Source organism: Rhinopithecus roxellana, chromosome 6, assembly GCF_007565055.1.
Source record: "Rhinopithecus roxellana isolate Shanxi Qingling chromosome 6, ASM756505v1, whole genome shotgun sequence".
In the NCBI taxonomy this organism is placed as follows: Eukaryota; Metazoa; Chordata; class Mammalia; order Primates; family Cercopithecidae; genus Rhinopithecus; species Rhinopithecus roxellana.
This window is the reverse complement of record NC_044554.1, coordinates 54,946,204-55,068,099: the sequence shown is the minus strand read 5'-3', so window position 1 is coordinate 55,068,099 and position 121,896 is coordinate 54,946,204. Positions and strand designations below refer to the sequence as shown.

General features: G+C 40.5%; 1 protein-coding gene, 2 non-coding genes and 1 pseudogene across 4 annotated transcripts; 3 read left to right on the top strand and 1 right to left on the bottom strand.

The window, feature by feature from the left end:
* Window positions 1-1,177: 1,177 nt before the first annotated feature.
* AKR1D1 (aldo-keto reductase family 1 member D1) lies at window positions 1,178-51,062 on the top strand. Of its 2 annotated transcripts, none has more exons than XM_030932919.1 (11): window positions 1,178-1,314; window positions 3,425-3,551; window positions 8,090-8,214; window positions 20,789-20,956; window positions 24,598-24,714; window positions 30,712-30,789; window positions 37,555-37,677; window positions 38,855-38,964; window positions 39,661-39,826; window positions 46,445-46,527; window positions 49,726-51,062. In XM_030932919.1, the coding sequence occupies exons 3-11, from the start codon at window positions 8,122-8,124 to the stop codon at window positions 49,766-49,768; spliced, it is 981 nt and encodes a 326-aa protein (XP_030788779.1). In that variant the 5' UTR covers window positions 1,178-1,314; window positions 3,425-3,551; window positions 8,090-8,121; the 3' UTR covers window positions 49,769-51,062. The 2 variants fall into 2 exon arrangements, with proteins under 2 accessions (XP_030788779.1, XP_010354616.1); XM_010356314.2 differs by having other exon boundaries at window positions 8,048-8,214.
* A 725-nt stretch (window positions 51,063-51,787) lies between these two features.
* Window positions 51,788-56,697, top strand: LOC104656636 (annotated as a pseudogene).
* LOC115898496 lies at window positions 53,498-53,601 on the top strand. Its single transcript, XR_004058221.1, has one exon. It is a non-coding gene; the product is annotated as a small nucleolar RNA U13 (small nucleolar RNA).
* A 58,046-nt stretch (window positions 56,698-114,743) lies between the features above and the next one.
* LOC115898486 lies at window positions 114,744-114,875 on the bottom strand. The gene has a single exon (XR_004058213.1). It is a non-coding gene; the product is annotated as a small nucleolar RNA SNORA51 (small nucleolar RNA).
* Window positions 114,876-121,896: the final 7,021 nt, after the last annotated feature.

Here is a 121,896-nt window from a genome sequence, read left to right as displayed (position 1 = left end):
CTTAAAATGGCAAAATTAAAAGTTTGTGTAAATGCTTTTAGAATAATGTCATATATTTATTTTTGCCACTTTATATTTGAGTTAATAATCTAACGTGTATTCACTGAAAAAAAAGATAAGACAATTCTTGGCTCCATGTTCTTTAATTTTCTTTTCCATCTGAAGGCAATAGAATTATTTTTATTAAATATGGCAATTAATGGAAATAGTACAATAGATACAAAAATTTATAAAATATATAAATATATAGATGGTACAAAAATGATTTCTCTATTCAGGAAATTGTTGCGCAGAAGATTAAAATGGTAATTGCAATATAATAAGCATTATTTTATTTTATATATTTATAAAATTATATATTAAGATTAAAGTTAAAATCTTTATGTTTCTCATCTGTTTGTATATTATGTATCTCTCATGTCTAAATTCTTACACATAGAGCAGTATTAGTAAATGATTTACTACAATTTGTTACATGAATAGTAAACCAAAAGGAGAAAATTATAATTTGTGCTTTTCTGTAAAATAACTCAGTTATTTTTTTGTCACAGATGTACCTTTTTTAGCACTATAATATTCTATTAGCCCTCATTCCTTTGGACATGCTTTTAAATCGTTTTAACAAAACAAAACCCTCACAGCTTAAAAGAATTAAAAGTTTCTACTAATTATTGTTTCTTCTTATGGTTATGGTATGTTTTCAAATATTGTCTGGAGAGAACAAACATTAGGGTAACTATTGCTTACCTCTAGAGACTGTCTCATGTTTTATATCTCTTCTTCTCTGAAAACTCTTCATTTTGCATTCCCCAAATTTAGGCCCCAAATTCAGAAAAATAAGAGGATATGGGCAATGGAGTTAATTTACAGCTGGACTTTCCACCTGTAAACTCTTTGTCTCTAGGTCCCCTGGATGACATTTTGACACTCAGACAAGGTAAGGGCAGTTTTATGCTATGCTGATTAAAGAGTAAAGCTCCCCCTGGTGATTCCGCACCCCCAAGGTCAATTTCTTTACTGATGACGTGCAACTGGTCAAACCAGCTAAGTTAGCTAGACTTGATTATGTGGGTCAAGAGAGAAAAATTCCTGCTGGGAAGCTTGATTTTGAGTTCTAGTCTAAGCTAATGTATTCCTCACACAGATCTTGGTGGTTCAACCTGGAAACTTGGTGTGCTGCATGTGAATACAGATGCTGGGAAGCTTAGCCTGGGATGCCATCTCTCCGACCCCTAATGCTTGCCTGAACTCTTCTGCTGCACTCTGTCTTTCCTCTGTAAATCACAGCATTGCATCACTATACTCTGGAGTCCAGTGAGTACTCACAGATGTCTCAGCTTGGAAAATCTTTTCAGTTAAGATGTCTTTTTCTGACTAAGCTATCATTAAATTTCTCAAAGGGTTCACTAGGTACCACAAAGATTTATTTTAAAAATAAGTAAAAATAATCAGATTTGTCATTCTTCAAATTTTCACCAATTTGAAACTACTGTGCAAAATTTAAGATGAAAGGTGGGGGTAGCTTGATAAATCACAGCAAAAGTTCATCTTTCCAGATTAATTATGTATAAGTAAAATACATTAATACAAATATGTACCCATCAATTTTGTGCTTTTCAGGTTAAAAGAAATATACCTATGTTTAAATAGGTATATAATAGTTATACAGTAATAGTTATTAATAACAGTTACATAATAATAACTGCCAAAATAACTATTAAAATACTTTTTTCCCAGTATTTTAGATGTAAATTTCTTATCAATTGTAAACAATGTACTTCATGGGATAAATTAAATGCCTTGGAGATAGATTATGGCATCATTGGTTGTCACTCCTTCACATATAACTATCCACAGCTTTAGTACCTTGGACACAACAACTCTCCTTCCCTACTCAAGCAAGAAAAATGCCTTGATTATTTAACCTGTATTAGGAAATGATCATGTCCTATAATAGAAAGGGCCTTCCATTTCACTGGTAGACCTCAGGCTGAGAATTCTTTGAACTTTACCAGAAGCAGAAATCCCCTCAAGTAACAGTTGATTCAAAACCCTCCATTGAAGCTAATGATTATGTAAACTAGATAGATTTTACTAAAATCTCTGGAACAAGATTAACTTTAAGATAATTTAATACACTTTTCCTTTGGATTTTTTTTTACTATGGAACTTGCCTAATAGTATATTTTGAAGTTCTCCAGTGACTGGGTCAAGAGTTCTCAGTCTGTTCTCCTATACAGGCCTTTGTATATTCCTTTTGTATGGCACGGGTTAACCTCTATTGACTTTATTTGGAGATAAGGACAAATGCTTATCTCCAGAACTGCCTGGAGAATGACATCGACTCTTGTCAATACTAGGGAATGTATTAACTAAATATGTATTAATTAAAGGTAAATGATATTATATAACCATGGATCTGTGAGTTATTTTCAGAGTAGCATGTACCCACCTGTCAGCAATATTTAGTATTAATAATTGTATTTATAATTTCCACCTGGTTTTGGTGGCGCTTGAAGGACTAAGTCTGGTCACATATTGGAATATGTCTATGCAACTAGCTCACTGTAAGAGACACCCTTCTTGAGCAGGCTTTGGGCTTTCTGGTACCAAGGTGCTCACACAGGTCACCGGTGTTTTAATACCTGAAGGCGAAGCATAATCAGAACAACCATGTGGTGTAAAAGTAAGAAAGTCTGCACCTGAGATCTCTAGACACTCCCAGTGCATTTTCTTCTTCTGCTATTGCTGTATTTGTTGCCTGTAATAAAGTACAAACTGGGTCCTATGGATCCCTTCAGGAATCAAACACTTGATCAAAATAATTAATGCACCTTTTGATAACCCTAATTGAATTATATTCATTAGTAGTTCACACTTAAACATAAAAGCTGGAGATTGTCAGGCAAGCTATGCTATTACTGATTCGAATTCACTCTTGGCATATGAGCCTTTCTCAAAAGTCAGTTCACTTCAGATAACTGAGTTAACTGACCTCAGCTGAATCTGAGGTTTCATAAGCATAAAATGAAAGAGCAATTATTGGTCCAATCAGCATTTCCCAGTAAGCTTTGGTCATTCTTTACTTACTTTTAGGATGGATTGAGACTTTTTCTTGCCAGACCATCATTAAAGAATTTGAATGCTTTGCCTTTTCCTCAAAAGCTTTATTGTTCTTATACCCAATCTTCAGGAAAATGTAGAGAAAATAAAGGATTACTAAAACTAAAAATTGTCAAAGTTCTAAGAGTCACTGGAACTTACATGTCAGTTCCTACAGTATTCCATTTACCTTCATGACATAGGCTCTCCCCTTAAGAGTTAATAACAGACCACGCCTGGCATTTCAGAATTTTGATCTGATCCTAGTCTTTGCCCCACTGCAAGTTGACATAACTAAATACTGTATCTTATCATTAAACAGATACAAGCTGCCTTTTCAAAGTAACCATTTACACAACCTTTGAGCCTGAAACCTGGAGATTTTTGTCTTCTGGAAGAGAAAGCAAAGGAAAACTTGCCTTGAGCTTCGACTAACAGGACTGTATCAGGTACTGTTACTAACTAACACTGTGGTGAAACTCTAAGATAGTAATCCGTGCATTCATATTTTCAGTTCAAGAGACATACACCATTTTTCCTAGATCAGGGGCCTTCCATTTCACTGGTAGACCTCAAGCTGAGAATTCTTTGAACTCTACCAGAAGCAGACAATCCCCTAAAGTAACAGTTGATTCAAACCCCTCCGTTGAAGCTAATGATTATGTAAACTAGATAGCTTTTACTAAAATCTCTGGAACAAGATTCATTTTAAGATAATTTAATACCCTTTTCCTTTGGATTTTTTTTACTCTGGATCTTGCCTAATAGCATATGTTGAAGCTGTCCAGTGACTGGGTCAAGAGTTCTCAGTCTGTTTTGTACATTTTTTTTTTTTAACTTCTAAGCCTCTGTGGTCTTTTTTTGTGGCATTTCAAGAGAGAGAAAACATTCTTGTACATTTTTCTCAGACCTTAGTCACTGCTATAAATCTGATTGGTGAACCAATATCCATTTGACCCTACTGGGGGAAACATATGTCATAGATGTTTCTTTAAATATTGTCAGGATAGATGTTCTTATACAAATTTCTTTTAGTACTGAAATGTCTCTCGCATTATGAGTCCCAACCTTCAACCTTGTAAAAATTGGACTTTACCTCCACATTACAAAATACTTCTTATTAGATCATTAACTAAACCCAGGAACTCCGCTCTACTCTCTGCAATGGTCAGTTGCTTTCTTCAGAGTCACTGTATCCTGAAGGAATTATTTAACTTCACTCAGAAAATATGTCCACCATTAGGGTCCAATGATTAGCTCTCTCCTTCTAAGATATGTAATGTTTATACTCTCCTTTGAGTCCATGCCCTACCAAAATACTATTTCTTATGTGTACACTGCCACTGGAAACCCATTCAACAGTTGAAATTGATGATGCAGAGTCTGAATGGATAATAACGTATTTCATCTTGATTTCCTCTTCGCTAACCAAGAGGGAGTTTATGCCAGAACAAACATACCTTGGTGCAAATACATTTGTACAAGAATAGACTCTACTGGAATTTTTTAGCGCATTTATGAGATCTGGGTTTGGTTATCTAGTCCACTGGATGAACAGTCTTTTGCCAAAGTCATAATAATTTCTTTCTCTGGCAAGTGCCTTTATCACAGTTGTTCGATGCATCCTGTCTAGATTCTTCAGTGTTACTGTGTAACCACTTTTACATCACATGATGCAAACACTCATTCTATAATATTTGGTTGGTGCAAAAGTAATTGTGGTTTTTCCCATTTAAAAGTAATAGCAAAAACCACAATTACTTTTGCACCAACCTGAGAAGGCTCAGAAGGAACTGGCACGTGTCCAGTCTAGAGGCAACCTTTCCCAGATAGTCCAATCAGCAGGATCCTGACAATGTGAAGGACTTGAATATCAAAGATTATTGTCCCACAGTCTGACTTTGTCTGTCCTGATATCTATCAGCGGACAGTGGCCTAGTTTCTACCACTAGGCTATGGTGTTCCTTCCCTGCTAAACATAAATAATTTCATCTCTAAAAACCAAAAAAAGGAAAAAAGAAAAATGAGTTCAACATCATCAACCACATGGGAAATGCAAATAAAAATAACAATGAAATAACACAATAAATTTACTAGAAGGCTAAAATAAAAAATACTAAGTGATGTCAGGATGCAGGACAACTGCAATTCAACTGCATTGCTACTGGGGAGGCAAAATGGTACTGATTCAATTTTTATGATAATTTCAAAAAATAAAACTATGGTGATTGAAAACAGTGATTTCTACGGATTAAGGGATAGGGGAGTGTGTGATAGGATAGAGTTCTTCGGGTTATAGCACTTTTCAGTATCCCAATTGTGGTGGTGGTTACAAAAATCTATATATGTGTTAAAATGCATAGAACTAAATAGCAAAAAATCAGTAATAATAAAAATAAACACATGCTAATCAACATTTTACCACACAAAGGTGCACAGTAAGCATTTATCAATTTAAAAATGATATTGAAGACCATCACTGCCATGTTCCACATTGCCACAGCCTAGTTTAAATTACTGTGTCTGCTGTTAATGTGAATACTGAACTTGTTATACATATGTTATGTGTTAACGTGTACATAAGCAAGAATGACTCTTGGAGAGAGGGCAAGTCAATTATAGACAAACTTTATTGTTGAAACACCAGGAGTTCAGTCAAGATTGTGCTGCTCCCTGCACAGAATGCCAATCACTGAGTCAACAAGGATTGCCAGAGAAGAAGGCTTTAATCTAGTCCTGCAGCCAAGGAGAATGGGAGTTCAGTCTCAAATCTGTCTCCCTGACTGACCAAAATCGGTCTGTTTACACAGCAGGGAAGGTGGGGAAAAGAAATTAGGGAGGGATAAGGAAGCAGTCCTGATGAATGAGGTGTTTGGTGTCTCAGTATCTGGATGTGGTGATCTAGTGAGTTTAGGTCCCTTGCCTGAGGGTCAGTTTCCTGAGGAAAAAACTCAATTAAGACATAAGTTTCAAGTTTTAAAACAGAGGGCCCATTTCGATGTTTATTCAAAAATCCATAAATATGGGACAATTTGGCCAGTTTCAACTTCAGGACATTTTAACCATTGTGGACTCAGTGACCTGTGAAGTATACAGGCCAGGGAAACTTCCTCTTTGCCTTCTGAAGTTTCACTGAAAAATCAACTCACAAAAGGCAGATTAATTGGAGAAAAGGTATATAATTTTATTTAACTATATGTTTACACAGGGAGAACCACAGAGTGATTCCCCACACACAATGGGGTTTAGAAGCTTATTTACTGGCAAATCAGGTTATGGGAGAGGGGAAAAGAGGAATTCTGTTGAGGGGATCACTAGGGAGAATGAATGGATCAAGGAGTAGAGATTACCTTGTACATTACCTTGTGAAAGGGTTTGTTCAGGAGGGGTTACATTCTTTGTCTTACAGGGAGAGGAAGAAAAAAGAATTGTTCCTTTTGGTGGGTCTGGATCTTAGGCAGATAAAGGAACTTCACTTTGGGAGAGGTGGTGGGGAGTAGAGGTCAGAGAGACCTTGAGGCTTTTCCAGTTTGGTATGTCAAAGTGCCATATTTTGGGGTATCAGTTTCTGACTCCCAACATGTTCTTGGTCTTCTTTTTTTGTAATGGATCATGAGATAACAGGGAGGGGAAAAAGAACAATTGTTCTCCTTGGTGGGTCCATCCTATCTTTATGTAGACAGGGGAAAGTCTTTTCCAGAGTCTGTTGATCTCTAAGGGTCTTTACTTCAAAATCTTCATTATACCAGGAAGCCATATGCTGGGGTGGAATTTCCTGCACTCCTTCAACCCCCAACTCCAAATTTAGAAATGGCTTCTAACTCTTTTAAAGAAATGTCTTTTATTTCTTTTGGCCACTGTGATTGATTTTTGTGATGGATCCACGAACCAAGAAAGGCAATCAAGGCCAATAAGTTTCAATTTTGGGACTACTGTTTGAGCTATTAAGAAAGTAACATCTCTTTTTTGTTGTTTGAAACTGAAACCTTGTCACTCCAAGGACAGTCAGTAAATACTTTTCAATGTTAAGGGAACTGAGAGAGAGAGAGAGTTTCCTGAGAGAACAAGAAGGCAGAGAGAAGAACGAGAAGTGAGAAATTGGTCCTGGCCATATTATTGTTCCTCTAGTCCAGTTTAACTGGTGATAAGCTTAACCTATGATAAAGATCCTAGATCCCTTTCCAGTCCTGCTGCATCCAAATCTCCTAGGAAGTCCTAGAAAACGTCTAGTCTCCCCTGAAGCTAGCCCTACTGCCAGAATTTGAGGAATATGAACCAATAAATTTCCATTACAGTTTAAGAGAATTTAAGATAGATCTGTGTATTAGTTTGTTCTCACACTGCTGATAAAGACAACCGAGACTGGGTAATTTATAAAGAAAAAGAGATTTAATGGACTCACAGTTCCACATGGCTGGGGAGGCCTCACAATCATGGCAGAAGGTGAAGGAGGAGCAAAGGCATGTCTTACATGGCAGGAGGCAAGAGAGCATGTGCAGGGGAACTGTCCTTCATAAAACCATCCGATCTTATGAGACTTATTCACTATCACAAGAACAGCATGGGAAACACATGCCCTCATGATTCAATTACCTCCCACCAAGTCCCTCCCATGATGCTGGGGATTATTGGAGCTACAATTCAAGATGAGATCTGGTTGGGGATGCAGCCAAACTATATCAGTCTCTTATTTGCCAACAAAAGCATCCTAACTGATAGAGGCCAGATAGATTTGCTTCTTTTTGTTTCTTTCAATATTTTGTTGTGAAGAAGTAAGCATAAGCTCTCAATAGGTTATGTTTTACAAGCCTCTGATGAAGTTCAAAGGACAACCATGCTTAGGATTTCCAGGACAACCTGGAAAAAAAAACAGGTTGAGAAATAGGTGTGTTAATCTCCCTTCCCTCTGCTCCTCCCTCTGGCCTTCCTTTCTTTGATTGAATAGGCCCTAGGACACCTTTTTAAAAAGACTCTCTGTGGTGTTCAGAATCACTCCTACAACCGGATTCTTTCTCCACAATGGATCTCAGTGCTGCAAGTCACCGCATACCTCTAAGTGATGGAAACAGCATTCCCATCATCGGACTTGGTACCTACTCAGAGCCTAAATCAGTAAGCTTATCTTTTCTCTCTTTGTTTGCTTGTTTGTTTCTTTTAACATTTGCCTATAGCATGATCTGCAATTTATTTTAAGCAGATCTCATTGACTTACTTTTTGTAGTAATGGAAGCAACCTCAATTTGTAATAATGAAAGAACTACTATTTACTGAATAGGTATTGAGCCAAAGGTTAAACTAAATCAATTCATGATTAAAAATTAGTTTGGATTAGAGAAGGAGAACTTTCTGCTTCTTTTACTGAAATTTAGCTAAATGCTGATTACTAGAGTGAACTGAGTCACATGAAATTCGTGTGTTTATGACTTGTGTTTTTTAAAATATTAGATAATTTTTAGTTCAGTCTAACAAACACCTAGTGAATACTTGCCATGCACTAAGCACTAGGTGATAGAAGTGTCATATATGAGAAAAACAATGTCTGTGTTATCCAGGGATTAAAAATCAAATAGATGGGGCAGATTCTTTACAACTAATTGTAGAATGACAAAGATAAGGATCAATGCTATTCTAGAACCCTTTGTAAACAGTCTCTGAAAGCATATGTATTAGTCAATTCTCATGCTGCTATTAAAGACATACCCTAGAGACTGGGGAATTTGTAAAGGAAAGAGGTTTAATTGACTCAGAGTTCAGCACGGCTGGGGATGCCTCAAGAAACTTACAATCATAGCAGAAGGGGAAGAAAACATGTCCTTTTTCATAAGATGGAATCAAGAAGAAGTGCTGAGCCAAAGTGGAAAAGCCCCTTATAAAACCATCAAATGTCATGAGAACTTATTCACTATCCTGAGAACAGCATGCAAGTAACCTCCTCCATGATTCAATTACCTCTCACTGGGTCCCTCCCATAACATGTGGGGATAATGGGAACTACAATTCAAGATGAGATTTGGATGGGGACACAGCCAAACCGTATTAGCATAGAAATGGAAATAATTAAATCTGACCATGAAGATTGAAACGGGCTTCCTTTAAAACAGTAAAGTTTCAGCTTATGAGAATATCTTTTCCTTGTTGCAGTTCAACATTTAGTGCTGATTACGAGAATAAACAGTGACATGTGTACAAATGCTACCGAAATTTGAGTGGTCATGTATGAATGAACTATTTGAAGTTGAGCATGAATGTACCAGACAGAGAAGCACACCTAAAGCAGGACATTTTTGGCAATAAGAAGTATAGAAACATTTTATTTAGACAGAGAAGGATATATGATATATCCAGGGAATGCCAAGCCCATAGTGCCTGGCACAGGGAGTTAATGGTGATGGTAGCTGAATCTGAAAATGCAGATTCAGACAGGGATTACCAAGGACCTTAAACACTGTGCCAAGGAGTTGGAACTCTGTTGGATTGCCAAGGACCTTGAACACCATGCTAAGGAGTTGGAACTTTGTTTGTTTGTTTGTTTGTTTGTTTGAGGCAGGGTCTTACTCTGTCACCGAGGCTGGAGTGCAATGATGCAATCTTGGCTTACTGCAACCTCTGCCTCCCAGACTCAAGCGATCATCCTGACTCAACCTCCTAAGTAGCCGGGACCACAGGCAGGCGCCACCATGCCCAGCTAATTTTTGTATTTTTTGTAGAGAAGGGGTTTCATCATATTGCCCAGGCTGGTCTTGAACTCCTGGGTTCCAGCAATCCACCTGCCTCAGTTTCCCAAAGTGCTGGAATTACAGGCATGAGCCACTATCCTCAGCTAGGAGTTGGAACTTCATTCTATAGTAATGAGACATCATCGAAGTTTAGAAGCAAAGAGAGAGCATCACTAGATCTGTGTTTTTGAAAGCTAAAACTCAGGTTGTAGCACAGAGAATGGAAGGCAGATGAGGAGAAATAAACTACCCATAGCAAGAGTAGTTAAAACTTGGATCACAATCCCACATTCCACTTCAACTGCCCACCTCCCTTGTTTTTGGTAATGCAATTGAAAATTACTCTTGGAACAATTAATATGAGTTTGATCCTTGGCCCCTTTCTCTTCTTTCTTTGTACAATGTCTCTTTATGATCTCATTCATAATCTTGGCTCCAACCACATATATGCAGAGATTCTCAAAACTATATTCTCTATCATTTGTTATATCTCCCTCATGTAAGTCCCTTACAGGAGATAACTATTGTTCAAAGATGAAAGAAATGATGGGCAAGTCTAATTATGGGGTACAAGCTACAGAGAAGGCATGGCCTAGAAAGTTAGGTGGGGGAATATTCCTTCCTGAGTGGCTCTGGTTGAGACTGCTGTAGTTGCAGCAAGTTTTCAGAATCTGAATGAGCCATGGGGCAAAGGAGAAGTGCAATCCAAGCTCTTGGTGAGTACCCAGGAGAAGCCTAAAACACCCACTACATTTTTGCCCCTGAGCAGAGGGAGGTGGGGGTGCAGGGCTCAGAACCCATTTCTCAGGAATGTGCCATCCTTTAAACATTCCTTTTATTTTATTTATTTTATTTTTATTAGAGGCAGGTTTTTGCCATGTTGCCCAGGCTGTCTCGAACTCCTGGGCTTAAGTGATCCGCCTGCCTCAGCCTCCCAAAGTGCTGGGATTACAGGCATGAGCTATGACACCCAGCCCTAAACATTCCTTACTTTCTCCCCAATGCCCATCTAATTCCCCTCTTCTGATCCCGCAGGGAGATTTGTTTCACCTGGGGAAAGAAAAGCCTTGCTCTTACACCAAGTAATTTTTTCAGATCTGGTTTTAAGCTGAGGACAGGGTGAAGGTCTCATAAGCTCTACCTAAGGCGACCAGGGGCCAGGCAGAAAGCATAAATGAATGGTTTCAGAGAGTTAACCCTATTTATCCATTTTGTCCTACTTCCCCACTTTGATACTAGACATGAGTGCAAGCAATGCTTTATTTTCCTCTTATTTCTACAAGAAAAAAGAAAAAACACAAGCAACTGACACTCGGGGGACTATTATTGAGGACACAGTAGAGATCACACTACAAGAGGGTGGCAGCTTGTCCTCCAGTACAGACAATCATCATGAATAATAATCCAGTTGTTGGCCAGTCTTGTAACACTTTTTGGAGAACACTGTAAAGTAATTATTAATTTGTAAGCAACGGCAACTCATTCAGATTTTGGATGACATCTGGATGGCATGCTGTCTTGTCCAACTTGTGTCCAATCACAAATGTGCCAATTATATCTTACAATGGATTTCCACTGACCCACCCAAACTTACGTTGTAGTGGATTTTATATAACCCAGCTCATAATGGGCAGCTCTGGCCACACAGTCACATCACGGCCCATGGCCAGATACACTATCTCTACAGGACTCAGCAGCAATGTCATCAATGTAGATGGCATGACTTGCTCCAGAACCCTACAGGCTTACCTTGTAATTCTCCAACTGAGGCTTGCCATAAATTCCATGCTACATGTAAACAATAGGGCCTGCTGGGTCATATGGCCCAAGTGGCAGGGATGCTTGTGGTAAAGTCTAGACTTCTGCTGAGCCCTTCCCCATTCTGGGCCTACTGAAACCTGGTGTATTCATGTCACTCAATAAATGGGTAGAAATAGTACTGCAAGTATGGAATATGCTGCCTATGGAGCCTGAGGGCGCCTTCTAGGTAGTGTGCTTCCTTCTTAATGCTTTTCCTAGTATACAGCCATACCTATGACTTTATCTTGAAAGAACTTCCATCGGCCTTCCAGTAATCCATTTTTTAAAAAATTCTTAATAGAAACGAGGTATTTCTATGTTGCCCAGGATGGTCTGAAACTCCTGGACTCAAGCGACTCTCCCACCTTGGCCTTCAAAATTGCTGGGATTATAGGCATGAGCCACCATGCCCAGCCCAATAATCCATGCAGACTGCTTTGGTTTCTGTAAATGATGCAATACACTTGTTGGCTGCCTATCTAACTTGTCTTTAGGGTAGGTTTGCCATGTTTAGCAAGTAAAAATATAAGATGTCCAGGTAAATTTGAACTTCAGATGAACAATGAATCATTTTTAAATATGAGTATGTTCCATCCCATTTAATATTTGGAATGTGCATATACAAAAATGTCTTGCCCGTTTGAATTTTAAATTTAACTGAGCATCCTATATGTTGCCTGAAAACTCTGGGGATTTCATGTCTAATTAACCATCTCTGCAAAGCATCTCTGCAGGTCATGCTCTTTGGATACCATTCATTTTGATAACAGTGCCCACTTCACTTCTGAAGTTAGTACTACCATGTAGCCTCTATTATTTTAAAATTCCATCATTCCTAGCTTTAAAAACAAGGACAGGATCTCACTATGTTGCCCAGGCTGGTCTTGAACTCCTGGGCTCAAGCAATCCTCCTGTCTTGGTCTCCTGAAGTGCTGAAGTCAGAGGTCTGGGCCACCACACCTGGGCCCTAATTTTTTTTTATTAAACCTAGTTTTTCAACATCTCACACAGTCTGCCTTGTCTACAGAGGACAGCTGTAATTGAGCTCAACAACTCTGGTGTTTTTGTCGCTAAAGCATTGCTATCTCTCTGGTAAAAGGAGTGTTGTCTGGGCCCTGCTGCAAAACATAGATCATCCGTGGGTTTCCGGCCTTACGTAGTATATCCACTGTAGTGGGCTCCCTTCTCTGAGCTTCCTGAGCCCTCTTTTGACCATCTGCCATGGTATTTCTGGAATGTCTACTTCATGTATGTGGATCTCACTTTTTCCAAGATTTCAAGAGTTACGCTGGCAGTGTGTTACCACTGTTTCCTGAGGTGTTAAGCGAGGTATCACAGGATAGTGTTTCCATATCAATAAACTCTCCTTTATCCAACTTGAAATTCCACCTTCCTCTTGATGCTGCACCCACTAGATCCACTCTCACACCTGCTCTCCACCTGCATTGCACGTGGTGTCTCGGTGTGCCGTTCCCTCAGTGTATCACCCTCTTCCTTTATTCAGCCTGGAGATCTCAAAAGGGATAATATCCAAAATATAAAAGGAACTCCTACCTTTTTTTTTTGAGACAGACTTTTGCTCTTGTTGCCTAGGCTGGAGTGCAATGGTGCGATCGATCTCGGCTCACCAAAACTTCCACTTCCCGGGTTCAAGCGATTCTCCTGCCTCAGCCTCCTGAGTAGCTGGTACTACAGGTGTGCACCACGACACCCAGCTAATTTTTGTATTTTTAGTGGAGATGGGGTTTCTCCCTGTTGATCAGGCTGGTCTCTAACTCCCAACCTCAGGTGATTCACCCCCCTCGGCCTCCCAAAGTGCTGGGATTACAGGCGTGAGCCACCACGCCCGGCAAGAACTCCTATCTTTTATATTTAGAAGGATATATTCTAACGTGACTCCATGGCTGTGAAATTAGCCTCCCTACCAAGTGATATTCACTGGAAACTCCCTCCTGGAACAACTAATTATTGGTCTGATGACTAGGAGGCAATATGCAGGTAGATCCTGCCTGGAGCACATGTTCCAAGGCAGCAGCTTCTGCGTCATTTTCAAAGGACACAGGGAATGCTGGACATTAACATGGAGGAGCAGTGCTGGATCATTTCTGCTGATTTACCTTCTTCCATCTACCTAATTCCTTCTTGCCATGTCCGATATGCTACTGATGCATCCATTTAATTTTAGATGTCTTACCAGATTTTTGTTTGTTTGTTTTGTTTATAGAATTGCTGTGTTTGATTCTTTCCTGAATCTTCTAGGGTACTTTTCATATTTTTCTGTCCTCTACAGAGATTTTCACATTTATTTCTTTGTTTTTAAATTTAATTTTTTTTTTTTAATAGACATGAGGGTCTTCTGTCACCCAGGCTGGACCACAGTGGTGCAGTCGTAGCTCACTGAAGATCTCAACTCCTGGGCTCAAGCAATCCTCCTGCCACCGCCTCTCGAGTAGCTAGGAGTACAGACAGCTGTACGTCACCATGCCTGGATAATTTTCTAATTTTTGCTTTTATTTTATTTTACTATTTTATTGTAAGACAGGGTCTTACCATGTTGCCCAGGCCAGTCTCAAACCCCTAGCATCAAGCAATCCTCCTGCATCAGCCTCCCAAAGTGCTGAGATTATAGGCATAAGCCACTATGCCCAGCCTCAAGTTTATTTCTTTAGTAAAAACAATCATAGTTATTTTAACTTTTGACTAATAATTCCAATTTTTTATTGTGGTATTACTCTGTGACTGAATTATTTCACTTGGTATAATGTCCCCCAGGTTCATCCATGTTGTTGCGTGTAGAAGAATTTCCTTCTTTTTTGAGACTGAATAATATTACACTGTTTATGTACCACATTTTCTTTACCTGCTCATCTGTCAGTGAACATTTTGGTTGTTTCCATATCTTACCTGTTGTGAACAATGCTACAGTGACCATGGAAGTGCAAATATTTCCTCAAGATAGTGATTTTATTTCCTTTGGATATACACCCTGAAGTAGGATTGCTGGATCACATGGTAGTTCCATTTTTAATTTTTTTCTTCACCAACATGGTCTAATATATCTTTAATTTTTTTAGGAAACTCCATATTGTTTTCTAGTAGCTGCACCATTTTAAATTTCCACCAACAGTGTACAAGAGTTGTAATTTCTTTACATCCTCACCAATAATTATCTTTCAGTTTTTTGATAATAGTCATCCTAATGGGTGTGAGGTGTTATTTAATTGTAGATTTGATTTGCATTTCCCAGATGGATAGCGATGTTGAGTATCTTTTCATATACCTATTGGCCATTTGTATGTCTTCTTTGGAGAAATATCCACCCAACTCCTTTGCCAACTTTTTAATCAGGTTAGTTTTTTCTTTGGGGTTTTTGTTTGTTTGTTTGTTTTTTGTTTTTGTTTTTTTGCTATTGAGTTGTAGAAGTTCCTTCTGAATTATATCTTGGATATTAACCCCTTGTGAGGTATACGGCCTGCAAATATTTTCTCCTATTCCATAGGTTGCCTTTTAACTCTGTTGAGTATTTCCTTTTCTGTGCAGAGGCTTTTTAGCTTGATGTAGTCCCGAGAACCTATTTTTGCTTTTGTTTCTTGTGCTTTCGGTGTCATATCCAAGAAATCATCGCCTCCCCCAATGTCAGGATGCTCTTTCTCTTGTTTTCTTCTAGGAGTTTTACAGTTTCTGGCCTTAAAAATCTGTAATCCATTTTGAGTTGACTTTTTGTGTATGGTGTAAGATACAGGTGCAATGTCATTCTAATGATAGTTCCAATATTAGGATCTATGGTTCTGTTTAGGCTCTCAATTGTTTCTGCCAGTCTTCCTTTATGGAACTTTGTTTTCTGGGGTACCTGAATTCTTCAGCTGTGTGCAGGTTAATACTACTTTAAAAAAAGTATTTGTGAGCACGCGTCAAGGGTGAAAAACAAGTGTTTTCTTTCAGACAGCATTTGTGTGTGTTTGCTCCAGGTTCCCTGGAGGCACTGCTGCTACCCAGTGACCACATTAAACTGGTCAGCAGACTCTGGTTACATAGGTTATGAAATCTCCCAGGGACTGGAGGTGGCTGTAGCCTTTTAGGGAGTTTTCTTACTTTCCTTTTTCATCTCCCACACCTCTCATGTCTGCATTCAGACTTTCCCATAAAATTTAGTTTGAATTAATAAACGCCTACTGTCTTTTCAGCACTTTTTAAAAGTTTTAATCTAGCTTTTTTTTTTCTTTCTTTTTTTGAGACAGGGTCTTGCTCTGTCACCCAGGCTGAAGTGCATTCTCATGATTACAGCTCCCTGCAAATTCTGCCTCCCAGGCTCAAGCGAGTCACCAGACCCGGCTAATTTCTGTAGTTTTTATAGAGATGGGGTTTCGCCATGTTGCCCAGGCTGTTCTCAAACTCCTGGGCTCAAGCAATCCTCCCACCTCAGTCTCCCAAAGTGCTGGGATTATAGGCGTGTGCCACCACGCCGGCCTAATCTAGCATTTTTAATTTTCTTAAGTAGAAGGAAATGCTGTCAGTCATTTTAGGAAACCGGATTTTTTTGTTTTGCTGTTCAGTGAGATTGTCCTTCATTGTGGAATCAAATTTTTATATTTTAGATTCTCCTATCATATCATTTATGTGGTATCCTATTTGATCTTTCTGATTTTTTTTCAAAACTGGTTTTCCTAAAATAATGTGTCAGAATTTATGCAGAATTTCTTTGTGCCACATTTAAGAATTACAAAGTGTGGGCCAGGTGCAGTGGCTCATGCCTGTAATTCCAGCACTTTGGAAGGCCGAGGCTGGCAGATCACAAGGTCAAGAGATTGAGACCATCCTGGTCAACATGGTGAAACCCCGTCTCTACTAAAAGTACAAAAATTAGCTGGGCGTGGTGGCGTGTGCCTGGAGTCCCAGCTACTCAGGAGGTTGAGGCAGGAGAATTGCTTGAACCTGGGAGGCAGAGGTTGCAGTGAGTCGAGATCACACCACTGCACTGCAGCCTGGTGACAGAGCGAGACTCTGTCTAACAACAACAAAAAAGAATTAGAAAGTGTGGTCCTCATGTCCACAGTCCCAACTAGTTCCTCCATATTGATTAGAATTAAGTACAAAATAGTAATACATCTCACTGCTGCTTCTGCCTTCTGAGGGACAATATTTTTCAGCAAGTATATAAATATAAACATATAAATAAATAAGTAAATAGTAAATATCCAGTAAGTAAATATCCAGCTTTTAGAAGAGACTCCCCGGTGATAGCTGAATAATTGAAGATTTTCACTACTATAACTTGTTTCTGTGCCATAATCCTTGTTAAATGAGTCATCATCCAAATATGCAGCACCATGGTGGACTACACTCCTGCCTTAGCCCTTGCCTTTACCTCTCTCTTTCCTTCTTTCTTTCCTTCCTCCCTCCCTCATTCCCTCCCTCCCTCCCTCCCTCCCTCCCTTCCTTCCTTCCTTCCTTCTCTCTTTTTTGAGATGCTCTGTCACCCAGGCTGGAGTGCAGTGGCATGATCTCGGCTCACTGCAACCTATGTCTCCCAGGTTCCAGAGATTCTCCTGCCTCAGACTCCCAAGTAGCTGGGATTACAGGTGCCCACTACCACGCCTGGCTAATTTTTGTATTTTTTAGTAGAAGCGGGGTCTCACCATGTTCACCAGGCTGGTCTTGAACTCCTGACCTCAGGTGATCTGCCTGCCTCGACCTCTCAAAGTGCTGGGATTACAGGCGTGAGCCACAATCCCTGGCCGTAATTTCTTTATCCTAAATGCTCTCCTCTGTACTTAATTTTTTGGGTTAATCTTTGAAAATACAAGCGCCTACTTTAATATGCATTTGTCTGGGGCACCCTTCATTGTGTACTTTAGCTCTTCATTTAAATGATCAGTTCCAGCCCAGAAAATCTCAGTGATGTTTCTGAGATTCTATTTACCATCTAGTATTAAGCTTCATATATTAATAATATGTAGAGGGAGGCCAAGGCAGGAGGATCGCTTGAGCCCAAGAGTTTGAGACCAGCATGGGCAACATGGCAAAACCCCATCTCTACAAAAATGTTAGCCAGGCATGGTGGCACACGCCTGTAGTCCCACTTACTCGGGAGGCTGAGGTGGAAGAATCACTTGAGCCCAGGAGGCCGAGGCTGCAATGAGCCATAATTGTGCCGGTGCACTCCAGCCTGGGTGACAGAGACCCTGTCTCTAATAATATGTAGATACTTGAGAATGAAAGTAGATGTTTATTTTCTTCCCTGTAAATTTCTGGACACCATGCCTTACCTCCCCTTCCCACTGTACTTTGGTTGTCACACTTGTCATTCATAACATCTCATTTTACAGGCTTTTTCTGGCCTTTTGACTCAATTACTCTCCAAGTCCTATTAATCATGTTGTTAATTAACCAAACAAATATTTCTAATATTCCTGGAATGTGTGTCTCCTTTTCCCAGCTATTTGATATTTGTGACTATGAATCTTATAATATCACCTATGTAGCCAGTTTGTTCATTTTTCGTATCCTCTTATCTTCTCTATAGTGACGACTTTCAACTGAAGCAGGGGGAGGAAAATACAATATATGCTCCCAAAGCTTTCTGTTTCCTGCCCAGGACTGTAAAGTCACTAGAAATACATTTCAGATTTATTCTCTCGCTCAGCCTACAACAAATCAATAGCTGTGGACCAGAGTTCACATGTCCAATGTGATTTGTCCAGCATTTGGTTCGAACACTAAAGAAAGCACAAGTAGTTGACCAACATTTGTTGAGCAAGATCAGAACAATCAACCTTCAATACCAAGTCAGCACAAATCAGAAAATAGAACTAACCCTGTCACACAACACACTCTCTAAAAGATGCTTTGAAAATTATATTTGATGAGACTAGATGTTTGTCTTCAGGGAAATCTCATTGCTGTTTCTCATTAAAAAATGTAACAAAAATGAAACACATTCGTATTCAAATGCCATCAAAACCGAGGCACAGGGATTTCTGTGGAATCTGAAACATGGTGTCTTACTCTATTTTGTGTTGCTGTAACGGAATGCTTGAGACTGGGTAACTGATAAAGAACAGAAGTTTATTCTCTTACAGTTCTGGAGGCTGGAAAGTCCAAGATCAAGATGCCAGCAGGTTAGGGCCCAGTCTCTCTGCCTCCAAGGCTGCACCTTGAATGCTGCATTCTCTGGAGGGGAGAGACATTATTACTCACATGACAGAAGAGGGAGAACTCACTCCCACAAGCCCTTTTTATGGTGGCATTAATTCTAAACTCCTCCCATTAGGCCCCATCTCTCAACACCATTTGTTACCTTGGAGATTCAGTTTCAACATGAGTTTTGGAGGGGACAAAAATAATCAAACCATAGCAAATGAAAAACCAGTGTTCAGGGGACAGGATATGCTCATTCTTAAGTTTAATGTGAGTTAATAAAATGAACAAAGATGTAGCTACCAAATTTTATTAAAATATATCCTAAAACATAAAATGTTCCTCAACAATATTTTTCCTCAGTTTTATTGAGACATAACTGACATATAATAAACTGTCCATATTTAAAGTATACAATTTGATGAGTCTGACATATATTCATCTGTGAGGCCATCACCACCATCACAATAATGAATGTATCTATTAACTCTATAAGCTTCCTCATGCCACTTTGTGATCCCTCCTCCCACCCATACTTCCCCGACTCCCGACCCCAGGCAATCACTGATCTATGTCTGTCACCACAGACTGTGATTATATAAAATGCTAGAAGAGAAAAACTAAAGTATTTATTCTTTTTGGGCTGGCTTCTTTCACTCAGTATAATTATTTTGAGATTCATCCACACTATGTGTTGTCATCAATGCTACATTTCTTTTTTTTTTTTTTTTTTTGACACAGTGTCTCTGTTGCCCAGGCTGGGGTGCAGTGGTATGATCATGGCTCACTGCAGCCTTGAACTCTCAGGCTCAAGCAATCCCCCTACCTTACCCTCCCGAGTAACTGGGACCAAAGGCGCATGCCACCACACCCAGCTAATTACTTTAATTTTTTTTTTTTTTTTTGAGGTGGAGTCTCGCTCTGTGGCCCGGGCTGGAGTGCAGTGGCCAGATCTCAGCTCACTGCTAGCTCCGCCTCCCGGATTTACGCCATTCTCCTGCCTCAGCTTCCCGAGTAGCTGGGACTACAGGCGCCCGCCACCTCGCCCAGCTAGTTTTTGTATTTTTAGTAGAGACGAGGTTTCACCGTGTTAGCCAGGATGGTCTCGATCTCCTGACCTCGTGATCCGCCCGTCTCGGCCTCCCAAAGTGCTGGGATTACAGGCTTGAGCCACCACACCCGGCCACTTTAATTTTTGTATAGATGGAGTCTCCCTCTGTTGCCCAGGCTGGTCTCAAACTCGTGGCCTCAAGCAATCCTCCTGCCTCAGCCTCCCAAAGTCCTGGGATTACAGGTGTGAGCCACCACAGCAGGCCTACTTCATTCCTTTTTATTACTGAGGAGTATTCCATTCTGTGGATACATCTCAATTTGTTTACCCAACCTTTGATTTATAATTTAGCCTTCTTCAATCAGCTCGTGCCCTCCAATAAAAAAGGCTTCCATGAATTCTCCTGTCACAGGAAATATTGATCAAATCACATTTTGTTTGTTTGTTTGTTTGAGATGGAGTCTTGCTCTGTTGCCCAGGCTGGAGTGCAGTGGCACAATCTTGGCTCACTGCAAGCTCCACCTCCCAGGCTCATGTAATTCTGCCTCAGCCTCCCGAGTAGCTGGGACTACAGGCACCAGCCACCACGCCCGGCTAATTTTTTGTATTTTTAGTAGAGACGGGGTTTCACTGTGTTAGCCAGGATGGTCTCAATCTCCTGACCTTGTGATCCTCCCGCCTCGGCCTCCCAAAGTGCTGGGATTAAAGGTGTGAGCCACCGCACCCGGCCCAAATCACATTTTTGATGCCACAAAGCTGAGGGCAGACCTGGGACAGATGGTGTCTCCCACTGAGGGAGGGGAAGCCCCTGGGAGGTCAGTTTCTCCTGCTGCTGAACACGGTCTTCCGATCACAACAGCAAGGAATTGGGAATGTGTCATTCTAGCTGTAAAGGAACGTACATGCAAAATGTCCTGATTAATGATGATTAAAGGAAAGACCATTTCTCTTTTCCCCAAACCCAACCTCTTTGTCACTTCAGACCCCTAAGGGAGCCTGTGCAACATCAGTGAAGGTTGCTATTGACACAGGGTACCGACATATTGATGGCGCCTACATCTACCAAAATGAACACGAAGTTGGGGAGGCCATCAGGGAGAAGATAGCAGAAGGAAAGGTGCGGAGGGAAGATATTTTCTACTGTGGAAAGGTGAGATCTTGCCTTCAGCCTCCACTGGGGACAGTGAGGTTTCAGGTGTTCAGTTTATTATTCATCTCGTGTGTGTGTGTGTGCGTGCGTGTGTGTGTGTGTGTGTAATTGCATTCATGAGTGCGCAGTACTTAATAACAGTTTGGGTTGTTTCTTTGTTTAAAAGATAAGTGTTAAAATGAACCAAAATCATGCAAAATAGGATTTTCAACATTCTTGTATCATATTAATGAATTATTTATTAATTTGGGAGAAGTAAGCAGAGTAGCATTTGGGGGAGAGAAAGAGGGTTTTAAAAAAGTATTTGGCTGGGTGCAGTGTCTCACGCCTCTAATCCTCACTTTGGGAGGCTGAGGCAGCTGTTTTGCTTGAGCTCAGGAGTTCAAGACCAACCTGGGTAACATGGCAAAACTCTGTCTCAACAAAAAAAATACAAAAATTAGCCAGGCATGGTAGCTTGCACCTGTAGTCCCAGCTTTTTGGGAGGTTGAGGCAGGAGGATAGCTTGAGCCAGGGAGGTCAAGGCTGCAATGAGTCATGTTCATATCACTGCACTCCAACCTGAGTGACAGAACGAGACCCTATCTCAAAAAAAAAAAAGAATTTGAGCAAATGTAATTAACTCAGAAATGGCATTTAGATTTTTTTTTTTTTTTTTTTTTTTGAGACGGAGTCTCGCTCTGTCGCCCAGGCTGGAGCACAGTGGCCGGATCTCAGCTCACTGCAAGCTCCGCCTCCCGAGTTCACACCATTCTTCTGCCTTAGCCTCCCGAGTAGCTGGGACTACAGGCACCCGCCACCACGCCCGGCTAATTTTTTTGTATTTTTAATAGAGACAGGGTTTCACCGTGTTACCCAGGATGGTCTCGATCTCCTGACCTCATGATCCGCCCACCTCGGCCTCCCAAAGTGCTGGGATTACAGGCGTGAGCCACGGCACCCGGCCTAGATTTTGTTTAATAAAAGCAAACAAATGTAAATTTAAAACAAAAACAAAAGCAAGCTCATGAGGTCATCAATCCAAAAGCCAGCTATGTGGGCTTCCTGGGCAGGCACATTATGCAAGCCTTTCACTTAATGACTCATATTGTAAGAGTCATTTCTTACTATGATAGGGGCTAAAGTTAGCATACAAGGAAAAGGTGGTCAAAACATGCTTTAAATTGTCCTTTAACTTTAATCCTTTAAATTGTCCAAAAAGTACAGGTATGCATGGAAAGCAATATTCATACGTATACAATGTCAATATGGGCTGTATGTAATAAAGCATACTTGGGCGAAATATTGGTGTTTACTTAAGTAAACAGAAACAGCGTGTGCAGCTGAGTTCATGTAATTGCCTCCCAGGATTGTCTTCGCTGCGGTTCAGCAGCACCTGAGAGGCCATGTGGGGGTGATTAAGTGCCCAGACTGGTACAAGATTGCCCAGGTCAGAGGCCCAGATCTGTCACTATTGGCTGAGTTGCCTAGCATTTCTGGAGCTGAGTTTTTTTTTCTCTGTAAAATGGGGATAATAATGTCAACTATTTCATGAAGTTGTTATGAGTTCACATTTACAAAGCAGCCACACCGAACCTGGTACAAAGCTAATACTATGTGTGTTTGTTGAATAAAAGTAAATTAAAAAATCATCAGCCTACGCCCAGGAATGAAAAAAAAAAAAAAGTAAATTAAAATATCAAACAGAATTTCCACTTAGAAGGGATTGTAATAGTAACGCCAAAGGGACCCAGAGCAGCAATCAAAACACACGTGACTCGTTTGTCCACTCCTCTCTTCACGTCACATTTTCTGTGTTTTTAAGGCAAGAAGAAAAATCATTGTCCAACAGAGGAAAAAAAATCAGATTTTACCCATTTTGCTTGCCCTTTCTGGTGACCAAAAAAAGTATGATTCAGGCCGGGTGCAGTGGCTCATGCCTATAATCCCAGCACTTTGGAAGGCAGAGGAGAAAGCATCACTTGAGGTCAGAAGTTTGAGACCAGACTGGCCAACATGGTGAAACCCCGTCTACTAGAAATATAAAAATTAGCCAGGCGTGGTGGCAGGTGCCTGTAATCCCAGCTACTTGGGAGGCTGAGGCAGGAGAATCGCTTGAACCCGGGAGGCAGAGGTTGCAGCGAGCCAAGATCAAGCCACTGCGCTCCAGCCTCAGTGACACAGCAAGACGCCGTCTCAAAAAAACAAAAGAAACAAAAAAGAAAAGTATGATTCTAAACTTATATGCCCCCAAAAAATCTGTGAGCAAAACTGATAATCCAAAAGATGTACTAATTTGTCCTGTGGGTATGAGCAACCTTGGCACCACATGTCTCAGACACCTAAGGGTACACATGCTCCGGTAGGATCAACCAAACCTTGATCCTTCATTATGCAATGCCTTAGTGAAAGAGTAACTTAATTGCTCTGGGGTCTAACTAGGGCCCAACAAGAACAAAAGATCAGTGAAAGCAAATGTAAATCTATGCACTAATTTAAAATTTCACCAGGCTTTCACACCACCTGTCACAATGTGAAGGAGCCAGTGAAGCCACACACATAACCATATTCCTTGCTCATTTTATCAGAGTGGCATGACAATAAAGTATTAGGCTAGGTCAGGACATCTAGAACGTTGTGTAAGTAACCCTAGTTATACAATGAGGAAAAATGCAAGCACTAAGGGTCAGTTAGGAAATTCGCCCGGAAATGGGAAAGACTGCCATTAAATTAGGTGCTCTGTGGTCAGGAGGATCTGTAAGTCTCTTGAAGTAGATTTGCATAAAATTATGTCTGGAGATGTGAAGGCGATCTGGCTGCAACATCTGCTGCCCCATTGGTCACCAGGGCTAATTCAGCTGATCTGGCTGTCTGGGCAATTGTACCTCTTGAAGCTGCACTCTCAGCGGAAGAGGATGGCTTTCCCTGATGAAGGAGGAGGGTTTCTAGGTCAAGGGTATGTGAGTAGCTGCACTCCCCTGCTAGAACCTCCAAACAAGCTCTCAAGCTAGGCTCTGAGTGTCAAGGGTTTTATCAGCTCATCCTATACTCAGATGACACTGCATCATAAACGTATTTTTGTGAAATGAAATGTGTGAATAAAATGTGGGCCGGGCGCGGTGGCTCAAGCCTGTAATCCCAGCACTTTGGGAGGCCGAGACGGGCGGATCACGAGGTCAGGAGATCGAGACCATCCTGGCTAACACGGTGAAACCCTGTCTCTACTAAAAATATACAAAAAATTAGCCGGGCGAGATGGCGGCCCCCTGTAGTCCCAGCTACTCCGGAGGCTGAGGCGAGAGAATGGCGTAAACCCGGGAGGCGGAGCTTGCAGTGAGCTGAGATCCGGCCACTGCACTCCAGCCTGGGCGACAGAGCGAGACTCCGTCTCAAAAAAAAAAAAAAAAAAAAAAAAAAAAAAAAAAAATGTGTACAAGGGGCCAGGCACGGTGGTTGATACCTAAAATCCCGGCACTTTGGGAGGCTGAAGTGGGCAGATGGCTTGAGCCCAGGAGTTAAAGATCAGCCTGGGCAACATAGTGAGACCCCTATCTCAAAAAAAAAAAAAAAAATGTGTACGAGTGCTTTACAAAGAAAAAGGGGCTGCATTATTGTAAAAATCGTGTGAACATTAGTTAATGATCCCTCTTTGATTCTTTCAGCTATGGGCTACAAATCACGTCCCAGAGATGGTCCGCCCAACCCTGGAGAGGACACTCAGGGTCCTCCAGCTAGACTATGTGGATCTTTACATCATTGAAGTACCCATGGCCTTTAAGGTGAGTTCAGATGCCTAAAAGTCAGGTCTCTGCACCCTGGCAACCATGAGCTAATAGCTATGTGTATGAAGCTACCTTATTACTTAGCACCACTGAATATTGTGGTGTTTTGTTACCATAGATCATAGAGTACTGACCTAGCCTGACAAATACCCAAGAAGATTATGTTAGCAGACTCAGGCTTGGTTTCCAAGTTTCTTGATTTTTTAGTTCAATGCAATTTCTATTATACCACGTTTTTACAACTATAGTTGAAGCTCTCTGCATCAAACCAACATGTAGTCTCCTGACTGTAGCCCAGCATTGAGACGCACACCCTTCTTCCCACTCACACAGTCATAATCTCAGCCCTCATCCTCACTTTGTTCATGTTGATTCTTGTTCAAATGTCAGATTTCTAACCTAAGTCTTAAAAATTTGGAAAGACCCAGTGTACATGTATGTGTTGCTTAGCGATGGGATACATTCTGAGAAATGTGTCACGAGGCAACTTTGTTGTTCTGCAAACATCATATAGAGTGTACTTATACAAATCTAGGTAGTAAGGTTTTACTTACCATGGTAGATGGCATTACTTTTGTAATAACATGAATAAAGCGCAAACACGTTGTGCCTAGATAGTATAGCCTATGGCAGACTTAGGCTAGATAGCCCAGCTGATTGCTCCTAGGTTACAAATCTGCACGGCATGTTACTATTCTGAATACTGTAGACAATGTTAACACAATGGCAAATATTTGTGTATATAAACATAACATAGAAAAGGTACAGTAAAAATATGGCATAAAAGATAAGATACACCTATACCTGGCACTTACCATGAATGGAGCTTGCAGGATAAAAATTGGGTGAGTGAGTGAGTAGTGAGTAAATGTGAAGGCCTAGGTCATTACTGTACATGACTGGAGACTTTATAAACACCACACACTTAGGGTACACAATTAATCAAATAATAGTTTTTCTTCAACAATAAATTAACATTAGCTTATTGTAACTGTTTTTACCTTATAAATGTTCTAATTCTTTTAACTTTTTGATTCTTTGTAATAATACTTAATAATAACACTAATACTGATTACTTTTTTTTTTTGAGACGGAGTCTCGCTCTGTTGCCAGGCTGGAGTGCAGTGGCGCGATCTCAGCTCACTGCAACCTCCGCCTCCCGGGTTCAAGTGATTCTCCTGCCTCAGCCCCCCGAGTAGCTGGGACTACAAGCAAGCGCCATCACACCAGGCTAATTTTTGTATTTTTAGTAGAGACGGGGTTTCACCATGTTGGCCAGGATGGTCTCGATCTCCTGACCTCGTGATCCACCCACCTCGGCCTCCCAAAGTGCTGCGATTAATTACTTTTTTAATAACATGAATAAAACACAAACATGTTGTACAGCTGTATAAAAATATTCTTTCTTTGTATTCTTATTGTATGAGCTCTTGTCTATTAAAAAATTTTTTTTAACTTTTTTGTTAAAAACTAAGACACAAGCACACACATTAGTCTAGGCCTACACAGGGTCAGCATCATCAATATCACTGTCTTTCAGCTCCACATCTTGTCCCACTGGAGGTTCTTCCAGAGCAGTAACACACATGGAGCTGCCACCTCCTGTGACAACAGTGTCTTCTTCTGGAATCCCTCCTGAAAGACCTGCCTGGGGCTTTTTTACAGTTAACATTTTTTAAAAGGAGAAGGAGCACATGCTAAAATTATCATAAAGTACAGTAGAACAAATACGTAAGTTGTATCCATAGTAAAAACAGAAATTGTTTATCATTATCAAGTATGATATACTGTACATGATTATGTGTGCTCTACTTTTATATACCTGGCAGCACAGTTGCTTTGTTTACTCCAGCAACACCACAAACATGATGTCACTAGGTGATAGGAGTTTTAAATTCTATTATAATCTTATGGGTCACCATCATACATGCAGTCCGTCATTGACCAAAATGTCATTATGTAGCACATGACTCTATCTAAAAGTGAGAAAATAAAATTTACTTCTCTGTGACTAACTAATGACATTTAAATCTTTTTGGAGACAATAGATAATTTCTATTCTTACTTTTGATGGGTTCAAGGGCACAGAGGTAAAATTTTAACAGTGAGAAATGACACAATATAGTGACATTACCTCCCAACTGAACCTATAATTGGGAAATTGATATTTGAAGCTAAAACAGGACATGTTTTTTGGTGTTTATTTGTTTGTTTGCTTAAGGTAGGGTCAGCTGAGCATGGTGGCTCACACCTGTAGTTCCAGTACTTTGGGAGGCTAAGGCTGGCTGATCACTCGAGTCCAGGAGTTTCAGACAAGCCTGGGCAACATGGCAAAACCCCATCTCTACAAAAAGTACAAAAATCAGCCAAGCTTGGTGGCATGTGCCTGTGGTCTCAGCTACTTGGGAGACTAAGGTGGGAGGATCGCTTGAGCTGGGGAGGTGGAGGGTGCAGTGAGCTGAGATCGCGCCACTACACTCCAGCCTGGGTGACACAGCAAGACCCTGTTTTGAAAGAAAGAAGAAAGAAAGAAAGACAAAGAGAGAGAGAGAGAGAGGAAGGAAGGAAGGAAGGAAGGAAGGAAGGAAGGAAGGAAGGAAGGAAGGAAGGAAGGAAGGAAGGAAGGAAGAAAGAGAGAAAGAGAAAGAGAAAGAGAGAAAGAGAGAAAGAGAGAGAGGGTCTTGCTGTGTCACCCAGGCTGGACTGCAGTGGTGTTCACTGTAGCCTTGAGCTCCTAGGCTCAAGCAATCCTCCTGCCTCAGCCTCCCAAGTAGCTGAGATGACAGGTGTATGCCACCAGACTCACCTAATGTTTCAATTTTTCTTTTGTAGAGACAGGGTCTTGCTATGGTGACCATGCTGGTCTGGAACTCCTGGCCTCAAGCCGTCCTCCCACCTCAGCCTCCTAAAGTGCTGGGATTACAGGCATGAGTCACCACATCCGACTTCACATGCTTTTTTGAATCTTAAGTTTTTTTAAACAGAAAACCTTTCCTGCTAAAACATTTTTAGCACTTTATTATTTTTTAAGTGTCAAGCAGACAGAATTTTAGCCAACAAAATATTTAAAATTATGACATGTTTAAAAGATAAATGAACAAGAATGAGAGTCAATAGCATAGATTTTTAGAGGGTTGGGTTATTCTTCTAATAATACCTGACTGTGAGGAAGAGAAATGAAGGAAGCAGACAAACAGGCTTATCAGGATGAAACGATGAGTAAAATAGGCACAATGGAAGGTCAAGGGAAACACCTAAAGATAGCTAACATGGGTTCAGGTTTGATAACCACTTGATTAGAATCTGGGAAAGTAAAAATCATGTAACAGAATTCATGATGGAGGCATAAGGCCATTCAGAAGGTAAGTAAAATTAGGAAACACAAGGCAAGAAATATGGAGCAGAAATGTGGGTCATAAGTGTTGAGAAAGTCAAAGTGATTAGAAATCAGAGACAGAATGGATAATTAACATGAGTAATAATGTGGCATCAAGGAGAAAAGGGATGGTTCCCTGCTCTCAGGGAGACGGGGGGAAGTTGAGAAGACATTGTCTTTCCCTAAAGCAGACAATGGGGAAAATGTTTTCACTAAAGGAAAGTTGAGTTTCACAAAGGTGACATGCTAGAGGAAAAAATTAAAGAAAAAAAAATTTTTTTGACATAGAATCTTGCTCTTGTTGCCCAGACTGGAGTGCAGTGGCATGATCTCGGCTTACTCCCACCTCTGCTTCCTGGGTTCAAGCAATTCTCTTGCCTCAACCTGCTGAGTAGCTAGGATTACAGGCGCCTGCCACCAAGCCCAGCTAATTTTTGTATTTTTAGTAGAGACAGGGTTTTGCCGTGTTGGCCAGGCTGGTCTCGAACTCCTGACCTCAGTTGATCAGCCCGTCTCAGCCTCCCAAAGTGCTGGGATTACAGGTGTGAGCCACTGTGCCTGGCCAAATTAGGGACAAATTTAAGAGCATAATTATTTTGTCAATTGCTTGATTCCCTTCTCAGTCTGTTTTGTGCTGCTATAAAAGCATGCCTGAGGCCAGGTGCAGTGGCTCACACCTGTATTCCCAGCACTTTGGGAGGCTGAGGCAGGTGGATCACTTGAGCCTAGGAGTTCGAGACCAGCCTGGACAACATGGTGAAACCCCGACTCTACAAAAAAATATACAAGAGAATTAGCTAGGCTTGGTGGTGCACACCTGCAGTCCCAGCTGCTCAGGAGGTTGAGATGGGAAGATCACCTGAGCCTGGGGACATCGAGGCTGCAGTGAGCCATAATCATGCCACCGTACTCCAGCCTGGGCAGCAGAGTAAGACCTTGTCTCAAAAACAAACAAACAAAAAACAACAACAGAAAAAGAATGCTATGATTCAGAAACATTTCCTTTAAAAGAAAAAAAAAAAAAAGAATGCCTGACACTGGGTAGTAGATAATAAATAGAAATGTATTGGCTCAGAGTTCTAGAGGCTGGAGAGTCCAAGACCAGCACCTCACTCGGGCCTTCTTGCTGTGTCATCACATGCTGGAATGAGGCAGGGCAAAGAGCACAAGAGAGCACCCCTCCTCATCTGAGCCCTTTTTACAATGTCATTAATCCATGACTGAACAACTCCCATGAGGTCCCACCTCCCAGCATAGTTGCACTGGGGATTAAATTTCCAACACATGAATTCGGGAGGACACATTTAAACCACAACAATTCCCAATAAGAAAATCCCTATTACCAAAGTCAACAAAGACTTTCATCCTGCCAAATCCAATAGACATTTTGTCCTCCTATTATTTGATCTCTTTCAATACAGTTGACTACCAACTCCTTCTGTAAACATTTTCTTCTCATGGTACTCATGACATCTCATGACCTTCCCATGGTCTTTGGCAGCTTCTTCTCTGCCAGCTTCCAAATGTTGTTATGCCCAGTCCTCTACCCTCAATATTCTTGTCTTACTAGTTATACTCTCTCTATAGGTGACTTAATCCAATCTTGTGGATTTGATACCATTTTACATGCTAATGACTCCTAAATTTTATCTGTAGCCATGACCTCTCTCTGAGCTCCTGACTTCTCTGTTCAACTGCCTGCCTCAATATCCACTTGAATGTTTAATGATCATTTCAAAGTCAAAATATCCAAAATGATATTCCAGATTGCTAGCCCCAACCTCAGGAAATGGTTACCACCACCCACCCAAGGTGTCTGGGAATCATCTTTGATTCCTCCCTATCCCTCATTTCCACCACCCTACCTCATTTCCAAGTCAACATTAAGGCATGCTGGCTCTACTACTTGTTCATGTGCTAATCTGTTCCCTTCTTTTCCTCTCTACTGCAGTTGCCCCAGTCCTAGGCACCATCAGCTCTCCGCTATTGCATGTAGCACCTTAGGCTGAGTTCCCCAGAAGCAGACCCTGAGATGAAGAGAATGCATACAAGAGTGATTTATTTTGAAGTACAACCAGGGAAAACTGATAAGGGAGTGGGGAAATGTGGCTGAAAAATAAGAGGTTAAGTAGATGTGAGGTAGAAAGCAGAGTCCTACAGAGAGCAACTTAGGCTAAATGTCACAGAAAGCTCTGGACACAAAGTTGTTCACATCTCAGAATTACACAGTCACAGGGCAAAGAAACAAATATTGATTCTTGCAACTTTAGCTCAAAGGCTGCCCCAGCGAGGGAAGCAGGGTGTAAATTCCTGGGCACATCTAATTGAGTAGATACACAAGTCCCAGTAGCCTGAGATCTGCCCTCTAACAGATGCAGGTGTCAGCTGTACAAAGTGAAAGGACAGTGCACACAAGACAGGTACTGGCATCCCAGGGGGCATAGGCAGGTGTCTCCATCCAGCTGGGCCGCTATGACAAAATACTTTAGACTGGGTGATTTAGAAACAATAGACATTTATTGCTCACAATTATGAAAACTGGGAAGTCTAAATTCTATTATTTTAATTCCCAGGTATAAATAAAATGAATTACATTTATTCTTTTTCTTTTTTTTCAGCCAGGAGATGAAGTATACCCTAGAGATGAGAATGGCAAATGGTTATATCACAAGTCAAATCTGTGTGCCACTTGGGAGGTAAGTTCAAGTGTGCTTCTTATTTTAAAAGACTATATTTTTAACACTGTGATCTGATTATTCCTGTCATATTTATGGAGAAAGATGCACCCTTTTCTTCCAAAGAAAAGTAACAGTCAGAACAGGCATTCCTAACCGTAAGTGCAGGTATATGAAATCTCCACTGCTGGGTACTAAATAATTCTTACTTTTGTTTTGCTGGAATGCCAAAGAAAAGACAGCGGTGTGGAAGGAAAAACAATGTAAACAAAATATGTTCTAATATAAAAGTAATTAAAATATATGAATAAAATAAATTCACGAAATAAAAAAAATAAATCTTAAGTTGTTAATATGATGCCTAAAAGAAACAAACTTAAAATGATACATAAAAAACTGAAAAACAGGCCAGTCGCAGTGGCTCATGCTTGTAATTCCAGCACTTTGGAAGGCCAAGGTGGGTGAATCATCTGCGGTCAGGAGTTCGAAACCAGCCTGGCCAACATGGTGAAACTCTGTGTCTAATAAAAATGTAAAAATTAGCCAGGCGTGGTGATGGGCGCCTATAATCCTGGCTACTCGGGAGGCTGAGGCAGGAGAATCGCTTGAACCTGGGAGGCAGAGGTTGCAGTGAGACGAGATCGTGCCACTGCACTCCAGCCTGGGCGACAGACAAAATGCCGTTTCATAAAAAACCTGAAAAGCAATTGTGTTTTTTATTTCTGAGCAAGCTGCTGGCTCTTTTCCCAAGATCACAAGAGTAGACAACTATAGGAAAATAATAAATAAACCCTTATGGATTCATGGCGGGGAGGGATATTTTGAACTTGTTTGCTTAGAGGTGGTGTGGCAGCTCCGACCTAGAGTAGAAGTCAACCCAACAAGCAGGAAGAAGATAGTACAGGAGAGGAAGGGTTGGTCCTTTTGCAGTTCCTTCACCCCTGCCATAGCCTGGGAACAAATATTTCCACACAGTTGGAAACTCAGGGCTCAGTCAGGTGTTTTCAGGAATCAAAGTAGAGCAGCCTTGAAATTCTGAACTTGCGAAGAGTTGAAGAAAAACATAAGTTACCCACTGACCTCTGGCAGTTTTTTTTTCCCACCGATACAATTCTACACTCCAAAAGCTTGGAAATTACACTCTGGTAAGTACCTCTTTCTATATACTTGCCTGTGAGGCAACAGCTGAAGGTCTGAGCTGTGGAGTTGTTTAGAGGGGTGAGGAGGAATGATTTATTTCCCAGTGCCTGGGGCTCCGTCCAAAAGAACACACAGTCACTCCTGATCTCATTGGAGCGAATCAGGTTTGCACAGTTGGACATTTTGAATATTCTCTTCTAAGGGACTACCTAACAGGACAGCCAATATCCCCATGAAAAAATGATTTCACAGCCCAAAGTAACAAGGCATTTGATTCACAAGAAGACAATACATCTCAGTTACTGATCCCAACATAAACAGAACAGAGAACCAGGAACTTCTAAATTAACCAATTATTATATTAGAGATCATAAGAAAAGATATTAGCAATATGAAATGTGAACAAACAACATTTTAAAAAGCGAAAATAATAATTAAAAAATAAAAACAGTGCAATAGGTTGGGATAAATAGAAGAAAATGGTCAAATTGAGATATCAGAATGAGGAAATCTCTCAATATGAAGAAGAAAAGGACAAGAATTTTTTTAAATATGAAAGAAAAGGTAAGAAATTCAAAGAATAAAATTAGAAATTCCAATATCCACACAATTGGAGTCTAAGAAAAAAGAAAGAAGAAAAAATAAAAGGAAACAAGAAGGTGGGCATAGTGGCTCATGTCTGTAATCCCAATGCTTTGGGAGGCCGAGGCTGGAGGAGCACTTGAGCCCAGGAGTTCAAGACCAGCCTGGGAAACATAGTGAGACACCATCTCTACAAAAAAGAAAAAAAAACTTTGGGAGGCCGAGATGAGCGGATCACGAGGTCAGGAGATCGAGACCATCCTGGCTAACACGGTGAAACCCCATCTCTACTAAAAAAATACAAAAAACTAGCCAGGTGAGGTGGCGGGTGCCTGTAGTCCCAGCTACTCGGGAGGCTGAGGCAGGACAATGGCATAAACCCGGGAGCCGGAGCTTGCAGTGAGCTGAGATCCGGCCACTGCACTCCAGCCTGGGCGACAGAGCGAGACTCCGTCTCAAAAAAAAAAAAAAAAAAAAAAAAGAAAGAAAGAAAGAAAGAAAGAAAGAAAGAGAAAGAAAGAAAGAGAAAAAGAAAAAAACAGTAGGGAGTAATAGTTACAGAAAAAAAAAAGATCTTAAAGGGATCATGGAGCACAAAAGAGGAAAGATGAGGAATATCTTTCTGAGAAAGAGCACAATTCACATTTATAGTCAGAGATTCTATTAAAATGGTATCATACTAAAATGAAAAGTATACAGAAAGAGCTATAGGATATAGGAGATTTCAACATTATCAACCTTCTTAACCTGGTTGACATTTATAGAACACTTCACCAAAATATAACAGAGTGTTATTTTTCTTTTTTTTCTTTTTTCTTTTTTTTTCTAGACGAGTTTCGCAATGTCGCCCATGCTGGAGTGCAGTGGTGCGATCTCGGCTCACTGCAACCTCTGCCTCTTGGGTTCAAACAATTCTCCTGCCTCAGCCTCCTGAGTAGCTGGGACTATAGGCTCGTGCCACCATGCCCAGCTAATTTTTGTATTTTTAGTAGAGAGGGGGTTTCACCATGTTGGTCAGACTGGTCTCAAACTCCTGACCTCATGATCCATGTGTCTTGACCTTTCAAAGTACTGGGATTACAGATGTAAGCCACCGTGCCCGGCAACATAGGCCATTTTTTGAGACATAACATAAATCTCAGTAATTCTTCCAAGTATTTTAATTATGTAAGGTATGCTGTCTGATCAAACAGGAGGCACACATGTAAATAATCCATAAGACCTAAAAAAATTAAAATCTTTATCTAGATGTAATTTATATATTAGCAACACACGATTGGAAATTATTTTTAAAAACAATACTAAACATTAAATATTTAGAGATAAATCTTTAAAAATCTGTGCAAGAGCTAAACAGTAGAAACAACAACTTATAACTGAAAGAAATCAAAGATGATCCAAAATTCAATGGAGATTTACCATGCTCCTTGATCAGAATATTAATATGTTAATTCACCCCAAATTCATCTGTAGATTCAATGTAATCCCAGTCAAAATCTCAATAGAAATAGAAAACCTACTTCTAAAATTTATATGGGGCCCGGAGCAGTGGCTTATGCCTGTATATCTCAGCACTTTGGGAGGCCAAGGCAGGTGGATCACATGAGGCCAGGAGTTCGAGACCAGCCTGGGCAACATGGCAAAACCCTGTCTCTACTAAAAACACAAAAATTAGCTGGGCATGGTGGTGCCCATCTATAATCCCAGCTACTTGGAAGGCTGAGGCATGAGAATCGTTTCAACCTGAGAGGCGGAGGTTGCAGTGAGCCGAGATCCCACCACTGCACTCCAGCCTGGGTGACAGAGTGAGAGTCTGTCTCAAAAAAATAAATAAAATAAAATTTATATGGAAGTACAAATAACCTATAATAACCACAACAACTTTTTGAAAAAGAGCAATAGCCAAGCACAGTGGCTCATACCTGTAATCCCAGCACTTTGAAAGGCTAAGCAGGGAGGATCACTTGAGCCTACGAGTTCAAGACCAGTATGGGTAACAGTGAGACCCCCATCTCTACAAAAACATAAAACAATTAGCCGGGCATGGGGGTGGCATGTGCTTGCAGTCCCAGCTACTCAGAAGGCTAAGGTTGGAGGATCACTTGACCTGGTAGGTTGAGGCTCCAGTGAGCTATCCCACTGCAATCCAGCCTCAGTGACAGAGCAAGACTCCATCTCACAAACAAAAAGCAATAAGTTTGGAGGGCTTATACTAATTTCAAGAATTACTATACAACTACTGTAATCATGACAGTGCCATATTAGCATAAAGAGGAACATATAGGTCAATAAAACCTAATAGAGAATGTTAAAATAGACTCATACACATATATGGTCAACATGGCCTGGGCAACATGGCAAAACCCTGTCTCTACTAAAAACACAAAAATTAGCTGGACGTGGTGGTGCCCATCTATAATCCAAGCTACTTGGAAGGCTGAGGCATGAGAATCTGATTTTCAACAGAATGCCAAGGCAACTCAATGGGGGAGGGTAATCTTGTACTAAAAGTGGCCCATACCAGCTTGCAAGAACCTGTTGTGCAAACCTCTTCCTAACTCTACATTCAGTGATGTTGGATTGTTAGCTTGAATAACCTGGTGTGAATAGTCACATCACAGACATTGACAAATACTACAAACTGGGGAGCTTTTTTCTTCCTGGTTGTTAAACATTTATCAGTATTCCACTGGAGGTGTTCATGATCTTGATTGTGATGATAATTTTACTGGTGTATGCCTACATTAAAATCCTCAAAATGTACACTTCAAAATGTGTAGTTTATTGTACATCAGTTATAACCCACCAAACTATATGGTAAAATGATGCAGGATAAAAAGTTCCACATCTACACATGCTCAGAAATTTTGCCACATAAAGACCCACACTGGAAATCATTAGGTCTGATTGATGTGCTAAGTAAAAGGAATAAAAATCTAACAGATGCTCCAAAAAAATGCATAAAGCAAAAGTGATCAAATTAAACTTAAAGTATGTATTATCTATGAACATATTTAAGATCAAATAACAAGATGAAAATGAACCCACAAGATGCTACAATTAAAGTTTATATATATACTATTAGCATCACAGATGTTGAGGGTAGACATAAATTCTATGTAAACATGCTAAGTTATTGTCTTTGTTAGAAAACTTCTTAAAAGTAATAAAGAGTTAAGAAGAAACAGAATAAGTGGGATAAATTGAAATAAATCAAGATGGTAGAAATAGTTCAAATATATGTGTGGTTGCAATAAACGTAGATAAAATAAACTCACCTAGACAGAGATTGACCATTTAAAAGGAGGCACCTAAGCAAAAAGACATGTGAAAGTTAAAACTCTACAGTAAAAAAAAAAAAAAACACACACACACACATACACACCAGTCAAATACCAGAAAAAGTTGGTATTACTATATTAATATCATATAACACAGACTTAAAAATTAAAAGCATTATTAGGGATAAAAAGAGTTGTACATAAAGATGAAAGATTGAATTTACCAAAAAGATATACTAATTTAAGCACATATATACCAAATAAAGTATCTTCAAAATATATAAAACAAAAAATTGACAGAATACAGAAGGACATTGGCTCATGCCTGAAATCCCAGCACTTTGGGAGGCCAAGGTAGGAGGATCGTTTGAGGCCAGGAGTTTGAAATCAACCTGGGCAATCTAGCGAGACCCCCTCATCTCCAAAAAATATTTTAAAAACAAAATTTAACCAGTGTGGTTGCACATGCTTGTAGTCCAGTTACTCAAGGGGCTAAGAAGGTAGGATTTCTTGAGCCCAGAAGTCAAGGCTGCAGTGAGCAAAGATCCCACCACAGCACTCCAGCCTGGGTGACAGAGCAAGATACTATTTCCAAAAATATATATATATATAGAAGAACATTAATGAATCAACAGTATAGTAAGAGATTTTTGACATATTCCTTTCAGTTTTTGACATATTCCTTCTGTTAATTTTGACATATTAATTTCAGTTACTAAGAAACCAAGAAGAGCTAGACCTAATTTTATATATAACATGTGTGTATGTATATTTGCATACATATATGTATGAGAGAGAGAGGAGAGACAGAGTGTTACATCCAAAAATGGGAGAATATATCTACTTCACATATACCAGAATGTTTATAAAAATTGCCAGCCAGGCTCAGTGGCTTACGCCTATAATCCCAGCACTTTGGGAGACTGAGGCAGGTGGATCACCTGAGGTCAGGAGTTCGAGACCAGCCTGACCAACGTGGTGAAACCCCCATCTCTACTAAAAATACAAAATTAGCTGGGCGTGGTGGTGCATGCCTGTAATCCCAGCTACTCAGGAGGCTTGAACCCGGGAGGTGGAAGTTGCAGTGAGCCGAGATCACACCATTGCACTCTAGCCTGGGCAACAAAAGTGAAACTCCGTCTCAAAAAATAAAAAATAAAAAAGCATCCAGGTGCTATGTCATAAAGAAAGTATCCAAAAACTTCAAGAAGTAGGATCATTTTTTTAAAATGTTTTTAATTGAGACAGGGTATCACTCTGTTGCTCAGGCTGGAGTGCAGTGACACAGTTATAATTCACTGCAGCCTCAATTTCCCCAGCTCAGGTGGATCCTTCCACTTCAGTCTCCTAAGTAACTGGGACTACAGGCATGCACCACCATGCCTAGTTAATTCTTGATTTTTATTAGAGATGAAGTCTCACTCTGTTGACCAGGCTGGTCTTGGACTCCTGACCTCGAGTGATCCTCCTGCCTCAGGCTCCCAAAGTGCTGGGATGACAGGTGTGAGCCATCGCACCCTACCTGGGATCACTGAAGTGTGCTAAAGACCTTGAGAAAATACAAGGGGAAAATATGGCATACACATATTTTCCAAACTCGATCATAGAATTCCTGCCTTTTCCCACCATCCTTCTTTTATTTTTTATTTTTTATTTTTTCGCAGGATGCTTATTAACATACCCAGGAACTTTCCCTTTTAAAGAATTCACCGTCACCCTTATAAACATTCATTCTTGCTTCTTGTGAGGCTTGTTTATTGACCTCTTGACATTTACTCTACAGGCTATGGAAGCTTGCAAAGATGCTGGCTTGGTGAAATCTCTGGGAGTGTCCAATTTTAACCGCAGGCAGCTGGAGCTCATCCTGAACAAGCCGGGACTCAAATACAAGCCGGTCAGCAACCAGGTACAGCCTAATAGCTTCCACTGGGGTGTGGGGAGTGGGGGCAGGATTTATATGACACAAAAAAGCCTCAGCTGGGAATCGGGAAGGCTCGTGACTGCTTCACCTTAGTCTCATCATGGAACCCTATGCAAGTCTTTAGACTTCTTTCTATTGGTGTCACTTAAAAAAACAGACTTGGGGCTGGGCGCAGTGACTCACTCCTGTAATCTCAGCACTTTGGGAGGCCGAGAGGAGCGATCATGAAATTGGGAGTTCAAGACCAGCCTGACCAACATGGTGAAACCCCGTCTCTACTAAAAATACAAAAATTAGCTAGGCATGGTGGCACATGCCTGTAATCCTAGCTACTCAGAGGCTGAGGCAGGAGAATTGCTTGAACCCGGGAGGCGGAGGTTGTAGCGAGCCGAGATCACACCGCTGTACTCCAGCCTGGGCGACAGAGTGAGACTCCGTCTAACAAAAAAAAAAAAAAAAAAAAAAAGAATCTAATAAAAATCAATGACAAAAACAATGAGAAAAAACAGTAAGGTTCAACAGAAAAAGGACTAAAAGAAATGAACAGAAATTCACAAAAGACAAATTGCAAGACTGGTAAACATGAAAAATGTTAAACTCACTATTAATTAGAGAAACTTAAATTGTAGTGTGATTTTTCTATTGCACATCAAATTAGCAAAGTTTTTGTCTTATTAATATTTTTAAATATAATGCCCCAATGTAGGCAAGTGATTAAATGCTAGTGAGTGCAAATTGGTTTAGCTTTACTAAAAAAACAATTTGTCAATATGTATCAAGGCCCTTTAAAAATGTTCACAGTCTTCTATTTCTAGTAATCTACCCTAATAAAAAATATCAGAATGCCTAGATAGACTGATGTGTGTTTACTATAACATTGTTTATAATAGAAAAAAGTGGAAATAAAAAATTTAAGGGAATGATTAAATAAGTTACAAGACATTCATATTATGTGAAATCTTAACAAAAGATGTTCTCAAATCCATTTTAAGGAAGCAAAATGAACAAGATACGAAGGGACAGACTAGGACACAAAATGTATACAGTATGAAGGCAATTCTATTAATAAAATGGATTTTATTGAAGAATTTTTTTAACTATAAAATTGCATTCAACAACGTGGCCTTGATTTTGTGCTCTGCTCTCCGATGCAACCACATAGGTTGAGTGCCATCCATATTTCACGCAGCCAAAACTCTTGAAATTTTGCCAACAACATGACATTGTCATTACTGCATATAGCCCTTTGGGGACCAGTAGGAATCCAATCTGGTAAGTAAAACTTTAGGAAGTATTTCCTTTGGGGTAGAGTGTGAGGCTCATGTGAAATACTGTACTTGATTGAAATGCCTTTTGGTTTGCCTGTGCCACCTCTTCAAGTCATTATCTGTATATATGAATTAGAACTTTTCATACTTTCCTCACTGAGCTGTTGTGAAATTGATTACATTATAGATATGAAATTGCCTATCAGTGCCCAATATATAGGAATGCTCAGTAAATGTTAGTTTAATTATTATTTGACGAAGGAGTTTCTATGGCCATGTTTTGCAAATTTTGAATTTTTTGATCCTATATTCAATACTGATACTTTTACTATGATGTGTTCCATAAATGTAAGTAGAAACTTTTCTACTTTAAGATGATTGCAAAAGTTGCATCTCTATTTCTTCCACTTCAGTCTTCCTGCCTTTCCCTATATGCCGGCTCTCTCTGTAAGACTCATCAAAAAATATTATTTACCCTCTGAAGGAGGCAGCTCCATAAACTTGCCTTGCTTGATCTTCCCATACTAAGAGTACCTCTCCCTTCAATGCATACTCTGCACTCAGAGAAACTGGTTACAGGTGACCTGCAGTGTCCTGGTAGGTGACTGGGTGAATGGGAAGACAGAGGAGGAAGATGGTTTATTAACCTTTGGTTCTCATTACACAAACTAATTATGATGCATGTTTTGATATTTTTAAGGGTGAATGTTTCTTCTCCACCTTTGTTAAAGGATGCGCTTCTAAACTCATTGGGGAAAAGGTACAATAAGACAGCAGCTCAAATTGTTTTGCGTTTCAACATCCAGCGAGGGGTGGTTGTCATTCCTAAAAGCTTCAATCTTGAAAGGATCAAAGAAAATTTTCAGGTAAGAGAATTGCTTTTGGAAATGTGAAAAGATGGGTATGTTTGCTGTTTTTGCTTTTATAGAATGTGTTCAGCTTAATAGGAAACTTGTAACACTCTCGTATTTTATTTTATACCAGCTCCTTGACCCGTGTAGCCCATATCTAGGTTTAATTTTCACTGAATTTGAGACAATTGCTAGTACCTCAGAGATTGTTTTTGCTACTTGTTCACTATCCAGATCCCTTATATTTTCTCTTTCCTTATCTATTTTTTGTTTCTTTTAAAAAAAAATTTTTTTTTTTTTTTTTTTTTTTTTTTTTTTTTTTAGAGACAGGGTCTTGCTATGTTGCCCAGGCTAGCCTGGAACTCCTGTCTTCAAGAGATCCTTCCACCTCGACCTCTCAAAGTTCTGGGATTACAGGCGTGAGCCACTGTACCCAGCCTCTTCTCTTATCTATTGACTCTTGACACTACCTACTCACTTCTCTACCAGCACAACAGAAATTGAGTGAATACAATTTGGAATTCATAATAGTCAACTTTCCACCTTCTTAATGGCTCTGGTAAAAATTGAGGACAAATTTGAAAATACTGATGAGGACCTTTTAGACTTCATGAATGCTAATTGCCTTTACCTCCCTCGATAAGTAATCTATGACTTACATTGTAACTTCCAGGTGAAGAAAGAACTAGACAAATGGGGTAATTGATTGATTCTGCTACTACTGAAGACTAAACTGCTAGGTAAATACAACCATAGAAAAGTGCCATATAAAATTAATTAATTACCCATTAGTTAATTTACATTTCAAAAGTAAATTGCCTGTTTAGCCCTACTCATAATTAAAGATAAATAAAAAATAGGATAGTAGTTGTCCCTTCATATCAGAAAATAATCAAAATACTTGCTAATATTTGGGGAAACAAGCACTTTCACACACTATTGTTAGAAACATTAATTTGTATGAGATATGGAAGAGTAGAAATTTTGCCAACAACATGACATTGTCATTACTGCATATAGCCCTTTGGGGACCAGTAGGAATCCAATCTGGTAAGTAAAACTTTGGTAAGTAAATTAACTTTGGTAAGTAAATAAACTTTGGTAAGTAAAAATCTGGTAAGTAAATTATTTCATGTCTATCAAAATTCAAATGCACACGTTACATGATTTATTTATATATGGAATCTACAAAAGTTAATCACATAAAAGTAGGAAGTAGAATAGTGGTTACCGGAGGCTAAGATTACTGAAGGGAGGGTGCTATGAAGAGATGTTGGTCAAAAAATGCATAATTACAGTGAGAAGGAATAAGTGTCAAGAGATCTATTGTACAAAAAGGTGTCTATAGTTGTGATGATATAGTGTATTCTTGAAAAACATAAAGGGAGTGCATCTTATGTGCTCTTACCACAAAAATGATAACTATATGAGGTAATGCATTTGTTAATTAGCTAGATTTAACCACTCCACAATTTATATGTATGTAGAAACATCATGTTGTATATGATAAAAACATACAATGTTATCTGTCAAATTAAATAAATCCAAACACACATATCCATTGACTCAGCAATTTTATCCTATAGATGTATTTGTACATATATACATGGATGCACACACACAGAGACAGATGTTTATTATAGAATTATTTGTAATTTTTTAAAAACTCAAAACAATCTTCAACAAGATTTTATAAAACAAGCAATGCATATTTGTACATTGAAATATCATACAGCGCCGGGCGCGGTGGCTCAAGCCTGTAATCCCAGCACTTTGGGAGGCCGAGACGGGTGGATCACGAGGTCAGGAGATCGAGACCATCCTGGCTAACACGGTGAAATCCCGTCTCTACTAAAAAATACTAAAAAACTAGCCAGGCGAGGTGGCGGGCGCCTGTAGTCCCAGCTACTTCGGAGGCTGAGGCAGGAGAATGGCGTAAACCCGGGAGGCGGAGCTTGCAGTGAGCTGAGATCTGGCCACTGCACTCCAGCCTGGGTGACAGAGCGAGACTCTGTCTCAAAAAAAAAAAAAAAAAAAAAAAAAAAAGAAATATCATATAGCCATTTAAAAAAAAAGTACTGACATACACAATATTAGACAATTACATCTTCAGAGCTTTTTTGCTACATGATAGAATGCAACTCAAACTTCAGCAAAGAAAAAAAGATAATTTATTGGCTCGCATAACCAGAAAGTCCATGAGTAGATCAGAAATGGCTAGACACAGGTACTCAAATGATTTACAAAAAGATTTAGTTCTCTCTCTCTCTCTCCCTCTCTCCCTGTCTCCCTCCTTTCTCTCCACCCACATGGTGACACAGACAATTCCTAACAGCTCCAGGATAATCAATTACTCATACTCAGTGAAGAGTGAAGATGATCAGAAACAAAGGCTTCTATCAGGGTCTCTATCAATCCCTGATTAGCTCTTGTAGGTCACCCTCATATTACCCACTGTGGCCACAGAGTAGGATACCCTGATTGGCCCGCAGGGCTATATGCCTATTCCTGTGCTGAAGAAGTTAATAGCTTCACTAGAAGGGGGCGGGGGGGAAGTTCATAAAAAGAAAAAAGGAGAAAAGATGCTAAATAGTTACATCAACTCCTGACAATACTTTAACATTTGCCAAAATGCCTCATGCTAAAAAGTGGTTGACACTCTTTTCCACAGTCTTAGAAAGAGATCAACTGCATGACTAATGTGTCGGTTCACTGAAGATTAAAACACATTTTGATGGACTTTTCGAGGACTGAAAATTTTGCTGTTCAAAAATTATATGAGAGTGTTACAAGTGACCTTTGCAATGGAAGGCATTTGGACTTCATGGCATCTAGCAAATCGCAATTTTGTACCAGAGAAAATGCCACTCTCCTTGAAATTTTCATAGTAACTAATTATGTTATATTCCATATGTTTCCATAGCCTTGATAATAAAAGAATGGAACTCAGAGGTCACATATTCCAAGAAAATATAAAAGGGATACAGATTTAGAAGGAAAATGAGAATGAAAATTACAGCCAATTCTCACTCTTTAGGGAATAGACTCACCCAATAGCCATGAATTTTGCTGGGTATGAAAACAAGAAGCAACAAAATAAAAAATTATGCTCTCTTAGAATGAAGGTAAAATAAACTATTAGAAATATTTTAAAAGAATGGCAAAGATCAATAAAACATAAAGAATAAAGGGAAAAATAAATATTTTGATGATAAAAGAAAAGCAAAAGACAATAAAAATTATGTAATAAAAAGTTAAGACTGGGCACAGTGGTTCACACCTGTAGTCCCAGCACTTTGGGAGGCCGAGGCAGGAAAATTGCTTGAGGCCAGGAGTTTGAGAGCAGCCTGGGCAACAAAGCAAGATCCCATTGCTTTAAAATAAAAAAAGTTAAGTTAAACCATCAGTTTAGGCCAGGCATGGTGGCTCACTCCTGTAATCCCAGCACCTTGGGAGGCTGAGGCAGGTGGATCACCTGAGGTCTGGAGTTTGAGACCAGCCTGGCCAAGATGGCAAAACCCCATCTCTACTAAAAATACAAAAATTAGCCAGGTGTGGTTGTGGGCACCTGTAACCCCAGCTACTCAGGAGGCTGAGGCAGGAGAATCACTTGAACTAGGCAGGCGGAGGTTGCAGTGAGCTGAGATCGCACCATAGCACTCCAGCCTGGATGACAAGAGCAAAACTTTGTCTCAAAACAAACAAAAAACCATGAGTTTAAAAACTACATAAAATTAAAGGTAAAAATGAAGAAAACTAATATGGAGCCAGGATATTTTAAAAGTTAAAATTTTAAAAAAACATGAAATTATACCAGGTGTGGTCCAGCTTTGTTGCCATCATCCATTGGACTCCATTCTTTGAATATGTTATCTCTGGGCTCACTTTCACTTTCTCCAACACTCTCCCTCTCATAATTCTTAGTGAATTCAACATCCACACCAGTCGTTCTCCGCCCTTACCTGACAGCTCTGTGACTTCCTCTCCCATAAGAATCTTGTCCTATATATTTCAGCCACTAATTCCCATGGCTATCCCTTGGAAATTACAATGACAACTTCCTAATAAATCCTCCATAGCCTCAATTTCAAACATCCCCCTCTCTTTCCTACACTAGCAATTGTTCCTCTCTACTGTGTAACTCCCACCAACATTTGCATATGTAGTAACCTCCTATCTTAAAAAATAAAATCCAATCTAGACTCACTTTCCTCTCCAAGTATTATCCACTTCTCTCTTTCTGTTTCAAACATCTTGAAAGAGAAGTTGTTCTCACTGCTTCTCATTCCCTTCCCCCACTATCTCTTGAGTCCATTCAAACCAAACGTCTACCCTGACCATCCCACTGGAACAGCCTTGTCAAAGTTACCAGTGACCTCCGCATTGCTAGATCCAGTAGTTCTCAGTCCTTGTCCCACTGGTCTTTCAGCCACATCTGATACAGTTAACAGTCTCTCCTTCTTCAAACATTTACTGAAATGGAAAACTGTAGGAGAAGCAGTTTGAGAGGAACTATCAGGAGCTCAGTTTTGTAATATGAGATCCTCATTCACTTAGGATAATTTGTGCCATGGGAGAAAAAAAAAGACCACCACTGAAAATCAATCCACATACAACAAGAAAAAACATGACATAGAAATAATGTAGAGAAGGTGAATTTGAAAGCTTCTATTAAGATCGAAACCAAAGTTTATGAAAGTAAGTTTACTTTTATTCTCAACACAATGTAGGTTACAATTGCATGTTTATTAACTCAGAAGAAACAGTGAATCAGTGTTCTTTTCAAAATGCTTGACAAAATTACATAACACAACATGACATCCTCTGTTTCACAGAAGTTTTGCAGAATGTTCATAAAGAGAATAATTCTCACAAAAATTTTGGAGGGCTTTATCTGAAGGAGATTCGTAACTCTAATTTTTTTTCAAGTTACACTTTTTGACATATCTATCAAAGGAGATTTTTAACTGTGCAGGATTCTTCTTTGAAAAACATCATACCTATAATTAGAACAAATCTCCAAGATCACTTTCTTTGATTTCATAAAATCCCGCATCTTTGCAAGATTTGCAACCTCACTTTGCCATTAGGTTATGCCATATATTTACTGGATAAGAGGCTGGCCCACCAAGACTTAAAGGACAGGACTAGTGTTTAGCAAAAAAGAAGTCTGGGTAAGGATTCATTTTATAGGCGATTCATTCATTTTTATATTGTGTGAATTTTTTATTCCTTATATAATCTCATAAACACCAATAATTGGATAATAAATCATAAAAGAAAATGGTTCCCTGAAAAGAGTACTTGGAAAGAATCCATGGAGGGAAAATTAAATAAATCATGTTCCATCTACACAATGAATACCGTGGCTAAAAGAATAAAGTCAGGTTGCATATTGTGATAGAACTATCACTGGGGTCACTAAGATATTATGTGAACAAAGGAAAGTTGCAGAATCACAAAGGTATGGTCTAATTACTGCATTTTCCTCTTAATGTGTGTAGTATTTGGGAGGAATATCTGGGAAGGGAAATAAGAATGGGGTGATGAGTGACAAGATTTTCATTATTTATTCTGTATAGGTCTATGTATTTCTACAGTGTTTCATTTCTTTGCAAAGAGCATGTATTTATGTACTACTTATATAATTAAAATCTATTAATCATTAAATATATTAAAATAAAAGTTAAAGGATAGAAAGATAAAATAATAAAGAGAAGATAGGTTATATACAGATAACCCAAATGTTAAAAATAAAAGGAAGTGAAAATAAAATATATAAATGTTCATAAGGGACAATTATAAAACCAGAATACAAATAAAGTGTAAAAGCTAAGAAAAATAAAACAATGAAAATATAATTAGAATAAAAAGGTAAAGAGACATCAAAGATGTTGAGAGAAAGGATTTCAACATAGTGAATTAAAAGTTAAAAACAAAGCAAATTAAAAGTTTTTTTTAAAAAGCAAATTTAGGCCGGGTGTAGTGAGGCTCATGCCTGTAATTCCAGCACTTTGGGAGGCCGAGGTGGGAGGATCGCTTGAATTCAGGCATTTGAGACCAGCCTGGGCAGCATGGTGAAACCTCATCTCTACAAAAAATGCAAAAATTAGCCAGAGGTAGTGAAACGTGTCTGTAGTCCCAGCTACTTGGGAAACTGAGGCATGAGAATAGCTTGAACCCAGGAGGCGGAGGTTGCAGTGAGCCAAGATGGTGCCACAGCACTCCAGCCTGGGTGACAGAGTGAGACCCTGTCTCAAAAAAAAAAAAAAAGCATATTTAGAGACTCAGAATTTTTTAAGTGTAAGACAGTAGTTCAGAATCAAAAGCCCAACATTTCATACAGAAATAAGAGTTGTTCACATTTGAAATTTTAGGGGATTTCATTAACATTTGTGGTTTCAGAGCATTTGGAATTTCTTGTACGATGTCCCCAGAAAGACTGTCTCAAAAACAAAGGGCAGATCAGAGTATCCAGCTCCACCTCAGTGGGTAGCCCCCCCAACACCAGCCTGACTCCTCTTAGACATTTGCAGAGATATTCATACATCTTTCAAAGGCTCCCACTTGTGGTCCCACTTTCTAATCCCAAGCTTGACCTTCAAAAATATTCTATTATTTCTGTTATTTCAGATCTTTGACTTTTCTCTCACTGAAGAAGAAATGAAGGACATTGAAGCCTTGAATAAAAATGTCCGCTTTGTGCCATTGCTCATGTAAGTTCTGGGGGTCATTAATGGGTACTGGCCAGTGGTATTGAATGGTATGTGTCAAGCAACAAGGCTTATATGAACCCTGACCTATGTCCATAGCACCAGGGCAAAGCATGGTGGGCCGCATATTCCGAATGTTAACATGCCTGAGGGAAATACATCCACTACAGGGCCTTCCACAAGCCTACACTCTCACTGAAAAGGAAAGTCCTAGCATCTGTGACATTCCGTGACTTAGGTAAAGGCATGCAGACTAAGGAGCCTGAGGAGAATTAATTTATCATGTACATATGCTAAAACAACAGCAGCACAAATGTCGAAACAACTTATTTATTTATTCCTAAAAATCAAAGTGATGCACAAATTAGGGCAAAATTATAAAAAAAAAAAAAAATTCTGAGAGGCATGATAATGTTGCAGAAAGAGCACTAGATTGAAAAACAAGAACTTAGACTTTTAGATAAATACTTTCTTGCCGATAAGATTTTAGTTTCTAGCTCTACCTATTAGCTGACTTCCCACAAGCAAAACTCGGTATACTCCTTCAAAATGACAAGTTCGGCCACTGAAGTAGCTCTTTATTCTCTAAATATTACAGGCCCTTTAAAAAAAATAGTTTGGGCCAGGTGTGGTGGCTCACGCCTGTAATCCCAACACTTCGGGAGGCCGAGGTGGGTGGATTGCCTGAGGTTGGGAGCTAGAGACCACCCTGGCCAACACGGAGAAACCCCGTCTCTGCTAAAAATACAAAAATTAGCTGGGTGTGGTGGCACATGCCTGTAATCCCAGCTACACAGGAGGCTGAGGCAGGAGAATCGCTTGAACCCAGGAGGCAGGGGTTGCAGTGAGCCGAGATCATGCCATTGCATTCCAGCCTGGGCAACAAGAGCAAAACTCTATCTCAAAAAGAAAAAAAAGAATATAGTTTCTATATATGTGTGTATAGATATACACACACATATACATATATATACTCATATACACACACATGCATTTTTTTCTTCTTAATCATTTTCTATTAATCTTTCAGTTCTTCAAATCACCTGAATAGTCATCTTCGTCTTGAATCTTTAAGTGAGCATTCAGAAAATGCTAAGATGATTCATATAGTTTAGACACTTACTTTATTGATCCCACTGTTTTTCATGGGCCAGAAAGTACACTGACTGGATTAATATTGAATTTCTGAATTAATAAAACAGCTTCCTAATGGAAATTTTTCTGGGGGAAAATTGTTTGACATCAAAAGGCACCACCACCCAGCCTCAAGAACAAAAGAGTAAACATAAACACATAAATAACACTTTCCCAGAACCAACAGTTATAGGTTAATTAATAGCTCTTGAAGATAAACGATTTCTACTGAATTGATATTATGTCATTAAGTTTAGAAGAGAAGCCAGGTGCAGTGTCTCACACCTGTAATTCCAGCACTCTGGGAGGCTAAGATAGGGGAATCACTTGAGGCCCAGAGTTCAACACCAGCCTGGACAACATAGCAAGACCCCATCTCTACAAAAAATTTAAAAATAAGCCATCGTGGTGGCAAGCAGCTGTAGTACTAGCTACTCAGGAGGCTGAGGTGGGAGGATCACTTGAACCCAAGACTTTGAGTGAGCTATGACTACACTCCATCCTGGTAGACAGAGTGACGCACTGTCTCAAAAAAATACAAAAAACAAACAAACAAAACCAGTATAATAAATCCACCAATGTACTAATTGTTTTACAGACAGTTGGTGACATTATTCATCTTGACATTTGACATATTTAAAAGTCATTATAGCAACTTAGGGGAAAAAATAACTCTTACCAGGAAATAACTAGAAAAATCAGCAAGGTGAAACAAGAATTTGACCCCATTAATCACAAATACTGTATCATTTAGAGATACTGGACCATGATGTTTTTCAGCTTTTATCAAGTTGATTTTTAACATTTGAAAATCTTAATATTTTCCATTTTAATTTACAGTACCTACAGAAAACTAAATCAGGAACACACACATTCCAGACATTTCACAGACCATTTCATCATTGTTATTTAAGAGCTAAATTCACTGCCATCATCATTGTCATAATCATCAAGGAAACTTATTTTGCTGCTCATCACCTTTCTAGATCTCAAACTCTCAACAGGCAGGAGGTCTAGTGAGAGGGGCAAGTAAAAATGCTAATGAGACTGGGTGTGGTGGCTTATACCTGTAGTCCCAGCACTTTGGGAGGCCGAGACAGGGGGACTGCTTCAGCCCAGGAGTTCAGCTTGGGCAACCGTGGTGGCACATACCTATAATCCCAGCTACTTGGGAGGCTGAGGCAGGAGGCTTGCTTGGGAGCCCAGAAGTTTGAGGTTGCAATGAGCTATGATCATGCCACTGCACTCTGACCTGAGTGACAGAGCGAGATTCCATCTGTAAAAAAAAAAAAAAAAAAAAAAAAAAAAAAGGCCGGGCGCGGTGGCTCAAGCCTGTAATCCCAGCACTTTGGGAGGCCAATACAGGTGAATCACGAGGTCAGGAGATCGAGACCATCCTGGCTAGCACGGTGAAACCCCGTCTCTACTAAAAAAAATACAAAAATACTAGCTGGGCGATGTGGCGGGCGCCTGTAGTCCCAGCTACTTGGGAGGCTGAGGCAGGAGAATGGCGTAAACCCAGGAGGCGGAGCTTGCAGTGAGCTGAGATCCAGCCACTGCACTCCAGCCTGGGCGACAGAGCGAGACTCCGTCTCAAAAAAAAAATAGAAATACATATTCTAAAAAAAAAAAAAAGAAAAAATTGCTCATCAGCAGAGGGTGACATGACACTGGTAATAAGAGTTTTGAAGAGAAATGCTCATGTAGTGGATTGGAGAAGGAGGCAGCCAGCGTCAAGGGAACAGAAAGGGGGAAGGAGTAGGGAAGAGGTGTGCACACATGACGTGCCTAAGACATGACTCACCTCTGGGGATTGTGTTCTGAGTAAAATGCTGATAAGGTGGCCACTAACCTTCCCTCAACACACTCACATTCAGGAGGCTGTCCAGAGCTTCAGGAAAAGGTGCTGGCTTGAGGGAAAACAAAAGAGGAGAGCAGGTAAGAAACAGCAAAGGAATGAATAGGAGAGAGGGGTAGTGTCAGTGAAATTCTCAAAGGATGCTAGTGAAACATACAGCTGTGCAATTTTTGAGTGAACTTTTTTCTGTGGGGGAATTGTTTTGGCAGGTGGCGCGATCATCCTGAATACCCGTTTCATGATGAATACTGACTGCAGGGAGTTCCTGAACAGATTTTTCACTCCCATGAGTGCCAAGACGGTGCCATGGGTAGTCCCCTGGATGTGAAAATGAAAAGGGTTTTACCATCCTGAGAAGAAATAATGATGGAAACATGTTTGATGTTTGTGTAGTGTAAGTGACTTTGACTGAGTCACATTGAAGTAAAAATATTAAAATCTGTTGAAATAACTCTTAGGAAATTATCAACTAATTTTTTCAGATCAATATCTTGTACGTTCCAGACAGAAAAAAATTAGACTTCGGAACAGACATCAAAGGCAACATATGACAACAAGAAGCTCATGAATCTGGGTAGTAGCGTTGGCAATCTGAGTTCTTTAAGGGTTAACAGGACAACAAAGTGCATGTGGCAGTGTGCTGGCAGTGGCCTTGAGGCTTTGGACCATTGGTTATAAAACGGACACAGCCAAGATAAAATCTACACATGCATTATTAACAAGGAAGTGATTTGCTGCACCTTGAGTTGAGAGGGCTACATGTAGAAAAGTCTTAAAATAGAGCTAACCACCACAGTGGTCAACAAAGCCATCATGATGTTGTTGTTTGTTTCCATCCAATGTATGTTTGTTTAGTTTTTATCCAACTTGAAGAATGAAAACTTAACTGGATCTCTCTTGCATCCTTAAAGGGCCTGAGTCTCAACATGGCTGCTGATCCATACTCACACATCTTACCATCAATCTTGCCTACATTGATTATAGAACCACTACTATGTGAAAAGGGTTGAAACAACCAACATACACAAATAAAACCCTGCCTTGTAAAATAGTTCTGAGATGCTATTTTAAAAGAGGGATTTAAAAAGGAAACTTTGGGAGATATATTGAAATAAGGTGCTTTATAACATTATTGTATTTAAGACTTTAACAGTGTTACTTGGATAGCTTATATGAATTTTGAGAAAGTAGCAAGTTCAAAAGAACTCTGGTAATTTTACTGTATGTACAATTTAAAGAGTGAATAAGATTATTGGAATTCAGCCATAGAGATATATCTATTTTCAGTTCAACTACAGAAATATATTTTATTCATTCACATTAGGTCACTGTCATAGGATGAGAGAGTTCTTCAAAAATTATGTTTTCCCAAGATCAGTTGCTTATAGATAATGTTCAATGACCTCAAGAGATATATTTCTGAGAAATTATCATTTTTAAAAATTTGGTCTATATTGATTGTTTTCACTGATTCCAATATTATTGCTTACAATGGTGACCTCTGGAAAATATTTTGTTCACAAGAAATAATAAAGTATAATGATTTGTTGCATCACATGAATCTCCATTCTGTTTCTAAGGTTGGGGCAGGGGAAGAATCATCTGAAGCCAGTTAAATTAAAAGGCCTTTGATTTAATTCCTGCTGTACATTTAGCATTGGAAAGAGAGGAAAGAAAAGGGGGTGCCACCAGGCATGGTGACTCATGCCTATAATCCCAGCAATTTGAGAGGCCAAGGCAGGTGGATGGCATGAGCCCAGGAGTTCAAGACCAGCCTGGAACAACATGGTGAAACCCCATCTCTACCAAAAAAAAAAAAAAAAAAAAAAAAATTAGCCAGGAATGGTGGCACACACCTGTAGTCCCAGCTATTCAGGAGGCTGATGTGGGAGGATCACTTGGGTTGGGGGGGCAGAGGTTGCAGTGAGCCAAGATTGTGCCACTGCACTCGAGCCTGGGTGACAGAGTTAGATTCTGTCTCAAAAAAAAAGGAAAGAAGGAAGGAAGGAAGGAAGGAAGGAAGGAAGGAAGGAAGGAAGGAAGGAAGGAAGGAAGGAAGGGAGGGGAAAAGGAAGGAAGGAAAAGAAGGAAGGAGGGAAGGAAGGAAGGAAGAAAGGAAGGAAGGAAGGAAGGAAGGAAGGAAGGAAGGAAGGGAAGGAAGGAAGGAGAGAAAAAAAGGGGGTACCATTATGAAAGAGCAGAAACTTGAGTCCTGGTCCCTGTTGTCAAAGCCCTTCAAAATACTTTAAGGGTATTAGTGTAGAGGTGAGAATGGAAACAACACCTATCAAAGCATTTTTTAAAGACAGGCATTGGAAAAGAGTCCCATCATTTATCAGCGAAAAGGTATTTCTAAAAATTGGAGGAGAGGAATCCTCTCTTAGTCATAACAGAGATGGAGGAAAAAAGATCTCGAGACAGAAAGTAGGAAGCTCAGGAAAGAACAACAGCCTGATGGAAGCTTCTGCATGTTCCTTCTCCCTCCACTGTCACCCCTCTCAAGCTTCCCATCTGTTATGGGTTGAACTGTGTCCTCTCAAAATTCATATGTTAAAGCCCAGCCCCCAGTACCTCAGAATGTGATCTTATATAAAAATAGGGCCAGATGTGGTGACTCATGCCTGTAATCTTCAGCTATTTGAGAGGCTAAGGTGGAAGGATCACTTGAGGCCAGGAGTTTGAGACCACCCTGGTCAACAGAGGGAGACCTTATGTCTACAAAAATTTAAAAATTAGCTGGATATGGTTGTGCACACATGGCTGGTTGTGCAGACACAGCACCCAGCTACTTGGGCGGCTGAGGCAGGAGGACTGTGTGAGCCCAGGAGTTTGAGGCTGAAGTGAGCTATGATCATGCCACTATACTCTAGCTTGGATAACAAAGCAAGACCTCATCTCTTAAAAATAAATAAAATAGGGTCATTGCATATGTAATTAATTAAGATGAGATCATACTGGGGTAGGGTGGAGTAAGGTGAACCCTAAACCAATAAGACTGTGTCCTCATAAAAAAGGAAATTTGGACACAGACAACACACAGGGTGAATGTCATGTGAAGATGAAAACAGAGATCAGGGTGATACTTCTACAAGGTAAGAAATGACAAAGATTGCCAACAACTACAAGAAACTAGGCAAAAGGCATGGAACAGATTTCACTTCAGCCCTCAGAGGGAATCAACATTGCCAACACCTTGATCTCAGATGTCTAGCCTTCAGGACTGTGAAACGCTACAGTTTTGTTCTTTAAGCCACCCAGTTTCTGGTACTTAGTTACGGCAGCTTTACAAACGAACACACCATCCCTCAGTAAAGATTTCCTGTCTCTCCAGTTAACATCAGCTGTAAAAATGTCCTTGCCAAATCAATGCTTCGCTGAGTCCAAGTATTGACAACCAATAATCTTGATCTTTTGGGGACTTTTGCAACCCCAAAGAGATGTTTGTTAACCCAAATCAATTTTTCTTATCAATGGCCTCTGATCAGCTATGTAGAAAGATCCATCAATAGTGATGCAACCTGCCTGAAAAAGGAGAGGAGACCCATGGCATGCCATGCTCACTGGTCCACAGAAACATAGCAGGCTGGAGCGGCAAAGACATCCTGCCCCAGTACACAGAATGTTTCTGGATCTGCAGTGTTTCTGGATAAGAATGTTTCTTGGCCGGGTGCGATGGCTCACGCCTTTAATCCCAGCACTTTGGGAGGCCGAAGCTGGTGGATCATGTGAGGTCAGGAGTTCAAGACCAGCCTGACCAACATGATGAAACCCTGTCTCTACTAAGTACAAAAAAAAAAAAAAATTAGCCGGGCATGGTGGCACATCCCTGTAATCCCAGTTACTTGGGAGGCTGAGGCAGAAGAATCACTTGGACCTGGGAGTTTGCAGTGAGCCAAGATTGTGCCACTGCACTCCAGCCTGGGCAACACAGTGAAACTCCTTCTCAAAAAAAAAAAAAAAAAAAAAAAGGAACGTTTCTTGATCTTTTTGTAGTTCATGAGCGTGATGACTAAGTGTTTATGTGCATGTGTGAGATGTGCCACCCTTAAACCTTGTTATAACATCAGCACATTACCCATACGACATGAAAAAAATGTTTCTTATCCCTGACAGTTCTCCAGTTCTCCAAGAGGGCTTCCCTCAGGCACTGTCATTCCTTTCACAGTAATGACACAGCACCAGGAGAGGCCATTAGAGGGGCATAGGCAATGATCCCATGTCTTCAGCCTTCAACACTCTGAGGTGTGTGCATTCCAAGGTCACAGTCATAGGGACTGACAAAGACGAACAAACTCATATTTCCAAGATTTGGTATTTCTCAGAACTCTCAAAATGTCAGGCTTCTGCTGATAACTTCAACGTCTGCTTCTTCAATCAGAATCCTCCCTGAATCCGAATAGTAATCTTAATGTTTCTGTCTCTACACATGAAATCCCCAAATTCTCACTTTAGCTTCTTCCACCCTAGTCTCTGCCTCCCACTCATGAGAAACAGGATGACAGGGTGATGCCCAACTAATAGGCTTACTCTCTCATCCAAGGGGCATTTTGGTAAAAGACTTTTCTGGTGGGTCATATCTCCTCTGGCAGGAGCTATCCCCCTGACTTCCCTGTTAGGATTCTTCAGGATCTCGGCTTGAGCTCAGGCTACCCTCCCTGGATGTACTAACTGCCTTGGGGCAAAATTCTCCTTTTGCACGTCAAGTGCTTGCCTGATTCAGCTCAAAGCAGATCAGACTTTCTTAATAAGGCCACATTCTCTTCTCTCTTTGCCTTCTGCACTCCAAGCTTGAACCAAAACTTGGTTCCTTTATGAAGGACTTCACTGAAGGCCACAGGAAGCATCTAGCACAATCTTCTAACCCAGCACCAAAGCCTGAGCCTTGGCAGACACATGGTCCAAGTTCCAAAATGTAAGTTACACTTTAAGTGAATCTGGTGAATGGGCTGGAGCCTTGGTATGGTGGGGAGTGCGGGGGTTTGCTGGGGAGGAGAGGAAGGGACGGGGGTGTTGGGGGAAGCCCTCCTATCCGCCTTTTTTTAACAGTTACTCCTCTTCCTTTTTCTCTCTGGCTTCTCATTACTCCAACTAGCAGAGACCAGCCCGGGATGAAGACTGGGCAGTAGCCTGGGAGGAACCGGGCTTCGGTAACCAAACGGGTGCCAGGCGGCCCGGGAAGCGGGGAGGTCCCAGCCTGCGGCCAGGAAGCTCAAGGGGCCGAGCTCTGTGGCAGCTCCATGGGGCCCTGGCGGAGGCAAGGGCACAGCGTGGCTGGCTGCATATGTGAACAAGGTGCGCGGCGGGGCCACGGTCATCGCGGAGCCTGAGCACATCAAGGAGCGCATCGGACTTCAAGGGTTGAAGTGCAAGGCGGCAGCTTTTGATTTCGGGGGCAACCAACTGGGACTCGATGGGTGGAAAAGAAGTGCCTAAACAGCAAGCTGCTTACCGCAATCTCGGTCAGAATTTGTAGGGGCCCCATAGATGTGGGTGCCTGGCGGGGTCCTGGCGCCGACAGCACTCTCGGGTTTGTGTGCTGCGCACAGTATCCTCATCACCACACAATGGAAGCTGCGGAGCTGGGGTCAAAATGAGAAGGGGCAGCTGGGACCTGCGACACCAAGAGAATGGAAGCCCCCAGACTCGCTGAGGGTCTCTGCCAGGAAGTGAGTGTGTAGGCGGCCTGTGGGCGGAACTTCACCTTGGCCTTGCCAGAAACGGGCTCTGCGTTTGCGTTTGGGGAGAACAAGATGGGGCAACTGAGCCTCAGCAACCACACAGGAGCATCCCCAGCCCCGCACAGATCATGGACGACGGGCAGCCCATTACTAGAATGGCCAGTGGAAATGAATTCTGTATAATGGGCGGCAAAGGAAACCTCTATTCCTTCGTGTGCCCTCAATATGCTCAGCTGGGACCCAGGCACAGTGATTAGTGTAAGGCTGCGAGCTGGTGCCGGTGCCACGATGAGTGGCCCACCTTCACTGAGAATGAAAGATGGGCAGATTCTGCCTGTACCAAAGGTGGTTTTGAGACCCCCAGAACAGGGCAGGGACCCCTCCCCATTTTCCTTACATGCTGTGCTGACTGAAGCTACATTCAACCTTGCGGCCACGCAACCACAAACGTTTCCTTTCACAAAAATAGACCAATCAAATCTGAGACAGAGTACTCTGAGCACAAGCATCTTGGCTAACAGTGGGCACTTTGCAAAAGATGTTCCCCAATGCACTCGCCCAGTAATGTCCTAGCCTGTCCTAACCTGGCTTTTGCTTTATTTCAGTAGTAAAAATCACACCCCTGGGTAGAGATTCAAGATGCTAATGAGACATGCATCACATGAAGAAGCATGTCCAGAGACTGCCTAGGTACAACTGCCAGACTACCCCAAACATGCAATGATGTCACATGGAGGAGCTCCAAAGCAAATGAAACCCCAAACTAACCTGCTGCCAGGGAGCTAGCTGCAGGTCTCTTCCTGTTGCTACCTCCCCTTCTGCTCAGGCTGAGAGCTCCAATAAACTGCCTCGCTCAAGTCCATCTCAGATTCTTGGTCTATTTCTATTTACTAAGGGTCAAGAACCCACCAGCCAGTAACAGTTGTGCAAGTCGCGGCCTGTGATGCTAACCACACATTGATTCTGGACTCCAAGAAATGAGTCTTCTCCTGGGGCTTTGGTTGCTATGGTTGGCTGGGCCACTGAGAGCAGAAGGATGAGATGGTCCCCGCTTGGTGAAGTTGGAGTTTGACTTTCTTGGGTGTGGGGCATCCCAGATCCATGTTGGTTTCACCTGCTCCTTTGCTGTCTGTGAAGTTGGTAGTCTCTTTTTCTGGGGAGCCCAATATCTCCTATGAATCTTCCAAGTACCTGAAAGCAGTGCAAGACCTCTGTGGCTGCAGATTCCGGAGCCTGGCTTGTGGGAAGAGCCGCATCTTTGTAGCCACCAATGGGAGCACCATCAGCTGGGGGCTGTAACCAACCTTTAGGTAATTGGGATACAGGGAGCATGAGCCCAAGTCTTCCACTGCAGCCCAAGAGGTGAAGACTCTGGATGGCATCTTTTCAAAGCAGGTCTCCAATGGCTACTCACACTCCTTCGTGATAGTGCGAGATGAAATTGAGACCAGGAAAGAGAAGATCAAGAAACTGCTAGAGCTGGGCATGGTGGCTCACCTGTAATCCCAACACTTTGGAAGACCGAGGTGGGCGGATCATCTGAGGTCAGGAGTTCGAGACCAACCTGGCTAACATGGTGAAATCCCGTTTCTACTAAAAATACAAAAAAATAGCCAGGCATGGTGGTGCATGCCTATAATCCGAGCTAATTGGGAGACTGAGGCAGGAGAATCGCTTGAACCCAGGAGGTGGAGGTTGCAATGAACCGAGATCATGCCATTGCACTCCAGTTTGGGAACAAGAGTGAAACTCCATCTCAAAAAAAAAAAAAAAAGAAAAGAAAAAGAAAAAGAAAGCACTGCTAGAATACAACCCCTGAACCCTTTGATGTTCCTGGGGACTCCTGCAACTCCACACATCTCCCAGAAGCTATCATTTCCTGTGCACTGGGAGGGGAAGTCAGACAAGGAATTTTAAAAAGCAAAAGTTAGCCAAAGGTGCATTTTTGTTAGACTTCCTAGGGTTCCATTTTTACAAGGGATCTAATGTTAATTATCCTTGTCTGCATACTTTTAAAAGTCTGTTTTTTTCTCTTCATGTTTAAAATATTTGCTCATATTTGGAAAAAGTATGAGTTGTTATAAAATAGTGGTAAAGACATCCAGATTCCCATTCCACTTCACCCAAATTAACTCAGTCCATTCTAATTTTTGAGGAGTGTTCACTTGTTATGCCCCACTTCCACATAGCGATTTTTCCATCAGAATGTTATTAGTTCCTAGTAACAGAAATGCAATTCAGACTACTTTAAGCAGAAATAGTGAATTCAATTTATCACAGAACTGGAAACAAAGAAGTGCAGGGGTAAAGTGGCTGTAAGTAGCTAGAACTCAGGCTCAAACCGTGTGTTTACAACTTGTGGCTGTTTTTACCCCGCTTGGACTAGCCGTCTCCAGATAGCAGGCATGATAGCTCTCAGAAACACTCTCCTTCAACCAGATTAGGAACCTAGAAGAGAGTAAGAGTCTTTGGGAATAGCTCTGTCAAGGAAGTAATCCTGGGAAGAACTCTGATTGGCCAGCATGCATCATGCTGGAACCAATGGTGATGGCCTGGTGCAGACTGAATAGAAAGGCCTGAGACATAAACTCATCCCTGTGCAGAGAAGAAGAAAGAGAGGGATGAGGGAGACAGCAGGAGGGGGAAGGAAAGGCAAGAGGGTAGGAGCGGGTGGAACGAGAGGAGCACTGAGGAGAAAGGAATCATAAGGAACTACAATCTTGCCTGAATCACCAGAAATAGGTTACCCCAAGAAGCAGACAAAATATGAGATGTCTGCAACAGGGACTTTCAGGGCGGAGAGATAAATAAAATTTAAAAGCTATTGGAACCCCCCTGAGTTAAGCCCTGAGTGAGATGTGGCTATGATCTGAGTCACACATGGTTACAACTTCTGTTCTCAGATACATTAACTCACTTTCTTATTTTTCTTGTTCTGCACAATGACTAGAGAGAATTCAACTGCACCACAGATAAATGCCTCCTGCCTTCTTCATTAATGGCCCTGGTCATAGATTCACTTACCCTTTGCTGCCTCACTTTGCTCAGACCGGATGACAAAAAACACGTAAGTATTACACCCTCTGTAAAAAGTGTTAAATGTCCCCTTCCCAAAAGGAAACACTGCCTATAACCAATCAAATTGCTGTAACTATGCACCAACTTTGTGTAAATAGTGTTGTAATCCCACTAAAGTATCTGTCTCTGTCTATATAAATGAAATCTTAAATTCCCTACTTCAAAATGCTGACTCCATTCCTTTAGAGTTGGTGTTTCTGGGTGGTCCATCCTCACTCTTTGAGCTTGAATAAACTCTCTTTAAATTAGATTCTGGACCTTTTGATTGTTTTAGATTGACAGGAGTTTTGGAGTACTAGATTTTAGCTTCCTGCTTCCCTCACTTCAGATTCCCACAAAAATGATACAGTAGTTATCTCTATCCACCCTGAAAATTAAGAAGGTTGCTGCCTATCAGAGGGTGTAAATGAGAAGAAACTGTCAAAGTATAATTTTTTTAAAATCAGGCCAGGCACAGCGGCTCACGCCTGTAATCCCAGCACTTTGGGAGGCCAAGGCGGGCAGATCACCTGAGGTTAGGAGTTCAAGACCAGCCTGACCAATGTCGAGAAACCCCATTTCTACTAAAAATACAAAATTAGCTGGGCGTGGTGGCGCATGCCTATAATCCCAGCTACTCAGGAAGGCTGAGGCAGGAGAATCACTTGAACCCGGGAGGCGGAGGTTGTGGTGATCCGAGATTGCACCATTGCACTCAGCCTGGGCAACAAGCACAAAGCTCTGTCTCAAAATAAATAAATAAATAAATATTAAAAACATGATTCTTATGTAAATACAAAATGAGTACATACCAGTGATTTAATTATCTCATTAATGATGGAAACAGAAAAATGGTAAGAGAACTACCAAGAGAATTGGACGAAGGAAAATATTTTCAGCAGCTGAAAGAAAGGATGCTTGGATCAAATTGCTCATTTAGATCCAAACCAGTTTAGCCTTCTGAAAGGCAATACAACTATATAACCTTTGAGTTTATCTTTTCTACTAGATTTAATAATTTACAACTCTACAATAAAAGATCCATTTGCATTGTTATTGAACAAAAATCATTTTCATCACTACCAGGTTTCTATTAGTTAACAACTACTCTTACAAAATTGTAAATTACCCTATTAAATGATTCACTCAGCTGATCTGGGAAATCCAAACCCTGCACCTTCCAAAGAAAGGTCTGGCCATTAACCACTTATTGAGGATAACCTCTAAGCCTTTGGAATGTCATTCCTGAGAAGAATGTCTTTGCTTATCTGGGGCTTTGGGCCACACTAGACAGTTTATGCTAACAATGTGATTTATTAAGGAGGAGGGGAGGTAAGTGGCTACATGATGTCAGTTTGACTCCAAAGGGCTGGAGACTGAGTAACTAAGGTCAGCTACGTGGGCACTCCAAGCCTATATGACTGACCCCCAATAAAAACCCTGGATCTAGGGCCGGGTGCGGTGGCTCACGCCTGTAATTCCAGCACTTTGGGAGGCCGAGGTGGGCAGATCACAAGGTCAGAAGATCGGGACCATCCTGGCCAACGCAGTGAAACCCCGTCTCTACTAAATATACAAAAAATAAGCCGGGCGTGGTGGCAGGCGCCTGTAGTCCCAGCTACTCGGGAGGCTGAGGCAGGAGAACGGCATGAACCCAGGAGGCAGAGCTTGCAGTGAGCCGAGATCATGCCACTGCACTCCAGACTGGGCAACAGAGCAAGACTCCATCTCAAAATTAAAAAAAAAAAAAAAAAACTGGATCTCAAAGTTTAGATAAGTTTCCCTGGTTGACAATACTGCTTATGTGTTGTCACACATCACTGCTGGAAAAATTAAGCACTATCCATACAACTCCACTGAGAGAGAACAAGTAGAAATTTGTGCCTGGTCTCTCTCTTGGACTCTACCATATTCTTCTTTTACTTCGGATAATAAATCTAAATTCTTTTTCTATAATAAACCATAACTATGAGTAGAACAGCTTTTCTGAGTTCTGTGGTTCCTTCTAGCAAATTATTGAATCTGAGGGTGGTCTTAGGAACCTCATACCACAAATAATTAACAGTAAATCAAAAAAAGTTACAAAGTTTCCCCCAGGGGGAATCAGTCCTTGAGGAAGCCTGCTAGACAATCCCCACAACAACACTGAAAGTGGACACTGATTTTTCTATCCACTTTCAAATTTTAGATAGTTTTTCTTAATGTATCTTAGAGAAAATACAAAGTTTTGTACTTTAATGAGTTGCGGCAGGAATGCAATAAGAGCTTTAATGTCATGATAGGCCCTTACCTACTCTACAAATTTGTGGTAACAAAGTATATTGAAAATATACATGAATCACCCTGATGCCCACAGAAAACAGATGACTGTGCACACTGAGCAATACTGAATTCACATCCCTTGATAAAGAATTTTTCCTTCATATTAAACTATTTGTAATTTATTTGTTGTTATGCATATATATGAGTATATATAAATACATACAATCACAGTAAAGTATATAAAGTACACTAATTTGATATGTATAGCTCAGTGATATTTTTTACATATATACACACCTGTATTATTCCATTCTTGCATTGCTATAAAGAAATACCTGAGATGGGGTAATTTATAGAGAAAAGAGGTTTAATTGGCTCACAGTTCCACAGGCTGTACAGGAAGCATGATGCTGGCCATCTGCTCAGCTTCTGGGGAGCCCTCAGGAAACTTAAAATCATGGTGGGAGGTGAAGGAGAAGCAGGCTCATCTTAGATGGCCCAAGCAGGAGCAAGGGAGTGCAGTGGGGGTTGGGGAGGTGCCACACACTTCGAAACAAACAGATTTCTTTAGAACTCCTATCAAGAGAATAGCACCAAGGGGATGATGCTAAACCATTCATGAAGCATCTACCCCTATGCCCCAATCACCTCCCGCCAGGCCCCACCTCCAACACTGGGGATTACAATTAGACATGAGATTTGAGGGGGGGACACAGATCCAAACCATATCAACACCCATGCCACTGACACCCAGATCAAGAGATAAAATATTTCCAGCACTCCAGGAGGTTCTCACCTGCTTCTCAATTCACATCCTCCTTCCAGAGAAACCAATATTATGACTTCTCTTATTTGTGGCATTTACTAACTTTCTTAGCAAATAAACTTCAGCTTTGTTTAGTTCCCAGTGATTGCAAAGTTGCATATCCTGAAGATTATTGGAAAACGACATGAGAGCTAGATTCTGTTATTTGTAGACTTCTTCATGCGAAAATAATTTGAGCTTAGTCATGCTTTTATACAAGTAATGTATTTTTGTTTTATTTTTCTCATACATATCAGAAGAAAAGGGCCAGACATGATGTGCATGCCTGTAATCCCAACATTTTGGGAGGCTGAGGCAGGAGAACCACTTGAGGCCAGGAGTTCAAGACCAGCACAACATTGTGAGATCTCACCTACACAAAAGAAGAATCTGAGACTTTGTTTGGATGTTTTGTTTCTTTGCTGCCTTTTTTCTAAAAGTTTATTTACTAAAGATTTAGACACAAACTTTTTAATTACTATGTTTATTAAATAATAAACTAAGACCGGAAACTATAGACATACAATCCCCTAGGTACAGTTATGTAATCTTTTTGTTACTTAATTTAACCTTGATTTTATCACTAAACTTGGCTATATCTCAAATAATTGTTTAAATATTTTCCTTTTCCTTCAGTTGTTCTTTTTTTTTTTTGAGACGGAGTCTCGCTCTGTCGCCCGGGCTGGAGTGCAGTGGCCGGATCTCGGCTCACTGCAAGCTCCCCCTCCCGGGTTCACGCCATTCTCCTGCCTCAGCCTCCCGAGTAGCTGGGACTACAGGCGCCCGCCATCTCGCCTGGCTAGTTTTTTGTATTTTTTAGTAGAGATGGGGTTTCACCGTGTTAGCCAGGATGGTCTCGATCTGACCTCGTGATCCGCCCGCCTCGGCCTCCCAAAGTGCTGGGATTACAGGCTTGAGCCACCGCGCCCGGCCCAGTTGTTCTTATTGGAGATTTTCTCTGTTTCAGAAATCTCTGCCTAGAATTATTCATGTGTGGCTTAGAATCCATATGTGGCTTTTTTTTCCCTATTTTTTAGCTTTCTTCAGGTATAATTGACATAAAAATTATATATGTACAAGGTATATAATGTGATATTTTGATATACCTATACATTGTGAAATGATTTGCACAATTAAGCTAATTAACATATCCATCATCTCACATAGTTACTTTTCCTTTGATTTGTGTGTGTGTGTGTGTGTGTGTGTGTGTGTGTGTGTGTGTGGTGAGAATACTTAAGATCTATCTTAGCAAATTTCAAGTATACAGTACAGTATTATTAACCACAGTCACCATGCCATACATTAGGTCTCCAGAACTTATTCATCTTCTAACTGCAAGGTTGTATCCCTTGACCAACATCTCCTCATTTCTCTCCTATCCCAACCCTGTTACTACCCTTCTATTCTTTGTTTCTATGGGTTCAACTATTTCAGATTCCACATGTAAGTATTCATCTTCTTATAGCTGACATTTAATGAGCAAAATCTCCTCCGGATTCATCCATGTTGTTGCAAGAGGCAGGATTTCTTTCTTTGTTAAGGCTGAATAATAGTTTGTTATAATATGTGTGTGTATGTATACTTGATAGATATATCAAGTATAAATATATATTTGGTCTCTGTCCCTGGTTCCTGGCACACAGCTGCTAAAATCCTTGGAATCTACAAAGTGATATGTCTTTTTGTATGCTAATGAGATGGCTGATCACTGAGTACTCCTAGATAACCACAGGATAGTTGCCAGGGGTGCCAACCGTGTGCTTGGAGGGTTGAAACTTTCAGCCCCACCCCCACCTCTAGGAAGGGGAGAGGGGTTGAAGGTTGATTTGGTCATCAAAGACCAATCATACCTACCTAATGAAGTGTGTGTGTGTGTGTGTGTGTGTGTGTGTGTGTGTGTGTGTGTGTGTATATATAATTTCCTTGTTCATTCACCCACTAACAGACATTTAGATTGTTTCTGTATCTTGGCTATTGTGAATAATGTTGCTGCAATGAACATGGGAGTCCAGATATCCACCTTTTCAAGATCCTAATTTCGGTTCTTTTGGATATACCCAAAAGTGGGATTGCTGCATCACGTGGTAGTTTTATTTTTAATTTTTTGAGCACCCTTTATACTGTTTCCCATAGTGGCTGCACCATTTCACATTCCCACCAATAGTGTACAAGAGTTCCAATTTCTCCACATTCTTACCAATACTTTCATATTGTATTGATATTTCAATAATTTCATATCTTTCATGGTTTTGATAATTGCCATTCATTGCTTTTTTCTGTCGAGTATTTGTATATCTTCCATGGAAAAGTGTCTGTTCAGGTTATTTGCTCATTTTAAAATCAGGTTGTTTTTCTACTACTGAGTTGTAAGAGTTCCTTACATAGTTTGGATATAAACTCCTTTTGGGTTTTATGGTTTGTGCATATTATATTATGTCTCATTCTGTGGGCTGACTTTTCGTTTTGCTGATTGTTTCCTTTGCTTTGCAGAAACTTTACTTTGATATAATCCTGCCTGCTTATTTTTGCTTTTGTTGCTTGTGCTTTTGGTGTCATTGACAAGACCTCTGTCACAGAGCTTTTCCTCTATATTTTCTTTTAGGAATTTTATAGTTTTAGGTCTTAACGTTTAAATCATTAATTAAGTTTGAGTTGATTTTTGTGCATGGTGTAAGATAAGAATCCAATTTCATTTTTTTGTTTGTTTTTGAATGTGGATATCCAATTTTCCCAACATCATTCACTGAAGAGACTATTCTCTCTGCATTGTATATTCTTGGCATCTTTGTTGACCATTACTTGATCATATATGTATTAGTTTATTTATTGGTTTCCTATTACATCCCATTGGTTTATGTGTTTGTTTTTATGCTAGTATCATATTGCTTTGGTTACTATCACTTTGTAATGAAATTTGAAATCAGAACACAAAGCCTCCAGCTTTGTTCTTCTTGATCAAGATTGCTTTATCTATTCAGGGTCTCTTGAGGTGCCATATAAATGTTATGAATTTTTTTCCATTTCCATGAAAAATGACATTGGCATTTTCATAGGAATTGCATTAAATCTATAGATCACTTTCAGTAATATAGACAAGTTTCCAATATTGATTCTTCTGATCCATAAACATGAAATATCTATTTATTTATGTCTTCTTCAATTTTATTCATTAATTCATTGACGTTTCATAGTTTTCAGTATATAGATATTTCACCTTTTTGGTTAAATTTATTCCTAATTATTTTATTCCTATTGATGCTATTATAAATGTGACTTTTAAAAAAATTTCTTGTTCAGATAATTTATTGCTAAAGTATAGAAACACAAGTGATTTTTATATGTAGATGCTGTGTCCTAAACTTTACTGAATTCATTTATTAATTCTAACACTTTTGGATAGAATCTTTAGGTTGGTCTATATATAAAATCATGTAATCAGCAAACAGAGACATTTTAACTTCTTTTCTGATTCGGATGACTTTTATTTCTTTATCTTGCCCAATTCCTTTGGCTAGGACTTCAGTACTATGTTGAAAAAAAAAGTGGTGAGAGTGAGTGTTATACTGTGATATAATAAAAAATATATACTTGGTCTCTGTCCCTGGTTCCTGGCACACAGCTGCTAAAATCCTTGAAATCTACAAAGCAATATGTCTTTTTGTATGCTAATGAGATGGCTAATCACTGAGTACTCCTCGATCACCTCAGGATAGTTGCCAGGGTGCCAACTGTGTTATTGGAGGGTTGAAACGTTCAGCCCCACCCCCACCTGTAGGGAGGGGAGAGGGGTTGAAGGTTGATTTGGTCATCAAAGGCCAATCATACCTACCTAATGAAGTCTCCATTAAAAACCTAAAGATGGCCGGGTGCAGTGGTTCATGCCTGTAATCCCAGCACTTTGGGAGGCTGAGGTGGGCAGATCATCAAAGGTCAGGAGTTTAAGACCAGCCTGGCCAACATGGTGAAACCCCATCTCTACTAAAAATACAAAAATTAGCTGGGCATTGTGGTGTGCGCCTGTAGTCCTAGCTACTTGGGAGGCTGAGGCAGGAGACTCGGTTGAACCCAGGAAGCATAGGTTGTAGTGAGCTGAGATCATACCGCTGCACTCCAGCCTGAGCAACAGAGAAGGAACTCTGTCCCAATTAAAAAAAAAAAAAAAAAAAAAAAAAAAAACCTAAAAAGACAGGTTTTGGAGAGCTTTCTGGTTGGTGAACACATTTACATACTGGAAGGGTAGTATACCCCAACTCCATAGGGATGAAAGCTCCTATGCTCAGGACCCTTCCAGACTCCACCCTATGTATCTCTTCATCTGGCTGTTCATTTGTATTTTTTAAAATATCCTTTGTAATAAATAGGTATATGTAAGTAAAGTATTTCCCTGAGTTTTGTGAGCCACTCTAGCAAATTAATAGATCCCAAGGAGGGGGTCTTGACAACCCCAATTTAGAGCTGATCGGTCAGAAGCACAGGTCACAACCTGAGGCTTACCATTGACATCTGAAATGGGGGCAGTCTCAAGGGACTGAGTCCTTAATCTGTGGGATCTGACTCTATCTCTAGGTGGATGGTATCAGAATTGAGTTAAGTCGTAGGACATGCAGTTGGTGTCTGCTGGAGGATGGCTTGGGAGTCTGGTGAAGAGCCCTTACACATTTAGAATTAGAAGTGTTGTGCTGAGGGGTACGTGGGATTAAGAAAAACATTTGGTGTTTCCCATCTCTTAATAGTGGACATCATTGTCTTCTTCCCAATCTTAGAGAAAAGGTTTTCATCTTTTCACCACTGCATATGATGTTAGCTGTGGGCTGGTAATATATGGCCTTTATTGTGCTGAGGAACATTCCTTTTATACCTAATTTGTTCAGAGTTTTAATCATTAAAGGATGCTGAATTTTGTCAAATGCTTTTTATGCATCAGAAGATGAGATGATTTTTGTCCTTTCATTTTGTTAATACAATGTATAACATTTATTGATTTGCATATGTTGAGCCATCCTTGCATCCCAGGCATAAATCCAAGTTGATCATGGTGAATGATCCTTTTAATATGCAATTGAATTTGGTTTGTGAGTCTATTGTTGAAGATTTTTGCATCTATGTTCCTCAAGAATATTGGGCTGTAATTTTTTTTTTTTTTTTTTTTTTTTTTTGCAGTGTTTTTGCCAGGCTTTCATGTCAGGATAATGTTGGCCTCACAAATTGAGTTGGAAAGTGTTCCTTCCTCTTTAATTTTTTGAGAAGTTTGAGAAGTACTAGTACTAATGCTTCCTTAAATGTTGGTAGAATTCAGCAGTGAAGCCATCAGGTCTTAGGCTTTTTTTCTTTTTCTTTCTTTTTTTTTTTTTTTTGTTTTTTGATGGCAGAGTTTTATTAGTGGTTAAATTTTTTTTTTTTTTTGGACTTGGAGTTTCACTGTTTTGCCCAGGCAGGAGTGCAGTCGTGCGAGCTCGGCTCACTGCAACCTCTGCCTTCCAGTTTCAAGCAATTCTTCTGCCTCAGCCTCCCAAGTAGCTAGGATTACAGGCACCCACCACCACACCTGGCTAATTTTTCACCAGAGATGGGGTTTCACCATGTTGGTCAGGCTGGTCTCGAACTCCTGACCTCGTGATTGGCCCGCCTCAGCCTCCCAAAGTGCTGGGATTGCAGGCGTGAGCCACCACATTGGCTTATTAGTGATTTAATATTTAATCTCCTTACTTATCTGTCCAAATTTTCTGTTTCTTCATGATTCAGTCTTGTTAGGTTGTATATTTCTAGGAATTTATCTGTTTATTCTAGGTTATCCAACTTGTTGATATATATTCATAGTAGTCTCCTAAGATCCTTGTATTTCTTTCTCTCTTTTTTTTTTTTTTTTTGACAGAGTCTCACCCTGTTGCCCAGGCTGGAATGCAGTGGTATGATCTCAGCTCACTGCACCCTCCGCCTCTTAGGTTCAGATTATTCTCGCGCATTAGCCTCCTGAGTAGCTGGGACAACAGGCGCACACCACTATGCCCAGATAATTTTTGTATTTTTAGCAGAGATGGGGTATCGCCATGTTGGAGAGGCTGATCTTGAACTCCTGACCTTAAGTGATCCACCCACCTCGGCCTGGGCCACTGTGCCCAGCCAATCCTTTGTATTTCTGGGTTACCTGCTGTAATGGCTCTTCTTTGGTTTCTAGTTTGATTTGAGTCATCTCTCTTTTGTTCTTAGTCTAGCTAAAGGTTTGTCAATTTTGTTTATGTTTTCAAAAAAGTTTTGTTGATCTTTTCTATTGTTTTCCCAGTCTCTTTTTTTTTTTTCCGGTTCTGATCTGTATTATTTCGTTTATTCTACTAACATTGGGCTTAGTTTGTTCTTCTTTTTTGAGTTCCTTAAGGAATAATGTTAGGTTACTTGTTTGAGATCCTTCTTCTTTTTTAATGTAGGTATTTATTGCTATAAACTTCCTTCTTGGAACTGTTTTTACTGCATTCCATACATTTTGTTATGTAAGGTTTCCATTTTTGTTTGTCTCGACATATTTTTTCAATTTCTCCTTCAATTTCTTGTTTGACCCATTGGTTGTTCAGGAGCATGATGTTTAATTTCCATATATTTGTGAGTTTCCAGTTTTCCTTCTTTTATTTATTTCTAGTTTCATACTATGGTTGTTGAAAAAGACAGTTGACATAGTTTCAATTTTTTTATTTTTATAAAATATACAAAAATATACATAAATAGATACATATAATAGATTTTTATAATAAGTATACATAAATATATAAAAAATACATAAATAGAGTCTTGATATGTTGACCAGGCTGGTCTCAAACTATTGGCTTCATGTGATCCTCCCATCTCAGCCTCCCAAAGCTCTAGAATTACAGACAGGAGCCACCACTCCTGACCACATTGTTTCAATTTTTGAAATTTGTTAAGACTTGTTTTGTGGCCTAATATATGATCTTAGAGAATGTTTCATGTGTGCTTCAGAAGAATGTGTATCCTGCTGCTGCTGTTGGATGGAATGTTCTGTATGTGTCTGTTAGGTCCAATGTTTCCATATTGATTTTCTGTCCGGAAGATCTATCCATTGCTGAAAGTGCGACGTTGAAGTCTCCTACTATTATTGTCTTGCTGTCTAATTCTTCCTTCACATCTACTAATATTTTCCTTATGTGTTTATGTTCTCCAATGTTGGGTACAGAATTGTGTGTGTGTATTATATATTGTTCCATATTACATATTGTTCTATCATCTTGATGAATTGACCTCTTGATCACTATGTAATGGCACTGTATGTCTCTTTTCACAGTTTTTGACTTAAAGTCTATTTGTCTGACATAAGTATGGCTACTCCTCCTCTCTTTTGGTTTCCTTTTGTATGGGATGTCTTTTTACATCTCTTCACTTTCAGTTCATGTCTATTCTTGAAGCTGAAGTGAGTCTTTTGTAAGCAGCATATAGTTGAGTCTTTTTTCTATCCTTTCAGCCATTGCATGTCTTTTGATCAGTGAGTTTAATTTACTTAATGTAAAGTAATTACTGAAAGTAAGGACTGACTATTTCCATTTTGTTCATTGTTTTTTGGCTGTTTGGTAGATCCTTTGTTTCTTTCTTCCTCTCTTGCTGTCTTTCTTTGTGATATGACGATTTTCTGTAATGGTATTATTCTGTTTTGTATTGCTGTGAAGGGATACCCGAGGCTGAGTAATTTATAAAGAAAAAAGATTTCTTTGGCTACAATTCTGATGTTTGGAAAAGTTCAAGATTGGGCATCTGGTAAGGGCTTCCATTTATGGTAGGAGGTGAAGGGGAGCTGGAATATGCAGAGATCTCATGGCAAGAGAGGAAGCCAGAGGGGGAGGAACCAGGCTGTGGCTAATAATTAGCTCTCATTAGAACTAACAGAGTGAGAAGACAGTCACCCCCAATGCAGGGCATTCACTTATTCATGAGAGATCTGCACCCATAATCCAAACATCTCACATTACGCGCCACCTCAAACATTGAAAATCAGATTTCAACATGAGTCCAAATACCACATGTTCTCATTTATAAGTGGGAGCTAAGCTATGGGCACACGAAGGTATACAGAGTGGTATAATGGGCATTGGAGACTGAGAAGGAAGAGGGTGGGAGGGGGCTGAGGGATGAAAAACTACCTATTGGGTACAATGTACACTACTCAGGTGACAGATGCACTAAAATCCTAGACTTCACCACTATCCAATTCATCCACGTAACCAAAAATCACTAGTACCCCTGAAGCTATTGAAATTTAAAACTTTTTAAAAAATTCAACATGAGGTTTAATGTAGACAAACCATATTTAAACTATAACTAGATATGCTTTTATTCCTTTCTCTTTATCTTTTATGTATCTATGATAGGTCTTTTCTTTGTGATTACCATGAGGCTTACATATAACACCTTATAGTTATAACATGCTATTTTAAGCTTATAGCAATTTAAATTTGATCCCCTCCCCAATATTTTATATATATATATATATGTATGTGTGTGTGTGTGTGTGTGTGTGTGTGTGTGTGTGTAAAATGACATTTGGAGAAACTTGAAAAAAATAAATATATAATATATATATACATACACACAAAGTCTTACTCTGTTACCCAGCCTGGAGTGTAATGGCATGATCTTGACTCACTACAGTATCCACCTCCTGGGTTCAAGCAGCTCTCCAACCTCAGCCTCTTAAGTAGCTGGGATTACAGGTGCATGCAACCACGCCCTGGTCATTTTTGTATTTTTAGTAGAGATGGGGTGTCACCATGTTGGCCAGGCTGGTCTCGAACTCCTGGCCTCAAATGATCTGACTGCATTGGCCTCCCAGTGTGCTGGGATTACAGGTGTGAACCACCACATCTGGTCACATTCTGTATTTTTGATATCACAATTTGCATATTCGTCTATGCTAAGAACTGACTCAGATAAGTGGTGGCTTGAGATAAGCCTAGATAGGTAAATAGGACTTGACAGAACTTTAGTCTTATTTTTCTTAGGAAGATATAGAAAGTCACTGAAGCAATTTGGACAAAGGAATAATATTAGAACAGCCAATACAACATCTTAAACTCATTTTGAGTTCTAACTCTAAGGAATACATTTTGCACAGGTTTATGTATATTAAATGCATTTTTCTTGCTGCAAAGTCATCAAAAGTACATACTAACAGAGCTTTCTTGTATTACATAAATGCCTGCCATTTACAATAAACAAGGGAAGTATTAAAATAAGAGACAGAAGATGGATTTCTTCAATTTATGTAATCTGTATATAGATATCAAGACACTGGCCGGGCGCGGTGGCTCAAGCCTGTAATCCCAGCACTTTGGGAGGCCGAGACGGGCGGATCACGAGGTCAGGAGATCGAGACCATCCTGGCTAATACGGTGAAACCCCGTCTCTACTAAAAAATACAAAAAACTAGCCGGGCGACGAGGCGGGCGCCTGTAGTCCCAGCTACTCGGGAGGCTGAGACAGGAGAATGGTGTGAACCCGGGAGGCAGAGCTTGCAGTGAGCTGAGATCCGGCCACTGCACTCCAGCCTGGGCGGCAGAGCAAGACTCCGTCTCAAAAAAAAAAAAAAAAAAAAAAAGATATCAAGACACTAATAATCAACCTTAATCATTCTAATAAATTCAAGATATGGAACACAGAGGTGCAGATACACACACAATTTGCAACACTTTTCATCTTCTCAATGAAAATAATCCATATAAAATGTTGGTTATTTATTTATTTTAGAGAAGGGGTCTCACAATGTCATCCAAGCTGGAGTGCAGTGGCATGATTACAGCTCACTGCAGCCTTGAACTCCTGGACTTATGCAATCCTCCTGCCTCAGCATCCCAAACAGCAGGACTTCAGTTACACACCACAATATCTGGCTAATTTTTTTTTGAGGGGGGCGGGAACGAAGTCTCGCTCTTATTGCCTAGGCTGGAGTGCAATGGCATGATCTCGGCTCACTGCAACCTCTGCCTCCCGGGTTCAAGCGATTCTCCTTTAACTCTCCTCCCAAATAGCTGACCTCCCAAATGGCTGGGATTATAGGTGCCTGCTACCATGCCTGGCTAATTTTTGTATTTTTTAGTAGAGACAGGGTTTCACCATATTGGCCAGGCTGGTCTCGAACTCCTGACCTCAGGCGATCTGCCCGTCTCGGCCTCTGAAAGTGCTGGGATTATAGGTGTGAGCCACCGTGCCCAGCCAATATCTGGCTAATTTTTAAGTTTTTTGTAAAGATAGAGTCTCATTTTATTGACCAGGGTGGTCTCAAACTCCTGGTCTCAAGGGATCCTCATGTTTTGGCCTCTCAAAGTGCTGAGATTACAGGGGTGAGCCACCATACCCGGAACATAACCTATTTATCCATTTTAAAAATCCACATTATGTATGGCCATGTTTCACAGAGCCCTTTTGGTCACATTAGACAATAGGAAGGGCAAGTAATGTATCAGTTCTTCACTTGTAAAAATAGAGATTCTGTGGTTTTTTTTCAGCAACACTTACTTAAACAGAGTAGAAATGTAATACCTGGTTGTGGAATGCCTGAACAAATGAAAAACAAATACATATGTCTGTAATTTTTAAAATTTATTTTTAATTGACAAATAAAAATAGTATATATTTATAGTGTATGACATGATGTTTTGACACATCTTTCTTTTTTTTTTTTTCAAGACAGGCTCTGGTTCTGTCACCCAGTCTGCAGCGCAGTGGTGCAACCTCGGCTCACTGCAACCTTTGCCCCGAGCTTAAGCCATCTTCCTACCTCAGCCTCCTGAGGAGCTGGGACTACTGGCACCCACCACTATGCCCAGCTAATTTTTGTAGAGACAGTATTTCGCCATGTTTCCCAGGCTGGTCTCGAACTCCTGAGCTCAAGCAATCGGCCCACCTCGGCCTCCCAAAGTGCTGGGATTACAGGCGTGAGCCACTGCACCCGGCCTTGATACATCTTTTTATATTGTGAATCCATTAACAAGTTATTGTAGTTACAGTTTTTTTGTTTTGTTTATTTTTTATTTTTTTAGAGACAGGGTCTTGCTGTCATTCAGGCTGGACTGCAGTGGTTCAATCATAGCTCACCGTAAGCTAGAACTCCTGGCCTCAAGAGATCCTTCTGCCTCAGCCTCCCAAAGCTCTGGGATCACAGGGGTGAGCCACCATGCTCAGCATTATAGTTATTTTTGTTTGTTTGTTTTTGTTTTTGTTTTGAGACGGAGTCTCGCTCTGTCACCCAGGCTGGAGTGCAGTGGCCAGATCTCAGCTCACTGCAAGCTCCGCCTCCCGGGTTTACACCACTCTCCTGCCTCAGCCTCCCAAGTAGCTGGGACTACATTAGCTGGGACTACAGGCGCCCGCCACCTCGCCCGGCTAGTTTTTTTGTATTTTTTGGTAGAGACGGGGTTTCACCGTGTTAGCCAGGATGGTCTTGATCTCCTGACCTCATGATCCGCCCGTCTCGGCCTCCCAAAGTGCTGGGATTACAGGCTTGAGCCACCGCGCCCAGCCTATAGTTATTTTTAATGGTTTTTTAATTTTAAACTTTGTGTTGAAGATATAAGTGACAGATGAGTGATACATGTATTTGTGGTTTTGTTCCTTTTCCTACTAATCAATTAGTTTTGTATCAAGTTAGTTTTGCTTCTTTTCTGGATTTTATTTAGAGCAAATTTCCCAAAGGAAAAGGAAATGTATTGATCTGTTCTGCTGTTTTTTGTTTGTTTGTTTTCTGTCTTCTTTTACTGATATATTTTGTTGGTTTTTCTTAGCTTGTCGATAAATTTCTAACTTCTTAGGTTGTATACCTATTTCATTCTTTTATTGGTTTGTTTTTCTTCTCATTTAGTAATATAAACATTGAATACAATAAATGTTTCTCTGAGTACTGTTTTGGTTAAGACCTTATAAATGTAATGCTTTCAATTTTGTTATTTTCTAGATATTCTGAAATTTGATTTTGGTTTTTTCTTTGATTAACAGTTGTTCACAGGAGTACTTATTTATTTTAATTTCTGATGTAGAGCTTTATCTTCTATCTTGTATATTTTACTTTTAATCATGCTGAGCTCAGATAATATCAGCAATCAATGTTTTTAATATTTCATGAGATTGTGACAAGTTTATTCTAAAGTACTGGGTTAGATGTAATGGACATACAGTGATGTGTTATAGATTTTTGTCATCTAATATTGGAAAAGCTGTTTTGAGTGAGTGGTTTCATTCCTTTACCACAGTGAGTCTTTATTTTATTTTATTTTTTTTTTGACAGAGTCTTGCTCCGTCACCCAGGCTGGAGTGCAGTGGCGCGATCTTAGCGCACTGCAACCTCCACCTCCCTGGTTCAAGTGATTCTCCTGCCTCAGCCTCCCGAGTAGCTGGGATTACAGGCACCACCACGCCTGGCTAATTTTTGTATTTTTAATAGAGATGGAGTTTCACCATGTTGGGCAGGCTGGTCTCAAACTCCTGACCTCAGGTGATCTGCCCGCCTCAGCCTCCCAAAGTGCTGGGATTACAGGCGTGAGCCACTGTGCCTGGCCAGATTTTTAACTGTGGTTAATTTTGTCCTACGTTCCCTCAGGGGACATTTGGCAATGTCTACAGATATTTTTGGTTGTCACAACTAGGGTGGGGGACACAGAGGTGGCATTAGCACCTAATAGGTAAAGGACAGTGATACTATTAAACCTCCTGCAATGCACAGGATAACTTCCCACAGCAAAGAATTATCTGGCCTCAAATGTCAATAGAACTGGGGCTGAGGAAACCTGTTAACACAAGAGTCTTTCTTGATAGATGCTAAAGGGTACTGGTTCCTAATGCCATGCTTTCAGCTCATTGCATACAATTGAAAACTAATCCTTTTAGGTTCATTTCTATAGTGCTTAAAGTAAACAGCCCATCCATTATAATTCACCTATTTTTATGCATTTTATCTGTTCTCAGATTATTAAAATGATAACAGATTTCATGCTTTCAATGTTTGCATTTGAAGCACATGGACAAATGAGTCTGAATGAAAATGAGTTGATGCAGGAAACAGAAATTACAAATTATAAATTATGCCTTCAGTATAAGCCAAGAGAAAATTGCTCTGATAAATAACAGACTGCTATTAAGATGGAAGCAATAAGACATCAGATTAAGCTGGTCATCTACTTTCCTTCCTGTTCCCAAGTTTTTAAAATAACTATGTAGAAAGCCAGTTTAAAAGACCAAATTCATACCACCTTTAGAATAAAGAAAGCATACTATCAGTGAACTTAAAACTCTCAAAAACAGAAAGCACAAGAGATTTGGTTGGCAACAAAATAAGAGTAAACAGCAATCCAAAGCACTTGCAGTAAACAGCTTCTGCAAAGACAAGAGCAATTTTAGACATGTTCCAACCTTGGAGTCAATTAAAAATTCAAAAGCAGAAGCTTTTAGGGAATCAGCAGATAATTCATTAAAGACCTGCACTTCAAAAAGTTACACCAATGACCTCACATTCCACCAGCGCTATTCCTTGCTATACACACGGAGTTCCAACGGTCTACTAATAGCCACATTTGTTCTTCTGGTTGAAATCCACTTCTTTCTAATCAAAGTGAATACTGTACCTGAAAAGGGCAGGTAACACAAGTATTGAGACTAGAAAGAGAAGCAAAAAACTGCCTGGGGTGACTTCAAAGAACCACACAAGCCAGGCTCAAGGGCACACGCCTATAATCCCAGTGCTTTGGAAGGCCAAGGCAGGAGGATCACTTGAGCAGAGGAGTTTGGGGCTTCAGGGAGCTATGATCGTGCCACTGCACTTCCAGCCAGGGTGACAGAGTCAGACTCTGTCTCCAGTAAATAAATAAATAAATAAATAAGAACCACACAAAAGGCAGGAGGTAAAAAGGAAAGAGTGAGGCTGATTCTGGCATTTACTTCCAGGATAAAGCTGGGGATGGGGGAGAGATGCAACAATGGAAGGAGGAAACAGGAAGGCATATCAGTATTAAAAGGATCTCTTGGGTTATGTAAGGTCAGATACATTATGATTATGTTATGTATAAATATTACCTCCTAACCTCTCCCTGAGGAAGGCAAAGAAGCCAATGACATGAACGGCCCAACAATTGTCCTGGGAACCCTAAAACTAGTTATGTCCTCTTGCTAAGTCCACCTGCCTTCTGGGAAAGGAGGCTCTGAAAGGAAATGTTAAACACCAGAGTCAACTGTGGAAAGCTGAGAAACAACTGCAGCACATAGATTACACCAGCCAGCTGCAAAGAAGATCACAACAGAGTTTTGCCTAAAATGGCCTTGGGCAACTAAGAGTCCAAAAGGCGGAACCAGAAAATGACAAGGCTCCAGATACACTGATCATCACACTGGCTCACGCCTGTAATCCCAGCACTGGGAGGTCAAGTTGTGGTGGAGGAAGGGCGCCACCTGAGGTCAGGAGTTCGAGACCAGCCTGGCCAACACAGTGAAACCCTGTCTCTACTAAAAATACAAAACTTAGCCAGATGTGGTGGTACAAGCCTGTAATCCTAGCTACTTGGGAGGCTGAGGCAGGAGAATCACTTGAACCTGGGAGGCAGAGGTTGCTGTGAGCCATGATCACACCAATGCACTCCAGGCTGGGCAACAGAGCAAGACTCCATTTCAAACAAACAAACAAACAAAAAAGCACTGATCATAACCAAAAAATTCTGGGAGCATTCTTCACAGATGTGTGGCATGAAAGGATAACCCTTATGCACAGGTGTCACCAGTCAAAGCTGTACCTGATAATTAGCACCATCAATTTCCACCTGTATTTCTAGGCTCTTTGAACTGGAGACTGGTGTTAGACACCTTTGGAATGCCTCAAATATATCCTTTGGGGTAAGCTCCTGAAGACAGACTTTTACTACATAATGTAAAATAATGGCTCCTTGTTGGCTCGTGGTGACCTTGCATATATCCATAGACCACATAAGCCAAGCTTGAACTGCAGCTAATCTGAGCCTTGGCCAAACATCCTGTATCATTCTGAAACTTGAGCACATGGGAGGCTTTTGAGGAGATGCTTGGGGCCATTCTCACTCACTTTTCTATCTGCCAAGGAGGTTGTAATGAGGCAATTTCTCATTCCTCCCAGTTTCTCATGAGGTTTGAGTCGTTTTGTTACCTAATGGGGTAACAGCTGCGGAGCTGTAACATGGTTAAGCAGTAGCATAGCAGTAGTTCCCCAGCAACAGAGCATACCATTATTCATGTTGCAATCATCTGGGCCGTTTTCTTTTAGTGTTGCCCTACCCAAGGGAGTAAACATAGGCGACTGTCTTATTATAAGAGACATGGAAACTGAAAAAGAGAGAGAAACAGAGATTATGCTGCTATATTTAGGAGGAAATAATAAAATTACTTAGATTTTAATGCTGATTCCCCCAAGGGTCCTAGTGGTTCATAATTCAGTCTTTCTTTTTTTCTTTTTCTTTCTTTCTTTCTTTCTTTTTTTTTTTTTGGAGATGGAGTGTCACTCTGCCTCCCAGGCAGGCTGGAGTGCAGTGGCGAGATTTTGACTCCTTGCAACTCTGCCTCCCCGGTTCAATTGATTGTCCTGCCTCAGCCTCCCGAGTAACTGGAATTACAGGCACCCACCACCATGCCCAACTAATTTTTGTATTTTTAGTAGAGACGAGGTTTCGCCATGTTGGCCAGGCTGCTCTAGAACTCAGGTGATCCGCCCGCGTCAGTCTCCCAAAGTGCTGGGATTACAGGTGTGAGCGACCGCGCCGGCCATCTCTGTTTGTTTAATTCAGTGGTACGCAACCTTTCTGGCACCAGGGACTGGTTTCCTAGAAGGCAATGTTTCCATGGACAGGGTGAAGCGGGGGCTGGTGGAGGGAGGCGTGGAGGATGGTTTCGGGATGATCCAAGCACATTACCTTGATTGTGCACTTTATTTCTATTATTATTACATTGTACTATATAAAGAAATAATTACACAACTCACCATAATGTAGAATCAGTGGGAACCCTGAGCTTCTGTTCCTGCAACTAGACAGTTTCATCCTGGGGGCGATGGGAGACAGTGATAGATCCTCAGGCATTAGATTCTCATAAGGAGCATGCATCAGAGATCCCTTGAATGTGCAGTTCACAACAGGGTTCGTGCTCCTGTGAGAATCTAATGCTACAGCTGATCTGACAAGAGGCGGAGTTCAGGCCGTAATGGGAGCGATAGAGAACAGCTGTGAATACAGATGACGCTTCACTCCTGTGCAGCCCAGTTCCTAACCAATACCGGTCCGCGGCCCCAGGGCTGGGGACCCCTACTTTAACTGATCAATATTCCTCATAGATCCTGACATCTCTGCTTCTATGTTAGTCTCTGCTTCATCGCCATTGCAATCCCAGCTTGTACAAGAGTTGGTAAAATGTTCCATTTTATAGTTTTTTAAGCAAACATATATACCTTAACTACCTCTATGAAAATTAATAAACCAGATTGTAAGTTTTTTTTAATTTAATGAAGCCAGTTCTTATTCCAATTATCCAATAGACATGGTGTTAATATATCAAATGTTAATATAAATATGAAGAGGAACTCAAAGATTTCTAGAGTTTTTTTCTTTCTTTTTGTGCTTTAAAGGTATCTCTAAGACAAAAAAACCTTGGTAAGGTGGTAACAGAAAAAAATATGTTTTTAAAAAGTTTAGCTGTGAGTTTAACCAATGGCCTACTAGGAAATGTGATAACAGCAATAATTTTGTTTAATAGAAATGAGTTCTCACTATGTTGTCCAGGCTGGCCTCAAACTCCTGACCTCAAGAAATTATCCTGCCTCAGGCTCCCAAAATGCTGGGATTACAGGCATGAGCCAAATGTCTTTAAACAACTTAAAAATTGTAATAACTAATATATAGTTATAATGGGAAAAGTTGTATATAATAATCCTAATCAAGAGGATTCCTTAGTAAATTAAACTGGTTTAATACTTTTAGCTTAGAAATAGCTGTCTTTTCTCAGATTTTACCAGTATAAAATTATTTACCATAATTTCTTATTTTGACAAGTCTTGGGTTTATTTCCTAATATAAAGGATAATTAATTTGAGTTTTATGAATTTCCTCTACTGATCTTACTCGTCAAACAAGCTAATTCAGATGAGATTATAAAATATTAAAATTATGTGTCAAACTAAGTTAAATTATAATACATAATTCTTTATAAAAGGGATTATTACAAGGCTTTAAATCATACAGATTTAATGTGTCAACATAGATTGTAATTTCCACATCCTTAGTTTTAAGACCTTAAGCTGATATTAAATTGAGTTAACTGTGAATTATCTTCATATACCTGAATTTTTTTTTTTCATGCAGAGTCTTGCTGTTGCCCAGACTGGAGTGCAGCATCATGATCTCAGCTCACTGCAACCTCTGCCTCCTGGGTTCAAGCGATTCTCCTGCCTCAGCCTCCTGAGTAGCTTGGACTATAGACCTGCACCACCACACCCAGCTAATTTTTGTATTTTAGTAGAGACGGGTTTTTGCCATGTTGGCCAGGCTGGTCTTGAACTCCTGGCCTCAAGTGATCCCTTCCCCCTTGGCCTCCCAAAATACTGGGATTACAGGATGAGCCACTGCGCCCGGCCCCTGGAAAATTTTTAAGTAAGATAAAGATATAAAACATTGGTCACTAAACATCATTTTAATTTATATTTGTCTCATATTTTTACAAAAATTACAGAATGGGCCAGGTGCAGTGTCTAATACTTCATAGGGCTCTTGAGAGGACTGAGACGACACGTGTAAGCCCTCAATATGTATTTGCTGTTGGCGTTTTGTTGTAGTTTCTTTTAGACAGACTTACTTTGTCACCCAGGTTGGAGTACAGTGGCACTGTCTTGGCTCACTGCAACCTCCACTTCCCAGGTTCAAGCGATTCTCCTACCTCAGCCTTCCAAGTAGCTGGGACTACAGGTGTGTGCCCCTACGCCTGGCTAATTTTTGTATTTTTAGTAGAGATGGAGTTTTGCCATGTTGGCCAGGCTGGTCTCAAACTCGTGTCCTCAAGAGATCCTCCAACCTCTGTCTCTGAAAGTGCTGGGATTACAGGCATGAGTCACCACTCCCACCCTTAATAATTAGTTATTTTAAAAAATAGTCTGACCAAATTGAAACAACCCCTTGCCAAAGACTAACAGGCTGATACAAAAACACACAGATTTTATTTTCCTGTCTGGAAATATCTTAAATCATCAATAATAATGAAAGCTCACTTTACCAGCAGAAATTTTTTTAATATATGCAAAGTATTCACATTAATTTGAAACATTTTGTCCACATTATCCTTAAAGCTCTAAGAAAAAGGTAAGCTAATGATATTTTAAAGTCAATACTGCCAACCTCTAAAGGAGCTTACTTTGCCTTGCCTTAAAGTGTTACCACCAGCCTGAATGATAAGGAGATCTTTACCTTCTCTCTATACACCCTCCCTATATGAAATTATTACTAAAATTACCTGAAGATTGAGAATTGTACTGACAGATTCTGCCTTGTACATTCTGACCTCATTGGTTATCATATTATTTAACTCATATATACTTAATTATATATGAGAAGACTTCAATCTGGATGAACCTTAAAGACATTACAATAAGTGAAATAAACCAGTCCCAAAAAGGCAAACACTGTAGGATTCTACTGATTGGAGGTTCCTGGGGCAGTCAAATTCATAGAAACAGGAAGTAGAATGTTGGTTGCCAAGGTCTGGAGGGAAGAAGGAATGAGAGTTATTGTTCAATGGGTATGATGTTTCAGTTGGGGAAGATAAAAATGTTCTGGAAATGAATGGTGATATGGTTGCACAACAATGTGAATGTACTTAATGCCACTGAACTTATGCTGAAAAAAGGTTAAAACAATAAATTTTGGCTGGGTGTGGTGGCTCATGCCTGTAATCTCAGCACTTTCGGAGGCTGAGGCGGGCGGATTACAAGGTGAAGAGATCAAGACCATCCTGGCCAACATGGTGAAACTCCGTCTCTACTAAAAATACAAAAATTAGCTGGGCATGGTGGCGTACACCTGTAGTCCCAGCTACTCAGGAGGCTGAGGCAGGAAAATAGCTCGAATCTGGGAGGTGTAGGTTGCGGTGAGCTGAGATTGCACCACTGCACTCCAGCCTGGTGACAGAGCAAGACTTCGTCTCAAAACAAAACAAAACAAACAAACAAAAAACAATAAATTTCATATTATATATATTTTATAAGAAGAAGAGAAGAAGGAGGGAGAGGAAGGCGGGGAGGAGGAAGAGGAGAAGAACTTAAGATTCTACAACTTTGTATCTACCAAGAGGTTAGTCTGGAAGAAAAATAATAAAAAGAAAAAAATTCTGTAACTTTGACATACAAACTTGCTGGAAATCTGACCCTGGAACCCACTTAAAAGCCCCAGAAACAGACCACTGCTGATGCAGACAACCTCCTGTGAATTCTGTGATTAAAGATCCTGTGACTCAAGATGACATCTAGTATAGACGAAGTCCTGCCAAGGTCTTTGAGTCGAGATTTATGATCAGGATAAGGGATTTACACTTCAACTCAGGTCTTACTATTTATTGCATCTTCTATTTTTATTTTCCATTTTTCCTTTCATGCTAATCCTTCTGGTATCTGAACCACTGTCCATTCCCAACTGTCGAATTTGTTTTCTAGACTTTTGAAGTATTTAAAATAAAGCCTGGTATCAAAGGTTATCAAAAGGGAGCTAAGATACTGGATTTCACTGGTTTCTAACAAAGATTCTACTCCGGCGAGATGTTTCAAAACCGGAATGTATGACCCATAATTTTCCTCTGATCAACCAAATAACAGTTCAATTAATCAAGACACACACACACACACAGAGCAGCTTATTGAATTAAACTTGGGGAAACTACTCTCTTTGTTAAGCCATAAGTTCCCAATGTTTCTCATATTTGTTCCCTCCTCCATTGCCTAAGAGCTAACATGTTGCTACACGCACCATTGACAATTGATAAAATTGACGATTGATAAAACTGTGTCAAGGCTGTGTCAAGAAGAGACTAGGCTGTGTGCAGTGGCTCACACCTGTAATCTCAGCACTTTGGGAGGCCAAGGCGGGCAGATCACTTGAGGTCAGGAGTTTGAGACCAGCCTGGCTAACATGGTAAAACCCCGTCTCTACTAAGAATACAAAAATTAGCCGGGCATGCTGGCAGGTGCCTGTAGTCCCAGCTACTCAGAAGGCTGAGGCAGGAGAATCACTTGAACTTGGGAGATGTTGCTTGCAGTGAGCCAAGATAATGCCACTGCACTCCAACCTGGGAGACAGAGCAATACGCTGTCTCCAAAAAAAAAAAAAAAAAAAAAAAGGGGGGGGGCCGGGCGCGGTGGCTCAAGCCTGTAATCCCAGCACTTTGGGAGGCCGAGACGGGCGGATCACGAGGTCAGGAGATCGAGACCATCCTGGCTAACACGGTGAAACCCCGTCTCTACTAAAAATACAAAAAACTAGCCGGGCGAGGTGGCGGGCGCCTGTAGTCCCAGCTACTTGGGAGGCTGAGGCAGGAGAATGGCGTAAACCCAGGAGGCGGAGCTTGCAGTGAGCTGAGATCTGGCCACTGCACTCCAGCCTGGGCGACAGAGCAAGACTCCGTCTCAAAAAAAAAAAAAAAAAAAAAAAAAAAAAGGAAGAGACTGACCCCTCATGGCCAAACCTGTTCCACTTGGAATTTGACCAAAATGGAGGAGTGGAGATATTCCTATGATGAAAATGGCACAGCCCTGGCCCAGCTGAGGGAGAGGTGCCCACAGAAGAACCTGACAGACCTTATACTAGAGACGGCATGGCATGCACACCATGAGTAAAATTCCCAAAGCCATCTGGAAAAGCCACAAACTAATGAAATTCTGACTGCAGGCCAGCCTTCTCAAGGACAGAATGCCCAGGCTGACCCCTCTACTAGCTGCCAACTAGCTTTCCAAATGGAGAAGTAGAAGTATATTGTAATAAGATTTTTAACATGGAATGTGAAGTTGTTTGATGATAGCCTGTTTTAAGTTAAATATGCACAGGGGAAACTCTGGAGCAATCTTTTAGTGCAGTGGAATGACCACATCGCACTGCAGCCTTGACCTCTGGGTTCAAACAATCCTCCCACCTCATCTCCTGAGTAGCTGGGACTACAGGCACATTCCACCACACCCAGCAAATATATATATATACATATATATTTTTTTTTTGGTAGACATGAGGTCTCACTATGTTTCCCAGGCTACTCTCAAACTCCTGGGCTCAGACAATCCTCCTGCTTTGGCTCCCAAAGAGCTGAGATTACAGGCGTGAGCCATTGTACCTAACCACAGTCATTTTTTTCAAATAACAAGAATAGCTAATAAGTCAATAGTGGAGATACATGGGATCACAAAAATATTTACTTAACCCAAAAGTAATCCCACTTGTAATCTCAGCACTTTTGGGAGGCTGAGGCAGGAGGATCACTTGAGGCCAGGAACTCAAGACCAGCTAGTGAGACCTCATCTCAACAACAACGAAAAAATTTTAAGTTAGTTGGGTGTGCTGGCACACACCTGTAGTCCCAGCTACTCAGGAGGCTGAGGTAGGAGGATCCCTTGAGCCCAGGACTTCAAGCCTTCAGTGAGATACGATTGCACCACTGCACTCCAGCCTGGGTAATGGGATGAGACACTGTCTCTAAAAATAAAATTAAAATGCCAAAAGTATCAAAATAATAATAATAATGTGAATAAACTAAAGCATATGATTAACTCAGCCCTCTGTACATGAAGTCCAACTAAGAAATATATATACATAATAGAATATTATCTAGTCAGATCTGTCAGAGGCTTTTTTTTAGACATTCTGGCTTTTCTATGCTATTCTAAAATTATATATATAGCCTCTATTTTTTCTGATTAGTTCTAATTGTTTGGCTTTTTGTTTTTAAATTTAGACCCTTAATTCATCTGAAAATATTTTTGCGTCTGCTATGCAATATAGTCATAACTGTATTTTTAAAATGGAGATCCAGCTGTCCCGATACCTTTTTTTTTTTTCCTTTTGAGACAGAGTTTTGCTCTTGTTGTCCAGGCTGGAGTGCAGTGGCGTGATCTCAGCTCACTGCAACCTCCACCTCCTGGGTTCAAGTGATTCTCTTGCCTCAGCCTCCTGAGTAGCTGGGATTACAGGCACGCACCACCATGCCCAGCTAATTTTTGTATTTTTAGTAGAGACACGGTTTCACCATGTTGGCCAGGCTGGACTCAAACTCCTGACCTCAGGTGATCCACCCACCTCGCCCTCCCAAAGTGCTGGGATTACAGGCATGAGCCACGTGCCCGGTCCCAATACCATTTTTACTCACGGAGCCATCTTTTCCTCACTAACTGTAAATGGCCCACTTATCATACATTTCACTCCCATTTGTACATAGGTCTATTTCTGGGTTCTTTTGATACCTCTGACATATTTGACACATTCCCCTACTAAAAATACTAATTAGTGTTGCTTTAGAATATAGTTTAGTATATGTTAGGTCCTCCTTCACTATTATTCTTTTTCAAAACATTGTTGGTATAATTACCACTTTTTTTTTTTCCTTCAGATTAAAATGGAAACTTTTGAAGATCCCCTCCCAAATGCTGCCTGGGGATTCTCTTTGGAATTGCATAAAATGTATACATTATTTTGAGAAATGTTAACAGCTTTTTTATAGTAAATCTTTCCATCTAGAAACATGGTATGTATCTGTGTTCAGCTCTTGTTTTATGTCCTTCAGTAAAATTGCAAAGCTTTTTTCACATAAGTGTTCTGCCTTTCTTGCTTAATTTAGCCTTGGGTAATTTATAGATTTGTTGCTGCTGTAAATTTTTTAAATTTCTATTTCTAATGGGGATACTATTATAAAGAAAAGCTATTGATCTTTTACTATTCACCTTGTAGCTAGAGATCATTCTAAATTGCCTTTTTATATGAAATCGTTTTTTTTTTTAATCTGAGTATCTTGAATTTTCAATTATCAGACAGTCATAGGTGATTGGTCATTGTTTTCCTTCCAGAGTCCTTCCCTAGTTGGAAATAGACCCATGTACAAATGGGAAACAAATGTATGATAATTGGGGCACTTACAGTCAGAGGAAAGGATGGCTCCTTGAATGAAAATGGCATTGGGACAACTGGATCTCTATTTTTAAAAATATATAAAGTAGGCTGGGTGCAGTGGTGCCTGTAATCCCAGCACTTTGGGAGGCCATGGCGGGTGGATCACCTGAGGTCAGGAGTTTGAGACCAGCCTCGGCAACATGGTGAAATCCTGTATCTACTAAAAATAACAAAAATAATAGCCTGGCATGGTGGTGTGCACCTGTCCCAGCTACCAGGGAGGCTTAGGCATGGATGACTTGAACCTGGGAGGCGAAGGTTGCAGTGAACCGAGATCATGCCACTGCACTCCAGCCTGGGCAACAGAACAAGACTCTGTCTCAAAATAAATAAAGTTAAATTAAATTAAATTAAAAATAAAGTTATGACTATATTGTACGGCAGATGCAAAAACATTTCCAGATGAATTAAAGGTCTAAATTTAAAAACAAAAGGCCAATTAGAACTAATCAAGGAAATGTCTGCCTCTGGCCAGTCACATAGTCAGCCCTTGTTGGGAGGTCAGCCCATGTTTGCTCATCCTGCCTGTCTGCAACATTTCATGAACCCCTGACTCCGTGACTGTGTGCAGCCCTACAGAGGAATACCTTGGAGACGATAAGCAGGACAGAGCACAGGCTCCCATGTCTCTTGCCTGAATCACTGCATTTTTAAAAAAAGATAAGTTCAATAATCCTAGCACTTGCTTGTACGTAAGATAACATCTGACGGCATTAATGATTATGCCTCTGTCATCTATAACCAGATATACTCTTGCACCCAAACTTTGCTGAGATGTTGCTCTAATGTAACTTCTGAGCACATTTGACTTCATTTGTGAGCACATGTAGAACCTCTACCACTTGATATATAAGCTGCGGACTGAAATATGGCTTTGAGCAGCCTAGCAGAAACTCTGCAAGACTCTCCCAGGTTGCGATGCTCGGTAACTCTAAATAAAACTATGACTTTAATTCTTTAAAAGTCTGATTTTTCTTTAATTGACAAGAGTATCAGGGGAAAACAGGAAATTTAGATTCAAACTATTTTTATTTTATTTTACACACACAGAGTGAGGAGAATGTTTACAGTATTGCTTAAAAAATGGAAAAATGTTAAAAGTTTACTTTACTGATGTATAAGGTCAAGGCTGTATCCAGAAGCAAATATAAACATAATGAAAGGAGGTATTCAGGGAAAAAATTATATATATACAAAACTAAGCAGGTTCTATGGGACAGGCACACCATAGGAGCTTAAAGTTTGATAAGAAAAGAGTTAATAATTTTAAATTGACTAGGCACAGTGGCTCATGCTTATAATCCCAGCACTTTGGGAGGCCGAGGCAGAAGGATCTCTTGAGGTCGAGAGTTTGAGACCAGCTCTGGCAACATAGTGAGACCCCACCTCTACAAAAAAAAAAAAAAAAAAAATTGTGTTAAATAAGATAAATGTACATAAATTTATACCAATAAGCAACATTATATCAACTACAGGCAATCATCCCTTTGCATGATAGTGTGAGACTGCAAAAAAAGACTGTGCAAGCTAAAACCATGCAAAATAGTTATGATAATCAATGGGGAAAGTTACAACTGTCTGTGACGTTTAAATTTTTGTTGGAACATTGCATTGAAAATTTTCCTTCTCTTGCTTATAAATGTATAGTGAAATGGGAAAAAAGTACAACTAATATTTATTCAGCATACTATAAAATTTTAGAAACATTAAGAATTAAACTGTTTTATTTCCTTATAAAAAACATATCAAGAGTAGTCTGAAAAGTTTTTGCCTTTTTGTCATATAATTTTTGGTATAATGCGAACATCTTTTCTATACTTTGGAGAATTGTCATACTCTTTTCTAAGTTTGAATCAGATACCAACATTTTATCCTTCGTGCTTTCAATGTCATAAAATATCTCTGAGAATTCCTTTAATGAAAAATTTTTTTGCTGCTGTCACTTCCTCTGGAAGATCTTCATCCTTTTTCTCACAAATATTTTTCTTCATATATGTCAATAAAGTCACCTTCACCAAATGCCTCTGACTGCCTGTGCATTCTGTCAACAATTTCATCTATAGCTCCATTGATGTTGGACTCAAATTTCATGTCTAGCATTATTATTCATTGTTTTTGTTTTCTTTTTTTTTATTCTGCATTCATCTTTACTGACCAAGTCCCTATTTCAATTGTTCACTTTTGTGGAATGTTGTGTGTGTTTATCACCAGGAGACAAAGAAGCAACACAGCTACATGCTTTGCTGCCCGTGTGTAAATGGAAGAACAGGTGCACAGTGACCATAACACAACCCAAGTGTCCCTAGATGGATAAATGGATAAACAAAATATGGTATAATCATACAATAAAATATTAATTAGCCATAAAAAGGAATGAAGTTGGGTACATACCACAATATGGAGGAAACTTGAAAACATTATGCTAAGGCACAGGTCACAAAGACTATCCATTGTATGATTCCATTAACATGAAATATTCAGAATAGGCAAATCCATAAAAACAGCAAGTAGATTAGTGGTAGCCTAGTGTGGAGAGATTCAGGGAAATCGGGAGTGACTGCTAATTAGTATGAGTTTGGGAAGTGATTAAAATGTTCTAAAACGTATAATTATGATGGCCACACAACTCTGTGCAACTAAAAATCATTGAATTGTACACCTTAAATGGGTGACTTACACAGCATATGAATTATATCTTGATAAAGTTGGCATTTAAAAAATCTTATTTCCCATTTAGTTTAAGTGTTCAAGGGCAGGAAGGCAGATAACACCTTAGGAAGTTATTCAATGCTCAAGAAAAACAATAATTAATTATGATAAACCATCTCAGTGAAACACAGAAATCATATGATTACAATTAGAAATTATAACTATGAAGATTAAGGCCAGGTACAGTGGTTCATGACTGTAATCCCAGCACTTTGGGAGACCGAGGTGGCTGGATCACTTGAGACCAGGAGTTAGAGACCAGCCTGGCCAACATGGCAAAACCCCATCTCTACTAAAAATTTGACAGGTGTGGTAGTGCACACTTGTAGTCCCAGCTACTCGGGAGGCTGGTGTGGGAGGATTGTTTGAGCCCAGGAGGTGGAGGCTGCAGTGAGCGAAGATTGTGCCACTGCACTCCAGCCTGGGCAACAGTTAGACCCTATCTCAAAAAACAAAGAAACAAACAAAAAAACTATAAAGATTAAAACATGGAAAAGATGCATATAGTATAATGTTAAGTGAAAGAAGTTGAGTGCCACATTGTAACTATACAACAAATTCTAAAGTGTTCCCTGGAATACAGTTTAATCTTGTTATGTTTGCTCTGTCATCACAGGACCTGCAGATCCCAAACATACTAGGCACTCCCTCTTTCTTTCTCATCTCCCCAGATGAAATGATTTGAAACTATGCTATAAAGAGTTATCCTATACATACTGAAATTCCACTTGACATTGATTATACATACACACACACACACACACACACACAGAGAGTCATTCTATTTAAAAGCTGTAAACACAAATTTTATATCAGAGTCTCTGGTCATTTTCAGGCTAAAAACACTCCATCTTAAAACAGGATGGCATTTAGAGCTTGGGTAGATTTTGGAAGCAACCTGTGCCAGAATGTAGCTGGCACCTATGCAGACCAAGTCTGGCAGGCGGAAAGAGAAAACAAAATTCTGCTTGCAGGAACTAACTTAAAATGAATAAATAAATAAATAAATATATATATAAAAAAAAAAAAACAAGAAAAAGAATTTGGAGTCTTTTACACAGGCCAACTTGGATTTGAATCTGTTCTAAAATTCACCAACCATGTGACCTTTTGCTCTACTTAACTTACCTCTCTGTCTCTGAGCCTCAGCTTTCCCCCTGGTAAAATGGGAATAATATCTACCTCAAAGAGTTTCTGTAAAACTCGCAAAAGTTAGAGCAAGGCAGCTAACAAAGTACCTCCCTCATAGTAGAGGCTCAATAAATGGTAGAGATGTGAGAAGAGGAGCAGCTGTCGTTCAGGTAGTAGGACTAATAGGATTTTTGGTAATCACAGGTAAGTTAATCATTAAAGAGCCAAGGGCCAAATATCAAGTGGTTAGGTCAGTTGGACAAAACTAGGAGTGTATTCAGGAGATCACCAAGCAAACAAAACAAATATAAAAAATAAGACAGAGGAGGTCATGGTCCCCAGGATGCATTCAGGAATGAAGAAACAGGAAAAATAGGCAAGTGTGCAAGAAGCAAAGCAGAGCTTTCTCCAGGAGAACGAAGCTTCCCCTGAGGCTGCTTCCACCAGCACACATGATTTCTCTTGCCAGTCAGCATCCTCATCTCAAGGCTTAAACGGATCCTGGCCTATCGCAGGATTTTGTTCTTGTAGGACAAAGTTTCTTTACATATGCCAGCTCATTCTATCTCCTGCATATTCTGTGAATTCCGTATATCTGTATTGGCACCTAATGGTATTTCCACCTGGACAGAGGGAGGCCCGAGTCCCTGACATTCCCTGCACTGATTTGTCTACTGAGACTGGGTCAATTATCTTCAAAAAGGCATTTGAGGCCAGGTGCAGTGGCACATGCCTATAATCCCAGCACTTTGGGAGGCCAGGGCAGGTGGATGCCTTGAGCACAGGACTTTGAGACCACCCTGGGCAACCTAGACAGACTTCGTCTTGATAAAAGATAAAAATTAAAAAATTAGTTGACTATGTCCCCGACATTACCAAGTCTAGTGATTTTCAGACTTTACAGCAACAGAACCCATTTTGAAGGAAAAAGAATTGTATTTGGGACCCCAATAATAAAGAAAAGAAACTATTCTCAATTGACATAATGCGTATTTTAAATTCAAATTTATGGCCGGGCGCAGTGGCTCAAGCCTGTAATCCCAGCACTTTGGGAGGCCGAGGTGGGCGGATCACGAGGTCAGGAGATCGAGACCATCCTGGCTCTACTAAAAAATACAAAACACTAGCCGGGCGAGGTGGCGGCCGCCTATAGTCCCAGCTACTCGGAGGCTGAGGCAGGAGAATGGCGTGAACCCGGGAGGCGGAGCTTGCAGTGAGCTGAGATCTGGCCACTGCACTCCAGCCCGGGCGACAGAGCGAGACTCCGTCTCAAAAAATAAATAAATAAATAAATTCAAATTTATAATATTTACAACTTATAAAGTCAGTTAATTAGAATAATGAGGCTGTTCTAATGAACACCAAAATTAAAAATGATACTGAATGTTATAGCAATCTCTAGAGCAAATTTATTTATTTATTTTTATTTATTTATTTTATGTATTTATTTTGTGAGATGGAGTTTCGCTCTTGTCGCCCAGGCTGGAGTGCAGTGGTGCGATCTTGGCTCACTGCAACCTCCGCCTCTCAGGTTCAAGTGAGTCTCCTGCCTCAGCCTCCCGAGTAGCTGGGATTACAGGTACCCACCACCTCGCTCGGCTAAGTTTTGTGTTATTAGTAGAGATGGGGTTTCACCATGTTGGCCAGGCTGGTCTCAAACTTCTGACCTCAGGTGGTCAGCTCACATTGGCCTCTCAAAGTGCTGGGATTACGGGTGTGAGTCACCACACCCAGCCGTTTTTCTAAAAAAACTTTTATTTTTTAGAGACAGAGTCTTGTTCTGTCACCCAGGCTGGAGTGCGGTAGCACGATCTCGGCTTACTGCAGCCTTGACTTCCTGGGCTCAAGTAACCCTCTTACTTCAGGCCCCAAGTAGCTGGGACTACAAGTGCATGCCATCATGCCCAGCAAATTTTTTCTGTTTTTCTTTTTCTAATTGTACAGTACTAAAAATTCTGACAATATTCAGGAACAGTTGTAAAGAGTAAAAGCTATTTTTTCTTATATATTAAAACCATTTGATTTATTTATTACATTGACAATTGTATCCCCAGCAGTGGTAAAAATGACATCAAAATAACAATTTTGCAAGCTCAGATCATTAATATAAAATCAGTAATCAGGCAGGGTGTGGTGGCTCACACCTGTAATCCCAGCACTTTGGGAGGCTGAGATGGGTGGAACACCAGGTGAAGAGATGGAGACCATGCTGGCCAACATGGTGAAGCCCTGTCTCTACTAAAAATACAAAAATTAGCTGGGTGTGGTGGTGCACACCTGTAGTCCCAGCTACTCGGGAGGCTGAGGCAGAAGAATGAATTGCTTCAACCTGGGAGGTGGAGGTTGCAGTGAGCTAAGATGAGATCATGCCACTGCATTCCAGCCTGGCAACAGAGCGAGACTACATCTCAAAAAAACATATAAATAAATCAGTAATCAGCTTTTTAACAGCTGTAGAGATTGGAGAAAAGGATAACCAGAATGTTTATCTCAAAGTTGAATCACCAACAATATCCAACCCTAGTTGATATTTTTATCATAAATGTAAAAATCAAACATGAAGTTGGCAAAACATACAAAAAGGGTCAAAATTCTTATATCATATTATCGTAACATAGCATATTGTATATTTAGCCACTACCATGTAACAACTACCCATTCACTGTGGAATTCTCTCAAGGAGTCTCAAATGGGTGTCCAATCTCTGCCTTATTATAACAGATTTCTTTCCATTCAGCAATGTTATAGAATGTCATATATATACTTATTTAAATATATATAAATTTACATATTATTTATATATAAGCAAAAAAATTGGATACAATTCAACCTTAAAATAAGGTCATAGCACTGTTATTTGCCATACAGCACTTTTAGAAGAAGATAAATGTTCCAAAGATCATAGGTGGCTGATAATTGATATATCATGTTCTGCAATCATCGTGCTCAGCATTTTGAGTTAGTTGCTGTTGCACTATTGTATGACCTATCAGATTTGGATAACAAATTTGTCCTGAAAAGAGAACAAAAAATGGATCTTTGAAAATGAATACCCATATAGCAGCGTATCCATGGGAGAATTTAGAATGCTTGTTTTAAAGGTGTTTCTCTTTCCTTTCCCCGAGATGAACCTCTGCATTAAGTCATGAGGGTGTAAACCCCAAAATCTTCTATAAACGAATAAAACAACGCAAACATTGCTACACATTCAAATCCAGTACTGATTCGGAAGAGCTATGGCCATAGTTCTGTCGCCAATCTAGGACACTGAGACCTGCTTTTTCAGGCTGAGAACACCAGGTGGCATATGGTGGCTGAATCAGAGCCTCGGTAACCATGGCAACCAGCTACCCTTCCAGCTCTGCAGCTGCCATCTTTTATCCAAAGCAGTGTTCTGTGCACGCTGGGGGTTTTGTTTTGAAATGGTGGTGCGGTGTGCTGTTCATTCTTCATACAGTCAGGGTTCCTACTTCTGGGTGGGGAATTCAGGTGTCATAGATAGATAAATACTTCAGATCAGTAGCATTCATTTTATTTTCTGTGCATTATTTATTGTGTCTACATAAAGTCATCTGCAAACTGATACTTGAGAGGGCCACACCTTTCACAGCAGGCTTTCTCTAGGGAGGCTAGACTTCACTGAAGGGAAATGAATGATGGAGTGAATAAGTCCTCTCCTGACCAAAGTTAAGAACAAATATGAGTGCCCAGCTCAGTGCTTGAATTGGTTGTAGGTACAATAACCCTGAGATTTGCCTATACCCTAAGGGATGTCTGCTAGAAATATCACTGATCTATAGACAGAAGACATCTGTTCACCAACCCACTGGGAGGATCTAGTTGACATAAATAGTACCTTCTCACAAAATTTGTTTTGTGTCTGCCATGCAATAATAAACCAAATATTTATAAATTGGAAACTAGCCATTTCCATTTTTATCAGTCAAAAGTGATGAGATTTTCTAAGTTAATTGTCAGGCATCGCCCCTGGTGATTGGCATTATATCACACACCCAGCTGCCAAAAGCCATTTTCTTTGCTACTGGGAAGAAAGCTAAAATGAGTAATGTTATCCAAACTTCCCTAAATTCCAAAAAGGCTCTGGACTTGAAGCAGGACTCATTTATAAACACATCTATTTAAGCCTGGTGTTTTTCTCGCTGTTACAGGGACTATATCATAAATGTGCGTTCTTTAGATGAAAGATCCTTCTCATAGAATGACAGTTCTGTTAAAAACCCATTATATTATATCGAATGAAAAATGAAAAATTCACATTGTGTATGTAACATAATAATAATGAAAGATGAAAGAGAAGAACTTCTGCTTGGAAAAATGACTGAAAAGAAATACAATGAATATTAAAAACCATGAGGCTTTGAATGGATTTTTTTTCTTCTTTCCACATTTACAGGCTTTCTGCTTCTTAATCAGAACTTATTACTATGTCATAAACTTATGAAAACATTGAAATATTGTAGTTTAGAATACATTTTGGAATTACATTTCCTATAGCAATTTCATTGCTTTTCACTTATCATGTTACAAATGTAAAACTTTAGCATTTTATTTGAAGGAATCATTTGAAATCATGAACTTCTCAAACAAAATATTTTAATTCACTTTAATTGTTAAATAAATTGCAATATGCTTGCTCTAATAGGAAGAAAACTTTTTCAAAATCTATAAATAAGAAACTACTATTAAAACAGTTTTTATTTGATATTCCCTGTGAATTAAAGTATTATTTAAGGGTATCAGAAAGGAATTATTACATTTAACTTCAAGTCAAATCCAGTTTCTGGTTATTTTATAAAAATATCTATTAACACAAGGGATTTTATATCTTCATCTATATATATAGATATAGACACAGAAAGATACATATTCATTGAGAAAGCTACTTATAATTTGAGAAAATGGAGTTTTCACACATTTACTGGTTTCATACTACCACATGTTTTCCTCCCGCCTCTCTTTAGCTTAAAAAAGGGAAAGAAGAGGACGAGGAGGAGGAAGAGGAGAAGGAGGAGGAGGAGAAAAGGATTTGAGGAAATTGAATCAGTTCTGGAACAGCAGATACAGGTAACCCACGCAAGCTAATCATTTGGGACACTTTATAAATGATTGTTCATTGTTGATTGACAAGAGCCTGTGTCACTGACTGGAAAGGATGGAGGTGGGTCACTGATGAAAGCACCCTACTCACTCTCCTCCAGGCCAGCTCCACTGTGGTGACCGCAGCATTCAACACCACACTCAGCATAGTGAATTTCTGTGGGGCTATTAAGAATTATGTTCTAGAAACATACTTAATAATATGAAAACATGTTCAAATTATGTCATTATGTGTGAGAAAAATTATGATATTGAGATAGATGATAGTCAAACCCTCAATGAGGTTCTCAATGATTAAGAACCATCATCTCTGTCATCAATTAATTAGTTCAAGTGTAAGTATTTTCTGATTTTTTTCTTACACATTGCAAATATTTTCTGCCAAATTGTTGTTTGTGTGCATTGGGAAGTGGGATAGGGGAGTTGTAGAGATGGGGTCTCACTGTGTTGCCCAGCCTGGTCTTGAGCTCCTGGACTCAGGAGATCCTCCCACCTTGGCTTCTCAAAGTACTGGGATTACAGGTGCAAGCCACTGCACCCAGCCAAATTGTGGCTTTTTAACAACATTTTGCTTGTTTTCTTCTTTTTTTTTCTCTCTCTCTCTCTTTTTTTTCTCTTTTTAACAACATTTTGAATGGTATCTTTTGTCATTGCTTAATATTTTGCTTTTATCTAATTAAGTCACTCAATCTTTTCTTTTTCTAACTCTGGGTTTTGTGTTGAAGGAATTCAGGACATGCTACCCCAAAATGTGAAACTTTGGCATTTGAGAAGACAGCAGATGCAGGAAGGTCACTCTCACTATCTCCCCAACAATGTCCCACTCCCCTGAAACAGATCATAAAACCTAGGAAGGATTTCCTGACCATCCCCTCAAGTGGGTCTTATGACCCTCATGTGGGAGGTGCCCTCCCTACACCCAGAATATAGGAACATCCTCATTTCTGAAGATACAGGGACAAAGAGAAGAGTTTGAACAAACAGGGCTTCCTAAGTTCTCCCCAGTTTATTACCATTATGTTACAGTCTCACCAACGCACCACAATGTAGCAGTCTCTCCTTGTTTGAGGTATCACCCTGAGTTCTTTGTCTCACAACCATGACAATTAAGGAACATGATTACCAAGGGTGAGGTTGAAGTGGAAGTTTAATAAGCAAATGAAAAAAGTTCTCCACCACAGAGAGGGGGCCCAAAAGAGGTTGCCATTTTTACAGTTGAATGTAAAAGCTTTTATAAAAAACCAATTAGAGCTGGGCATCTCATTTGCATGAGATGTGAGTTTCTGGTAGCTCCACCCCATCCTCCTAATGTGCATGTAGGCCCTTAGCTTGAGTTACTCCATATTGCTTTGTTGCCCTTACTGCACATGTGTCAGGGGATGGAATTTTCCATTGCAGGCATGTCTGGGCAAGTCACCTGTGTAGCCTTTCTTATCTGTGTGGCTCTGGGCATGTCTTAGGCAAGCCCTGCTGTGCCAGTTGCCTTATCTGTGCCTGCAGCCTGATTTTTCTGGCGGTTCTTTTGTTTGAAAGGATTCAACCGAGGACCCGCCATAACTGCCTGCCTGACTGGTTTCTTCCTTCCTCCTTTCTCAATGACATCATTCTCCCTTTGTTCAATCATATTTCTTCATCAAATCTAGCATAAAGAATATACAAATTTATGCATTTGGGGGAGGTCTTCCTTTCCTTATGAAGGCTTCCATACCACGTATAACTTGTAGTAAATAAATGTGTATGATTTTCTCTTGTGAATCTGTATTTTGTTATAGGGCCCTCAGCCATGAACCTAGAGATTAGTGAGCAAAAAGTATTTTTTTCTCAAGTGTTTCTTGCTTGAGATTACTTTCTTATCCCCAAGATTAAAATATGATCTGTTTCTTCCATGATTTTTATGGTGTTTACACCTATTTCTTTAATCTTTCCAGAATGTACTTTTGTACATGCTGAAATTTAGAATTAATTTTGCAAAAAGGAAAAAGCTACTTGCTACTTTTACTATAGTTATAATTATTATGTTTTTTTTTCTTTTATTATTATTATTATTATTATTATTATTTTGAGACAGGGTCTCACTGTGTCACCCAGGCTAGAGTGTAGTGGTGCAATCTGGGCTCACTGCAACCTCTGCCTCCCAGGTTCAAGTGATCCTCCCAACTCAGCTTCCCAAGTAGCTGGGACTACAGGTGTGTGCCACCACAATTATTATTTTATTAGACCCTCTGTGGATCTTGTTCCGTCTCTAATATCTCTGCCAAATGCTTTGAATCACATAGATATATTTAAATTCTAGCTGGTGCAAAGAAGGAATAATTTGAAAAAGAAGAAATAATTTTAATACACATGCAAATAATAGACGTATTCATCTAGTTACTTGCATGCATTTGTGGCCAAAAGCCAAGAATTATAAAAAGAAGTAGCTGCAGCCAGGTGTGGTAGCTTATGCCTGAAATCCTAGCACTTTGGGAGGCCAAGGCGGGTGGATCACCAGAGGTACAGAGTTCAAGACCAGCCTGGCCAACATGGCGAAACCCTGTCTTTACTAAAAATACAAACATTAGCTGGGCATGGTGGTGGATGCCTATAAGCCCAGCTACTTGGGAGGCTGAGGAGAACTGCTTGAACCTTGGGGGATGGAGGTTGCAGTGAGCTGAGATCATGCCACTTCACTCCAGCCTGGGCAAAAGAGCAAAACTCCATCCCCGCCACAACCCCCTCACCAAAACAACAAAAAAAGAAGTAGCTGCAATGCTGTTTTCAAGGTACGTAAGCCAATTTGGTCATACACACTTATTAGTTGCTTTATGATAGATATCCAAAGCTTCCAATAGTTAGAAGCTGGTGGCAACCATAGAGACTTCAATTCCAGATGGTATGTTATAATGAAACCAAATTTCAGACCTCATTCAGCCACGGGTATAAATATGTATTAGCAATCAGGCCCTCCAAATAGTCATACAACCCATTTTGTAAGCTTGATGAAGTCTTAGCTCTCTGACCTTTCAGTGTTCCCACAGAACCTTATGCGCATCAGAGACAGGAGGACCACGTTCCAGCTTTGGGGCAGGATTAACTAACTCTCAAGTGAGAGTCAGGTGAAAAATTCTCTCACTACAGTCTAGAATTTCAAGCCTGGAGAGATAATTCAAACAGTCTAGAATTTCAAGCCTGGAGACATAATTCAAAGTGAATAGACAGGCTAGCTGAACTTTTACACCTCATTTATGCAAAGGCAAGAGTATCCATAAAACATTTTTATACAATCCACATAAAATTGAATTCATTTTACCAGTAAAAAAATCATTTCTAACATCCCTTATGCTAATTAACAAACCCCCTGGGATTGATGTGAGATAAAGATGGCTGCAACCATAATCTAATCCTTCTGGATGGAATGTGGCTTCTGAATTGAGAATTTCTTTTTTTTTTTTTTTTTTTTTTTTTTTTTTTTTTTTTTTGTGAAATGAAGCCTCACTTTGTTGCTGAGGCTGGAGTGCAGTGGCACGATCCCGGCTCACTGCAACCTCTGCCTCCCGGTTTCAAGTGATTCCTCTGCTTCAGCCCCCCAAGTAGCTGAGATTACAGATGTGCACCACAATGCCCAGCTAATTTTGTTTTTTAATTCTTAGTAGAGATGGGGTTTTGCCTTGTTGGCCAGGCTGGTCTTGAACTCCTGACTTCAAGTGACCCCCCTGCCTTGGCCTCGCAAAGTACTGGGATTACCTGCGTGAGTCACCATGCCTGGCCTGAAATGACAATTTCAAATATTAACCTACCATCGCTGGAGTGTATTTTTCCTGAGGGAGTTCAGAAATATCACTCCAAAATATGCAGCAATGGTGTGTTGATTACTTTAAACTGAAGTCTTTTGGGAAATGGCAAATGCACAGACGGACTTTTCTTGAATTTCCCTTATCTGACTAAGTGCAGATTCTCCAGAAGGAAGCCAATTGTCATGAAAATGCTTCCTGGGGATTTTTATCTATCTGTGAAGATTAACACACAACAGAAGTCAAACCTAGGAAAAGCCAGAGGTTAGCACCTCCTACAGACAGAATATAACCTATTTTTCGGAAGGCTGATTCGTATTTTTCATAATCATTTACTCTCCCTAGGTTGCCTACATACTCCCCTTCCCTCTCTCCTATGAAGGGAATATAAAAGCTTTTAGGTCTCATTGAGTTATTGGGTAGTTTCTTATCTTCCATGTGATGTCCTTCCACGTGATGCCACGTGATGCATGTCAATAAAATGTACATATATATATAGATTTTTTCTCCTTTTAATCTGTCTATTGCCAGTGTATTTCACCAGACTTTCAGTCTCAAATCTTCAGAACAGGGGAAAAGAATTCCTTCATCCATATATCCCAATTATGTAACCCCCTGATCGGTTCTTCCTGCCTGCTGCACACACAAAATCAACTCACTGAGACCATGCCATTGCAGTAAAGAACGAGTTTGATTGACACAAGGCTGGCCACACCACACAGGAGACTGTTATCACTCAACTCAATCTCCCCAAAGGCTGAAAGGTTAGAGTTTTTTCCAAGATCTTTTGATGAGCAGGGGCCTAGGGTAGGGGTATACTGATTGGTTGGGTCCGAGATGAAATCATAGGGAATCGAAGCTGCCCTCTTATGCTGGGTCAGTTCCCGGGATGGGGCCACAGGACTGGTTGGCAGGTACAGGTGGGGCCATCCCTTGTCAGAAATGCGAAAACCTGAAAAGACATCTCAAAAGCCAGTCTTAGGTTCTACAATAGTGATGTTATCTGCAGGAGTAATTGGGGAAGTTGCAAATCTTCTGACTTCCAGAATAAGGGCTGGTAATTATTTAGAATTCAAGCCCCTCTCATCCTCCTAACTTGGTGGTCTTTCATTGGTTTTACAAGAACCATTTAGTTTGGGGGAAGGGCTACAATCATTTAAACTATAAACTAAGTTTCTCCCAAAGTTATCTTGGCCCACACCAACGAGTGAGCGAAGACAGCCAGCCTATGAGGCCTAGAAGCAAGATGGAGTCAGCCACGTTCGATTTCTCTGTCATACTTTCACAAAGCCAGTTTCAGTCAGGGCTCTTCAAATGCCCAACTAGCTATTCCTAAGTAAAGAATGAAAGTAACTAGAACACATCATACCACACTATCCATGCTGAAGCATTTTAAAGTAAACGTAAAGACAATGTAATGTACAGACACCTTCATTTTTCTCATGGTGATTTCTCTGGGATATTGTTTTGTATTTCCCTGTCTGACTTGTGGCAACACCTGCATTTCTGTAATTATAAAAGGCAAGACTTACTACTTGACTTTTAGAGGAACATTTGAGGCTGGGTGCTGTGGCTTACGCCTGTAATCCCAAAGCTTTGGAAGGCCAGGGCAGGTTGATCACCTGAGGTCGGGAGTTCAAGAACAGCCTGGCCAACATTGTGAAACCCCATCTCTACTAAAAATGTAACAATCAGCCGGGTGTGGTGATGCATGCCTGTAATCCCAGCTACTCTGCAGGCTGAGGCAGGAGAATCGCTTAAATCTGGGAGGTGGAGGTTGCAGTGAGCCAAGATCGTGCCACTGCACTGCAGTCTGGGTGACAGAGTGAGACTCCATCTCAAAAAAAAAGAACATTTGATTAAGGCCCGGGAATTGCTAGGGGAGCCCAAATCCACTTTTGTCTTAGCCTCGGCCATTATGAGTAACAAACACCCTCTTCTCAACACAGTGTGTGATTCCCATGGGAGGCTGGATGTTGGGAAAGCTGCCTCTCCCAGTTTGGCTTATTTTTTGACTTATCAGAATCTTCTAAACCAAAAGACCTCTCCTGTTCTTTCTCCTAGGAGGAGAAACTACTAGTCATCTTCCCAAATGTAGCACTCTTAGACTGCATTCCCATAAGGATTTCTCTCTAGCTTCTGTATTTTCTCACCCTGTTGACCTTAATCAGTAACAAAGGCTTTTATAATACTACTACTGCATTGTCCCCGACCTCAGGTTTAGAAACTCCTTAGCTCCCTTGCCTCTGGGCAGGTCTGTCTATTGCATTGCACAAAAGAAGAAGAAAGAAAGAGTAGAGAAAGGAATGTCTAGCCCTAAGCTTTCTTTTGCATCTGTATGCTTGGTGGCCTCAGAATCGCCTGAAGCAGTCAAAGGTAAATAAGCTTTGGTCTATTCTTCCTTTGTTCTCTGAACTGAGACTTTACTCCCAAGGAGATTTTCTTCTCAGATTAGACTTGGAGAGGTCTTTTTTTTCTCTTTTGCTTAGATGATGTGAACTGATAATTTGCATCTACAAAGGGAACTAAGAAATATTGAATGACTAACTCTCTCACGGAAGACTCTGTGGAGGTGCTCCATTCTGTAATCTCTCCTCTACTCCAGGAAACCTCCAAAGTAAATGGAAACCCAAAAGCAACATTTTCAGGGCCAAGTTTATTTTAATATTGTCTCTGGATCGTTCTCATTACAATCAAGCAAGTTTTAAGTCACCAACCTTAAAACCAGCACTCCTCTCCTCCAGTTAAAAAAAAAAAAAAAATCAGATAATTTTAACAAAAATAAACAAACAAGACACAGGATTTAAAAAAATTAACTCCCTATTACAAACCAAAGAAGGGCAATGTATTAAAGGCTCAAGCGAAAATCTCACCCCACCCCATCCCTAATAGAGTTTCTCCATAAAGCATTGATTTTTTTTTTTGTAGCAAAATATATATGCACTTTATTCTCAGTGAGGTAAAGGAAAGCATTACTTTTCTTTGTTGAATCAGAATAGACTTTCCTAAGAGAAATAATACGAAAAAACTCACTGCAACTGAAATAAAACAGATAAAATGAAGCGATGACAAAGATGAAAGCAAAGCAAGCATTACCAAGGAAATCAGAACAAATGGAACAGAAGCAAAATCAAAGTTATACCCCTGCCAAAAAGAAATCCTATCAAAAGAAAACAGATAACGGATTGTAAAAGATCACCATACTGTGGGGGAGGGGGACGTGAACAAAGAACAGTGCTCAAACATACCTTGGGAATAGTTTTAAATTCCAAACACAAAGGCAGCAGGGACCCTGCAGATGTGAATAAGCCAGCAGCTTTCTATTGAAGAATTTATGAGGTTCTCTTAGCCCCTTCATCTAGCACCTAATAACAGTGCCACCTTTGCCTGAAAACTATCCTGCCTCCCTCAAGCACAGTCATCAAACACATTATAAAAGGAGAGCTTCAGGCTTCAGGAAACACCAGATAATGACACAATTCTGTGGAAATCAGAAAGTATTAGCTTTGATTTCATCAGGCTGACAATACCAATAGACATGTAAGTTACAGTTGTATTTAATAAGAAGCTTGATGAAATTCAAAATACTGAGCTGGCCATTCTCTTTCTCAGTGCAGGTGAGAGTCGGCTAGAGAACATTTGGCTTCTGGTGATAATCACGTCGTTAAAAAAGAAACAGGTTAGACAAAAATGTTTCCAATTGAATATATTGTTCACTGCTGCTCATCTACAAATTTCACTAAGAGTAATAGTAAAGTAGGATGACTCATAAGCCCAAAAGGCCAAAGAAAATAGGAGCGCAGAGGACAAAAGGCATCAACCCAAAATTGGGAGCTGGAATGAAAAGGAAAGATTGGCAAATGGTGTATCAGACCGCAGAGCACTGTTAAAATAATTTAATAGGAGGTAATTAGACAGGGGTGGCTCTGAAGTCCTAGGTTCCTACATGAGCAAACCAAAACCTAACTCAAATACATCTGTTTGTGTGTTTGTTTGTCTGTTTGTGTGTTTGTTTAGAGACAGAGTCTCACTATGTTCTCCAAGCTGGTCTTGAACTCCTAGACTCAAACGATCCTCCCCATTCAGCCTCCCAAGTAGCCAGGACTACCGGCATAAGCCACTGCACTGGGCTCTCTTTTGTAAGTGACTAGCTTAAAGGAAAATGAAACTGAAGCTTAACCACTCTGAAACTTCCATCTAACCTCAAACTCCAACTGCTTTCCACTGGAATGATCAAATTTGGCTACTGCTCCACTTTCACCTACCAAATATTTTCTTGCCCTGGTTCCACATTCACCTTACAAAAGCCTTTCACTCCTGCATCTTCTGTCTGGCGCTGTGGTCTGGAGCTGTCCAACTCACTCACTGCTGTCTAAGTAAACTCTTTAAAATTTTAATGTGACAGACAGGTGCAGTGGCTCATGCCTGTAATCCCAGCACTTTGGGAAGCAAAGGTGGACAGATAACTGAAGTCAGGAGTTCGAGACCAGCCTGGCCAACATGGTGAAACCTCGTCTCTACTAAAAATACAAAAATTAGCTGGGCCTGGTGGTGCAAGCCTGTAATCCCAGCTATTCAGGAGGCTGAGGCAGGAGAATCACTTGAACCCAGGAGGTTGCAGTGAGTCAAGATGGCACTACTGCACTCCCACCTGGGTGACAGAGTGAGACTCTGTCTAAAATAAAATAAAATAAAATTGTAATGTGCCTCAGTTTATCTTTTAACAGTTCTGAAATCAAAGTGCCTAAAAGGAGTCCAGGTGGGTATATGGAAGTAAGAGGGAGTTAATGGCAATGGATTCCCAATGCTGAAGCTCAGAAATCCCGGGAATTTGAGGCCCCAGGACAGCCCACAGGTGGGGTGCAGGTGGGTCAAAAAACAGGAGAATTGCTAGAGTCTGTTTGTAAAGTAGTGGGATGAAGCAGGAAGGCCAGAGCCAAAACAGCAATGACTCCCGTGTGCAGAGCTGGCCTGCATGGGAACCGCTGCACAGCCATGGCTCAGAGCTGCCTGGCAGAGAGTAACTCAGAGATGGAAAGAGCCCCAAACTCCTATTCTGAGTCACCTGAAGATGGCAGAACTTAGAAAGCCACACTTAGACCTCTGCTGAGCCTGAGTCCTCCATAGGGTGACCCCAGAACGAAATCAATAGGAAGATATTATGATCAGAAACATGCAAGTAAGATTTTCATTCTGATATTGTGATATTAGGTTTCTGCCTATAGTCCTTGGCTCATAATTCCCATAGCCCTTGTTTCACTGAACAGAATCTTGCTCTCTGACCTTCTTCCGACCCCTTTGCCCTTGCCCAAGGCAGAACTCTCATGTGACTATGGGTCATGAGACCCTCATTTCAGAAGGGGTTCTGCCCTGTACCTTGGAGGAAGGAATACTGCCCATAAAGGCCAAGAAGAATCTGAACAGACAGGCCTTACTGAGTTTGGATCGTACCCTGTTATTCAATCACATCTCTACATGGCTATCAATCATGCCTATCCAATGAAGTCTTCATAAAAGGCCCAAGAGGACTGGGTTCGGAGAACCTCCAGGTACCTGAAAACATGGAGGTTCCTGGAAGGTGATGAACCCAGGGAAGCCTGGAAGCTCTGCACCCCTTCTCACATGCCTTGACCTATGCATCTCTCCCTCTGCACCCTTTGAAAGAACCTCCATAATACACCAGTACCTGTAAATGTTTCCCTGAGTTCTGTGAACTGCTCTAGCAAATTAACTGAACCCGAAGAGGGGGCTGTGGAAACCTCAACTTGAAGCTGATTGGTCACAAGTTTCTGGAGGCCTGAACTTGCAACTGGTGTCTGAAGGAAGTCAGGGTGGGGGCACACAGTCTTGTGGGACTGAGCCCTCAACATGTGGGATCTGGAGCCATCTCCAGGAAGATAGCACCACAAGTGACTTGAAGTCAAAGACACTTAGCTGGTGTCTATTTCTTAGGGCATGGGGGAAAACCCACGCACATTTGGTCGCAGAAGTCTTCTCTGTTGTGGTAGTGGTGGTGGTGCTGGTGCGAGGAAAAATGATTTGAGTTTTTCAAACAAATGTGTAAAGCGTTTGGAAGTCATCACTCCCATCCTTACAACAAGAAAAGATGCTGTTGTAGACTAAAATTCAGCAATTCTTCTCAGAACCATCAGAGAACTTAGGTCACAGAGCAAACTCCCACATCAAAAGCTGGAGAGGCGGGTGAATCACAGCTTACTAGGAGCAGAAGCCAACAGAGATGAAGCCTGTGGGAACGCTTAAACTGTAACTAAGTGCTGGAGGTTGAGTGTGGATCAGCCTGCGAGTTAAAAACTATTATGGGCTCAATCTCAGGCATCCCCTCACCCCACCGATGCTTTCATGAGTTTTCCTCCAGAAGTCCCATTAGGTTCTTATAATGAAGAACACAGAAAAATCCCCTCATGTGTAGGGCAGGTGGAGAGAAGAAGTAACCACTTTGAAATAAGCCCAGAAACTTCTGTTCTCCATAACAAAAGCCTTCTCTCAAAAGAAAGTACTTTGTTAAAGCCTTATCTGATCTTGTGGAAGGGCAATAAGCTATTAAGCCACTTTTAGCTTCCTACCTCATATAAACGGAGGGAAAAAAACCTAAAACTCTTCCCAAAGTCACAAGCCAGGGACACAGAAAGACATAGAAAAAGAAAGAGAGAAAGAAAATAGAGGAGGAAGGGGAAGGAAGGAAGGAAAAAAGAAAGAACAAAGAGAGAAAGAAAAAAAGAAAGAAAGAAGAAGAAAGGAAGGAAGGAAAAGAGAAAGGAAAGAAAGAAAGAGAAAGAAAGAAAAAAGAAAGAAAGAGAAAGAAGAGAAAGGAAGAAAGGAAGAAAGGGAAAGAAAGAAAGAAAAAGGAAGGAAGGAAGAGAAAAGAAAGAAATGAAAGAAAGAAAAAGAAAGAGGAAGGAAGAAAAAGAAAGAGAAAGGAAAGAAAGAAGGAAGGAAGGAAAGAAAGAAAGAAGAGAAAGAAGAGAAAGGAAGAAAGAAAGAAGAAAAAGAATGAAGAAAAAGAAGAAAAGAAAGAAAGAGAGACCACACAAGCAAGAAGAGAGTGGAGTGAAATATTTAAAGTGTTGATACAACTAAAATTTGTCCATCTACAATTTTAAAAACATGGATGGGCACAGTGGCTCACAGCTGTAATCCCAGCACTTTGGGAGGCCAAGGTGGGTGGATCACCTGAAGTCGGGAGTTCAAGACCATCCTGACCAATACGGTGAAACCCCGTCTCTACTAAAAATACAAAAATTAGCCAGGCATGGTGGCGGACACCTGTAGTCTCAGCTACTCGAGAGGCTGGGACAGGAGAATCACTTCAGCCCAGGAAATGAAGATTGTAGTGAGCCAAGATCGTGCCACTGCACTCCAGCCTGGGCAACAGAGCAAGACTCTATCTCAAAAAAACAAAAAGTATATATATATAAATTTAAAAATAAATCAAATGGTGAAAGCACAAAACCAATAATCTAAAATTCTGTATCCAGTAACATACCCCTGCAAAAATGGAAAGAGAAATAAATACTTTCTTAGCTAAACAATAAAATAATTTGATGTCTGTAGATTAATCTTATACGAAATATTTTTTTAAAGTTTTTCAGAGACAAGGGAAATTACTTAGGCCAGAAACTCAGGTTCACATAAAGAATGGAAAAGCCATCAGAGAAGGAATAAATGAAAGATAAAATATTTTAGTTTTCATACTCTTATTGATCTAATAATTATTGTTCAAAATAATAATAGCAATTTGATAATAATTTGATTATAGTGTATGGATAAGTGAAACGAGTGACAGCAATGTTTCAAGGGAAGGAAGAAAGGAACTAGGAATACTTTGTTATAATGCATCTGCACTACCTGTGAAGTGGTATAGTGGACTTAGATTAGTTGTAAATGTACAGTGTAAATTCTGGGGCAACCACTGGAAAAAAATGTAAAAGTGTAATATTATACTAAGAGAGGACAGAAAATGGAACCACATAAAATATTCCATTAAAACCAAGCAGGTAGTAAAAGAGGGAAGACAAAGAAAAAGACAAACTACAACAAGTATAAAACAGTTATAAATATGGTGGATATTAATCCAACTATTTCAACAATCACTTTAACTGTGAATGGTCTAAATATACCAATGAAAAGACAGACAGATAGAGTGGATCAAAAAATAAGACCCAATTATATGTTGTGTGCAAGAAACTCACTTTAAAAATAGAGACATATATTAAGAGTAAAAAGAGAAAGATATACCATGCTAATATTAACCAAAAGAAAAGTAGAGTAACTACATTAATTTCAGATAAAATATTTCAGAATAAGAAATTTATCAAGGATAAAGAGAGATATTACCTAACAATGGAAGAGTCAATTATTTAAGAAGACATAATAATCCTCAATGTGTATGCACCAAACAACAGAATCAATATCCTTGAAGCAAAATCTGATAGCACTGCAAGGAGAAATAGACAAATCCACCACTATTACAATTGGAGACTTCAACACCTCCTTATCAGTAACTGACAAATCCAGCAGGCAGAAAATTAGTAAAGAGATACCTGAAGTGAACAGCACCACCAATCAATGGGATCTAATTGAAATGTATGAAATATGTCACCCATCAACAACAGAAAACACATTTTCTCAAGCTCACATGGAACATTCACAAATATAGACCACATTCTGGGCTATAAAACAGATCTCAACAAACTTACAAGAAAACATACAGAGTATGCTGTGAGACCACAATGGAATTAAACTAGAAATTAATAATGGAAAGATAAAGCTAGGTATGGTTATATGCACCTGTAGTACCAGCCATTCTAGAAGCTGAGGTGGGAGTATTGCTCAAGCCCAAGGATTCAAGCCCAGCCTGGGCAATATAGCAAGACTCTATCTCTTTAAAAAATGACAGAAAGGTAGCTGAAAAATCCTGAAATATTTGGATATGAAGGCACACACTTCTAAATAACAACTGAATCAAAGAAAGTCTTAAGAGAAATTTTGAAGTATTTTGAATTAAATGAAAATGAAACAGCATTAAATGTCCTCCCATCCTGAGAAAGTTAGGACACTACTCTGCCCCTACCCTTGAAGAAGACTGAAAATTAACTCTCTGAAGATCTTGCTTTGCACTCTGAACTCAGACAGCAGGCATAGTTGAAGATGCTAGGTGAATAAGGGGAACTAAGTAATATTCCACATACCATATACTTGGTACTCTCTCCAAGCCTCCTTCTCCTACTTGTCTTTCAGAAAAATAGTAACCAGGAATATACCCCTTTAGTAGACAGAATAATGGCCTGGCAAGGATGTCAACATCCTAATCCACAGGACCTGTGAACATGTTATGTTACATGGTAAGATGAAATTAAGGTTGCAAATAAACCCTGGATGATCTGGGTGGATCCAATGTGATCACAAAGGTCCTAATAAGTGACAGAAGGAGGGAAGGAGTATCAGGATATGAGAAAGACTCCACTGGCCATTGCTGTCTTTGAAGATGGAAGGAGACCACAGCCAAGAAATGTGGAGCAACCTTTAGAAGCTGGAAATGACAAGAAAACAGATGCTCCCTAGAGTCTCCAGGGAGGAACACAGTCCTGCAACCCCTTGATTTTACCCCAGTGAGACTTCTCCAACCTCTGACCTCCAAGACTGTAGGATAATACATTTCTACTGTGTTAAGCCATACACTTATGGTCATTTGTTACACAGCAACAGAGAACTTACACAGCCCCCAATCCAGAAAGTGTAGGTTTCCTCACCTTCAACACTGACCAGTCCACAGGAAATTCATATAGACCAATACTGGCACCTGGAGTCTCCTGAACAATAGTCAATGGCCCTCCCTGATCATCCTATAGTGAAATCTCCTTTTTTTTTTTTTTTTTTTTTTTTTTGAGACGGAGTCTCGCTCTGTCGCCCAGGCTGGAGTGCAGTGGCCGGATCTCAGCTCACTGCAAGCTCTGCCTCCCGGGTTTACGCCATTCTCCTGCCTCAGCTTCCCGAGTAGCTGAGACTACAGGCACCCGCCACCTCGCCCGGCTAGATTTTTGTATTTTTTAGTAGAGACGGGGTTTCACTGGGTTAGCCAGGATGGTCTCGATCTCCTGACCTCGTGATTCGCCCGTCTCGGCCTCCCAAAGCGCTGGGATTACAGGCTTGAGCCACCGCGCCCGGCCCGAAATCTCCTTTTTAAAAACTACACTCATCCACACAATGTCTAAGTCTGAAATATAAATGAACAGCTAAGGATCAGTTGACACTTGGAAAAAGCTTTTGACATCAAAGAGATCCCAACAAACACAAAGAGAGAGGAACTGGATGGAAATAGAGACAATGTCAGTGAAAAATGACTTTAAAAACATAATTGAGAGTAGCTGTAGTGACTTATGCCTGTTACCCCAACTAATCAGCAGGCTGAGAAGGGAGGATGGCCTGAGCCTGAGAGTGTGAAGTTACAGTGAGTTATGATCATGTCACTGGACTCCAACCTGGACAACAGAGTAAGTCTCATCTCTAAAACAATAAAAAGTAAATAAAAAATAAAAACCCTAACTGATATCCTCAAAGAGAAAAGAGAATATATTGAATCTATGAAATGGGATGCTGAGGCAACCCCAAGGATGAGATTATCAAATTGAACTCATAAGAATCAGAGATCTTAGCCAGTATCAACATTTACTAATTAGACCAGGTGCAGTGATTCATGCCTATAACCCCAGGACTTTAGGAGGCCCAGGCAGGAGGATCACTTGAGCCCAGGAGTTCAAGACCAGTCTGGGCAATATAGTGAAATTTCATCTCGACAAAAAAATAAAAATAAATTAGCCAGGGGTGGTGGCATGTGCCTACGGTCCCAGCGACTCAGAAGGCTGAGGTGGGAGGGTCACTTGAGCCAGGGAGGTCCAGGCTATAATGGGCCATGTTTGTGTCATACACTCAAGCCTGGGCAACAGATCTAGACTCTGTGTCAAAACAAACAACAAGAAAAAAAACAAAAACCCTAATTATTCAAAGGATACAGGTGATCATGACATGTAGGCAAAACCTGGAAAAGTCTGAAATGACCAGTGCAGATCCTCAGTCCTTCCTTGCCACTTTATAACATTCTGTAGTCCAGAGTTAACATGTAAGGCTCTAAGTAGCATATATAAGACATCCATTACACAAATAGAGTTATTTTATTGACAAAAATCTTCTTTTTATACTCTGGCAATTACATAGCAGACACTGACATTTTCAAGTGGGCCATGCCTCCATGTATGCATGGATTCCAGATTTGCACAACAAAAGCAACCTAGCCAGACCAGGTACATCCTGGTAAAAGCATTCCAGAAATGAGACCTCTTTCTGCTTGTAGATGCTATCTCATTAGCTAGTTTGCATGAAGATTTAACTTGGTCCTTTCTTTTTTTTTTTTTTTTTTTTTCCCTGGCATTTCCAAGTCAAGTAGAGTAAGTTACAAACCAGCTGCTAATCCTTTTCTTCCCAGAAGGTATAAAAAGAAACATTCAGAAAGCTCTTAGAAATTAAAAATATGGAAGTGGAAGTAAATACTTCAATAGGAAGGCTGAAACATAATGCCATGGAAATCTCCCATATGGTAGAGCAAAAGGCAAAGATACGAACACAGAACAAGTAACACATATTAAAAGATCACTTTAGGATTTAAGCTGAGTAATAGGAGTTCCAGAGAAAGGAAACTAAGTTTTAACATGAGAAAGTGATGCTAGACGAAACAGCAACAATTGTTTCCAACTAAGGAAAGCCACTTTCCAGATCAAAAGGAGTCCCCTAGAAACAAGCACTACAAACGAGAGGGAAACTACAGTGAGCCTCATTGCAATGACGTTTCAGAATACCAGGGACAATAAGAAGACCCTCAGAACTTGCAGAGAAGGGTTAAAAAACAAAAACAAACCAAAAAAAAAAAAAAAAAAAACACATCAAGTACAAAGAATCAGGAATCAGACTGGCATCAGATTTCAGTGGGAACACTGAAATCTGGAAAATGATGAAGCAATGACTTCAGAATTCATAGCAGAAATCCTTTGCCGCCTAGAGACTATATATATATATATATCTCCAATGTCAGGACAGAATAAAAACTTACATGCCAAATCTCTATAAGCACTGGAAAACAGCCTCTACCCAAACAAGGGAGAATACTAAGGAAAATAAGACATAGGGTTTAATAAACAGAGTCTAGCACGGAGGAGAGACAATAGAAATTCTGAAAATGATGGTTAGGAGACCTTTCTCTGTCACCCAGGCTGCAGTCTGGAATGCAATGGTGTGATCATAGCTCACTGCAGCCTCAAACTCCTGGGATCAAGCAATCCTCCCACCTCAGCCTCCTGAGGAGCTAGGATTGCAGGCACACACCACATCAGCTAATTTTTGTATTTTTTTGTAGAGACAGGGTCTCACTATGTTGTTCAGGCTGTACTTGAACTCCTGGCCTCAAGTGATCCTCCTGCCTTGGACTCTGAAAGCACTAGGATTACAGGTATAAGACACTATACCTGGGCAGACTCTCTAAAACAACAACTATAAATCAAGACTAGAAGACAAGTCATCCAGAATGGAGAGGGAGGAAGGAGGACAAGAAATCCAGAACAAATATCAGCAATGTCTCAAATTGGATGGATGGATGGATGGATGGATGGATAGATGGATGGATGGATGGGTATGGAGAGAGAGAAGACTAACTGATATTTATCAACTTTTATTTTAACAGATAAACTCTTCATTTGCATAAGAATATATTATGTATGAATTACAATAGGCAGTACATTCATATAGTTTTTAATAACATAAAAAATCTGTTTTCATCCCTGTCTCCATCCATCCTGACCACCATCTTCCACACACACATCATTATTTACTATTTTCTTTTTTGTTTGTTTGTTTTTTGAGACGGAGTCCCGCTCTGTCACCCAGGCTGGAGTGCAGTGGCATGATCTTGGCTCACTGCAAGCTCTGTCACCCAGGTTCATGCCATTCTCTTGCCTCAGCCTCCCAAGTAGCTGGGACTACAGGCACCTGCATCATGCCTGGCTAATTTTTTGTATTTTTAGTAGAGACAGGGTTTCACCATGTTAGCCAGGATGGTCTCGATCTCATGACCTCATGATCTGCGGACCTCAGCCTCCCAAAGTGCTGGGATTACAAGCGTGAGCCACCACGCCCGGACTACTATTTTCTTTTTAATTTCCTTAATGTGACAAATAATTTGATATACTCCTGATGTTATATAAGTATATCTCTAGGATAAATGCTCATCAGTAGGAGTTTCAGGTCACAGAATAAATGCATTTGTAATTTGGGGGATATTACCAAATTGTCCTACAGAGATTCTATTATAACATGTACAATCACAACAGCAAAGCACGAAAAAGCCTGTTTCTCAACAGTTTTGCCAAGAATGCACTGTAAAACTTTAGATTTTGCTCATCTGACAAGTGAAAAATGGTCAATTCAGTTTAATTTGCATTCATCTAATTACGAATTGGATTTAACATCTTTTCATAAATGTTTTAACATTTGTATTTCTTTTTTGTGAAATGTCTTTTCATGTCCTCCACTCTTATTCTATCAGGTCACTTTTTCTCACCAATTTCTGTGTGTGTGTGTGTGTGTGTGTATGCATGAATGTATTGAGAAAAGATCTATACTTCTGACAATGAGTTTGGAAACTAAATAATAGTATTGGGAGTAGAGAAAGAAGACAAAGGTATTATGGTTACAAGAGCCAAAGCCTCTTTTTCTACAATAGGGGGATGACAATAAATAATACCTAAAATTGAAGTCAAGAAATAGCATTAGACAAACTCAGTGGCTCATGCCTGTAATCCCAGCGCTTGAGGAGACTGAGGCGGAAGGATCAATTGGGGCCAGAAGTTCAAGCCTAGCCTGGGCAACATAGTGAGATTCCATCTCTACAAAAAAAATTTAAAAATTTAAAATAGCTGAGTGGTGACACATGCCTGTAGTCCCAGCTACTTGGCAGGCTGAGACGAGGAGGTCACTTGAACATAGGAGTTTAAGACTGCAGTGAGCCATGATCATACCACTGCACTCCAGCATGGGCAACAGAGTGAGACCTTGTCTAAAAAATATATATATATTTAAAAAGTAGGCTGGGCATGGTGGCTCACACCTGCAATCCCAGCACTTTGGGAGGCCGAGACCAGCAGATCACAAGGTCAGGAGATCAAGACAATCCTGGCTAACACGGTGAAACCCCGTCTCTACTAAAAATACAAAAAAAAAATTAGCCAGCATGGCGGCAGGTGCCTGTAGTCCCAGCTACTCGGGAGGCTGAGGCAGGAGAATGGCGTGAACCCGGGAGGCAGAGCTTGCAGTGAGCTGAGATTGCACCACTGCACACTCCAGCCTGGGCAACAGAGCAAGACTCCATCTCAAAAAAAAAAAAAAAAAAAAGTAATGTTTGCATATTTAGTTTTCTTAGATACAAGATTCTCTTCCTATGTTTGCTGATAGTTACTGAGAAAGAAGATTTCCCTGCTATCAAAAAACCTCAGAACCCTAATCTAGGTGTTTTCTGCCTGTAGTATTGCAAAATGTAAGTCGATAAAGAAATGAATCTGAGAGATCTAAGTATAAACACAGCATGATTCTTTCATAGTTTTGAGTCACTTCATTCAACCAATTCCATGGATTTTTTTCAACTTGCATTTCTAATTCTCTCTATTAATTTCCTAGAGCTACTGTAACAAAGTACAAACTAGGTAGCCTAAAACAACAGAAACTCATTGTCTTACAGTTCTGGAAACTACAAGTTTTAAATTAAAGAGTCAGCAAGCCATACTTTCCCTGAAGACTCTAAGCGAGATCCTGCGATCCTTCCATCCTTCCTCACCTGTTGCTAGTTTTTGATAGTTTACTGTTTGTTTTTGTTGTTGTTGTTGTTGTTGTTGTTTGAGACAGGGTCATGCTCTGTCGCTCAGGCTGGAGTGCAGTGGTGCAATCACAGCTCACTGCAGCCTCAACCTGGGCTCAAGTGATCCTCCCACCTCAGCCTCCCAAGTAGCTAGGACTGCAGGCACGTGCCACCACATCCAGTTAGTTTATTTTTATTTTTTGTAGAGATATGGTCTCACTGTGTTGTCCTGGCTGTTCTCCAACTCCTGACCTCAAGCTAACCTCTTACCTTGACCTCCTAAAGTGCTGGGATTACAGGCATGAGCCACTGCGCCCAGCCTGGGTAGTTCCCTGTTTGCTGTTCCTTGACTTGTAGACACATCACCCCAAGCCTCCATCATCACATGATGCTTTCTCCATGTCTAAGTTTCCTTCTTTTTATAAGAATACCAGTCATTGGATTAGATTCCACCCTTCTCCAGTACAACCTCATTTTATCTTGATCACATCTGCAAAGATCCTATTTCCAAATAAGATCACATTCATAGCTACCAGAGGTTAGGACTTCAACATATCTCTTTGGGGGACACTCAACTCACACACTTTCATTTTGTTTATTCTAATATATTTTTTCTTCTCTTTCCCTCCAGACTTCACCTTTGCCTTCCTTCTGGTGAAGCCAAAATAGGCATTTCTGAGTAATACAACTGATTCAGGGAATAACTATTCTGAGTATACCCCAACCCAGACCCACCTGTCCCAGGAAAATTGTATACCCTGTTATCCTAATCTACTTTCTCCAAGTGGCAAACCCCAAAATATTTAGTAGTTGCCTATTAAATTTGATGTCCAGGTTGGGTGCAGTGGCTTACACCTGTAATCCCAGCACTTTGGGAAGCTGAGGTGGGTGGATCATCTGAGGTCAGGAGTTTGAGACCAGCCTGACCAATATGGTGAAACCTCGTCTCTACTAAAAATACAAAAATTAAGTGGGTGTGGTAGCATGCACCTATAGTCCCAGCTACTTGGGAGGTTGAGATGGGAGAATTTCTTGAACCCGGGAGGCAGAGGTTGCAGTGATCCAAGATCATGCCACTGCACTCCAGCCTGGGTGACAGAGCGAGACTCAATCTCAAAAAAAATAATTAATTTAAAAAATTTGATATCCAAATGATATAATGATCTCAGGACAAAAATAAACAGAAGAAATAATGGTGTGTTTGAAAGAGTACAAGGTTTGAAATCAGAAAACCTGAGTTGCAATTCCAGTGCTGTTACTTAAAACAGAACCAATCTAGTTCTTCTAAATGCTACTGCAATATTCTTTTCATCATCGTAAGGCTAAAGGCTCCACCTGTGACCCAAATTCAATTCCCACACCAAGAGCGGTCCTAGATTGCACAGAATGTTGCACCTAAATTTAAATGGAAATGCCCAAGGAGAAGGAAAAGAAGAGAATAAAGAGGAGGAAAGGAGGAGCAAAAGAAGGAGAAGGAAAAGGAGAAAGACAGCAGCAAATAGCAAAATACAATTTCCAGAAAATCTCTTTTAGCAATTTTTAAGCAGATACACAGAAAAAAAGTCCCAAGAGGAAACTGTCTCTTGGAGCTTCCCTAAAAATGAATGGAAAGAAGTCACTGGCAGTTACCAGCGTGTATTTCATGCTATTTTCGTTAGTGGGTGAGTCATCCATGCCGGGTAGTGAATTTCCCAGGCTTTCAAATTTAAATGAATGTAGATAGTGCAAGGCATTCATTTTACTGTGGAGTGTTTTCTCCTGTCGGTCATAAAAGAAATCCATTGTGTTATGATTAGGTCATGCTTGACCCACCTCAGGAATGTTTTCAGAGTGACAGAATATTTATTTCTCAGAGATGTCTCCAAGGTTCAAGGAAGTCTGATTGGCATACTTACAAAGGCCTTGTGATCCTAATAGGGTCTAAGACAAGTCCTCCCCTTCTTTTGTGGGCGGGCTGTTATTGTTAATCCAGCTGCACTTGGTAATGACGCCCACCTTTTCATTCTAAACATAGAATAAGAGAGTAATTAACAGAGCGTAATCACACGGAAAGAAAATCCTGCTTTCTAAAAAAATATTGCTTCAGAATAATTTCATTGTGCTTCACATGTTTTGAACAATTTTAGACAAGAATTTAACTTACTGCTAGTAATAACATGTCATTTCTTCTCCATCTGTCATAATTACTCAATAAATACATAGGCTTCAAAAATTGCATCTCAACTTATGCATGCAAGTGGTGTACTTTCTAATCAAACCACTGTGCCATCAATCATTTTTTTTTTTTTTTTTTTTTTGAGACAGAGTCTCGCTCTATCATCCAGGTTGGAGTGCAGTGGCACAATCTCGGCTCACTGCAACCTCTGCCTCCCAGGTTCAAGTGATTCTCCTGCCTCAGCCTCTCAAGGAGCTGGGATTACAGGCATGTGCCACCACACCCACCTAATATTTTTGTATTTTCAGTAGCGACAGGGTTTCACCATGTTGGCCAGGCTGGTCTTGAACTCCTGACCTCAGGTGATCCACCCGCGTCAGGCTCCCAAAGTGCTGGGATTACAGGCATGAGCCACCATGTCCGACCTTTTTTTTTAAATCCCCCTCCATGTCCCCCCATTGACAATACAGATGAGTCCCAGGGCCTGGGTTGAGATGTATATGGGATAGGTTAATTCAGCCTCCTCTTTCTATTTGGTTGGGCTAAGAACATATCCTGTGCTGAGCACCAGGAGGATGGCACCACAAATCTTTGAGGCCAAAACTTGTAAGATTTCAGCTTCTGAAACAACAAATCCAGACCCAAACGGGCACTGAGCTAAGGACTCAGTGCCTACCAGTTACAGTTTGCATTTGTCACTCATATCTGACAGGTAATTGTTTCTCCTCAGATTTTTTTACTTAAAGGGACCTCAGGTGAGAGACTAGGGATAACAGAAAAGGGCAATTAGGTTATTGCTTAGCAGTTGTTACTGAATGTTAGAAATAACAGCTCGGGGTCATAAAGAAAACCAGCACTCGAACAAAAGATTTCTCAGCAAGGCAAATTTGCTTCTGCAGAAGGGTGCTGCTTGCACTCCTGGCCATGGCGATAGCACACCGAGTGGGGTAGGGCAGTGGTTTTTATCCCTAATGCAGCAGTTCCTGTAGCTGTGTCCTTTCCCCATTGGATGGAGTCCAATCACACAATCTAAGCTGACTTGATTGGCTACTGTTTAAAATTGAATAGGGCTAACTAGGCAGGAAGGGAGAGGATGTTCGTTAGAGCACAAGGTATGTCCGGGCATGTTAGGGCGCAGGAAAGGCCGGAGGGGTAGTTTTGATGGAAAGGACAATTGCAGAGCAAGTAATCAAGGAAATAGATGTGAGTTACAGATTAGGGCTGGCTGGAAGGTTATTTACCATAACTAGGGCCAAGAAGAGGTACAAAGAATGAGGAAGTTAGGCTTGAAAATAGAGAACAAAGAACAAGGAAGCTGAACAAGCCAACTCTTTGAAGAGGAACTTACTGTGCCTAACACTGAATAAGATTAACTGTGGCTTGTTTCCATTCAAATATCAAATCACAAAAATGGAAATCTTTCTTGAAACTCATAAAATTTAACTTTAAGGAAGATTTAGGTTTAACAATATCAATTCATTTTTGTTTTTGTTGTTTGTTTTTTGTGACAGGGTGTCACTCTATTGCCCAGCTCACTGCAACTTCCACATCTAGAGCTCAAGCCATCCTACCACCTCAGCCTCCTGAGTAGCTGGGACTACAGGCACATGCCACCAAGCCCAGCTAATTTTTGTATTTTTTTGGTACAGACAAGGTTTCACTATGTTGTCCAGGCTTGAACTCCTAAGCTCAAGTGATCTGCCTGCCAGGGCCTCTTAAAATGCTGGGATTACAGGCATGAACCACTGCACCCAGCCAATTCATATATTTTAATTGTTTCCTTTTTTTTTTTTTTTTTGGAGACCGAGTCTTGCTCTGTCACCCAGGCTGGAGTGCCGTGGCGAGATCTTGGCTCACTGCACCTCTGCCTCCTGGGTTCAAGTGATTCTCCTGCCTCAGCCTCCCAAAGAGCTGGGATTACAGGCTCGTGGAGACAGGCATGAGCCACTGCGCCCAGCATCCACCAGGATATTTATACAGGAACTGTTTTACCAGGTGGTCAGGTGGTGCCACAGGATAAAATATGACAGGAATGTGGCCAAGGTCAAGAAGCAGGTAAGTGCCACCCAGGGAAGAGACCAGAGCATGAGTCAAGGTCGCTGAGAATAGACAACATGCACACCAGGGTCAAGTATCTATTTACAGCAAGACGAGTGAGAACACAAAATCCAGTCCCTTGCAAGACATCAGTCCCCACAACTAGCAGATGTACTTCATATCCGATCCAGGCAGCATGGTCACATACAGCCCTTTTTGGGCTGTGGTAAGCTAGGCCCAGACTCTGGCCCCATGGGGTCTGAAATACAAAAAGCTGGGGGCATGCCTGACACATGCATGGCTAAACAGTCTGTTTTTTATTTGTTTTTTTGTTTGTTCATTTGTGTTTGAGATGGAGTTTTGTTCCTTTTTGTTCCTGTCGCCCAGGCTGGAGTGCAATAGCGTGATCTTGGCTCACTGCAACCTCTGCCTTCCAGGTTCGAGCGATTCTCCTGACTCTGCTTCCCAAGTAGCTGGGATTACAGGCGCCCACCACCATGCCCGGCTAATTTTTGTATTTTTAGTAGAGATGCAGTTTCACCATGTTGGCCAGGCTGGTCTGCCATTCCTGACCTCAGGTGATCCACCCTCCTCTGCCTCCGAAAGTGCTGGGATTACAGGTCTGAGCCAGCGCACCCAGCCTGTTAAGCAGTTTTAAGAAACGTTTACTTGTGCTCAGTACAGAGGGAACGGGGACAGTCTGGTGTGCTCTGAGCTCTTGCATGCAATGTGCTTAGTGAGCTGGTCAGCACCTCCTGTACCAAGCACAGGGTTCTTCTTGGGAACACTGGCTGCCTTTGGACCTTTCTTTCACAAAAATATTTGACATCATACATGTATCCTGATGGTCTTATATACTCAATATTTTTTGCAATAGCCCATGCAGGAAAAACATTGGAATAGACAAACTGTGAGATGTTGAAACAATGAAATACACACAGCAATAAAACAGACTAGAGATATGCACGATAATATAGATGAATCTTAAAATTAATATCATGCAAAAATGCAAGACACAAAAGCATACATACTAATTCCATTATATGAAGTTCAAAAATAAGCAAAACTAAACTATTGTTTAGGAATACATGCATGATTGGCAAAACACCAAAGAATGGCAAGTGACCAAAATTGACCAACATTCATAAAAAGCAGAATAGTAGTTGCCCCCATGGAAAAGGAGGCGTTTGAGCCGGATGTTGTTTCGAAACACAGGGATATTCTGAAATTTCCTGTCTTGATCCAGCTGATAATTAGATAAGTGTTTGCCTTATAAATATTTACTGTACCGAACATTCACTGTGGAGGCTACAAGAACGCACCACCCAGCCCTCCTATTACAAGGACTATAACTTGACTGAAGGCCCAGATGCATGCAGAACCCCACTGCAGCATTGGTGCAAGGCCAACTCCACCCCCACAACAATGAGGTTGGTCCTGAGGCTGCTCCACTCATGAATGAGATTAACAGGTAGAGCAGGGCAGAACAGATCCTGGGAGGTACACGAGGCTTGCAACCACCAACTTTAGCTGAGGGGCTCCCCAACAGCTTTGCCAAACCTTCCCTAGACTTCAGGTCAATCTAGGACATATCTACCCACCTTGCTCTCTCTCCCTCCGAGTCAGACTCACAGGGGAGCAATGACCGCCCTAGCCTTTCTCCAAAGCCCCTCCGATTCCCTCTCTATTTACTTTCCCAAAGGTATTTCTCTTAGTAAAATCCTTGCACATTTAACCTCTTTCTTGGCCTCTGCTTCTCAAAGGACCCCAAGCTGGCAAAATTGTTTTATTCCCCACCCCCTTTTTTTTTTGAGATGAAGTTTTGCTCTTGTTGCCCAGGCTGGAGTGCAACAGCACGATCTTGACTCACTACAACCTCCACCTCCCCAGGTTCAAGAGATTCTCCTGCCTCAGCCTCCCGAGTAGCTGGTACAGGTGTTCATCACCACGCCCAGCAAATTTTTTCTGTTTTTAGTAGAGACAGGGTTTTACCATGTTGGCCAGGCTGGTCTCGAACTCCTGATCTCAGGTGATCCACCCACCTCGGCCTCCCAGAGTGCTGGGATGACAGGTGTGAGCCACAGCACCTGGCTGTTTTATTCCCTTTTCTACATGTGTATTCCATTTCTCAGTGTTAAAAATGTTTAAAACGGTCATGCCGGCTGGGCATGGTGGATCACGCCTGTAATCCCAGCACTTTGAGAGGCCAGTGTTGGTGGATCACAAGGTCAGGAGTTGGAGACTAGTCTGGCCAACATGGTGAAACCCCATCGCCACTAAAAATACAAAAATTAGCTGGGCGTAGTGGCGCATGCCTGTAATCCCAGCTACTTGGTGTGTCTGGAATTGGTTCCTCCCCATGGGCTCCTGGTCTCACTGACTTCAAGAATGAAGCCATGGACCCTCGCGTGAGTGCTACAGTTCTTAAAGATGGTATGTCCGGAATTTCTTCCTTTAGATGTTCAGATGTGTCCGGAGTTTCTTCCTTCTGGTGGGTTCTCTGGCTCACTGACTTCAGGAGTGAAGCTGCAGACCTTGGCAGTGAGTGTTACAGCTCATAAAGACAGCGCGTCCAGAGTTGTTCGTTCCTCCCGGTGGGTTCATGGTCTCACTGGCTTCAGAAGAGAAGCTGCAGACCTTTGTGGCGAACGTTAAAGCTCATAAAGGTGGCGCAGACCCAAAGAGTGAGCAGCAGGAAGATTTATTTCGAAGAGCGAAACAACAAAGCTTCCAAAGCATGGAAGGGGACGCAAGCGGATTACTGCTACTGGCCCCGGTGGCCTGCTTTTATTCCCTTATTTGACCCCACCTACATCCTGCTGATTGGTCCATTTTACAGAGAGCTGATTGGTCCGTTTTACAGAGTGCTGATTGATGTGTTTACAAACATTTAGCTGGACACAGAGTGCTGATTGGTGCATTTACAATCCTTTAGCTATACAGAAAAGTTCTCCAAGTCCCCACCAGACCCAGAAGCCCAGCCAACTTCACCTCTCATTTGGGAGGCTGAGGCAGGAGAATTGTTTGAATTCAGGAGGTGGAGATTACATCACTGCACTCCAGTCTAGGCGACAGAGCAAGACTCTGTCTTGAAGAAGAAAAGAAAACAAAAAACAAAAAACAAAAAACACTGTCATGCCAATCTGTATAGCAAAACAGCGAGGGGGAGATACTATCTGGTGGTGTATATATGGGGGTTGATGGTGTTGCTGAAATGCCCCTGTGATGGTTAATATTGTGTCAACTTGATTGGATTGAAGGATGCAAAGTACTGTTCCTGGGTGTGTCTGTGAGGGTGTTGCCAAAGGAGATTAACATTTGAGTCTATTGTCTGGGAAAGGCAGACACACCTTCAATCTGGGTGAGCACAATCTAATCAGCTGCCAGTGTGACCAGAATAAAAGCAGGTAGAAGAATGTGGAAAGACTACACTGGTTTAGCCTCCCAGTCTACATCTTTCTCCCGTGCTGGGTGCTTCCTGCCCTTAAACATAAGACTCCAAGCTCTTCAGCTTTGGGACTCACACTGGCTTCCTTGCTCCTCAGCTTGCAGACGGCCTATTGTGGGACCTTGTCATTGTCTGAGTCAATACTCCTTAATAAACTCCCCTTTATATATACATCCATCCTATTTGTTCTGTCCCTCCAGAGAACCCTGGCTAATACAGCCCCCAAAACCAACACTGACCTCTTAGTTTAGCATTTGGAAAATGTGGGAAATCATGCTGTACTTGCCAGTGATCTTAAATGGTTTGTATGGGGCTAATTTCTTGAGAGAAGCTCTTTTCTTTTTTCCAATCTTTAAAGTGTCTGTGAGACAGAAAGTACGAATAATGGTGAACATCTTTGCATGTATTTCTCTGTTTGTTTCCACATGTGCTGTCTCAGTGATCCTCACCATAACCGTATTACTGTATTATGGAGAGGAAACCAAGCCACAGGGAGATTTAGTGATCTGCCTGTTGCCACTTGTCTACTATGAGGGATAGTAAAGACAGACTGTGACTTACGGTCCTCAGTGTTTTCTTTTCTTCCTTGGCTGGACACAGTCTACATTTCAATACTATTACATTTATATTTTAACACTGAACCTTCTACTAAATAGGGCATTCGATCTCATAGAACTTCCAAGAAGCCTTAGTCCCCTCTCTGGGTTTCAGCCAATAGCTCATCTCAAGACATGTGGAGTCTTATCTCACTCTGGCTCTTGGTATTCACCCCAGACATTGTCCAGACAAACTAAAAAGAGCTCTATCGGGATCCCTGGCACCAAAGACCCAAACTAGGCCAGGACAACAAAAACAGTGAGGAGGAAGAAACTGAGCCCCTTGATGGTCCCGTTCCCCAGCCTACGCTCTCCCATCCACCCACTGACCACATTAGAAGGCAGCTTGTCACTGAGGAGTGACCCTGAACACAGGGGCCCTTAGATTCAGAGTATGGCTAGGGTGTAAGGAAGAGCAAGCCCATTCTAGCTGCTTGTGCAGAAGCCAGAAGATGTCTGGTAATTGCCAGGGAAATTCCTACCTTATCAGTACCATAGGAAAGGAAAAGAAAGAAAAAGAGAGAAAGAAAGGGAGAAAGAGAAGAAAGAGAAGAAAGAAAGAAAGAAAGAAAGAAAGAAAGAAAGAAAGAAAGAAAGAAAGAAAGAAAGAAAGAAAGAAAGAAAGAAAGAAAGAAAGAAAGAAAGAAGAGAAAGAGGAAGAGAGAAAGAAAGAAAGAAAAGAAAGGAAAGAAAGAAAGGAAGAAGGAAGGAAAGAAGGAAGGAAGGAAAGAAGGAAGGAAGGAAGGAAGGAAGGAAGGAAGGAAGGAAGGAAGGAAGGAAGGAAGGAAGGAAGGAATCCCTGCCATAAACCTCTCCTAGCAGCTCTGAAGACAGTCTCCAGATTTCCTGGTTGCATTAACCCTTAACCTTAGTCCCCAACCCTTTCCAGGAGTTTGTTATGTCACAACCCTGCATCCTCAGAGACTGCACTTCAGTGTCCCAGCCAAGTTTGCCACTGCTTAATTTGCCTTACCCAAAGAGCTCTATTCTGGAAAATCTAGTGACCCAGGGTCACTGGAAAATTTATTTAACGAGCTGGTTTGCCCTTGGGGAAAACTACATAGACCTGATAACTGAAAAAACTGCATTATACCTAGTAATTGGAAAACAAATAGTTTGGAAGTGATGATTTAAATTATGCCATGGAGGAAATAAAACATTAGCTACAATGAGTATGGTTGATTATAAAAGAATATTCCTTTGATCTTTGATGGATTGCTGTTCATAACACAGGCCAGCAGAAAGATGTAAATGCTGATATTATTTGGATTGATTATTACAGAATAAATTTTTAATATATATATGTATTGCCCTCTGTAAGTCCCCATTCAGCATCTGGTACAGCATCTGCTACTAATTAGTAAAAGAGACTTAAAGCTTTCAATTCCCATTAAATAGCCCGTTGACCCTCATCAACTGGGCAGTCCTTTTGACACAGCTTGGGGTTCTAGGCACACAGGGTTTGTTATCTATAGAACTATAACTAGTTTGCTTCTTTTCCCAAACTAGGAAGAGAA

Excerpts from the sequence above, each read along its gene's own strand:
- AKR1D1 (XM_030932919.1), top strand. The coding sequence starts at position 8,122 with ATGGATCTCAGTGCTGCAAGTCACCGCATACCTCTAAGTGATGGAAAC. Across the intron at positions 20,957-24,597 it reads ATATTTTCTACTGTGGAAAG|CTATGGGCTACAAATCACGT; the intron begins GTGAGATCTTGC and ends TGATTCTTTCAG. Across the intron at positions 46,528-49,725 it reads CGCTTTGTGCCATTGCTCAT|GTGGCGCGATCATCCTGAAT; the intron begins GTAAGTTCTGGG and ends TTGTTTTGGCAG.